General features: G+C 38.4%; 6 protein-coding genes across 6 annotated transcripts; all 6 read left to right on the top strand.

Moving 5' to 3' along the window:
* The first annotated feature begins 34,219 nt into the window (after positions 1-34,219).
* LOC134627011 (H-2 class II histocompatibility antigen, A-U alpha chain-like) lies at positions 34,220-40,541 on the top strand. Its single transcript, XM_063472921.1, has 4 exons — positions 34,220-34,336; positions 36,764-37,021; positions 38,675-38,956; positions 40,072-40,541. The coding sequence occupies exons 1-4, from the start codon at positions 34,276-34,278 to the stop codon at positions 40,188-40,190; spliced, it is 720 nt and encodes a 239-aa protein (XP_063328991.1). The 5' UTR covers positions 34,220-34,275; the 3' UTR covers positions 40,191-40,541.
* Positions 40,542-40,781: 240 nt separating this feature from the next.
* ccndbp1 (cyclin D-type binding-protein 1) lies at positions 40,782-50,125 on the top strand. The gene is made up of 11 exons (XM_063472920.1): positions 40,782-40,910; positions 42,650-42,709; positions 42,956-43,035; positions 43,256-43,337; positions 44,493-44,589; positions 44,868-44,941; positions 46,957-47,033; positions 47,387-47,646; positions 47,947-48,007; positions 49,341-49,387; positions 49,725-50,125. The coding sequence occupies exons 1-11, from the start codon at positions 40,829-40,831 to the stop codon at positions 49,831-49,833; spliced, it is 1,029 nt and encodes a 342-aa protein (XP_063328990.1). The 5' UTR covers positions 40,782-40,828; the 3' UTR covers positions 49,834-50,125.
* An 8,140-nt stretch (positions 50,126-58,265) lies between these two features.
* Positions 58,266-69,628, top strand: LOC134627807 (protein-glutamine gamma-glutamyltransferase E-like; the record flags this gene model as incomplete). Its single annotated transcript, XM_063474202.2, has 15 exons — positions 58,266-58,284; positions 59,142-59,303; positions 60,540-60,794; positions 60,949-61,067; positions 61,160-61,288; positions 61,858-62,035; positions 62,670-62,805; positions 64,425-64,534; positions 64,692-64,807; positions 64,948-65,074; positions 65,723-65,985; positions 66,754-66,928; positions 67,082-67,245; positions 68,001-68,134; positions 69,481-69,628. Coding segments are annotated over 15 exons (2,235 nt in total), but the record flags the coding sequence as incomplete, so codon positions are not given.
* Positions 69,629-87,830: 18,202 nt separating this feature from the next.
* Positions 87,831-100,482, top strand: LOC134627797 (protein-glutamine gamma-glutamyltransferase E-like). The gene is made up of 15 exons (XM_063474187.1): positions 87,831-87,855; positions 89,143-89,313; positions 90,767-91,021; positions 91,172-91,290; positions 92,145-92,273; positions 92,520-92,697; positions 92,977-93,112; positions 95,260-95,369; positions 95,506-95,621; positions 95,740-95,866; positions 97,699-97,844; positions 98,893-99,067; positions 99,227-99,390; positions 99,703-99,836; positions 100,335-100,482. The coding sequence occupies exons 1-15, from the start codon at positions 87,831-87,833 to the stop codon at positions 100,480-100,482; spliced, it is 2,133 nt and encodes a 710-aa protein (XP_063330257.1).
* A 15,850-nt stretch (positions 100,483-116,332) lies between these two features.
* Positions 116,333-129,837, top strand: LOC134627786 (protein-glutamine gamma-glutamyltransferase E-like). Its single transcript, XM_063474173.1, has 15 exons — positions 116,333-116,357; positions 118,770-118,940; positions 121,463-121,717; positions 121,860-121,978; positions 122,401-122,529; positions 122,784-122,961; positions 124,343-124,478; positions 125,259-125,368; positions 125,663-125,778; positions 125,918-126,044; positions 126,733-126,953; positions 127,625-127,799; positions 127,990-128,153; positions 128,890-129,023; positions 129,690-129,837. The coding sequence occupies exons 1-15, from the start codon at positions 116,333-116,335 to the stop codon at positions 129,835-129,837; spliced, it is 2,208 nt and encodes a 735-aa protein (XP_063330243.1).
* Positions 129,838-131,670: 1,833 nt separating this feature from the next.
* tomm34 (translocase of outer mitochondrial membrane 34) lies at positions 131,671-143,455 on the top strand. The gene is made up of 8 exons (XM_063473725.1): positions 131,671-131,891; positions 133,856-134,005; positions 135,859-135,958; positions 136,260-136,412; positions 137,036-137,208; positions 137,420-137,567; positions 138,712-138,838; positions 140,532-143,455. Exons 2-8 carry the CDS (start codon positions 133,876-133,878, stop codon positions 140,631-140,633), a joined length of 933 nt encoding a protein of 310 aa, XP_063329795.1. The 5' UTR covers positions 131,671-131,891; positions 133,856-133,875; the 3' UTR covers positions 140,634-143,455.
* The last annotated feature ends 387 nt before the right edge of the window (positions 143,456-143,842 follow it).

The following is a 143,842-nucleotide window of genomic DNA, read 5'->3' as shown; positions in this document are numbered from 1 at the left end:
AGAAATCAGCTTGACTGTGATGGATTCATTGTAATTTGTTCTTCATTAAAATATTACACAGTCACTTGTTCATCTATTTCATTATGACAATGAGCAGAAACTAACAGACCAGGGTGATTGTCTAAATAAATGTGATTTTGTTCATATTTTAAACTGCTTTGATTAAGAACACTGACTTATATATGAGGAAAAACAAGCAGACAGCCATTCAAAATAACTTTTAGTCACATAGGTTGGTCACTTAAATAATGTTGCATGGAACTTTTTTTTTTCTTTCATTTTTCATTATGGAAGTGCAGGTATCAAGGAAGAAATGTTGCTACTAAAAATATGCAGAAAACATGTCCAAGGTTTTCATTCTCAGCAGGTTAGACTATTGGGTGCTTTTGCATGCAAATACAGCAGCCTGAGTCCTCACTAACACCAAACAAGTAGAACATATTAGTCTAGTCTGTGATCCATAAATCACCACACAGCTTTCTGCATTTCAAAGGCTAGATTTTAAAATCCGGTTACTAGTTTACAAAGCACTAAATGGACTCAGGCCCAGATGCATCTTGATTTTGCTTGTGCCTTAGAGGATATTATGTTTCTTGAACCCTCTGGCCATCAGGATCCTAGCATCAAAACAAAACAAAACAAAAGCTGCTTCTAGTTTTCATACTGCTCGCCAGTGGAACAAACTTCCAGAACACCTGAGAAAACTGGGAGTTTAAAACTTTACCATTTGGGAATAAATGAGAATAGGATCATGTCTGCTATCATCTGAACTTCTTTTTTTTTTTTCTGCAGTTTTCTGTTTTTATTGCGGGGTTTTTCTTATTTGCCTCTGCAAAGAAATTTTAATTGCTTTGTGTCTGAATGGAGCAATACAGATAAACCTGCCTTACAAATATGTGCAATATGTTTAAAAAATATACCAGCAAATTACTTAATATTTACTCTTGAGGATTGTGCATACACATTTGTGCTCCCAGATTACATCATTTGTACTTTTGAATTAAATCATGTGTACAAATGACTAATTTGTGCTCTCGAACGTGTGCAGCATGCGTCCCCTGAGTCAAGTGACACAATTCTAAAACCGTGCACCAATTTATGGTCACAAATAAGCAGAGTGCCAATTATTCAAGCTACTGAAGTTGCATAATTTGTCCTACTGAATTACTGATTTGTGCTTGCAAATTCACAGAATGTAAAATTCAATGCACACTGACAAAAACAAACAACTTGAAGTCCAATTACCAGAGTTTTTAACAGACTTAAATATGTGTCAATATGTGACTAAAGCCCCACTTAGCATACATGGTAGTCTGTGAATTATGCACTGATGAAGACTGTGATGCAGTTGAAATCTCCTTGAAATTGATTCCACTGCCATATACCCGTGTTGTCTTGTTATCCTTATTTTAAACTGATCTAAAGTTAAATGACTGTCCTGACACTAAATGAAGGTAAAACTGCCTTATGTCGAGTAAGACGTGATGTGTCAAGATGTGATTAATGCCTTTCATGGTACAGGTGTGACATACAGTAGCAGGTAACTTACATGTGTATATGAACTGAAGCTAAACGACTAAGTAAATGACTGAAGATAGATCAGTAAACTGGTTTAAATGAACAGAGTAAATCCTCAGTTTATACAGTTTACATTCAGTGTTTACAGCAGAACTTTGTAAAAAAAAGAAAAAAAAGAAAGATAGAAGTATTACAGTTACCAGCAATATAAGCATTTCGATATGAAAACCTGCCCTTTAATTTTAAAAGAATCATAAGCACATTTTGAGGATTTTTAACAGGCCTAATCAATTACATATCCACTTTTAACTTTATCAGCTGATGCCTCAAGAAATGTAATTTTGGATAAATAACAGTTTTCCATGCATGTTATTAAAATAGAAAAACATGATATGATATAGTAATTTCAATAACAGATAAAAGCAGGAATATTCATTATCCATTATTTTTGTCTTTTTTGCAGCTTTAGATCGTGTGTGATTGTAGGACAAACTTCATTTTAAAAGCAGTGAGTTAGCCCTCAATGTCAAACCACAGCAGCTGAAATTCAAAAGATTCTGCAGCAGCTTTCCAGCCTTTTTGCATCTGCTTGTTTTTCTACCCTCATTCTGTTGCTCTCGCTAATGAAAGAGGCAAAATACGGGTAAAATGAACTTCAGTAAAGCTGTAAATGACAAATACACAAACCCACACCATTTAAAGCTGTTTTTTAACACTGTGTTGCCAAAATTTGAGCTCACCTAACTGACATGCAGGCAAAATCCTATTAGGAATATGATTTTACTGCATGTGCATCCATACACACACACACACACACACACATATATATGTATATATATAACCTTTATAATATTCATCATCCCAAAAGTCCAATAAGAACTGATTCAAAATGTTGAATATTAGTGTTGCAGCAGATCGACAGAGCCAGACAGCATTACGTCAGCCCCCATGACTGACAGGCCCCAGGGACCAATGAGGCTAGACTGTAACAGCATGTCTCATCTGAGTCAACTGCGTCTAATTACGCCTGCTGAAGTTTATAGCTGCATGTTAAAGTGGTTTTATTGCCCAGCTGGACTCCCCAAAGCCCTAATCGTGTAGACAGAAAAAACTTAATCACCCAAAATACATTGCTCAATATGTACAGATGGGAAAAAAACTGAAGGAGGAAAAAAATGCAGCAAAAAATATATAGATTAAAACATGTTACAGTTTGCTGTGAATATGAGCAGTGAGATGAACAGAGCAGGAGGCAGCATTTTTCCAAAGCTCTGAAACGGAAAACAGGTGGTAAAATGCTGGAAATGTTGAATTATTTAAGTTTTCTACTTCTTGATAGAAAATGGCACTGAAGATGTATTTGTAGATGAGATCATAGCTAACTTAATAATGGGTAATCTCAGCCAAATTAGAGAAACTATCTTAATTTATAATAGATAATCAAGGTAAAGTAAAAAAGGAAATATACAAAATTTCAATACCTCAAACACCCCAAAGGAGTGCCCCTTTCATTGTAATTTGTGTAAACTGATTTTTAACATGTTTACCATGATATGATATGGGACTGTATTCAATTAAACAGTCTCACTATCCTTTGTGCCATACTGACACTGAAAAGCAACTTTTAGCCAAACTTAAATTAGATAATAAACTAAAACCAGGTCAGCCTATCCATCTAATTAAATCAAATCTGATAGGATTACAGAGCATCACTGTCCAGCCAATAAACAAGATGTGCCATGTTAAAAAGTGTGTAGGGCCTCTGCTGCCCCCTGCTGAAGACCAGCGGCAAGGCTGCACAGAGACGGGACCAAATCATGTTGTATGAATGGAAAGAGTAAAGCAATTTTACTCAAATCGCTTTAAGAAAATTTTTAATCTGTTTGTACTGTTATAACAGTACAAATAATCTGCATAAAGACAATAAGCTTTAAAGAATTCAAATTAAACCTTAGTTGTGTTGCTACCAGTGTTGGGCAAGTTACTTTGAAAAAGTAATTAATTATAGTTACTAGTTACTTCTTCAAAAAAGTAACTGAGTTAGTAACTGAGTTACAATATTCTAAAAGTATTTAATTACTTGAAAAGTAACTATTGCGTTACTTTAAAAAAAAACATTTAACCCTCTGGGGTCCAGGGTATAATTGGCCATTTTTAACTACTTTTGATTTTCCCTCTACATTTTACCTTTAAAAACTATTTACTTTGCCTTGTTTGGTATCATTCTTTTCAGCACAACCTCACGTGTCTGAATTTACAGTTATGTTTTCATTTTGACATACTGTATTAACACAATTGATCTAAAATCAGACAAAAAATATAAAATCAGAGTAGAAAAAGTTATATTTTTTACTGTAACAACCACAAACATGTTTAATGAATCATATTTCATAACTTTAAATGCAAATATAAATTGTCAATTTTAAAATCCTATGCACAAGTTTTGCAAACAACAAAGTTATTTGCATCCATTTACCTTTTACCTTGATTTTTTAAATAACCATTTCAAACTATTTACAGAACAATCAGCTGTTCTGCATTCAATAAGGATGCCACACAAATTATTTGTGCCACTCCAAAAAAATCATTTCTGTCCACTATAAAGGAGAACATCACAGCCTGATACCTGCAGGTCTGACAGCAGCAGGTGTATCACTCCTTTTTCTACCTGGAGACCGCAGTCGCCTCATTGTTCTGACACACAACACAAAACTATCCACAACACTACACACTAACTACACACTCCAAACACGCTAAACGTCACAAATCTCTCACATCTCAAAACTCGCTCTCTCTTTTTCTGCTGTCTCTCTCTCTCTCTCTCTCTCTCTCTCCGTTACTCCTAAAACTTCCTCTGTTTTTTTTTTGTTTGTTTGTTTGTTTGTTTGTTTGTTTTTGCTCATAAGCAGAGAGTGCTTGCTAGCGCTGTCCTTAGACAGTAAACCCGACAAAACTATTGAGGTAAAATATCATGACTCTGGTTTTACGTGGCCTATCAACACAATTTAAAAACTGGTATATGTCACCTTGTTGCTTTGTCTTAAAGTGGTCGTGTGATTGGCTTACCACGGCTACTTTATTCTTCCTCAGTCAAACAGCAGCACTCCTGCGATTGTTTTGCCTCCTTAGCTCCAGGTGTTGTGCTCGACAGTAATCGTGATTACCGTCCGCGGGAGCGCGCGCAGCTGCTTAAAGCTGTAGCGTCCAGATTACTTACAGCTACTTCCGTGCAACTGATATAAGATGCGGTAAACTGAACACAGCTTCAACCGTCTGTTTGTTGAAAAATAGTAACTGACCGCATTTACTTGTTAGTAACTGTAACGGCGTTGTAACGATAGGAATAGTAATTAGTTAGATTACTCGTTACTGAAAAAAGTAACGCCGTTATTCCCATCACTGGTTGCTACCATAACTATCCTAGAGCCTATCCCATTTGTCTTAGGGCGAGAGGCAGGGTACACCCTGGACAAGTCGCCAGTCTGTCACAGGGCTAACACATAGACACAGACAGCCAGTCGCACTCACATTCACGCCTGCATTCACACCTAAGGGCAATTTAGAGTTTCCAATTAACCTATCCCCACTAACTCCATGTCTTTGGACTGTGGGAGGAAGCCAGAGTACCCGGAGATAACCCACGCAAACACGGGGAGAACGTGCAAACTCCAAATAGAAAGATCCCGGCCTGATGGTGGAATTGAACTCAGGACCGTCTTGCTGTGAGGCAACAGTGCTAACAATCAATCAAACAAATATCAGGTGGCTGACTGTGTATTTTAGAGAACGAGTGCTATTGCGTGAATATGTTTTCATTGTCTAACCTAAAGTGGACTGAAAATTAAGTACCTGTAAGTGTTCAATGAGTTCCTATATTTTTATTATGAGATAATTCCCAAACACTTTATCAAAATGGCAGCAAGTTTCAAAAGTAACAACACAACATCCAGCACACAGACATCAACATTAAAAAGCCAGGTGGCAATTTGGGAAAGCCCAAATATAGTCACAAAACATTTGTCAGTATTAAGAAAGACAAACTGGCATACACACATGGAAGATTATTAAAGAAGCTATTTGCATGAGATGAGAAGTGCTTTGAGCTCTTAATTTAACTTCCCTCTACAAACTCTCTTGCAACAAGATGCAACCTAAATCATAAAGCTTTTTTTTACTATCTCTCTTAGTATAACAGCAATTGACAGTATAATTGTGTCTTGGCATCTAAAACTGGGACTGGAAAATGAGCTCTGTGAAATAAAAGATATGAAAGAAATTTGTCGCAGTAGCTTATAAATAAAAATCTGCCAGTGACATGCTGGTTGTTTACTGGAAGTCTCCTAGCCCAATACGCAGCTCCTGTTTTTGTCTGTGTTTCCCGTCGAAGGCCCTGACACATGCAGCAGACTGAGACAGTGATAATCGAGCTGGCGGTGAGTCAATTTACCGTCTGAGGGGGCTGAGTCACCAAAACGGACAACAGGTGTGGTCATTTTTCCTGTCTCTCTCTTTTTCTCTCTTTTTCTCTCTTTATCGTAGCCTTTCTTTGAAGACTGAAGTGGGTGAATCATTTGGTTAAGGACTTGCTCTTTTCCTGCTCGCCTGACTCTCTCTAAAGAGTGAGTGTATCTATTTATCACTGGTGCTCAGACAGAAAATGGCACTGTATTAAAGGCAGGGGCTGCACTGGTAGGGGCATGTTGTTTCAGTGACTGGCGAGAAGATGAAATACAATCCAGGAAGGTTAGCTTGAGTAACACATCCTTGGGGTTGGCTTATCTGATGAAAAAAACACTGCACACTGCAGCACACTTTTTTCTTTACTGTTACAGAAGTTTACAAGTTTTTATGGCAGCATTTATTTAATCCACCTTGGCTACTGTGAGATATGCAGTAGAATGAGATTTTATGTTTAAAGAGATGTATTTGCTGTTTGCACACAGTTGCACACTGATATGGACACTTTAATCTGGGTTGTCAAGATGGACGAAGGAGGTAAAAACCATAAGCCTTTGGGATTATCACAAACGAGATTGCATGTAAACTGGTTTGTGCTTCAAGTTCAGCCTATTCTCATTCCTGAGGTGTCAACTAATGCGCCTTTGTCAAACCTCGTGTTCTTAGGCTTTGAGTAACATAACAAGTCTGTCACTCCCAGCATGGAGGGTTACTGTTATGAAAGTGGGGGCAGAATGCCTAATAGGAAATGAACCATGATCTCATGACTGATATTCATGCAAACACCTATGCCTATACCACCACCACCACTTCAACATCTTAATGTGGACCATGCAGTTATCTAAACTAGAACAATTCTCACTCAGTGCCCAATTTTGCCTAGTCTAGCACATCAGGGATCTAGTGCTAAAAGATGCCTTGTGTATTATGGTGTGCTGCAGCCAGCATTTGAGAAAACTGCTGGCTGAGTCCTATGATTCCATAGGATAAAAATGCGTTGTGCAAGTCAGTTTTAATTTATTTATTTTTTTATCCTTGAATCAGTCATAAGCCAGTGTACCCCTGCCAGTCCCAAATGGGAGGGTTGAGTCAGGAAAGACATACAGCATAAAATCAAACATGCAGATTATAATGAATGCGATTTCCATATGGATCAGTCAAGACCCAGGTTGGCAACAACCAACTCAATCACCAACAACCAGAGAGAAGGAGAAGTCATTTTCTGAGGCATACAGAGAGAAGGAAAGGCAGGAATTTGGGGCTGAGAGTATGACCTTGTAGGTGAGATGTAAGGACTATGACTGGTTAAAGAGTGAGGGTTGGCTGATATGATAGAAAGAAGAAACTTAGATTTATTGTGTGGGCAGGAGACCAAGGTGAAAAGTAACCAAGGCCTGGAGCACTGGCGGTGGATTCAAGTTGTGCTATGATGGTGTAGACAGGAAGAGAAATGGGGTGGGGGTAATCTTGAATGAAGTCTATGTGAAAAATCCTATTGAGGTGAAAGGAATGTCAAGTGGCAACATGAGTTTGAAGCTGGATATCAAAGCAGCGATATTGAATGTTGTCAGTGCATATGGCACACAAGTTGAACGTCAGTTGGAAGAGACAAAGGAATTCTGGAGTGAATTGGATGTTGTGAAGAGTGTCTCTCCAAGGGGTAGAGAGTGATCACTGAAGCACACTTCAGTGTACATGAAGATGGAGGGAACAAAGGCGATGAGGAGGTGCTGGGTAAGTATGGTGTTAATGAGAGAAATGCAGAAGGACAGATGGTTGGGGATTTTACCAAAATGTTGGAAATAGCTGTTGTGAAAATGTACTTCAAAAAGAAGGAGGAACATAGGGTGACGTATAAGAGTGTAAAAAGTTGGAAACAGGCGGACTACATCTTATGCAGAAGGTGCCATTTGAAAGACAGGAGAGTACAGCTAGGCAGCAACAAGTAGGATGTGAACTGTAGGATGACTTTGGAAATCAGGAGGAGGAAATGAATGAAGATAGAGGATTAAATGGTGAAGTTAAAGAAGAATGAATGTTGTACTGACTTCAAAGAGTTTTGAGACAGGCTTTGGGTGATAATCCCAGATGACTGGGAAAGCACAACTGAAGTGGTAAACTACCAAGAAACTACCAAGAAAACACTGGCAGAGGAAAGAAGAAAAGGAGACTTGGTGGTGAAATGACGAAGTACAGGTAAGTATCCAAAGGAAGTGCATGGCAAAGAAAAAGTTGGATAGTCTGAAAGAGGGAGAAGAAAAAGACTTACACTGATTGACTGGTCAGAGAGATTGAGCTGGAAAGGACGTGCAATGGGTCAAAGTGATTAAGGATAGAGATGAAGATGTACTAACAAATGGAAAGAGCCTGTTGAGACAATAGACGGAGTACTTTGAGGAGCTAATGAATTAAGAAAATGGAAGAACGATTAGGACAGGAAAGTTAGTGAATAAAGAAGTGCGGAGGATTAATAATGAGGAAGTAAGGTAAACTGAAGAGGATGAAGACTGGAAAAGCAGTTACCTGCAAAGGTATGGCGATGTATAGAAGAGAGGATAGTATCATTTGAACCACATTTTGTAACAGAAGTAAGAAGTGGATGTACGAGGAATGAAGACGTATACTGGTATAGATTTTCAAGAACTAGGGTGATGTGCAGAGCTGCAGTAACTACAGAGGGATAAAGCTGATGAACCATTCCATGAATGTATGGAAAAGAGTTGTTAGAGGAAGGTTAAGATAGGGTTACATCAGGAATTGACTCATAGCTCATTCTTGTTTGCACTGGTGAGGAACAGGTTGACAAATTAGTTCAGGCAGAAGTCTTGGTGGAATATGAAGTTTGCAGATTAAATTGTGATCTGTAGTTAGATTAGGGAGCAGTTAGAGGAGAACCTGAAGAAGTGGAATCATACTCTGAGGAGAAGAGGAATGAAAGACAGTAGAAGACACCAGAAGACAGTAGAACGCGTGAATGAGAGGGAGACAAGTGGAAAGGTGATATGGCAAGAGGAGAAGTAGTTGAGGTTGAAAAGTTCAAAAACTTGCTTCTAAACTGCTCAGAAGCTAGAGTGGGATGGTTTGGACATGCGCAGAAGAGGGCTAGCTGATAGACTGGGCAAAGGTATACTGAGCTGTGATTGGAGGAAAAATGTATAACCACAGAAAAGATTCATGGATATGGTGAAGGAGGATATGCACAGAGTTGGTGTGCCAGAAGAGGGTGCAAGGTATTGGGTGAGATGGAGGCAGATATTCTCCATTTTCTCAGTGATTCTTGCACAAATTTGCATCATGAATGAAGTAGTTCAGTTACTTATACCACCTGAAATGGTTTTCACTTCACAGGTGTGCCTTGTCAGGGTTCATCTGTGAAATTTCTTTCCCTCTTAATGGAGTTGGGACCATCAGATGTGTTGTGCAGAAGTCAGGTTGGTATACAGCTGACAGCCCTATTTGACAACTGTTAGAATTCATATTATGGCAAGAACCAATCAGCTAAGTAAAGAGCAGTCACAAAAACCATCAAGTACTAAGATGAAACTGGCTTACATGAAGAACAGTTCCCCCCCCCCCCCCCCCCCCCTCACCCACCCGAAAAGGAAGACCAAGAGTCATCTCTGCTGCTGAGGATAAATTCATCTTAGTCACCAGCCTCAGAAATCGCAAGTTAACAGCACCTCAGATTAGAGCCCAGATAAATGCCACACAGAGTTCCAGTAACAGACACATCTCTACATCAACTGTTCAAAGGAGACTGCACGAATCAGGCCTTTATTGCCAAATAGCTGCTAAGAAACCACTACTATGGAAAAGCAACAAGCAGAAGAGATTTGTTTGGGCCAAGAAACACAAGGAATGGACATTAGACCAGTGGAAATCTATGCTTTGGTCTGATGAGTACAAATTTGACATCTTTGGTTCCACCCGCTGTCTTTGTGCAACGCAGAACAGGTGAACAGATCTACATGCATGGTTCCCACCGCGAAGCATGGAGGAGGAGGTGTGATTATGTGGGGGTGGTTTGGTGGTGACACTGTTGAGAATTTATTCAAAATAGAAGGCACACTGAGCCACAGCATCCTTTAGTCACGTGCCATCCTATCCAGTTTGCGTTTAGCTGGACCTTCATTTATTTTTCAACAGGACAATGACCCCAAACACACCTCCAGGCTGTGTACGGGCTACAAATGGCCTGGTCTCCACAGTTGCCTGACCTAACGCCAATCAAGATGGTTTGGGATGAGATGGACCGCAGAGTGAAGGCAAAAAGGCCAACAAGTGCTCAGCATCTCTGGGAACTCCTTCAAGACTATAGGAAAACCATTTCAGGTGACTACCTCATTAAGCTCATCGAGAGAATGCCAAGAGTGTGCAAAGAAGTAATCAAATAATCATAATTCCATATGTGTTCATTCATAGTTTTGATGCCTTCAGTGAGAATCTACGACGTAAATAGACATGAAAATAAAGAAAAATCATTAACAGAGAAGGTGTGTCCAAACATACACTTGGCCCTGTGGGTGGTCTTTATCCTTCTAGCTTGGATCCACTTGGTAATGGTGTTCCATTAGTACATCATCAGTTGTGGCCATCTTCCTGATTTATACATGGGTCTTTGTTCTTTCATCATGAACAACAATCTGACTATTTTACGGAAGACAATATAAACATATTTAAAATTCAAATTCCTTTAATTTTAAATATGTTTATATTGTCTTCTGTAAAATAGTCAGATTGTCTATTCTTATTTAATTCACTTGGTGTACAGAATTCACCTGCTTGCTGCTACTACTGCACATGCACCTAATGTATATACTATATATATAATGTTCTTTCCCCCACCTTTTTTTTTTTTTGCACATGTCGAGGAGCGTGTCAGGTTGCATTTCACTGTGTGTTATACTTGTATAACTATGCATGTGACAAATAAAGAACCTTGAACCTTGAACCTTGAATGAACAGTGGTTGTGACAGTCACTAGTTCTCTGCCACCTTTCTTTTGCTTAGCATACAGCCTAAGGGTGCTGGATTTGGGGTTTCACTCCAAGTCTCAATATATAACTGATACTGATACAAGGAGCTTCCTTGTCGTGATATCAGTGCCTTCTAAGTCCTCCTTTCGCCAGCTGATTATCCCAGTGGGATAACTGACAACCAGCAGGCCAAGGCTGTTGACTACCTTGATCTTGTTCTTCCCATTCAACTGACTTAGTACATGCAGTGCATATTCTCTGCAGGTATTTGGTGCTTGTGGCTTTCCTAATGGCCTATTCATGGTTCCCATTTGCCTGTGGGTTTCCCAGGTACTTGTAGCTGTCCTCAATGTCTCCAGTGTTGCCTGAAGGTAGTCCTTCTTCATTATTCCACCTACTTTGTGCAATGTACCAGTACCACTGGCAAGAAAAGAGCCCCAGAGCATGATGCTACCACTAACATGGTTAACAGTTGATAGTGTTCTTTGGTGGGAAGGCCTATTTCACCTTTTCAGTCCATGAAAATGTCAAATTCTCTTCACTTAACTCTGGACAGTGGAATTATTGTTTCAATGATTTCCAGCGATTTTCTTTTTCCAGACCTAGGCAAAGTGGTGAAACATCCAAACAATTTTAAATACAATTTTTTAACTGATGACTGTGGAATCTGCAGTTGTTTAGAAATGGTTCCAGTCCATATCAGTATGGACTTTTTGACACAGTTTTGTAAACGGACTCAGGCGCAGACCAGGAGACCATTGCAAAAGCTGATAGTGCGTTTATTTACAGTGGTTTCACCAGGTGAATATATATACAAAGTATTCGGGAGAAGGGTCCGGGGCTCCAGGATACGAGGGAAAGGGGAAGGGTCCAAAAACACACTCTACTCTCTCAGCAACAATCCCACTCCTTTTCCTCCAATCGTTCCTCTCGCTCACTCGCTCACTCAGAGACACAGGGACGGGTCCAGGGAGAATCTACATACACACACACAGTTTGTATTCATATTTTTGACCATGTTTGGCTTAGTGAAAAGCCAAAATATAGTCAAACTTGTGCACCCAATTCTTGTTTTTTAATATCATTAAAGATGTATTCTATACAATCATTCCACCCTGGAAAAAGAACAGTTCAAAGGAATCCTTAAAAGCATCAAAATACCATGACATTCATGACCATAATGAGTGTATGTTAGCTTTTGACCACAACTGTATATTCCCATTGATTCTGTTCTGTCATTTAATCCTTTTTGGCAAACCCGCTGCATTTTTTTTCATCCTGACTGCTATAAAGGCATGTTCAGGCAATGTATGTGTCAGGGAGCTATCACCACCCAGATTAAATTATTGTAGAGCAATTGCAGAAGGGTGGCTGCTCTTCAGTGGTTACACGGCAAAAACATCATAATGCTCACCCCCCAAAGTAATTTGGATTCCTCTTTATCAACTAATGTTTAGAGAAGTGCTATTCTGGTAATTACCTTTTAACTGACTAATGTTCAGTACAAAACCTCTGCTATTGTTTATATATGAGGCATGCGAATAAGTGCCAATATTTATTCATATTATTATTATAATTAAATCCAGTTAAAAAAATTGTAGACTTACTTTTTCTAAATAGCTTTAGTTAACAAACTATATAATTCCCTGGGTAGTTCTGCTGCTCTTCACATTTTGTTTAGTTGCCATTTTCTCTATTTTCAATGTAATTTTTCCATCAAAAATCATTTGATATTTTGCTATAACAAAAACAAAAAACCCCACTGATAAGCGCTTCAAATTTTAAGCAATGAATCAGTTTTGAACAACAAATTAACTTTCAGGTTCTATTTGAACACTTTCCTAATTGATATATATTCATTAACACATTTGAGCTGTATTACATTTCTTCTTAAAGATTATTCTTTTTTGAAAATGAAAATGTGAATGTGGCTTGGTTGTTGAATATCTACTTGTTTAAAAAGCCTGGAGCTTTTTTTTTTTTGCTGTTTCTAAAACTGTGGAGACCACATTTTTTGACAGCAGATAGTTTGGCACGTAAGGAGGGATATAGCTAACATTACTGCATTTCCTGTAACTGAACCAGTTTCAGGGTCTTGTTATTGTGTAGTCAGGCTTGCTGTCCGGTTTTCTCGTGATATGTAATGCAACTGAGCCATTGTTAATAACTTCTTTCTCCACTAACAAGTCAGAAATTCTGCTGTTCAAAATGTCTTTTTAAAGGAACTAAAGTATTGTGAAGCATAAATTTGTTTTATCATGTTTAATCATTGCACCTTTTCTGCCTTTACTTCAGGAAATGCTTGCTTGCGTCCTAAAACCTGTAAAGGAGTCTGCATTTTTTGTACGTTTGGTCTCTGTTCGGAGTATTTGTTTGTTTTGTTGTTTTTCTGAGATTTTTTTTTCTGTGTTCCTTGTCTATCTTCATGTTTGGTGTTATTCTTTATATGTTAGTGTAATTTGTTTTTGGTTAAGTCCTGTTTTACTTTGAAGGTTACTTTCCAGTAGAAAATTTTGGTTTTAATTCCTACTGTTGTGCCTTTCCCTACTCCCCATCCACATTGGTTTCAATTGTGTTGTTTTCACTTGTGTTGTTTACTTTGGTTGTCTTTTTGCCATGCACTTGAGTCTTCTTATTGCATTCTTTTAAAGTTAAATGTTGGTTACTTAATGTGCACTCTGAATTTAATGGGGAGCCAGTACAGTAGAGTCAGAAACAGTGTGACATATGAGAAACCTTCATCAGACAATCTGCAAATATTTCAAGATTTTGTTTAGGCAATTGAATAATGAACTACAGTAATCCAGATGTGATTTAATAAAGACATGAATAACAAATTCCAGTTCAGAGTTTCCATTTTCATTACCTTAGGCAGAAATCTGTCCAAAGCACAAAGAAAGACTTCACTTTGTTCTTTATTAAGTTGGAGAAAGTTGTCAGCCAGTCAAAATTTAACAGGGTCTAAGCACCTATGCGGGATCTGAGGCTAATAAACATCTTGGGATTTAAAAGAAATACATAACTGAATGTCATCTGCGTACTGTAGCAATGATAAGAAATGTCCTTAAAGGTTCTCAAAATCTGCTGAAGAGGGAACAGATATAACAGAAATAGTTAGAGCCCCAAAACAGAACCTTGTGGTATACCATAGGTAAAACAATTGGAAGAGGACTTGTACTAGAAGCAGCCACAGAAAAGGATCATTTAGACAAACATGAAGGAAACCACTTCAAAGCAGACCCAGATATATCCACTCAGTATTTCAGCGTATCGAGCATAATCTGATGGTCAACAGTATCAAAGGCAGAGGTCAGGTCCAACACCAACAAAACAGAACATTCTCTTTTATCAGTTTACATCAACATGTGACTGGACACTCTGTTTCTGCAGAATGAGCTCTACGAAAACCGATTGAAATTTATCAAGGACACTGTATTTGTCCAAGACAGCTGTAAGCTGCTTAAATACAAGCTTTTCCAAAATCTGAGCAATAAACTGTAAATTACTTATTTCTTTGTGCCCACAACTTCCTATTCAAAGAAATGATCAATACCTGCTCAGTCACTCTGCATAAAAGATGGGATGTCAGCACAGTCAAGGTAGCAGACACACACCAGACCTTCAGTGGCCATTTCAGCATTTGTTGTTCTTTTTAATGCACTGAGTTTGTTTTTATTGTAAATATATTAAATGTTCTTAACTACTACAGTGGGTTTTGTGCTCCTTAGCTACTATTCCCTTTATTTTAGCTGTTTTCTACCAGATTTAAGAAACCCTCCTCATTCGTTTTTATAAACACATGGGAATACAAATTTTATTTAATCTTAAATTCTAATTCTACTGAACTCACACACCTTGAACATCTGTTATACAGAACTCAAACAAAGACAAAGAAAGGGATTTTTTAAATAGAGCTATTTGCTGTTGTAGAGGGGTGACTCTTCCTCCACAACAAAAAGGGAAAATTAGTAGAGTAGGAGAACCCTAAGATCAGATGCAGTGGTGCAGTGTGGGGAAAATGATCACTTAGGAACAAGTTACAATATTGTGAGCACATCTAGATTTTGAGTACAGGCTGTTAACTGAGCTGTGGTGATGCTGCTGCTCTGAGATTCACTGCTCTTTGTGGCTTTACACAACTGAATTCAGCAAGATATGAGCAGATGTTACATGAATTATAATAACTGATTTTCAACACATAGAAAGCATCAAGGTTCCCTCAATGTAACCTCACACTGACCATGAACACCATAGCTACTCTACACCAGTACAGCACAATGCATTACCATAGACTTCACCACAGTTAGCACAGATAGCTTTAATTTCCAGTATATCAAATGTTAATAAGGGTTCCTTATCTTCCCAAAAAATCTCTGTTTTATCTCTCTTGTTCTGTCTTTCTTACATCTGTCTCCTTCTCAGAATGACATTATCTCATATTCTTTTCAGTCCCTGGGAAATAAATAGACACATTGTGTGATAAACACTATTGCTGATGTTACTGTCTTTATGCTTGCTCTTCTTTTGTAGCGCTGGCTAGACGCCGTGACCACAATTTATACACTTTCTACACTAAAAACACGATTCCATATCATTTACATACAACCATAATGTATCATGTGGATGAGTATTAGCTTAACAGCTAAAACAATACTCACCCCCTACGAGCGAAATTACACAAATGTACACTCCTAGGCCTAGTTAATAAAAATCAACATCCAGTACAAGTGTTGGCAACATATCAGTAATAACGTGGTCCTTAGAAAGGTACATAAAGTGACTGTGCTTGGCCAAAATAGTAAAACTAATAATGTTATTCTTAATTTTAAGGGTTTTACTGGGTCGTTCCCTGATCAGCACCACAATAATGCAGTGGTTAGTACTGCTGTCTCACAGTAAGAAAGTTCTGTATTCTACCCTGCCTTTGTTCTCAGCAGACATTAGATAAAGACTAGAGTGGTCAGTAGAACAGGAAAAGTACTACATAAATGCCATTTTCAAAGGTATAAAAATGTCACTTCCAAATGTATGAATAATTACAAATAAATGGATCCCTTCCTTTCTGTACCTGTTTTAAGAGGTCAATTAAGACTTCATTAGGTACCACCTACAGGGGCACAAGTAAATATCCCCTGCCAAAGTACAAACTGTTATACCTCTAAAGATACAATGCATACTAGTAATTTTCCTGTTGCCTCCTTCTTTTCGTTTCTTTTTTTTTGGCTCCCTATGTCTTTTCTTTACCCCATCCAAATCCTTCACTTTGTAATTTTCTGTCAACTTATCCTCTTGCTTTTTTGCTTCTTTAAAAATTCATGCATCACTGGCAAATGTGACAAATAAAGAATATCCAAGACAAAGATAAACATTTTTACATCCCTCTTTCCCTAGATCTGCTTATGTCTCTTGGCCCAGGTGTACAGAAGTCTCAGTCTTATGCCTGTGTTCGAGGTAATAGCCGTCAGAGTCTTAGGCGGTGGCCAATCCCGTTGCAGGTGGGATTAAACAGGGATTAACTGTGTTTCTCTGTGAAAGCAGACAGACAGACTAGCACTAATCTGACTTTAGCCCTGTACTGAAAAGCAGCAGGCTTGAGCAATCCCACTCTTCCGTGCCTGCATTTTGTGTAAGTGTGTGTGTTTATGGGTGTGTGTATTCTTGGGCTTCTACCTTTATGGGAATCAAATATCCTCTGGAGAACAGAACGTAAGGGAATAAAACTGTTGACGTCTACAAGGGGTTAGTTTCGGATTAGGGTTTAAGGTTAAAACCGCAGTAGGAACTGGATTTCAGGTCAGGTTTTATAGTTATGACTAAAGTGTTTTACATGCATTGGTTGATATCATTTACTCAAGTAATATTTCCAGGTACTTTGTTTCAGGTACAATGAAAAATAATGATAATTTTTTAAAAAAGGTAACTTGTTGCTATGAGTGAGAAAACTAGGAAAGTGTAAATTCTAACAGCAAAATCATCACCAGTATCACTGAGTGTTTTGTTTTTTTTCTCCTTTAGATTATTTTGACTCATGAAATAATATGTAAGTGCCTTTTTATTGTTGTAGCTGAATGTGGTGAAGTAATTTTTATTATATCACCATGCTTTTAATATATTATAATGGCAAGGTATCATTAACATGACATATTATGGATTTTAAATCTTTAAAGCAGCTAGTAAGAACAGCTGTCAGATAAAGTACACTAAAAAGTTCAGTAATTACCTCTTACTGAGACACATATGGATTGATGGATGGATGGACAAGACATCTATAGGGCATCATAAAATTAAAAAAAAATCAAAAATTGTATTGAGTCCATGTCATGGTCTGGATCTTAGGACCCAGGGCTCATGTATTTCTATATTCATGTTTATTTTTCCGTGTGCAGTGTTTTGGTTGTTCTCTCTCCTTTTTCCTCCTGTCTCCCTGTGTGTGTCATTTACGTTCGCACTCCCAGATGTTTTGGGTCGCCGAGGGATTGTGACTCGGAAGTGTTCCCGCGCTGGAAGCTGCCACACCTGCCAGCTGATGGCACTCGTTAAGAGCGCCCAATTTAAGAGTGTGGCTGAGCTCCAGCCAGAATATCATACACCCAAACTGCATTCTTTCGCACTTTGGATTAACAATAAGAAGAACTTACTTACTAGTAAGTACTTACTAGAAAATCAACATCCAAATGTCTGTCATAAACTCTCCTAATATATGACTGATAAGACTGTAATGACTGCTGCCTCTCAAATGCAAGGTAGGAATAAATGAACTATAAACTATTTATTTTTCACCTTGACAAACAGAGATAAAGTACACCAAAATACTTTTTACTTTGTTTGTATGTATACCTTTCAATACAAAGTGCTAAACAATAATAAAAACAACCACTAGGAAATCTTTAATTGAACATAAATACAGTGGAATTTAAAAAACAATTTAAAATCTAAAATAATAGAAAAATAAAGTTTTTCAGTTTTGGAGTCATTCTGCTTAATGAAATTTTTAGATATCCAGATCAGAACTTCTTCCAGACAAGACCTAATGTGTGCATTATCAGCAGTACCAGGTTTTAATGGAACATAGAGTTGTGTATCATCTGCATAGCAATAAAAATCTGAACCATGTCTAAGAAGTAAGAAAGATCCCGGGGGACCACACAAGCGAGATAACTATGAGAAGATGAGGCATCACCAGTCCTTAGAAAATGACTTATTAGAAAGATAAACCCATCCCAGCACCATATCACCAACACTGGTTTTAAATAGTTGATTAAGCTATTGTTATATATCAAAAGCTGAGCTAAGATCAAGCAGAATTAAGTCAATGAGCAGCTTAGAGTCAGCAGTGAGCAGCAGATAATTTGAGCCCTTGACCAGAGCAGTATCAGTCCTATGATGTGAGCAAAACCCAGATTGAAATTTTTCAAAGATGTGATTGTCAGTGGCCACTGTGGCTGAGTGGCCATAGGTTTTCTTTTTCTAAAATTTGGGATAAAAATGGCAGTTTAGGGATGGGCCTTACAGCTGGATGGAGATGGGCCTCACTTAAAATTAAAGAACTTAAAGAGTATCAGTGATGGATTTTATTGAATTAAAAACTTCTGGGATTGTGACCATGGTTGATGATAAGTCATGAAAGATAGGTGTTGCTCACTTCCTTGAATTTCAGCTGGTAGGTGAACATCAGGTTCTTAAAAGCAGGGACAAAAGCATTTAATTTCTCCTTTTTCCACTTTCTCTCAGCCATTTCTGCATTCATTCTTTTGATGTCTTTAGTCCTCATTCAACCAAAGAAGTGTGAAGGGTTTCAATTTTCTAAACCTGACTGGGGCTATAGAGTCCAGAATACTTGAGCACAAACTATTAAGAAGAAGGTCATCCACAGCAAAATCATGTTCACTGCTGATCAAAGTATTTCTATGAATGGTGAAATTCTGACAAATCTTTGGGTAGAAATTCGTGCCCATGATCAAATTATTGTTTGAGATTTAGAGGGAGAAGTGGCGTCTATAACAGCACACAATTATGGTTTGAGACAAAAAATCCACTAAGCTTATGTCATCTACATATTCATCAAACTTGTAGTTTGCAATGCAGAATAAGTTGATGCCTAAGCCAAAAACAGTGAATAGTACATTACACAATTTTTTTTTTTTTTTGGCAAATTCCTCCTGCACGATTAGTAGGAGGACAATCAAACTTGGCACACAGGTTCTTCTCAGGCCCCTGAAGGTTCTCATCTGTATCAGCTAATATTATATCATCATACTGCTTAGTAACCACCAGCCATTTGCAGCATTTATGCTGCTAATAACACAACAATAACATCTATTTTAAATCCGCAACAAAGTCTTTATTCAAGACATATTGTGATGGCTTGATTAGCAACCACCTAACAATGGAGCAAACAGACCAAACAATACTGTGCCATAGGCATGTATTAGTGAGAGAAATGTACCCATGCTGGTGGGAGTGGATGTGGCTTTGACAACTTTTTTTTACCAACAGCCAATGGCACCCAGCCTCAGAGGGCTGACATGAACAATAGTGGTAATATTTATACAATGCGATGTTCTGCTGAGATACCGGGGTCCTGTGTTTATGAAGTTTGACTTTGGCATGCACCACCTATCTAAATATTGTTGTAGGCTGTGCTCAATGGCACTTGCCAGTGGCTGCAGCCTGCCTTTGCAGGGCAAGGTTCCCTGCTACAATCCAAAAACTTCTGAGGATTAGCTTGAGGACAAAATCAGAGGTATCAACCCAGCCTTCAAACTTTCTAGTCTTATCAAGCATTCACAAGAAGGGTAAGGATGAGACCTATTCTTGGATGACCTAACCCGTAACCCACAAGACACAAATGTTCCTGTGGGTTGCACTTTCTGTTGCCAGACACCTGAGGACACGCTCAAAATAACGTGTCCATTTCCTAATGAGTCAGAGGTGTTTGGTTGGACAAAGGGGACCTACACAATGTAAGGCGTGTGCTTTTTTTTTTTGCTTTTGTCTGTATAAGTCATCATGCCTTTAGAGTCATCAAATCTGAAGGTTCAAGTCCGTTTTTTGTAGATCTCAAGCCTGCATTGTTCTATGTTTTTTTTTTATGTAAATACGGTGATGTGTTCCTCCTCCCATGGCACGGCACTGAAATGTGCTGTTGTCCAGCAACTTACAGTACAGTTTAAGCTCATCCCTGTCATTCTTGCAAAGGTGCTAGGTGCAGCCAGGCCTACGCACAAGGACATTGGTTCATCTCACCATGCATTTCAGTGATATTCCAATGAAGGAATGTAGTGATTCTGAGTTGCCACACAGAGAGATAACTGCAAAAAAACCCTGTAATTGGTTTGTTGCCTGTATTGAGCTCTTTTGTTCCCATATCAGCGCTAGCCATTTTTTGAGTTATGACACAAATCCTTTAACAGTGAGTCAAAGGCACTGTGAATTTGAATGGTTGGGTAGGATTCACATGTACATGTCAACATTTCAAGATGTGTGTGCCAGAGGGAGGGATCTGAGGGAGTGTCTTTGCTGGCACAGTCACATGGCACATGTCCACAAGAACCAATCACTGACAAGGACCTGCAAGCATATAAGACCGTGTCTGATGTTGCTTCTGTCAGCTAAAAACAATTCAGGTATAATTTTCCTTCACTTACCAAAGTTGGACAATAGAAGATTAGAAAAATGGGAGATACTTTAAACTCCTCAAACATCGTTCAAATTCCACGGCCTGCCATTGTTTTGCTGACCATGTACATCTGTTTAGGACCTCAGTATAACCTTCTTCTGATGGCTGGTTCCACTAAGATAATCTGCTTTATTACAAACCTCCGATCGTCTCAAACTGGTTTCTTCAACACCAGTAGTGCACCTACAATGTGATGCTGAAACTACAATTGGCCAACCAAAGCTGAATGGTATCAGTTAGAAGCTCATAAAAAAAACAGAATTTAGCCAAAACGTCTGATTTAAGCATCCATAAGACTGTACAGGCCAGCCTCCAGGTACTCCAGTTGTGTACCATGCAGTCATATTTTGACTAATCCATTTGGTAAAAGAAGGACAAAGTTGAAGATTTTTTAAACTGACAGCATAATTGAATCATTTACTTTTTTCTGACTACATTTTATTGCCCTTTTAGTTTTAGTTTTTGGCGAAACTCATTAGTTCAAAATCTATTACTATAACAGCCACTTATTATGCATGCAAAACAAATTGTCCTCGCAAAGTGAGGATTTTTCAGCCTTGTAGGTAAATACTCCCTTCTGGTTTTTAAAGAGGGCAGAATGGTAAAATTTCAATCATAACTGATAGATATAAAAAGGGCAGAGCCATATAAATAAAACTAATATTGAATAAACTGAAATAATCTTTTTCTTCTGCTCTGTGAAAAATACATTCAATAAAAGCTTGACATTTGACTAAAATCTGTGCTCCAGGATATTATAAACAGATTCCCGTCTGGCTGCACACACACAGTGTCACCCTCTCTTCTCACTGCTGCAGCTGTGTGAGGTAATGTCTGTCTGTGTCTCTGTGCAACACCCTGCAAGAATAACAAATCCACCTCTCTCCCTCTCTCATCCTTTTTCTATCTCATTATCTCACCCTCGGTCTGTCTTTCTCTCTGCCCCCCACCTTTGCTTCCCTGTCTCTCTTCCCTCTGTCTACACTCGTCTTTTCCTTGCTCGCTCGCTCGCCCACCCCCTACTCCCCCACTTCTGTTTGAGGCTAGACGCAGTAGACTATTAAAAATGTCCTCTGTCGAGAAAAGATTGTGTTGTAAACAAAGAGAGAAAGGGTGCATGAGGGAAACAGGCGTTAGATGGGGAGGGTAGAGAGAAATCCCATGGAAAAAAAGACATTAAAATCACACACAAACTTAACAATCTTATATCACTATATTCTGCACTTTTCTTAACCTCTGAAGCCTCAGGCATGTTCCTCTACGCTGTATTCAAGAAAACATATATATGTGTTGTTTAGAGACATTTGCATGGCTGTGTTTTGAAGACCAGACAGAGACAACCACAAGATTGAGGAGCCAAGTACGCAGAGGGGTAAATATGGGTCAAGTCAGACTGAAGAGCCCAACAAAAGCGGTTTTCTATTATTATTCTCAGTGGAACAAATCAACAAAAATAAAATCACTTGGCAAACCTTTAAAACCCACAGTGAAATTAAAATGAGCAATAAGGCTTTATTTTTCACTGAAATGTTCTGCATGTATGAGCAGGCTTGATTGTAACCTGAAAAAGACAAAAAAAAAAAAAAAGATACAAAATGTTCTGAACTTGTGCATTTGCAAATCAGAAGATGTTTCATGATATTAAAGTGGCTCTAATCAGTATGTTTATATTAATAATGTTTAAAACACCACGATGTAAAAACAATGTCACGGTGAATGCTGGCTCTTATAAGATTGTATCTAATTCCAAACACAGAATTATCCCCTGCTTCTGTGGCTTAAATTGGCTTTACATTGAGCTGTGCAGTTAGTAACCAAATAATAAAGATAGTGGAGAATTTAGCTGACAATTTTTTCAGGGATCAGTACAAACCAAAACTAAAAGGGAGATATTGGTGGACTTACCTGCATTAAATGGACAGAATCTCGACTACAAATTCCTCTGAAATCAAAGGTTTATACTTATAAGTGCAGTATTTAATATTTGTGTTTATATTTGTGCTTAAAGCAAACATTCTCAAATTAAGAATGCTGAAGCCCAACCAGCAAAACAATAAAATCAAAGAATGAAAACCTCATCAAACTGAGATTTCCTAAGAGACAGCACCAAACTAAATATTTCCTTCTTTGTGTTTTTGCTTGGTGAGAGGTTGCTGGCTTTCACCAGATAAAATCTGTAGGAAAGAGTGTGCTGCAGCAAAAACCTCCTTGTGATTGCTGGTTTTTAGCAGATTGCCACAGTCGCACATAATTTGCATGGAAGACTGAAAATATTCCCCAACTAATCACTGAGCAGTAGTGAAACTGGAAAGTGTTCATCTCTAAAGTAAAAGTTGTGGTTTACTGCTACCATGCAAACTACTCTTGATTATATCAACTTGCTAGCAACCAAAGCAATTGCAAGGAGGCTTTTGGTATAGCAACATATACGTCTGTCTGACCAGTTTTATACCAGTGACTTCCAGTAACCCATAGAAATCACTCACCAACCAGTCACAGAATAATTGCTTTTCCCTCGCAATACATGGCTACCAGAGGGTCACTGACCAGTCTCTAGACCTGCATGAATGTTGCTTTAAAAATCAATTTCACACTTTTTACCAGCAACCACTTGCAACTGGGCCTGTCTTGCTGAGCACTGAGATTGTTTCTCCACTAAACTTTCCTTAATTAATTTCAAAATTTTAACAAGTTTCGCCACCTTCTACTTCCATACCATACCTGACACTAACTTAAAGAACTCTTTCCAGCACTAACATTCTAGTCTGACTGTATCTACTGTGGTGTAACTCCCTGCCGGTGTTTGTCATGCTCAATCAACTGTAAATTAGTATGATAGCTTAAACAGCTGCCCCAATACATAGCAATAATTGTGTTTAGCTTGTGATATAGCAGCTTTGTATTTCCTCTTAAAACCTTAACATTTAATAATTATTATATTTTGATGTAAGGGAGAACATTATGATCAAATGATGAAATACTTTGCTGCGATTACTGGCAGTAAATTGACTAATGGTCAATGTGGATGCAAACTAATTGTAAAAGCACCCTGGCATTAAACTTGAGACATGTTGTGTTTGTTTCATTACTTTAAGTGAACACTTCTTGGTCTTTATTAACAAAAATATTAAAGCTGCATTAATCATGTTAATCTTGCATTTTTATCCTTTGTAGTGGTCTCAGTGGTTAACGCTTTGAGCTGGGAAAGGCTCCAGCTCCACCACGACCCTAGCTGGATAAGCATTTAGAAAATTACCAGATGTATGTTTATCGTAGGAGGACACAAAAGGATGTGAGGGTGTGTGCATTGGGATTTAAAAAAAAATAATAATCTGTGAAGCCGCCATTTTGCGGTGGTGTCTCCGGTGAATGGCAGAAATACAATGTGAGCAGAGGCAAGGCCGGCAAGATGAAATAAAAGACTAAAAAACAAGCAGTCGGTCTTCCCACACACAGGCACACACAAACACACACACACCATGAAAATTAAAATCAGGTCACACCGAGACACAAATACAGACACACTGTATAAGAAGACTTCACTTACACAAATAATTTTTGGACAGACATATCAGGCATTCAAGTTATCCAAGCACAAACAACACAGAGGGTATGGTAGGTTTGGTCTCTAATTCAGTGTGTGTCTGTGTGTTCAGACGTGTGTGGTAGATTTAATGATGTCATTGTATAATCAGGCTAATCTTGTTACAGTGTGACAGATTTGATGCCTTTCAATTTCCTGTCCATCTATCTTGCTACTTTTCTCTATAAATAAAAAAAATGCCGCTTGGATTGCCTGTCTTTCATATATACAACTTACATTGTAATACAGTTGTCTGACTGCCTGATAGCTATTAATTATACACAGGAAAAAAGCCTAATATGTTAAGCCTAAATTATTTTTTATATAGTATTAGTTGCAATCAGAAGAGACTGCGTCTATAAAAAAGTCATACCTGATAGTCTCCTGGAGCTGCTCCCAACAATCCTGCTTCATTTAATAGACCTGTTCTCGCCTTTTTCCACTAACATGTTTCTTCTACCTAATGCTTGCAGATAATATCATATTTGGGTTTAAACTGACCTAACTTTCATGTTAAGAGGCATCACTGGTGACAAGGGTTTTGTTCCAGCATCACCAGACAGGAGTCTGTAGTGGACGACCTCATAGCCTGCAAGCTTGGAGAGGGTGCATATAGGGCCAGGAATGTGATCAAAGCATTTGAGATTTTGCATCAGACTGGAAACACTACATTTGAGTTTAATATTCTGACGTTTCTGAAGAAACAACCAGAATTCTTGAGTTTGTCATTCTCTTGATGCTCAGTTGATTTGTCTGCTTGCAACGTTTTCCTTGATGGGTTGAAGTTGAAGGGTTGTCCCTTTTTTACACAAGATCCAGCATGTGCCCCTATGAATTTAAAGGGATTTGTCCAACCATAGCAGGAGTACTGTGAACCTTCCACAAGGAGACTACTATAGAGAGGATAGCAGCCACTGTTTAATTGGGTATGCTTTTACATTTTAACAGGCAGAGTCTCTAAATGTTCTGACTGTGCTTCATGCACCATAAATTAGTCTGTAAGTCCTTTAACCTTTGGCAGTCAGGTGACCTGAGGCCACTCTCAGTTGTCTCTTTGGAGACAGTCATGCTCATGCACTCTTGTCCGTATCTATCAATATCTGTGAGTTTTTAGAGGTGTGACAACTCAGCCTTGCCTGATTTTTTCCAAGTGGCCACTTGTAGTACTGCAACAAAATATCCCCTGCAAACATTTTCCTATAGATTGATTAATCCTCCAGCTACAAAGAAAATGTTTATTTTTTTTCTGTAATCAGTTTTTACATGTATATCTTCTGTTTCATATTGCCCAGGCCCTATAAACCTGAGTTTTATATTCGCAACATCAGCCCAATGTAAAGTCAGTCAGCAGGGGATTATTTGAACCGCATTGCGACAAAAGTTGCTTCAACTTTTCAACTTTTTTATCAGGGTTTTTTTTGTATTGGGGTTCCCACTGCAACAGAGAGGACTAATTGAAATGATGGTTATATTTTTTCTCACACAAGGCCTTAAACCCCCAAAAGAAATGTCTGCTTCATCCTGTCCATCCTAAGACTCATAAACTGTGATGCAGACTGTCTCACTGTCTGCCTCCCTGTCTCACGTATATATATATCTCTTTTCCTTATTTCAGTTATGTGTATAGACAAAATTAAAATTGACACTCTCTCTCACACACACACACAAGCGTAGGAAGGTTTCTTCAGAAGTCAATATTGTTTTAGCAGATACAGAATATTCTTTTATCCTAAACAGCAAAGAAAAAAGTCCCATTTTAAGGACTGAAACTGCAGCGCTGGATAAGCCTATTATAGTGTGTGTGTGTGTGTGTGTGTGTGTGTGTGTGTCTGGGAGGTTTTTTGGACTCGTTGATTACTCATCGCAAAGCTAAGACACACACACACACATGCACAGAATGAGTAAAGCCTGTGTGACTGATAGGGTTTTCTAACACAGCAGATCAGACTGTGTCTCTGCTCTGGTTCGATGGTGTTTTGTGTGTGTGTGTGTGTGTGTGTGTGTGTGTGTGTGTGTGTGTGTGTGTGTGTGTGTGTGTGTGTGTGTGTGTGTGATATGTTCCCTTTAGTCTTTTTTTGGCTCATTCATTTAATCTTTCTTTCTTTCCTTGAATTCCACCCTGTCTTTCCTTTCTCCTTTATACCATATTTTTGTTTTCTTTAAACCTTTTTCCTATTGCATTTGTTCTTTACTTTTTCTCTTCACTTCTTGTTTCCTTTCTTGTTCATGCTTCCTTCCAGTTTTTTCTTACCTGCAGTCCCTTGTCTATTGCATTTCCTCCTACTTTTCCTCTCCTTTACACTTCTCTCTTTCTGTCTGGCACTCTGCCTCTTCCTTCTCATCTTCCTCCCTCTCTCTCTCCCTCTCCCATTTAATGCTCCATCTATCCCCTCCTCCCTCCCTCTCCCTCATTATTCGGTATAATCGGTTGTCTAGACAGTGACTCCCCACACAGATCACACCTGAGAGAGGGAAATGGAGAGAGAGCGATGGAGGGAGCAGCAGAAAAAAGAGAGACGAAAAAGGAAATGAGACAGAAGAGAAGGAAAAAAACTGGTGATAAAATGATTTGCCTTTTTTCATCTGCTGAACTCGAAGGAAAGCTGTCTGACACATAAAGCAGACTGAGTGAAGGAGGGGGATTGAGAGAGAAGGAATAGAGAAAGACAGATGAAAGAAAGGGGGAGGGAGGCTAGAAAAGCGGCAATAAAAAGACTAAAGTGTATAACACACATGCAGACAGACTTTGCAAAACTGCAGATTGATAGTATGGAATACATTCATTAGCTCTGTTCCCTACGGTCTAGACTGGTTGATTTTCTGACGTATGCGTGCGAGTGTGTGGTCTTGCACTTCTATTTTTATGATGATCACTTTGCTAGCAATTTGGAGTGAGGTTTAAGAGGCTTCTTTTGGAAAGTCCGGACATCTGGACAACTTTTATAGCTAGATTAATATGCAGTCTGTGTATGAATATAAAACAGGCTCTTAAAAAACAATGAAAATGAACTATTTGTCTAAAAGCCATGGAATATTGGGTTTGTTTTTTTTTTAAATAACACATACCACTAAGGGAAGCAGTGTTGCTGCTAGTTATTTAGTCAAGAAGCTGTAGTTTGGGCATAAGCCAGCAGTTTTTGACTGTGATGAATCTGAATGTCCTTGTTTGTGCTCAGCTCTATTGCAATTTTTTTAAACATACATTTTGTCAAAGGAAATGTGATGAACCTGTAATCAGTAAATGAAAAGTGTTTACAAAGGCATGGGCAAAGGGCTGTTTGCCATGGATTTTCTGTGTGTATGCATACATACATATATATATATATATATATATATATATATATATATATATATATATATATATACATACATATATATATATATATATATATATATATATACATATACATATATATATATATATGTATATATATATATATATATATATATATATATATATATATATATATATATATATATATATATATATACATATATATATATATATATATATACATATACATATATATATATATATGTATATATATATATATATATATATATATATATATATATATATACATATATATATATATATATATATATATATATATATATATATATATGTATGTATATATATATATATATATATATATATATATATATATATATATATATATATATATATGTATATATATATATATATATATATATATATATATATATATATATATATATATATATATATATATATATATATATACATATATATATATATGATAATTCCCCTCTCCCCCCTGCGGGCAGTCTCTCCTTCAAGCTTGGGTCCTCTACCAGAGGCCTGGGAGCTTGAGGGTCCTGCGCAGTATCTTAGCTGTTCCCAGGACTGCGCTCTTCTGGACAGAGATCTCCGATGTTGTTCCTGGGATCTGCTGGAGCCACTCGCCTAGTTTGGGATTCACCGCACCTAGTGCTCCGATTACCACTGGGACCACTGTTACCTTCACCCTCCACATTTTCTCGTGCTCTTCTCTGAGCCCTTGGTATTTCTCGAGCTTCTCGTGTTCCTTCTTTCTGACGTTGCTGTCATTTGGAACCGCATCTATCTCTACGGCTGTTTTCTTCTGTTTGTCTACCACAACGATGTCCAGTTGATTAGCCACCACCACTTTGTCCATCTGTATCTGGAAGCAGTGGCGGTCCTAGCCTGTTTGGCGCCCCGGGCGAACACGGCCTCTGGCGCCGCCCCCCCCCCCCCCCCACACGCACGCACACACACATATATGACCCTATATATGAAGAGAGAGAGAGTATGCATAGTATGCAAATGGCTACCAAACAGACATCATAATTCGTCATACAATGGGAACAGGACAAATCAACAATTGACACTGACTAATTAATATTATATTATTGTATATATTGTTTGGAGTTTAGTCTGTTACTGTTACTATTTTACCATTTCTTCTTGGAGGAACTGTAACCCACATAATTTCCTTAGGGACTAAGAAAGTATTCTGATTCTTAATGTTTTAGGATACATGACCTGCCATTATCCAATGACACATCTGCTTACCTGTATCTTTTGCTCGTTTGTCCTTGTAGGAGCCATAATTAAATGTATTGAATTTTAATGATCACTGGGTTTTCATTTGTTTGGTTGCTATGGTGATGTGTAACGGGAGTCACGTGGGTGCTAGCGGTGACATTAAGAGGGCGTTGTCAGTCTGTCTTTCACTGGTTTGATTTTGACAGAGAGGAGGGCTGGGTAGCCGTAGTTTTTGTTGACCGCAGCACAACGAGTTTCCCCTTGTTGCATTAGAGCCTGTGATGTTTTAAGAGTTTGAATCGCGAGCCGATCACATTGCTCTGTAAACTTTTCAAGCACTTTAATAAACAAGCAAGCAATTCCACCTCTCGCATTATTGCGTGAAGTTGACAGCGCGTCAGGCAAATAGGCAGGCTCCATCCCCGGCCTCTAGCGACTGTGGAAGTCGCCACACTCCTCCTCTTCTTTTCTCTTTTTTTTAAACTTTAAAAACGGGTTGTGTGTGAGACTTTAAATCAACAAAATATAAAATATACATTTTAAATTGTTATTGATCCCTTTACCCCTGGTCCTAAAGTGTATATTTATTTTCTTACTCTTCTTATATTTATTGTTTGTTTACTTGCACTGCTGTAACTGGAGCCTCGTCGTCTCGTCTCTCTATATACTGGACTGTATGTAGCGGAGATGACAATAAAGTTTACTTTGACTTCAGCAGCGAGCAGGCGCACCGAGGGCTCTCGCGCTCACTTTTCGCGTATAGAATTTCGAAAAAACATCGGTGCAAATTATAAGTCTGTATCATGATGTCTGCTGTTTTCGTGTTGTTGGTTTGTTTTTATTTTGTTTTATTTTGCAAGTTGGTTATTAGATGCTGCTCCAGCCACCCAGAGAATCCCCCGCCGCCCCGCCCTCTCCTCCCTGTGCCGCAAGCAGCAGGCGCACCTCGCAAACGGAGGGCGCCCTTACTCCCAGCAAATGGGCGATAGAAAACCGATCGGTGCCTATGCCATTCCCAGTATGCGCTGGCATGATGTCGGGGCAGCATGAGTACGAGCATTTTTTTTTTTTTTTTTGCCGATGCCCGTGATGCCGCCCCCCACCATGATGCCGCCCTGGGCAACCGCCCGTGTCGCCCGTATCTAAAACCGCTACTGTCTGGAAGTCCCACAGGATCTTGGCTCGGTCATTCTCTTGGGGGTGTCTCCCATTTTGACCTCGGGACTTCCAGGCCATATTCAGCACAGATGTTTCTGTATACTGTGCCAGCCACTTGGTTATGGCGCTCCATGTATGCCTTGCCTGCTAGCATCTTGCACCCTGCTGTTATGTGCTGGATTGTCTCAGGGGCATCTTTACACAGCCTGCACCTGGGGTCTTGCCTGGTGTGATAGACCCCAGCCTCTATGGATCTTGTGCTCAGAGCTTGTTCCTGTGCTGCCATGATTAGTGCCTCTGTGCTGTCTTTCAGTCCAGCTTTGTCCAGCCACTGGTAGGATTTCTGGATGTCAGCCACCTCCTCTATCTGCCGGTGGTACGTACCGTGCAGGGGCCTGTCCTTCCATGATGGTTCCTCCTCTTCCTCTTTCTTGGGTTTCTGCTGCCTGAGGTATTCACTGAGCATGCGGTCGGTTGGGGCCATCTTCCTGATGTATCTGTGGATGTTCGTTGTCTCATCCTGGGCCGTGGTGCTGACACTCACCAGTCCCCGGCCTCCTTCCTTCCGCTTAGCGTACAGCCTGAGGGTGCTGGACTTGGGGTGAAACCCTCCATGCGTGGTCAGAAGCTTCCTGGTCTTGATATCAGTGGCTTCTGTCTCCTCCTTTGGCAGGGTCACGGGCAGGGCGTAGGTGTTGATAGCCCGGATCTTGTTCTTACCGTTCAGCTGACTCCTCAGGACATGCCTGACCCTCTGCAGGTTCTTGGTGGTTGCAGCTTGCCTAGCGGCCTCTTCATGGTTCCCATTGCCTGTGGGATCCCCAGGTACTTGTAGCTGTCCTCTATGTCTGCAATGTTGCCTTCTGGTAGTTCGATCCCCTCAGTTCTGACTACCTTACCTCTTTTTGTTATCATCTGACTACACTTCTCTTGTCCAAACGACATTCCGATGTCATTGCTGTATATCCTGGTGGTGTGGATCAGTAAAGTGATCTATCATTCAGTTTTGGCTTAAAGCTTGATGTCATCCATGTACAGGAGGTGGCTGACAACTGCTCCATTCCGTAGTTGGTATCCGTAGCCAGTCTTGTTAATGATCTCACTGAGGCGGTTCAGGCCTATGCAGAACAGCAGTGGAGACAGAGCATCTCCTTGGTAGATCCCGCACTTAATGGTGACTAGTGCTAGAGGCTTGAAGTTGGCCTCTAGTGTTGTACGCCACATCCCCATTGAGTTCCTGATGAGGGGCCTTAGGGTCCTGTTGCTCTTGTACAGTTCTAGGCATTCCAGGATCCAGGTGTGGGGCATCGAGTCTAAGGCCTTCTTGTAACAAATCCAGGCAGTGCACAGGTTGGTCAGCCTAGTCTTGCAGCCTCGGCTGATTGTTCGGTCTACCAGTAGCTGATGTTTTGTGCCTCTGGTATTCTTGTCAATCCCTTTCTGTACCCCACTCATGTATTGAGCCATGTGCCTGTTCATGTTAACCGCTATGATGCCTGACATCGTAGCCTGACATCATATCACAACAAGGATCACCCCCTGGTGGCAATTAAAAAGAATGCACATTGGCATTCAGATCTGGAATCTATGTTTGTCTTTTATCCCCTGCTCTGTATGGAAACAGCAAATACCCTTGTTTTTGGAAAAGTTCTTTTATTTATATTATCCACTGGAGTATTTTGCATAGCAATTTTAGGGACTCCAAATATTAATATTATAATAAATAAATTAAAATACTCTGGGAATACTATAACCAAGTGGGTCCATCTCTGAATGAGTCTTTGTCAGGAAGAATAACTGAAGGGGATTCAGCTAAATTGGAAATTTCCTGCTAAAATTGCAATTATTTGTCTTATATTCAGATATTTTAAGGACTAAACGTGTAACTAAATTTCTTTACAGTGACAGAAAGGTCCGTTTCACTGGTCTGGCTCATGATGTAAAATGCATTTGGCGTCTCTGTGCTAATGCTATGCATTAAGAATTGGTTACATGTAAGTTTTGCTTATCCAACCATTTAGTCTCCTATATGCCTCATTAAATGAGAATGTAGATACTACTTCCTTTTTTGCTTAGTTTTTTTTATATTACTGTAGCTAGCAGTTCATTTGTGTAATATGAAATCTTGTTTGTTTCATAGGTGTTTTATAAGAAATTACAAACTGGAATTCTGCATTTGTATGTGAAATATATCTCTAAACTTTTCAATAAAAGGCACAATACATTTCTAACGTGAACTGTGTGCTCCAAATCTCAATACATTAAGGTAATACTGTTTTTGGGCTGCTATAGTCAGTGTAAGGTTAAGTCAACCATGAGTCCAACATGACTGGAAAGATATGACAATGCTGAGGAATAATGTGTTTTTTTACTGTTTAGAGCCTATGGTATTGACTTCTTGTTAATGACAGGCAGTACATGAATGAAGTAATAAACACAATAAATCTCTGTTACTAGTTCTGTAGAAATTGTAAAGCAGTTCCTGGCTAGGAAACAAAAATACCACCATTGCACTCAAATCTCACTAGAAATCTATGGGAGATTTTCATGAAGTTGGTGCTTGGTATTATCAAATAATGCTCCTTTTAGGGTAAATATTTCTCCATAGTGTAGCTTATAAGATAATGTTAACAATCTAATTCTGTCACTGTGTTGCTTTGTGTATTTTAGAAATGTACAATACCTTCCAGCTGCCATCCAGTTAGTGATAGGTATCAAACAAACTGCAATAAATCACCTCAGCTTCAAGTTTGCAACACGATAAAGCTTTCAGACACTCCTATGACATTAAAAATTCCCACAGCTGAACAAAACAAGTAGTGTCCATGGAAATACTTTCTTCCCGCACTCACACAATAGAATCTATTGTGACACCACTGCTGTAAAATGATCAGATTAAGATGATTCATAAACATGTAACCTTATGTGAGCTCAGTCTGAGAGTCTATTACATGTGGGCACGCTGAATACATCTGTGACTCTGAGTATACAAAGCAGCATTCTCTAATAAACTGCTTTTCTATCATGATATTTGATATCTGATATGGATATGACTAAAAGTAAAACTAAAAACTACAACCGTAGACATTTTTTTTTTTTCCGTTGACTCAACTCTCTTATTTTCTACTCTGCTGAGAACATTATTTTTTTAACCTGATACCTCGGATTAGCATTTACATAAGTATCTATTTTTTAAAAATCCAAACCTTTCAAAAAGACCTAGGTGCCTGTTGTCTCTGAGTGGTCTTTTTGGTGTACTGCATAAACTTTCTTTCCCCAGAACCATCAATCATCTACAGCATCCACCAGCATTTTTTAACTTCTCCTGTTGCAATTGTTTAACGTGCAAATGTTATAACTACTGGAAGAACTTTAAACACTAAGAGAAATAAGAACGGAGTTTGTGTACAATACAGGGACTGTGGTTTTATGACTTCACAAAACTGAGAGCCGATAAGATCCAGACTGCTGAGATTTCAGTGCAGCTGACCTGAGATCATAAACCTGACAGTTAATGAGACTCACACGATGAGAAATGACAGGTGACTGCACAACGACGCCCTATCTGAACATTTTTCATTTTGAAAATGAAAACACAAATAACTTTAGGGGGAAGATTAAAAGAGAACAATTCTTTTTAATTAAAATAGGATCCTTTGTGATTGTCACTCTGTCATGTAAAACAAATAGAGACCAAGGGGATGTTAACTTTTTTTGACAAGTGACAGAGGCCAGGCAAGAAACAGTATGAGAACGACTCATTTAAACAATGACTGTCCGTGGAGGAAGAGGAAGCCAGACGAAATCAATATCTGCCAACAGGAAACACCTGCAGTCCTCATGATTAGCATCCAAAGGAGGAAGCTTTAACCTCCTGAGTTCAGCTAATGCCCATCTAGAATATAGTAATAACATATAGTTATCTGGTGTAGCTACAATAAATACAACAAAACAACAAAACAATTAGAAAAAAAAAAAAAAACAATACACAATCACAATACATGTATCTCTCGCTCTCTCTCTATACACACACACACACACACACACACATATATATATATATATATATATATATATATATATATATATATACATATATATATATATATATATATATATATAACTGGCAAAAAACAAGCATAATTCTTATAACGCTTGAAACAAAATGTTGTTCAAAATGTGACAGCTTTGCTGTAGTTTCACTTCTAATTTGACTCTTTTCAGCCCTCTACAGAGCTTGCCCATAACTTCCTGTTCTACCCAAATACAGAGGTGTAATCATTTCTGCTTGGCTGCTGCACACCGTGCTGTTTATCTTTGGAGCTGCTGCTGAGATACAAGCCTTTTAACAGGGATGGCTCTTTCTGTGATTGCACTGATTTTAAGTGCTGGAGCTGCTTGTGGATATATACAAAGTAAGGCTACGACTGTCACTTGGCTTTTTGTGAGCAGCTCAGCTATGAGAAAGTGGAAGTATCCTGCAGAATTAAAAATGACTTAGTGTAGATCTTTGTTGTTTAAGTTGCAGGTATTGCTGTATAGGTGGTTTTCATGAAACATGTTTTAGCAGCCACAGTTAGTAAAGGATTATAAAAGGTAAAAAAAAAACCATCAGTCTGCTTTAGTTATAGAGCTGTGCTACAGTAGGTGAAAATACAAGAGGAAGAAAAAACAAGAACTTGAATTTAAATATGTCTTTCTCAGGAAATGTTTGCTGAACACCAGTCACATGGTAAAATGCGAGTAGTTTGGAATTTTTGAGTCTTGTTGTGATCTGAGCTCAGCCAGTGCTAGTTAAATTTGATGTTTTAAAATTGACAAAATGACAAACTGTTAGATCAAGACGTCGACTCCAATTCTTACATTTGCTTTGTGTTTACAAAAAAAATAATCTGTTGTACATTTAAATTACATTTAGCAATGTGACATTCAGCAATTTTTATTGCATTACATAGCTGGCTGGAAGTAGGGCCTGAGATTCTGGAATTTTTAAAGAGGATTTTAGGGGATTAAAATTCTGTATTGTGTTTGTACCTCTCACAATACAGATGCTACCAACTCACCTAACAACCATAACCAGGCCCATAACTAAATAAAAATGGAGGCCTTTGTATAAAAAAGGGTGTAATTCCCGAACAGCTAATGCTACTCTTTTTGTAAAACCCTGAATTAATTCTGAAAGTCTGCACTTCAGTGACATCTTCACTGTGGTGGTGTACAGAGGCAAAATGACAGAAATCATTGGTATGATTTCCTAAGCTTGTTAGCACTTTATCATGAAGACAGAGTTAGGCACAACATTGCTTTCTGTTCACTTCTGTTACATATTTAGCTACCTGCAGACACTAAGGTGAAATATGCTAGATAAAATGTGATGACAGATGTTTTTGTGCATTGTGTTCTGCAAAAACAAACAAAAACAAAAAAACATTAGCAATTTATCATATCAGCACTTATATTCATGTATATCTGTGTCAGGCCAGTATTTGCACACAACGTCAGCCAAACAATATGTCTGCCAGGCTCAAGTTGAAAGGCTAGAATAACTCTCATAAAGGGATCGTTGTATATTTTCACCTTTAAAAAAAATGTGAAAAATGCTATTTCAGTTTAAAGTTTGAAATAAAACAAATGCCTCAATTTTACCAAATGATAACAGGCTGCTGGTTTTTGTTTATGTCAGCATATTGGAGTGCATGCCGGTAGCCTGAGGGGTTGTACTGTGAAGAAAGTGCAGCACAGCCAAGCTCTGTATGCATTAGTGGCTTGACCAATCCTAAAACTCCAGTTGGAGATAATGCGTGCCATGACAGTGTTCCTTAGCTTTCTGCTTTCTGCTTCAGGTTCTGTGCATACTCATGAAAAGGGGTGTTTGACACGTCACATGACTCTTTCCCCACACAAATTGATCGCTGTGAGTGCAGCCTACGCTAACCTGCCCCAACCATAGACACTGTCACATAATGATGAGAAAATGGTGATGAACAACATAACAATGTAATGGTAAAATGCAACACTGTTGCAAATAAGACAGGCAATTAATGCTACAGAAAATTAATAATCAGCTGATTTAGTGCACAGAGTGGTAAAATAAACATTTTAATTCAAGTTAATATATTTATTTTAGTGCTGAGTGCACTCACTGTGCTAAGTGTATTTATAATGCGATGGCTCATTAGAGCTCTGAAACTTTAAAGTGCATACATTTAAAGATTAAAGGGTACTGTCCTATAGCGTAATAAAGGAGACATGGAAAGGTATTTTGTCAGCAGATTCAGGTGAAATTAATATGACTGATTGAACAGGTATTCTGTTCTGTGTTCAAGTAGCTGCAATTGGAGCAGTGTGAAAGAGACAGCAGCAGATTAAGCAGATTGGAGGCTGTTAGCCTAAGTGAAGATAAGACTAGCTGCAAACAGGGGAAAACAGCTGACCAGGGTTTGCTAAAAGTGAGTGAGGTCTATCATTCCCAGCTAATCACATATGGACACCTGTGAAGTGCTCAGTAAATATGGTAGTTTAAGCAAAGACACAGTGATTTGGTAAAAGCAACGATTTTAGTGCCTAAATCTAAAGAACGAGTGAATACAAAACAACTCTAGAAGAAAAGTGTTGTGTCCTCACTTGACATAGAGTTGACTTAAATTAGCCAGTTAGGCAGTAATTCATTAATTAACAACTCTGAAATAAAAACTACTCTTTTATTTCATACTAGAATATACTGAGTAGAAGAGCTACAACCCCTACCAGCCTGTTGGCTGCAGTTAAGGTCAGGAAAATCAGTGTGTAGAATGTTTGAACTGCTTCCATCATGTATTCATTTTGCACCTTCTTCTTTTCAGCACAGTCCCACAACTTCCATTACATCTATGGATGCTATGAATCTGATGATGTGCGGGTGGACGTTGTTATTGACGACGACGTGGTTGCATATGCCGATTTCAACAAGAAAGAGGTAGTGTGGGTGTTACCTCACTTGCCACAACCTGCAAAAGACATCAAGAAAATGGCTTATGAAATCGCCAAAGCCAGCACTGCACACTGTCACAGCGTTTTGGGTAAAGCAAAAAATGCTGATCCCGGCGCTCCCCTACGGCAAGGTACTGATCTTGGCACACTTCATTGCGAGCATTCGTTTAGCTCAGCCTGATCGAGGGGAAGAAAGAACACTGTTGATCCAACTGAAAGCAGATGTAACCAGAAAGAATTAAGAGAGCACATACCGGGTTTAAAATATCTCTTTTCTGTGACTTACTTACACAAGCTGCTTTGAAACTAAGTGCTCCAGGCAGGTGCTAGACTGGTGGAGCCTTAATTACACAGCTAATCAGTGACCTTCTCTCTGGCTTGAAAAATATATTGAGACAGAATCACCTTTGAAAAGTAATTATATACTATTAAATTAGCTTGAAACTTGTGTTACAGTGGCCTTTCTAAACTACTCTAAGGCAGTCTCCTTCCATAAACTGAACTCTGAGATGAGATCTGCTTTTGCCAGCATTTTCTTAGAAATTATAGATAAGATGAACAAATGCAATGTGTGTGGTGTCATTTTGTGCAGCAAACTCACAGAGAATAGCTGCCTGACTCTGTAGACTGTTATTTTAGTGTTTGGAGTTTCTCTCAAATGAAAGTGCAGCATAGTTGATGATGATGAAAAACAAAGCTCAAAGAGGGTCAAGTGGCAATGAGAAAATATTCTGGAGGTCAGCACAGGTACAAATCATTTCTTTTCAATCCAGCCCATTATGTCTGTGAATTATAACCATGCACTGCTGGATATCTCATTCTGCTTCTTAGCGCAGATTAAATTAAACTGTCAATAGAGCATTTTAGCTTTGTTATTACTCCGCTGACTGCACATCGTAATGTCTACAGAATAATGACACCATTAATGTTTAGATTGTTTCCATTCAAGCTTTACTTTTGCTGTCTGTCTGCCATTGCGTATGAACTTTCCAGAGAAAAAGCAGTCTGTTCCCATCTTTATTTATTACCTTTTTATATTTAGTACCTTTATTTACTTTACGAGTTAATTACACAATATATTTTTAAGGAATAAATGTCCAAAAAAACTGCCTGATGTAGCAAATATGACACAAGTGAAAACTCTCATATGCAAATTAATATTTGTTTCTCATCAGAAGGCTCAATAAACACTCAGAATTTTCTGGCAATTATTTCATGGTTCAGCCTTGAAATTAATAAACATCAATAAGGCCTCCTCACCTCAAAATTCTCATATATTTCTTTCTTTTTTTTTTCGGTTGGTGTGTAAGCAAAATATTCAGTTTTTCTTTCATCATATTTTTAAACCAGAAGCCTAGCTTATATTTTAATTTCTGAGTGCTTTTTTGTGCCTAGTTTTAGTTGTTAGTTTTGGTTTAGTTAACTGCTATACCCTTGTGATGAATATGTAACCTGCAGAAAGATGATGACAGAGAAGCAACTCATTTAAAAATGCTACAGCCCCATTAGGAGCCCTTCTGGCTTCTACTGGCACATTTGCAGTTTTTTTATGGTAATAGTCTCGTTAAAATATTAAAATAACCTCCGGCACCAACAATGTTTGTCAAAAAAAAATGCAATGCAAAAGAAAATACAATTTTCATTTTTTTAGATGTTTTAATGTCTCTGTCCATGTCTTACATTTTATATCTGTGAATTTGTTATATATTCTTAATTCTATCAAGGTAATATTTCTTGGGGGGGATTTTGCTCTAAAAGTATGAAATGTGTCACTCTTTGACCAGATCCTCCTGACATCTACATCTATACCCGGTATGAGGGGGAAGCCAGTGTGATGAACACTCTCTTTTGTGTGGCCAACCACTTCTACCCACCCACCATCAACTTCACATGGACCAAGAATGGAGTGGAGCTCACAGAGGGTGTTGCAAACTTACGCTATCGTCACAATCGTGATGGGACATTCCACATGATTTCTACGCTTCTGTTCACTCCACAACCTGGAGACTATTATATCTGCACGGTGGAGCATCAAGCTGCGCAAGTGCCTGTCAGCAAGAGCTGGGGTAGGATTATTGCCTTATAATATAAAGTGCCTGAAGTAACTGCTGTTGTGATTTGGCACTTCATAAATAAAATTGAATTAAACTGAACTGAACTGTTTTTATGAATAAGCCAAGGACTCTTGAGATTCTCCTCATTAGACAATCAGGTGACGATACCAATTTTAGAACCCTCCTGCAATACCAATACAGTGTTAGATTACATTTTTCTTTTTACATGTAAGGTTTGTAACATTATCGCTTTCATACGTCCTAGATTAGCAAGCTGTTTGAAGCAAAAAGCAGCCTCCTAACATTCATGTTCTGTGAATCGGGGAACCCTCCATCTACCGTCTGATGACTTATATTTAATTTATGCTTCCTATTGTCACCCTTCTAAGCAGTTGCACATGTCAAAAATGATATCACAGTTCACTGGATTTGTATTGTGATATGGTTCTTGTAAACCTCGCTCTTGGTTGGAGGCATGCATCTATGAGAGGGTTTGGTCATGTTAATGCTGGAGCTCAGAAATATCCAGCTTAGAGAGAGGGAGGAGGTGCAACAGTTTCAAAAAAATAAGGAATCCTGAAGAAATTTTTAAAACATACAAAGAGAAAATCTCTGTGATTTTTTTCATTTGACTTTTTCTATTCCCACACCAGCGCTGATGCAGAGTTGCAGCACTTAGAACTTAGGAGAAAACTACAATGAGTCCAAGCATGCCTCAAGCAAAAAAAATGTTTGGCTTTGGTTGTTGACATGTGCAACATGCCAATATTAGGGGCTTTTGGGCTAGCTAGAGGATATCCAGGAAAAGATTTCCTGTTCCCTGTGCTGGTAACTGTTTTTAAAGGCTAAAGAAAAACTGAGTAGCTTTCACGTGAAAGCCAGTGTTTTCTTGACTGAAGCATAATCCTTTTTTCACACCTTTACCTGCATACAACCAAAGCCTGCTCGAATGCAGTGCCTCCTTTTCAGACTCTATATTAAAAAAAGTCATCTGGCTTCCTATGTTTACCTTAAATAACAGCAGTCATAGAATTATTACAAGCAGGCCTTTTTAGACATAAACAGATGCGATTTTCAGTCATTTCAAAATACACAAATAAAAGATGTTTTTTTAATTTTATTTTCAGAGTTGAAGGAAAACAAGAGCAGAGTGAGCCCTGCCGCCGTGTTTTTCAGTGTGAGTGTCTTTTTGTGCCTGACGGGATTCGGGACTGGAGTCTTCTTTTTCATCAAGCAGCCAAATTAATGTCTTCAAATTTGAGATTGAATTAATTAAATTAACTTTAATCATTCAATCTTTAATCCTCTGATTAACTGGTTTTATATGTACGAGCAAAACACATCAAAAAACATAAAAATCCAGTATCTTGTGCTTACAGATAACCTTTCTATATCACTGCATTAATAGTAAATGGCAGTTTGTTTACCTAATGTGTTTAATGTGTACTTACAATTTGTATTGTTTTTCACTTGATGATGTGGTGTTAATATACTTTGATTTTTAATAAATAGATCATTACTGGGGTTGTTATATGATCAACAATATATGACTTTATAACACGCAGACCTACAAAATAATTTGTGTAGAATAATTCATCCCTGCTAAGAATTTATAGATAAATAAAGCAAACATCTTGCACAACTGTGAACTAAAGAGTTGTAATGTCTTTGTTTGTTTGGTTTGAGGCAGGTATGTGCGATGTTTAATAGTTTTTGAAGACTAGCTCGTTGGCGCCCTCTGCTGCACTCCAGGCTGAATGGCAGCCGGGTCAGCAGGAATGTCCGGCGGCGCCGTTGTTTCATTTATTTTTGTCCCCCTATCAACGGGCTCCCCTTATGTAGTTCCACAACACGCATGTAACACGACCAACAAACTCTGGCGACATGAGTGCTGATAGTTGTGGTGGAAAAGTGGCTTTACGGAATCTGGTCAACTCCATCAACTGTATCCGAGACCGAGTCAGAGGTAACTGTGCCACATTATCTGTCTGTGTTGTCACAAATGAAACTGCTTAACCATAAAAGCTTATGTCAAGCTAGCTAAACGTGCTAACATATGTGCTAACATTGGTATAAACTTTAATGTTAACTGTTGTCGATTTACGAGTTTAACTGTTTGTTAAACTCGATTCGTGAGTTTAGCAGCAGTTAACGAGTTTGACTGCTGTTTGTTAGCAAACAAAGACGGGGATTTAGCTAATGTAACATACAGCGATAAAGACATTTGGCACTTTATTACGTGACCCAGCTACATTTGGCTGCTATTTCCTGTTCGCTTTTATTCAGGTTTTTATTCCCAGGTTTTGTAGAAAATGGAGGTTGGGGCTTTTTGTCTTGCTTTTTTCAGTTATATTATCTTGTCCTCATCTTAACTGACCTAAATGGGACATTAGACCTCAGTGTTACTCGGTATATAGAGTGTGTTTCATGAGTCAGTTTTGTGACAAACAAAAACAACTGCTTGTGCAGGATATAAGGATACTTAAAGGTTTGCTTTTACAAAAGAGTGTATAGCTGGAATACGAAAAAGTGGACAATGGACAATATCAGACATTTTAATACGAAAAAAATGTTTTTCAAGACAAACATACAGACAGGAACTAAAGCGCCACTCAGCCCTAAGTGGCCCTTTAGTTACTGCCAAAAATCCAAAACACCTACTTTGTTGTCGTCATCATAATATTCAGACATTTCATTATGTCTAAAGCAGTGGCCAGCTAATTGTAGTTGATCATTTAATTATTGAATTTTTCAATCTAGTTTATTAATTATTTAGTATGAGGTCCGTGTTTTTCTGCATATGGGAGGTTTTGGTCTTCCCTCTGAAGAAAACCCAGTATATAAAAGCCCAAATATGTTTTGTTTTTTTGTTTTTTTCCAAAGTAATGTCCAGAAATGACACAGAAATGCACTGACTTTTGTTAACACTTGAGAAGATGAGTCTGATCAAAACTGACAGCTTTAACCCAAGAAACCCTTAAATATTAAAGATTGTAAGAAAGAAATTTTTGTGCCATTGAGTTGTCTTTAAATCCTATTTTCTGTTACAGTGATTTTAAACAGCAATAGAAGCTAATTCTCCTATTTCAGAAGTTGAAACTAGATTATTTAAAGAATAAATTATTGTAATAATTGTTTGTACTGAAAATAATTCTCTGCACTTTGATAACAGTGAAGTTGCAAGGAATTTTTTGAAAGAGGGATAGCAGCAAGAGTGAAAGGGGAGGTTTACAAGATCGTAGTTTGAACTTCTATGATGTATGGGGACAGTGGGACTAAAGTGGGAAAAAAACAGGAGGTGGAGCTGGAGGTGGCAGAGTTTAAGAATTTCTTTGGAGTTATCAGCATGGACAAGATTAGAAATGAGTACATCAGATGAACAGGTCAGACTGAGCAGTTTGGAAACAAAGTTAGAGAGGCAAGGCAGAGATGCTTTGAACATGTGCAGAGGAGGGATATGGAATATCCTAGGCAAAGGGTGTTGTATATGGAGCTTCCAGGCAGGAGAAAAGGATGAAGACCACAGAGAAGATTCATGGATGTAGTGAAGGAAGACATGCCAAGGTTTGGTATGACAGAAGAGCATGCAGGGAAAGGATGAGATGGAGACAGATGATTGACTGAGCAGCCAAAAGAAGAAGAAACCTCTGCAGTTTAGCTTAAGAACCTGAACCAAGAATTTAGAACATTTTTTTTCCTTCACAGATGGAGAATCAAACGAGTCCGATGGAGCATTCAACCTCTCCAACTTCTGGGACACTTTGAGTTGAGTATCATGATCTCTTCCTGCTGTTTCAGCTCCTAGACTTTTGCATCGAACGTCCTTTGACAACTGACTGATGTTCATGTATTGTTACATTGAATGTTTTATGAGAAATGTATTTGCATTGTTTTTATAATGTTTTTGCAATGACTTATTTGATATTAAAAAAAGAAAAAGAAAAAAAGCATCAGGAGAATTCCTTCCTTCATTGTCTTGTTGTTACATGATACAACTGTCTGTGTCAACAGATCAGGCAGTGAAGGCAGTGTCCCAGGAAGCCACTAAACTCAGCCTGGCCTTCTCCAAACCTCCTCTGCCATCACAACAAGTCAGATTATTTCTGTAATCATGAAGTTTTTTCACTGAGCTGATAAACATATTGTTTTGAAGTCTGGTATAGTGTAAAAATAAGAAATAATGATGATGATGATGTGAGCTGAGCTCTTACTTAGAGCCATAAATTATTGTCATGTTTCTCAGGGTCTTGAAACCTTCTAAAGACCAGCACATCATTTGTTTTCTGTCTGTTTTTCCTCCACAATCTCCAGGATGGAGAGAAGCTGGCAGATTCCATCATGAAGAGCATCCTCACACTGTCTACAGTGTATTACTGGCTACCTAAGAGCCAAGGTAAAACCCTGTGAGCAGCAGAATAGTAGTGTTGTATTCAGATGAGCGAGGTGAATATGTTGCACTGCATTCATGTTTTTGCACCATTTCACAATGCCAGAATATCGGAATACACTAGTCAATCTAATCCAGACTCCAAAAGCCAGAGCAAGTGCCCGTCTGTGGGCTTATCTATTTACTTCAGTGCGATGCGCTTCTGTGTTTACTACGGTAGTACTAACAAAAGTCTTCACTCACCCCTGAGTTTTTTTCGGAAAATTGAAACAACTTATTGAAATGTGCAATTATAGACGGCAATACAGTTTGTATAATTTGTATAATTATAGAGCCATAAACAGTTTGTATAATTCTAACAAGTCAATATTTGGTATGACCCCTTTTATTCTTTAGCACAGCCTGAACTCTCTTAGTCAAACTCGTCTTCTATTTGTCTAGTTTCCTCAGACCTTTGCTCCACTCACAGTGAGACAAAGTGAGAGGAGGGAAAAAAGAAAGTATCTCCAATGCAGCAACAGCAGTATTCACACTTTAGCTCAGTGTCAAAGTCTCACAAATAACTTAAATACCATAAATATATATTTTTGTTATTTTACTGCTAAAATCATGCAATATAAATGAAGCAAACTGTATTCTTGGATGTATTTATTTGTCACATTATATTTCACAAATTTAGGAAAGAATTGTTTAGGAATTGTTTAACCTGTTATTGCCTTAAGTATAGAGAATGATTTCTAGTCTTTTCCTCATATTCAAGTGTACAGCTTCATAATTTAACACTGGTATCAGTAGATATCTGAAGCTGAGGTGTCTGAATCGGACTGGAGAACATCAGATCGATGCGTCCTTACCCACTTATTCACCGCTGGAATTAAGTAATAGTAACATAATTTTTGAACTTACAGCTCATTCTGTGTAATCACATGGCACAAATACTTCACTTCACATTTGGTTTGAACAGAACAAGTGTGATTCATTTTAATGGTTTAGAATTAAAAAATAAAACTTATGTACAGAAACAGTCATTATAACTTTCTTGATGCTGATGTTGTCAACATTTATTGTGTTGTGAGTTGATTTGAAATAAATGTAGATCCGTACCTTTATTGCGACTTCAGTGTCAGAGTGTTTTGACCTTCTGTTCTCTCGGTGTCTCAGGGCTGGCTCTGCGTCGACTGGTCAGAGATGCTACTGTGGAGGTTCTAGAGGGAGTTGCACAACTGGTAGAGGTCATAGTGAGCTCACCTCTAGAAAGGTATGCACACCAAACCCAGCATTTTACATGATGTGGGACCATTTTAACGTGTTAACGCTGACAGCACTGCTTTATAAACCAAAGGTAGATTATATATTTACTTTGTTGAAGAAGCACCACCAGGAGTAAACATTTACAAAAGCTTCAGATTTAGGAGATTATGTTTCTATTTTAAGCAAAACAAAAAGGTTGTAAGGTATTTTCTTTATATTCCTCTTTCTGTTTTCTTTTCAATGTATCATCTTCTTCCTCGTTCTCCTCCCAACACTTTCTTCCAGTCTCAGCCAGGAACAGCTGATGTCAACAGGAGGAGTGTGGTCTGCCTGCGACCAGTTCCCTCAGTTGTCAAAAGGTCTGTTGACAAAGACAAAACAAAACAAACCAGTAAAATGATGTTTGACTCCAGACTTTCAGGGAGTTCTTTTATGATACTTTGAAACAGTGAAGTTTTTAGGAAAAGAAGCAATAAAACACTATAAATTTGGAAAAAAGGATTTGTGAAGTATCAAAGTAAAAATAATTATTCTGCAGAAAAGTGTTCCACATCACTGTTAAATTGATTAATATTATTGCTGCTTATGTTTAAGGTTGAGCTTATTTAAAATATTTCAAATTTAAGTTTAATGTTCAGCATCATATTTTATGAAGCATGTTGTGGCTGTCTTGTGAGGACCACATATTGCAGAAAAAACAAAAACAAACTGTTGTTCATGAGCTCTGAAACACAACCCTGCAAGTTGATTTTTTTTTTTAAGTATACTGTGCTAGCTGAGCCAACCTGGTCATTTTGCTTGTTTTTTTAGACTAGGTATAGTCAGAGCTGCCTGCCCTTTTCCATCATAGTCAGCTTTCCTAGCTAATGTACTAAAGGCATTATTAACAGTTTTTTCACTCTTCATCTTCTCTATATCAAACATGTTGGCCAAGGGGCGTGCAGATCGTAACTGATCCCAGAGCAGTTAAAGTGGACCCAGTGGCAGCTGTCAAAGATTAGAGGTTACCCACAATGCAAATGTGCAAACCACCAGAGAAAAGGTGGCCAGTCGGCTCCAGTCATTGTTAATTGAGATGGATAAACCAATAAAATGGAGACAGCTGCAGTTTCCTATGATTATGAAACAAGTGGAGCTTTAAGCGATGATAGCCAGCTGTGGCCACAAGACGGCTTCATGACAGCACTGTGACATAAAAGGACAGATTTCTTTACTTTTGTGTGTTTTATGTGCTTGGCCTGACAGAACGCCACTGCTTTGAAGTTACATGTTAATATTAGAAGCAGGAGATATCTTTACTTTGATAATGCTTTATATGCCTTTACATTTACATTTAAGGTAAATGCCTTTACATTTACCTTTACTCAGTCGCCTATTTTTTGAGGTGACTGAGGTCCTTCAACATCTGCCAGAAAATGCTCAGGATTTTCTATGAGTCTGTTGTGGCCAGTGCGATCCTCTATGCTGTTGCATGCTGGGGGAGCAGGCTGAGGGTCGCAGATGCCAACCGACTCAATAAACTGATTCGTAAGGCCAGTAATGTTGTGGGGATGGCGCTGGACTCCCTCAAGGTGGTGTCGGAGAGGCGGATGTTGTCCAAGATAAAGACAATGTTGGATAACACCTCCCACCCACTTTATGACATGCTGGTCTGTCACAGGAGCACGTTCAGTGAGAGACTGAGATTACCGAAAAGCACCACTGAACGACACAGGAAATCATTCCTGCCTGTGGCCATTTCTCTGTACAACTCTTCCACTTAACACACTGTTTACTGCAACAGCTACACCCTTCTTGCACATGTTCTTTTTCAGCTATTTATTAATAAGTGACTTTTATATATATATATGCCTGTATATATTGTGTTATTCTTAGTTAGTGTATTGTCTTTGTTAATGTTTGTTTATAATGGAGCACTGTAACGAAAAATTATTTCCCCTAGGGATCAATAAAGTATTCTGATTCTGATTATGACAGCAATAGCAGTATTACTATTAAGCCTGCAGGTGGGGATGTTTTTCTCCCAGTCTAACCACTCGTCTGTGTATCAGTGCCATAAGCTGTTTCATCAAAACCAAAATGTCTACATTTAATAAAGAATAGGTGTGACCTGGAATCCATTTAGATCCATTTATATTCATTTTTGGATTGATAGAAATGATGCTAGAAACACGAAAACAGAGAAAGTACATTTATCCACAAATTTCGACATCACAGTTAAGTTATCAAAAAATCTGCCGGCAGACGAGTGTTTTAGCTGATACACAAAATAAGAAAACTTTAAATATTGATATAGGAGGATTCTAGTCTTTCAATGGTAATTTTGCTCAAAGTTTTACAAGGTTTTAATAATGGGTATATTGATCTTCTGTAGATAATAAGGCAGCAGTGGTCGTGGTTCTGTCGTGTGAGGTTCGAGTTGTGAAAGATGCCATAGAGGAAATTGAACAGGTATACACACACACACACACACACACTGTGAATTTCATATTTGCTCCGGTGTTTATAACTAGGCCTTTATTTCAAAAGAAACATTATTATTACTATCATTATTATTATTATTATTATCAATATTATTATTCGTTCAATTTTAGAAGTTTTCTTTGTGTATTTTTTTTATAATAATAAAGCCAGCAGTGCCAGAAAGTGCACTTGAAGCTGGCTGATGAAAGAAAGTCAGTCTCCATAGACTCCAATTTTACAGCAAAATTGAACATGTTTATATTCTGGTATGGTTTTGGTCTAGTTTCACCCCTCATAAGAACTGTAATGGCAAAAATATGTTGCCTATCAAATCCCATCAGGCATTAGCTGAGGGTGAAGACCCATTCAACGACGTACTCGATGATGACCAGGATGGAGATGAACCCCGAGGCAACCAGGATACGTACTGGTCAGAGAACGATCGGCAGGTGATTGGTGCGTGCCAGGGACTGATAAAAGCAGCAGCAGCTTGTCTGAGGAAACTTAAATCAGCTGTCAAATCCAACGGTGACTTCAGCACTCCTCAGAACGTGTCACAGCTTGACGACTTGGCTGATATCAGCAAAGAAATCAGCCCTGGGTAGGCACATGCATACAAACACACACACACAGGAGTCAAGACTTCACACTAGTAGAAACAAAAAAACTAAACAGCACAAAATTTTGTAACAGTTAAACCCTGGATGCTTATACTTCTTTAACTAATGCAGACATTCTTATATGTTCTAATATAAATAATTATGGTTTCCATAGTTTTTATGCAAATCAAAATGTGTGTTTGGGGTCATAATTAAGGTTAAAATGCAAATTCTGTTGCAAGTTTTAATGATGTCACAGACATGCAGACTCACCTTTGTCGTTGGCTGTCTTTTCTCCTTAGCGTTGATGATCTGGCCCTTTGTCTCTACCCCCCCATGGATTATAATGGCGTCGAAACCAATGTAAGACACGCTCAGAGTGTCATGCTGTTTCCAGGCCTGTGGTGTTGATCTGCTTGTGTAATTTATGTGAACTGTGCTCGTATGTAAAGTGACAAGAGTGCAGGGGAGTCAGATGTGTACAGAAAAGCTTTTAACTTCAGTTGATCGCTGTTTCACTGCCTTGCTTTTTCACAAGACAGCGTATAAAGTATCACAGGGAGCCAAACAACTGAAAATACCCCCCCACCTGTTCTGATACGTACTGCTGTAAATGGGTTGGAGAAACTACCATTTGTCCACTGTTTCCTAAAAATTGCTAGCTTGTCCCTCCCTCCTGATGACCTCATGCATTTTGTGAAAGAAAGTTTGACGTATAAGGGAGCAGCATTTAATCTGTTATGTCTGTCAATCATGAAAAGGGATCATTTTATAACTCTGCAGTTGCACAATCTAACACTGATGCTCAGAGCAAACAAAGAAATGCTAATATAAACAGGGCATGAGCATTTCTTTGTGGTCAGGAAGGAATATTCCTGACTTGTAATTTCCTAAAAAGTATATTTGTGCTTCTGAATTTTCTCAGTTCCCACTCTTTTTCCAAAGTATTGAACACAGCTCAGACTATTTTTACTAAACAGCAAATTAAATGTATTGGAACTACACTTTTAAATGGGCCTGTTATAATCTTTATTTATCATATTATGGGCTGTGGTGTAGCCTCTCAGATCATCCTCTGTTTAAAAACAAATCGTTTTATTTTATGACTCCTTTTATCGCAACTTTCTTCTGATTGGCCACATTTTGCAAATAAAAGGTTTGGGCAGTAGATGAGTGGGACTTCTTTGATTAGAGTCAGAGCTGTGTGCCTGAGATGACGATATTAAGGATGTCCAATCTCTGTCGTATATGATCCAAAAAAACATGTTATGAAACAGAGTGTTTAGAGGGGACTCAAGTCTGAATTTGGGGGGGAATTATTTATTTGATCCTATACTGAATTTCTAAGTTTGCTTACTGACAAACAAATAAACAGTCTTACTTCTTATTTTTAGGGAAGTTTCATTTTAATAAAGAGAGACAGAATGATGAGAATGAGAAATATAGAAGAAAAACCACATTACATAAAGTTATAAAGTAATCTTGCTTCATGGGGTGAGGATGATCTTGAAAAAGGTGATGGATCAGTCCAAAACTATATGAAAGGAGCTTGTTGATGATCCAAAGGCACCTGAGAGTCTCTGTTCTTTTGTAAGTTAGCAAACTTAAAAATTCAGCAGGAGATAAAATAATTTCTTTCTCTCTTCATGTAATATAAATGTAGAACCTGAATAAAGACATTGTTTTTTCTCAACAGGTGTGTAAATTAGCAGCACTTCTAAAGAAAGTTCTGGAAATCATCAGGTAAGAGTCACTACAGTCAAAACAAAATGTTCTTAGACATTTTAGGTTAAGTGACACTACAACAAAACATGAAAATAAAACTGGAAAGCAGATTGTGCCTGGTCTAATTTGTCAACCAGTTTCCCTCGGGGAAAGTAGTTGGGTGTGTTAGAGAATGTTGAGAAAGAGGTGGGTGGAGTTTCTGAGAATCTGATCTTATCTGATCATGTTGTGTTACATCTTTTCAGGTTGCATGAACACTGAACATGTTCACATCAGTGTTGGACAATGTGGTTTCTTTCTATGAGTGATATGAGTGGAAAATGCTCTTTTATTGACTCTGTTTATCATTGTTCAGGTCCAGTCACGTGTGTGGGGAGTCAGAACTGACCTGGGTTCAGTTCTTAGATGGAGCCATCGATCACAACCTGCAGAAAGCCAAAGACCTCATTCAGCAGGAAAGCTAGTGTATCTGTGCAGTTAGGCGTGTTTCTGTTGGGGTTTTTTTTTTTGTTTTTGTATAAAAATGCTATGGATTTTGAAACAAGTAGAAATGTGTGCACAAAGAAAAATGATTAAGAGGTGGGACTTCTTACACTGTTTTTTGTGAGAACACAATGTAAGCTGCATAAAATAACATGTCATAGATCTCACTTACTTGGTACAAATAAACTGCATTTTCAGTTCTGTTAAAATGAAAAAACAGCTTCATCAACAGATTATGTAAGCAAAATAAAACAAAATCACTCTGGTCATTCATTTTGAATCCTCTACCTAGAAGAATGGTGAATGAAATATAACTTTCATGTTGATGGTCACAGAGACATAAAACAGTCTGAAGAATTACCGATCAAGTTTAAGTTAAAATGCTATTAAAATATTTGGTGACTTTGCCCAAAAATAAGGTTATGCATGTGCCAAGTTACTTGTTTTGATGACATCTTAGGGATACAGTTAGCTAAGAAAAAACGTGAATCCACTTATCCACAAGTGGATAAGGTCTGAAAGCAGTGCACACAAACACTGGGAAACGAAAGCTTTCTTTTCTCACTGTAGAAAGGTTTGTCTACCAAAATTATGCAGAAAGTAGATGTTAGTCCCTTTAAGGGGAAAATGCCACTGTTACGCCACCAACTGGTGTGCGAAGTCCCGTTTTTGAAGCCTTGTGGATTCATCATCTAGCAGTTTTCCCTCTTATTCCCAGAAATATAGGTATGGTTCAAAGCCCAGATCCTTACTGAACGACAAGTGGAATGTTCTGATATTAAACTTTTAAAAGATACAGTTTAACTGATTTTTTTATTTTTAGTTGACAGTACTGGAATAACTAAATAATCCATATATCCCCTTAAAGCCTAAAATATGAAATAATTGGAGGAAAATTACACTTTTTGTGAAAATGCAGACTGGACCATCTGACATTTTTTTTAAAAGATAATTTTAATTTCCATACATGACAAAAATCAGACTGATGATGTAGAAGTCTCAAAAACTCACAAAAAATCTGTGTGTTTGAAACATGATACACTAGGGGTTAAGGGGACATATATTGGGTTTTTGTGTAGCCCCTCTATTTAGCCTTCAGAGCACTCTGAACAGTTTTTGGATCTCAGGGATTATTTGTACAGTGCATCTGATATTCACAATGCTTTACTTGTTCCTATATTTCATCATGTTACAGCCTCATTGCAAAATGAGCTAAATTCACAATACCCCATAATTACAAAGTCATAAAAAGTTTGCTTGAAATTCTTGCAAATATAATTTAAATAAATAAATAGTATAACATGAGTTTTCACAGCCTTTGCCATGACACAGTTGGCAGCATTAAGCTCAGGTGCACCCTGTTTCCACTGATCATCTGTCTGACGTCTCTTCAGCTTCAGTAGAGTCGACCTGTGGGAAATTCAGTTGACTGGACAGGATTTGGAACTTGTCTATAAAAGATCCCATAGCTGACACTGCATATCAGAGCACAAACCAAGCCATGAAATCCAAATTACTACAGGACTGACAGTGGCAATGACCACAGCGGCCTCCATCATCTGTAAATGGAAGAAGTCTGGAACTAGCATGACTCTCCATAGAGCTGGTTTCCTGGCCAATATCAGCAACTGAGGTCTTGGTGAAAAGCCTGTCAGCGAGGTAACCAAGAATCTAATGGTCACTCTTTTTACTGTGTGGAGAGAGAATCATTGAGAAGGACAACTATTTCTGTAGCACTTTACCAATCAGACCTCTATGTCAGAAGCTACTCACAAAAAAAGGCTGTAATTGTTGCCAAGGGTGCTTTATCAGTGCATTTTTGTTTTTAACTTTTAATAACTTTGCAAGAATTTCAAGGAAACGTTTTTCACTTTGTGATTAAAGGGTGTTGTGTGTAAAGTTCTTGTGGTGAAAAATAAATGTAATACATTAATTTGTAATAAGGCTGTAACATGACAAAATGTGCAAGAAGTGAAATGCTGTGATTGTTTTCCACAAGCATACCACATTGTTCAAGACCGACAAACTTTACATACAATCCAGTAACAGAGACAAAGATGAACTTTCGACAGTGAAAAAGACAACCTTTAAAAGGTAAGCAAGATAAAAGGTGATGAATCAAATCACTGAGCGGTTTCAGCATTGGACTTAGTGTTTGGGCAGCAGAAAGTGAACCCACCCTAACTGTCAACCCATATGCAGTTTCAACACATTTTGTTTTTGCTGACTCAAGACAGACAAAAACGTGAACCAAAAGAAATATGGGATAGTCTGATACAAAGTTAGGCAATATTATTGCTTAGTCAACTTTAGATGATTCATGCTAATAGCATCCTATTCATGCATGACTACATTCATCAACTAAGAAGCTGCATGCTAAGACATGACACAAGCAGTGCCAGGGTGTTCAAAGTTTAAATTTTTTTAAACATCTATTAGCTTAGATTCCACATGATTGTTTACAGCGGTTACAACCCAGCTGCTCTGTAGAAAGAGGGGATTAACATTAATCAACCAGATGGAGGAGTTTGAACCACAGATAGTATTTAATAAGTAAAGCTTTAGAGTTTACTGGACAACCACAGGACACAAATTTTGAGGAACAAAGACTGGTGAAGTTACCTGTCTCACGTTTGAAAGGTCTCAGTTCTTGGAAGTAAAACAACAGTAGACCTCTAACAGGTTTCGTCATTTTTTTTCTGTGAAATGCAGGGTGTGGGCACCAATTGGAAGTAAGGGTTTGTCTACCCTAATTAATGCAGAAAGTAGTTGTTAGTCATTTCAAAGGGAAAAGTGCCACTGTTATGCCACCAGCCTTAGCTTTTTGAAACCAGGCTTAATGAGCAATCTGCAAATTGCATATCACTAAAACCCTAAAGCATACCAGATTTTACACTTTTTAGACTCTAATGAGGATCAGAATTTAGAAAATGAACATTAAGTACAGGAGGTGGAGGTAGCGACTGTGACCATAAATGCATCAGGAACATCTTTACAAAGTTCATGGATCAATGTATTTCCTGAAACAGTAATTTTTTTCCTGTTTACTTTGTCTGTCTAGGTTCAACTTTAATGAATTGTCATACTTTCACTGCTGTGATAACGTCATATTGGGTTTGTCTGCTCAGCACCAGTAACTGGTGAACACTGTGGAGAATTTAGCAGCTAAGGAGCCTGATATTGCCATCAAGAGTTGGTAAAGCTAAGAAAGATGTGAAATATTGGGTTCACAATAACATGTGTCATCTGCTTCATCTGTAGCAGGCTATAATGTTTTTGTGACCTGAAATAAAGGTTTTTTGTAAATTTAAAGTTACCTTGAACTGAAAGGCATCTTTAAACTAACCAATGTAAATGTAGGTTAAATGTACCTAGATGTTGATTTTATATTGTAAAAAATAGTATATGTAATAGTCACATAAATTTAAGTACAAATTTATGAAAATCATTTTTGTCCAGATTGTACAATATGTCCAAAGTCAAATTAGTCTTTTTTCATAGTGCAAAAAGCAAATGGGAAATAAAATCGAGCCTGTATGTCTACATGTGTTTTGTGGACTTGGAGAAGGGATTTGACCATGTCTGTCAGGGTGTTCTATGGGAGATGGATGGGGCTTGGAAGGGCTTGGTCTGCATAGCTGGCAATAAGTTGGACTCGTTCCAGGTGGGACTGGATTCCTCCAAGGCTGCCCTTTATCACTGATTCTGTTCGTCCACTTGGGCAGTCTCAAAATTTCATCTCTGCTTTTGGTGGATGATGTGGTTCTGTAGGCATTATCAGGTGGTGCGTGCCAGCTCGCACTGGAGGGGTTTGCAGCCGAGTGTGAAGCGGCGAGAATCAGAATCAGCACCAGCAGCTTCAAGTCTGAGGCCATGGTCCTCAGCTAGAAAAGGGCCGAGTGCCCACTCCCAGTCAGGGACGAGTTACTGACCCAACTGACGGAGTTTAAGAATCTTGGGGTCTTGTTCATGAGTGAGAGGAGATCCACAGATGGATTGGTGATGTACCGGTCCGTTGTGGTCAATAGAGAGCTGAGCGTAAAAACAAAGCTCTTGATTTACTGGTTGAGCTACGTCTCCAACCTCACCTATGATCATAAGCTTTGAGTAGTGATGCTAGAGAGATTATATCTCTCGGCTGGCCTGGGAACACCTTGGTGTTCCCCCGGATAAGCTAGAGGAGGTGGCTTGGGAGAGGGAGGTCTGGACTTCTCTGCTTAGGCTGCTGCCCCCACGACCTGGCCCCAGATAAAGCGGAAGAAGATGGATGGATAGTGACCAAAAGAACATGATTGCAGACACAAGTGCCGGAAATGAGGTTTCTCCGAAGGGTGGCTGGCCTCTCCCTTAGAGAGAGGGTGAGTTCAGCTACTCCTCTACATCGAAAAGAGCCAGTTGAGGTGGGTCAGGCATCTGACGAGGATGTTTCCTGGGAGCATCCTGCATGAGGTGTTCTGGGCATGTCCCACCAGGAGTAGTCTCGGGGGCAGACAAAGGACACGCTTTCGGCTGGCCTAGAAACACCTCAGTCTTCCACCCGGACAAGCTGGAGAAGGTTGCCAGGAAGAACGAGGTCTGGGCTTTTCTGCTTCGGCTGCTGCCCCCGCAATTTTTCTTATTTTTCTTATATTAAAATGTCTCAGTGATTAAAAGCATAACTACTTTAATTACCAATATAAAGAAGAGTTTCACTGGTGTGCCCACTTAAGATCAGAGTGGGCTGGCCCACAATGTAAAATGAGTTTGACATCCCTGCTGTAAGGTCTGTACCTCACAATGTACTTGGTGATGCCTCTTATTGTGAAATGGTGAAATAAACATAGAATTGATATTAAACTCCAGACTAAACTGAGGGATGAAAGACACAGATTGTAGGTTTTTATGTTGTTCTGTCCATTATCCACGGTCTGTAGGTAAAAGTGCAAGAGTCAAATATCTGAATCTGGACGTGTTGTTAATATTTTCTTGAGAACTTTATAATGAGTTCCCCAATTTTAACTGTGATTCAGTCTGTTTTTATGAAGATATTAGATTAAATGTCCAATTCTCACAATAGTAAAGAATGTTGCCAAAAATGGATCCAAATCTGGATGAACTGCAGAGGTTAATCACTTTTAAGCTAGATCAAACTTCACCTCTTGCAAAATAAATAAATAAATCCATCTATTGTTTGAGTAATTCTGCTAACAAAGAAAAAACCAAACCCACTGCATGACTTCACTACAAGAGGTGTGATTATTAGACCTGACTGTAACTTGTGGATTACAGTTTGTGATTACTAATGTGATTTAAACTGAGGAAACGCCTGGAAGCATCAAACAGTGAGCACAAACACTTGATTAGATGTTTATGCAGTATCTAGACTTTTGTTAATTACAGTGCAATATGCATTAGCTTAAAACTCATTACTCACTGTTAATTCACAGGTATATTAAACATAAACATAATCAGTACACATAAACAAAACAGTGAAGAAGGCGCAGCAGCGCCTCTTCTTTCTCAGGAGACTGAAAAGATTCGACATGAGCCCCCGCATCCTCAGGACCTTCTATCGCTGTGCCATTGAGAGCATCCTCACTGGATGCATCACCACCTGGTACGGCAACAGCACCGCTCACAACCGCAAAGCTCTCCAGAGAGTAGTGCGGTGTGCTGAACGGATAATTGGAGGTGAGCTTCCCTCCCTCCAAGACATCTACAGGAAGCGGTGCCTGAGGAAAGCGGGGAGGATCATCAAGGACTCCAGTCACCCCAGCCATAAACTGTTCAGACTACTTCCATCAGGAAGGAGGTTCTGCAGCATCCGGTCCCGTACCAGCAGACTGAGAGACAGCTTTTTCCATCAGGCCATCAGACTGCTGAACACTTCATAGACACCTCACCCTCACTACTGGAACTTCAACATTATGCACTCCATACTGTATATAAATACCACTGTTTTGCACATACCAACCTCTGTATATTTTATATATCTTATTTTATTGTTTACTTTATTTCATTTGTAAAACATGTATATACATACTATATACACACTCAAACACACACACGTAGAAAAACATATTTAGTATACACATTCAGTAATGTATATACCTTTACATATTGTACATATATTTATTACTTTTTAGATTAGCCATTTTTATATTTTGCTTGTTTTACATTATTGTATTTTGCACAACTCTGTTGCTTGTGAAGCTCGCACACAAGAATTTCACTCACATGTACTGTACCAGTGTACCTGCACATGTGATGTGACAATAAAAGTGATTTGATTTGATTTGATTTGATATTAGTATAACGCATTGCACTAATGTGGCCCAATATACAGTCCCCACTATAATGTTTGATGGTGGGGACTGTGATCCCCTCCCTTTCTGAAGGAAGGGGATCACAGTGCATGCTTGCATTCATGGTTCCCTCAATTAACTGTAGCTCCCCAGTGCCAGCAGCAGTCATGCAGCCCCAAACAATGACAACCCACCACCATGCTTGACTGTAGGCAAGACACACTTGTCTTTGTACTCCTCACCTAGTTGCCGCCACACTCCCCTGACACCATCTGAACCAAAAAGGTTTATCTTGGTCTCATAAAACCACAGGACGTGGTTCAAGTAATCCATGCCCTTAGTCTGCTTGTCTTCAGCAAACTGTTTGCGGGCATTCTTGTGCATTATTTACAAGAAGCTTCCTTCATGGACGACAGCCATTTGATGCAGTGTGTGGTGCATGGTCTGAGCACTGACAGGCTGACCCTCCATGCCTGGCAGCACTGATACATCTATTTTCAAAAGACAACCTCTGGATATGACACTGAGCATGTGCAGTCAACTTCTTTGGTCGACCATGGCGAGGTTTGTTTCTGAGTGGAACTGTATGGTCTTGGCCACTGTGCTGCAGCTCAGTTTCAGGGTGTTGGCAATATTTTTATAGCCTAGGCCGTCTTTATGTAGAGTAACTTTTTTTCAGATCGTCAGAGAATTCTTTGCTATGATGTGCCATGTTAAACATCCAGTGAAGTTGAGAGAGTCTGAGAGCAATAACACTAAATTCAACACACCTGTTCCCCATTTGCACCTTAGACCTTGTAACACTAACGAGTCACATAACACCAGTGAGGGAAAATGGCTAATTGGGCACAATTTGGCCATTTTCATTTAGGGGTGTATTCACTTTTGTTTCCAGCAGTTTAGGCAATAATGGCGGTGTGTTGAGTTATTTAGAGTGACAGCAAATTACACTGTTATACAAGCTGTATACTGACTACTTTACATTGTATCAAAGTGCCAAATCTTCAATGTTGTCCCATGAAAAGATATAGCAAATTATTAACAAAAATGTAAAGGGTGTACTCACTTTTGTGAGATACTGTAACTACTCTTGTTATTACTTGAATGAAAAAAACTTTACAGGCAATGTCTGATTAAAGTTTTGAAGCCAACCAACAAGACATCACCAAATACTGTCTCTAAATGCTGCTCTGCTAGATCTTTACTTTTGTGAGTCTCCCTGCATTAAGTTTTGTATGCTCAGGTGGGCTGATCTCAGCCCACCTGACCTGACCTCATAAATGACTTTGTCATTTATGAATATCTCTTTTTTTTTTTTTACATAAGGAACTCTTGAATTGCCCTTGGAGTATACTTTGGGTCAGTATCCTTCTGCACTGTAAAGTGCTGTCTGATCAGATTTGCAGCATTTGGTGGATTCTGAGCAGAGAATAATGTGTTCTTATTTTATTTTTTTTATTGTTTTTAATTATTTGTTTACTTTTTTTTATCATAGGCTGTTTCTTTCATTCTCTGTACTTTTTTCTTCCCATCATTCTGGTACAAATTATTCTTCGTTTCATTTATGAAATTGTTTTTTTTTTTATGTGACTGTGTAGACTCTTTTATATATTTTTTAATATCTGTGCAGCTTTTGAAGAGCCAGGAAATGGTTAATCTTGTTGGTTAATCTAGTCTCTGTAACATTTTTACGTTAATGCAAAATGAGGCTGGGTGTGACAGCTGCTTTAAAATCCGTGAGGGTTGTGTCTCCTTTCTCCTGTGTGCTGCTGAGTGCCTGCCCAAGAGTTTCTCACTGTGCCTAAACTGGAAAGTCTAGAAAGATGCCATCGGAGACCAAGCCATCGAGTAAGTACACCAACTTTTAGACATGTATTAATGATAGTTTATTATCATGTTTCAGTACATTGTGCCTTCCTGCAAGCATTGCATTCTCAATGAAAGCCTTAATGTATTCTTATTTACTTGCCATTTATTATCTACATCAGCGGTCCCCAACCCCCGGGCCACGGACCGGTACCGGTCCGTAAGTTATTTGGTACCGGGCCGCGAGAGTGAGACTCGGGTGTGAAATGTATGGTTTTCAGGGTTTTTAGCGGTTTTTAGCGTTATTTTGTTATCGTTTTTTCGTTAACTCTGTTTTCCTGGGTCTTTTCACGTGTGTTATGAATAAATCTTCTTTTATTCATAACACAAATGTGAGAGTTTTTGAAAGAGTGTCATGTTAATCATGTTATGCTCTTATATCGTATGACTTCAGTCACCTTTCCGGTTCCTAGAAATCTCACTGGCAGCTGCTGGGAATACAAATGAATGCGTTAGAACACAGGTGTCGAACTCCAGGCCTCGTGGGCCTTGATCCAACACAGCTGATTCAAATGGCTAAATTACCTCCTCAACATGTCTTGAAGTTCTCCAGAAGCCCGGTAATGAATTTGATTCAGGTGTGTTGACCCAGGGTGACATCTAAAACCTGCAGTACACCGGCCTTCGAGGCCTGGAGTTCGACACCCCTGCCTTAGAACAACAATCTTCAGAGAGACAAGCATAACATTAAAACAATAGAAGAATTTTATGTGATGTCATGTTAAACTGAATTCCCATGATTTTCTTTCCCTCTATCAATTGTTTGTGTAGGTCATCATTTTACAACCTCGAAAATTAAAGATACTGTAACTTGGTGTGTTAGATTCCTGAAGCTAAGTCAAATTAGGCTCAGATTGAGGTCAGTTTTAACACCAGTTTACCAGAAAATTAAGTTAAAGAAACTCTGAAACTCTTTTAAATATGACTGATAAGAGAATTTTTAAATATTTTTTCTATATATATATTATACTTATAATAATCATATATGTTATATTTATTACACCTCATGCCTAAGTGCTTTTTGTCTAACATTCACACTCGGGTGAAAACATCCGACAGCAGCTTGGTGTTTATTATCTTAGAATCAAAACCAAAGTTTGTATAATTTTTATTTTTATTTTAAATCTCAGCTTTTAAAGGAGTGAATCTCAACTGTGAGACCAACAACACTGAACATCACACCAAAAAAATCTCAAAGGATGAGCTGATTGTGAGGCGAGGCCAGCCGTTCACCGTCAAAGTTGAACTGACAGAACCTTTCAAGCCTGACCTTTACCCACTCACCATCACTGCAGTGACAGGTTTGTATGTTATTAAATAGTCCATTTTTTTTATTAACGTTGAATTAACAATTGATTATGAGGGGGGCGGGGGGGGGGGGGGGGGAATATGGTTTTCTCTGTTTTTTATTAATATTATTGTAGGGTGTTTACCTTACGATGTAAAGCACCTTGAGGCAGCTGTTGTTGTGATTTGGTGCTATATAGATAAAACTGAATTGAACTGAATAAAATTGAAAGATTAATATGATGTCTGTGAAGAATTTTGTGGCATTGAAATTGAAGGCTGCATGTAGTATAGTATACTTTAAAAAGAGGATTCAAAGACACAAAACCAGAATCAGGTATTCCAAGCAAGAAGTGGGTTTTAATAATGATAGAATTAAAAAATAAAAAAATAAATAAAGATCAAGAATAATAAAATCAGGTGAAACCAATGAGGGTGGGGCAGACAACTATAAGGGTGAGGAAAAACCCAGATGTGACACGTAAGGGAAAGGCTAAGTAATCTAAGCTTTACTTAAAGGCGTTTGCCAACTAGCACAGTTGGATATGACAGTTGATTTTCTTTTTTTGGGTACACACCTTTCAGCCTTTTGCTGGCATCAGGTTCCAGCTCCATTCCTCAATGAAGCCTGAACTCTTTAAGGCAAGCCTTCATTAAATTTCTGTAAATAGTCTTCAGGATTAGTTTTCCAGGTTTTCTGAAGGACATTCAAAGCTCTTCTTTGGATTTTGGCTGCCTTTTGTTCTGTTCTCTCTCAAGATGATCCCAGACTGCTTGTTGGACCCGCCTGGTGTGACATCTTTGACCAGTTGATAAACCACTGTTTTAAAGCCCTGATTTGTCTAAGGTGTCAAGGGAACTGACTGAGGAACCGTGGGACATAACGTGCTTTTGTAATAGGGACTTGTCAATCACAGAGCAGATCCACCCTCAGACATATCTAGCTTATCATTGTTTTTGACGATAATGAAAAATAAACGTATAACAGGAACATTTTGTTGCATTTAGTAAAACTTGAAAATGGGGACTGAGAGTATAAACTCATTAGAAAAGTGTTTACTTAGTGCTGTTAGTGTTCTTTGCAACTGTACTTTTTTTAAACGCAGTTGCCCCCTGCTGGCCATTAGAAATAATGCAGATATAAGTCAGTTTTTCTTCTTTACATCTTTCATGTAGACTCTTTGGTTAAAATTAGTAGCTTGAAGGTATTGTATTGTTATGTCAATGATCTCTGTGAATCCTCTATACAGGAGAAAATCCATCTGAGGACCTGTGGACAAAGTCATGCTTTGGTATACCAGACAAAATCCAGCGTTCACCGTCAGCAAAGGCGGTGTGGAAGGTAGAGCTAGAGAAGAGATCCTACCCACTAACAGGCTCTTTGAATTTGACCATTACCCCTCCAGCTGACGCTCCAATCGGAAAGTACAACTTAACTGCCAGATATAGGGACGAGGAAACATTGTTGGCAACTCTGATAGTGCTCTTTAATCCCTGGTGTCCTGGTAGGTTTTTTATCTTTTTGTCTGCCCACCTGTTTGACTAACCATCCATCAACACTGCTCATCTGTTGATGTTGTTTTCATTTTTTTTAAAAAAAACTACCAACCCTTGATCTGCCTGTCTCATTTAGTTACCCCGATCCCTGTCTCTCTTTAGATGATTCAGTGTCTCTCTGTGATGAGGCAGAGAGACAGGAGTATGTGATGAATGAACATGGCATAATCTACAAAGGAAGTGGGGATTACCTCATATCTATTCACTGGGACTTTGGGCAGGTATAAATATTTTTTTTAAATCATGATAATAATCTTCTATGTAATAACCTACAACGCTGCAGTTTAAGATAAGCTGCTCTCTTCCTGTCCAGTTTGAAGAGGACATGGCAAAGATTTGTCTGAAGATCTTAGATGTCAGCCCAAACCACCTGGAAAACCCAGCTAAGGATGCTTCTGCTCGCTGTAACCCCATCTATGTCACCCGCGTGGTCAGCGCCATGGTAGGATATATGCCCCGTATGTCATTTGCCTAGAACATTTCTGCAAGAAGGTAATTTGATGTGTTTAACATAAAATATAAGGCATAAGGGTAAAATACGAACGCAATATAAAATGAAGGAGTAATAAAAAAGTATAGAAAGAAGGAAGGAAATGGAGAATGAAAAAGGGAGTTAGAAGGGAGTAAATTAAAGGAAGGAAGAAAATAAGTAAGGTGTGAAGATAGAAGGGATAAATAAGAAGGAAGGCAGATGTATGTATTTTTCCCTAATTTATATATTTCGACATATTTTATAACAAGTTGTTGGAAGTACATTTTAATTTTTTTATTCATTAGTTTATTTTACGGTCAGCAGCTTGGCAAACCAGTAGAACAGCTCTTCCAGTATTATTTATACGACAAATTGAGAGCTGGCCAAAGAAGCCAACAAACATAAATGGTCCTGTTTTCATTATATATGAAATACAGCTTACTGTTAACTAATGGTTTACAGTCATTTTGAGAGGGGACAAAGCTCACATGTATAAATCACATTATGAGAGAGAACTTTGCATTCCTTTTTTCTTCCAGATCAACAGTGGAGATGAATATGGCGTCCTGGAGGGACGGTGGGCAGGTCCATTTTGGGGTGGCGATGAACCCTCTCACTGGTCTGGCAGCTATCCCATCCTCAAGCGCTGGCACAACATCGGCTGCCACCCAGTCAAATATGGACAGTGCTGGGTATTTGCTGGCGTGATGTGTTCGGGTATATATACATGCTCAGTGACACAAACTGCATTATGGCCGGACAGGGCTCTAGTTCTACATGCACTCAGCAGTCACTTTGCTGGGTACATCTGATAGACTGTTCGTTAATGCAAATATCTAAACAGCCAATCACATGGCAGCAACTAAATTGATTTAGGCATGTAGACATAGAAAAGAAGATATGGTAGTTCAAAATGAGTCATCAGAATGAGCAAGGAAAGATGATGACTTGAAGTGAGATGGTTGATGATGCCAGGTGGGCTGGTTTGAGTATCCCACAAACTGCTGATCTATTGGGATTTTCACACACAAACATCTCTGTTTTATAGAAAATGGTCTGAAAAACAGATAATATCCAGTGAGCACCAGTTTCTGGGAGAAAATGTCCTGTTTTAAGAGGTCAGAGGAGAATGGCCGCAATGCTTAGTGCAAATAGGAGTACAAAAACAACTCAAATAACCACATGTGGTTCTCTCATCTGTCTTTTCCTGACAGTTTCCATCATTGGGGGAGTGCAACCCCAGCTAGTGTCTTAACAATAAGAACAACAACATTTAAAAATGAAATGAAAAGCTAATGTGCAATTTCAGAAATTTCTTATTGACTTTTTTTCTTTGTGTTTGTGGTTCCAGTAATGCGTCTTTTGGGCATCCCATGCCGTGTGGTCACCAACTATCAGTCAGCTCATGACAGCAACAAGAATCTGATCATTGATGTGTACCATGCTGACTATGGGGTCAGAGAGAAAGAGACCAAGGACAGTGTGTGGTAAGACAAAAAAAGCTCATATTGCAAGAAAGTAATCGACGTACAGATCAGCATGAGCTTCATTACTTATCCCTTTTCTTGTGTTCTACAAAGATCTGCTCATACACAAGGTCTTGAATGTTTAGGCCACACCTTATCTTAAAGACCCCATAGTACCACATCATTCCAACAGGGCACTTTGTTCTCAGACTGCAGGCTTACCTCTGGTTCCTAGGGTATTTAAAAGTAGAATGGAAAGAGTCTCCAGCTTTCAGGCTCCTCTTCTATGGAACCAGCTCCCGGTCTGGATTTGGGAGACAGACGGTCTCTCTACCTTTCTGCAGTTCTGGTAGTTGGCTAACTCCCCTATGTGCTGCCTTGATCTCGGCCTCTATTCTTCTTTTCCATAGTGGGTACTGCTTCTTGTGGGTACTGCTCACCTTATAGCCAGACCTCTCAAGGATCAGTGTAGCTGTGATACAGATCAGCTGCTTGGTTTCAGTGATGGTCAAAGTAAGGATTGTCCATAATGCTACATTTACACCTTTCAGTAGACTTTCACAGGGTAGTTTACATAGTCTTGGTAATCGGCCATGCATTGTCCAGGTTTCCTCTTAGCCACAATCTTCTCTTCCAGGTCAGGTGCCTTCACATTAGATGCACCAGTTATTATTGGTACCCAGTCATAGAGTGTAGGGATGATGACTCCCACCCATGACCTAATGTCCTGGGTCCACCTTGCTAAAGAATTTGCGTTGTACCTCATCAATCTTTAATTGCAATAGCAGATTTTCCTTTATTCACAGCTCTCTTAAGACCCTGCCCCAGCATTTCAATCACACTGAGATCTGGGTTTTGGCTGGGCCATTGCAACACCTTGATTCTTTTCTCTTTCCGTCATTCTGTTATAGATTAGCTGCTTGTGATCATTGTCCATTACATGACCTAATTTTAGTCGAGCTTTAGCTGTCGGACATCTGGCCTCTCATCTGACTGTAGAATACTTTGGTATCCAGAGGAGTTCCAAATGTAACACAGAAATGTGATTATGGCTCACTCACTGGTGTTGGAAAACAAACACCAGAAAAGCTTTAAGATTACATGGTTGATTTTAAAAAGTTTTTTTATTTTTCTCTTTTATTAGTACTCAACCACGACCCTAACTGTGATATGTCACCTCACATAGAAGAGGAAAAATAAGACTTATTATAAAAATCTTAAAGGCCTTTAATCATTTTGTTCATCATGGTTTTCCAAATTATATCTTGTATGTTGTGGGAGTGGTGACTTTGCCTGAAAGGTTTCAATGCCAATAGCAAGACTATCCTTGGTGTGAATTGTGGTGCCATTTCTTAAGCTTTACCAATATAATCATACACATTTGACAGGCAGGACCCCACTATAGAGTCAGGCAACTTTTAAAGGGGTGGCCTCAAAAGCATTATTTACATCAATCATCACAGAAACTGATGTCTCTGTTTTACTTTAATTTTTTACCATATAGCATTTTGATCGCCCACTCCTGTCATTACCTTGTTATCATGTTGTTCAGTTCTCTTAAATGTTATGAATTTTCTAAATCTGGTGTTGTGTTCCCACTCACTCCAACATCGTAATGCTGTGTTCTGAATGTGTTTAAGGAACTATCATGTCTGGTTAGAGTGCTGGATGAGGCGAACTGAACTGGCAAAAGATGGAAAATATGACGGGTGGCAAGTTGTGGATCCAACACCGCAGGAGAAGAGTGATGGTGAGAAATCTCCCATCTCCTCAAATTTTCTTCCTTTGTTTAATTACTTTAATTTTCTTGCCCTACCTTAATTTAGTGGTAGGAAATATAAGAATAATTTCAAAATATTTCTTTTGAACACTGATTTTTGTTTGAATGGGCTGCTCTGCATATGCAGGTGCATACTGCTGCGGTCCAGCCCCAGTCAAAGCCATCCTGAATGGAGAAACCGATCTGAAATATGATGTCCCATTTGTCTTTGCTGAGGTCAATGCTGACTGCATTGACTGGCTGGTTAGTATACAGAGATATTCTATAAATACATGAACATCACATTAAGTAGAAACATTAGTGTTAAACTCTTTGGTCTATTAAGTGATATTTTTATTTCCAGGTTTGAGTTCCTAATTGTTTCTTTCTTTGTGTCCTGGCAGTGTAAAGCTGATGGCACAATGGTGAACATTTTCTCTGACACCAAGAGAGTCGGACAGAACATCTCCACCAAGGCTGTTGGCTCCGACACGAGGCTGGACATCACAGACAGCTACAAGTACAAGGAAGGTGGGTTCACCTGACAGACACTTGTGTCTTGGAGACCTTTCGTTTGTTGCCATGCTGATTCTATGAAAAAATGTGTCATGAGAGAGGGCAATGTGCACTCATACATTAGTGACTTTTCAGTTAGAAGTTACCACTATACTAAAGCATATGTTTGCATTTTTCCCAAGATGATTTATAAATGAACATGATGATGAATGAGCCAAATGTATCACATAAAACTTGAAATGAGCAACTGAGACCATAAGCCCATCAGGAACATGTTAATTACAGTCATAGATCAATAGAGAGTAATTTTCCAAAACATATGTTTATAATCAAAATGTGATTATATTAGACTCTTCCCACACTGGCTTCACTTTTCAGGACAGCATGTTACATTAATCCTTGTGTGTACAGTCATGTAGCTAATTTATACTCTGTTTAGATCTTTGAATTATACATTGTGTTCAGTATAAATTCATCTATATTAAGTCTCTGTTGGGTTAATAGGGATTTTCAAAATAAAGATTGTTGTGGTGACTTGGTTGACTGATAATAGTAATAAGGTTCAAAACATACACACATTTCATTATGGTCAAGACACATTAGAAATTCTTTAATAAAATTCATTTGTGGCTCTTGAAACTAACAACATTTCCATCCTTACAGGGACCGAGGAGGAGAGGACTGTATTTAAAAATGCCCTCACCAGAAATCACCCTGGAGATGATGAAAAAAAGGATAATGAAGGGCCCAGGGATGCAGATGTGAACGGGACAAATAATGCAAACCAGAATGGAGGGAAGGTGGATGGAGCTGGGAATGCAGGGAAGGAAGAGAACAAGACAGATGATAAGACCACAAACAGCACAAATGCAACATCTCCCGAGAGCATCCTTCCACTTCCACAAATATCCATGCGTTTTGAAGAGGTGCATCTCAGAGTTCCTGTTGTATCACTTCATTTGTATTTTAATATTTACTTTTCTCTCAAAGTGTGAATTTTATGTCTAATTGTTTTCTCTTTATTTTGAATAAGTTAACCAAATCAGTTAATGAATAAAAGCTCATCCAATCCACCACCACCAAAGACCCATGAAGAGGACACAAAATAAGTCACTGTCAGTTTGAAATGTTCTCCCTCATATATGTAGTTTGAGAATCATACAGTCACGTTTGACTCTTAGGAAACAAAATCATCAATTGCTTTTTATATTTAAAAGGAGTAGAGGGTTTCATGTCTGAGTAATGTAAACTCACACACTGTACCATCTGGACAGAAAGAGAACAACATACTTTAGAAGGAAACATGAAACAATAAAAGTAAACTGCATATGAATTGTGCTGCACAAAGTGAAGACGACATCAAACTGTGTTAACAGCTGTGATGGTAAACTATATTTTGTAATTTTATCTTGTGCATACAAAATGCATGAAACACACTGATCACAGTGTGATTATGAACCCCAGACCATTAATAGCCAAAGGCTATAAACTAGCTGTGTTTCATGCTCTCTATATTAAATGCAGTTTGAATAAACAAAAGCACACACACAACTTAGTCGGACTTTAATTTTTGGGAAAAAAAAGAACAATGGCCCTACCTACAAAAAATCTAAAAGATCTGAAGCTGAACATCATGCATATTACACTTGGTACACAAGAACTCATATCTTATTACACTATTTGTGGTGCTGCAGGTATCCAAGCCAAAGGACGGTCAGGATGTGAGTCTGAAGCTGGTGCTGAACAGTGAGAGCAACACTGCCAGGCCTGTGTCCATCAATATCAGCGTCCAGGCCATGAGATACAATGGCTCACCAGTTGAAAACATCCAGAGTGAGGTGAAGGAAGAGACACTGCTGCCTGGGAAAGGTGGGTTTCTGGACACAAGTACTTTGTTTAAGTCGTAGACTAGACATAGCTCAATACCAGATTGACAGAAGCTTTGCCACATGAAAATGAATCCATCTGCAGGTCATATGAGAAACGGCAACAATTATGAACCTCTCTCTCTATCTGCCCCAGGTCTGTCCATCCCTATCTTGGTTCCCTTCTTGGTGTACCATGAGCACATGGTGGACTCTGAGAGCATGAAGATTTCAGCTATGGTGACAGATAAGCTGGAGCCGAAAAATGTGTACCTAGCAGTGAATGATGTCATTCTGTTGGATCCTCCAATCTCCATCACAGTGAGTAAAAAACTACCATCTCTGTGTCTCTGTAATCATTATGTATCTTTGTTCCAAGAATAGCTGTCACATCAGCTCTTTGCTGCTGGTATCTCCTATTTTACTTGGTTTAACAATAAATATAAAGATGAATATATAATATGATATACAGAAATATAAAGTAAAAGTCTACAGTTATGCCAGCAGCTGCTTGAGGCTGTTCTTGGGTTTAACAGTACTTTAAGCAAATAATACAAATAATAACTATATTTGGTATGTAAATTTTTTCCCAGTGACAATGTATTGATGAGAAGCAGAATTTACTCTGACAGGATCATCATCTTCTAGTGTGTTAGAAGGATTAAGGCTTATAAACAAAAACAAAAAAATGTGTCACTCCTGATGGACGTGCATTTGAATGTAATTGGGTATTTAGTGTTTTAATGTCCACCAATGTCCATGTTTATCCATTAAGGATGGGACACTCAAGTGTGTCTAAACTATTATGTGATACCACGTGTGACAGTCATAAGGAATGAAGTGTGTTTGTCTTTATGAATGATTGTGTATAAAACATGCACAACATGTATCTGTGGTGTTGTATGATGTGGGCCGTCACGTTTATTGTTACAAATGGAAAAAAAGATGAATCAGCGCAAACTAAGGGTGACACATGCTTTGTGATTTCTATTTTTCTGCAGGTTGGGGACAATACTGCACATCATAAAGGTTGTAAAATGACTAATAAGTAAACAGTGAGATTTTTGTTTTTTCAGCTTCATAGTCCAGCGAGAGTGAACCAGAGCACCGCTGCTGAAGTGGTTTTCATGAACCCAGTTAACAAGACACTGACTGATTGCACTCTGACTATTTCTGGAAGTGGTCTAGTGGACGGGGAGCAAAAATGCACGTAAGTGTGTGTGCATAAGTTAAACTCATCTGGATTCTAAATTCTTGTGTAAAGTTATACACAACAAATTCTCTCTGAGGCCCCCTCACACCTACTCTGATAGTTTTAGCCATCTCACTCCAGAAATTTGCTCTCATTTATGAGTTCTTGTATTGATGTTGTGATTATTTTCCCTTATTCATTTCAATTCAATTTTATTTATATAGCGCCAAATCACAACAGCAGTCGCCTCAAGGCGCTTTATATTGTACAGTAGATCATACAATAATAGATACAGAGAAAAACCCAATAGTCATATGACCCCCTATGAGCAAGCACTTTGGTGACAGTGGGAAGGAAAAAGTCCCTTTTAACAGGAAGAAACCTCCAGCAGAACCAGGCTCAGGGAGGGGCGGCCATCTGCTGCGACCGGTTGGGGCGAGAGAAGGAAAACAGGATAAAGACATGCTGTGAAAGAGAGAAAGAGATTAATAACAGATATGACTCAATGCAGAGAGGTCTATTAACACATAGTGAGTGAGAAAGGTGTCTGGAAAGGAAAAACTCAACGCATCATGGGAATCCCCCAGCAGCCTACGTCTATTGCAGCATAACTAAGGGAGGATTCAGGGTCACCTGGTCCAGCCCTAACTATATGCTTTAGCAAAAAGGAAAGTTTTAAGCCTAATCTTAAAAGTAGAGATAGTGTCTGTCTCCCGAATCCAAGCTGGAAGCTGGTTCCACAGAAGAGAGGCCTGAAAGCTGAAGGCTCTCCCTCCCATTCTACTGTTAAATACTCTAGGAACAACAAGTAAGCCTGAAGTGCGAGAGCGAAGTGCTCTAATAGGGTGATATGGTACTACAAGGTCATTAAGATAAGATGGGGCCTGATTATTTAAGACCTTGTATGTGAGGAGCAGGATTTTGAATTCAATTCTGGATTTAACAGGAAGCCAATGAAGGGAAGCCAAAATAGGAGAAATATGCTCTCTCTTTCTAGTCCCTGTCAGTACTCTTGCTGCAGCATTTTGGATTAACTGAAGGCTTTTCAGGGAGTTTTTAGGACATCCTGATAATAATGAATTACAGTAGTCCAGCCTGGAAGTAATAAATGCATGAACTAGTTTTTCAGCATCACCTTATATTTAGAAAATGATTGTAATTCTTTCAAAAACTGCAGCAAAATAAAAATAAAAAATACTGAACAGGCCAGTCACAGTAGCTATAGACTGTGTTGCTCTGAGGTTACAGTGTAGTGTTACAGAGAAGTTTTTGTTTCCACTGAGCTGTCACTTTATGTAAAACATTAAGCCAAACCCACAAACTTTAATCTTGACTGGTGACTATTACTCTTCTTTTTCCTGCAGACTTCCAAATCTGAAGCCAAGCAGCAGAATACGTGCCACTGTATTCCTGTTTCCCAACAAGACCGGCAAGAAGACTCTGGTGGCCAGCTTTGACTGCTCCTCCTTCAGACACCTAAAGTGCACCTGCGTTGTCAATGTCCTCCCATAAATCCTCAGAATCACAGAGTAGGAGCTGTGTAATTTCAATAAGTAAATCAGTAAAAAGTAACTCTAAAAATACTATAGTAGCTTTAAAAAGCAATGTGATAAGAGATTGATAATATATGTTTTTTCTTTGTGTTTTTCTTTACTTTCATTTAGAGATTTTCTAGAAGAAACTTTTTTCAGACTGGCTCCAAAAGTTAAATTGTCTGTATCATTGTGGGGTCTTTACCTTATAATGTAAAGTGCCTTTAGACAGCTGTTGTTCTGTTTCATGTTTAATAAGCATTAATTATACTATTACTGGATTATTATAATCACTGTTTTTTAAATTGCTTGAATAGTTAAAGCACTGTTGGATGCAGATCTGTTCAGGTGTGACCTTGCGCCACAGGCTTGTGCTTCTGGACAGAAAGTGCATCATTGCTGTTTCACAAAAATGTCAAATTTTTTGTATTATATGTCATGATTGGCACCATGTACACTGTTATAAAAGCTCACACTACTGTATATTTTAAGCTGTTACAGGCACTTCAGCTATAAACTTGCAGCAATGCTAATGTCAAAACTAAAGTTTACATAACATAAAGAATGTGGCTAAACCTGATATACAGACAGCAAACTGAAACACACACACACACACACACACACACACACACACACACACACACACACACACACACACACACACACACACACACACACACACACACACATATTCTCAATGTGTTTTCTCAGACTTTAACTATTCTTAAAATATAAATAAGTCAGTATTCTTGCAACTTTCTTCCTGCTCCTGAAGGAACCTAGAAGCGAGCACACGACAACAACAATACAACAGTAATATTTGCTGTCAGACAGGCTTGCCATCTCCCAAAGGAACTGGAGCTCTTCAGTGTTTATAAAGTGCCTCCCTGTGGCTGAGAAGTAAACTGAACTATACCAGTCTGTTCTATTTGCACTGCTTAGATTTTTTTCCCTGAATATATAAATAAAATGGGTCTTAGTTGTCATTTTTGTCTTAAAGTGTGGACACTAAATTGAAATCTCTTTTTCAAGAGAGACCTGACCAAGATGGAAGCACACCTAGAACAGAAAAAAAAAAATAATTAATTAATATAAATATTTTGTGTAGTATTTTCTTCTCTTTGTTTTTTCTTCCCCTAAATAACTTTCTGTATATTGTTTATGTGATCAAAATACACTGAAACAATCTTTACAAGTAAACATAACATTTTGATCATTAAGAAAAAAAACTAACTAATTAAATTAATTTAAGTGAAGCTTTAAGACCAATCACATGGGCCAAAAGTACTTTTTTATGAAGTGATAATTCATAATAACCAGTTCTGATAATTTCAAGTTCTGGTACAACAAATTTTGACTGGATTTTATTTTGAAGCCATTAAATCAAGTAAATGATATTGTCATGATCCTGGGTCTTATGACCCAGCGGTTTCAGTTTTTGTGTTTTGTTATTTTGTATTATGGTTTGAGTCCACCTTGTTAGTTTAACGTTTTAGTCCCTATGGTTGTTATGTTTAGCTATTGGTTGTCAGATTTCCTTGTGTAATTGCTCCTATGTCTCCCTCTGTGCATTTGTGTTCATATAATTCTGAGCTCCTGTGCCTTGTTTCCCCTCGTATTTTATCCCATGTTTCCCCAGCCCATAATGTCTGTGCTCTCTCCGTGCTCTCTCTCTCCCCTCCTGTCTGTGTCTGTGTATTTCCTGTGTTGTAAAATATGGAGATGTCATTAAAGGTTCAATAGGTCAGATAGGTTCAAGCTTATGTAAAGCTTCTTCAGTATGATTGATAAATTCACTAAAGGAAGAGAAAAATTCAGTGTACATATATAATTAGACCATTTAAATTCAGTTTGATTGGAACATGACAGTACAAGAAGAAAACTATAATCAATAAATTAGAGTAAGAGTAAAAAAGAAAAATAAATACAGCAAGTGTAATTAATTAAACCGTTAAGGAATTAACCAGTTTTTACCGCTCAGTCTAAAAGTTTTGGGGATATTGTCATCACCCCAGCAGGTGGGCGTTGGTGGAGTGGACACCCAGCTTTGTGAATACAATAACTCAAAACTGAGGTGATGTAGGATTTTCATATTGATACCATAGATGCAGTGGGTCTATGAATTTGTTGGATTTGCGTGGCTGAAGTAAAGGAGGACATGTAGACGGTTGGTGTGACAGAGGAGGATGCTGGCGATAGGGTTAGATGGAGGCAGATGATCCGCTGTAATAACACATAAAGGGAGCAGCTAAGAAGTCTGTACTGCAGTAAAGTCAATTCTAATTTTTTTTTTTACTAAACTCATACTATACAAATGCAGTGAATTATATTCTGTATGTATTTATTAGTCCAATTCTATTTAAAAAAAAAAAAAAAAGCTATGTTTATGCCTAGACTGATGTTGCCTTACATAAATAATATGATTTCCAGTTTTTATCTCACATTCAAGTACAGCTTTATTATTTAACACTGGTATCACTACATATCTGAATCCAAGACACTGGACAGACATCCCCTCCCAAATATTCACTACTTACATCTTCTGAAGTACAACTAGAAAATGGAATTAAATAATACATACATAATTTCTGAATGGTAGTAAAAGTCATGTTGGTATTAGAAGCGGAACATGTCTTTACATTCAATTGTGGCAGCAGCTGTAGCAGTATTACAGTTAAACCGGCAGGTGGCGATGTTGTTCTCCCAGTTTAACCACACCTGTGTGCATCATTATCATAACCTGTTTCATCAAAACCAATCAAATATTCCACATTTAATTAGAAATATGTGTGAATTGGATTTTTTAAAAAACAAAAAAACAAAAACAAAAACAAAAACAAAAAAAACCAGCAACCTTAATCCCATTAGGATAGGCAAATGTTTATTTATTTTTTCTTTGTATAGTAGACTTACATTTTTTCCATTAAAAGAGATCGACAGCAACATACATCAAAATTATGAAAAAAAAAATATGCTTGAAACAAACACAGAAAGTATGTTTACCCATAGATTTGGACGTCACAAAAAAAAATCTGTCATCAGAGGAGTGGTTTATCTGAAACACAACATTAAAAAATAAGACTAACATACTGACGTAGGAGGGCTCTTATCTTTAGCTGATGATTTTCCTCAAAGTGTTACAAGGTTTTAACAACAAGTGTTTTGTTGTTCTACAGATAATAAGATGGTGGTTCTGTCATGTGAGATTTGTGTTGTGAAAGATGCCATAGAGGAAACTGAACAGGTAAAAACACTATATGCTGTGAATTTCACATTGACTGTGACATTTATAACCAGGCCTTTTAAAATTATTGTCCAATATTTATTTATTTATTTGTGTATTTTTTTTATAAATACAAAGCCAGAAAGTGCACTTGAAGCTGGCTGTTGACAGGAAGTCAGTTCCCATAAACTTAAAATTGTTTAAAGCCTGGTACAGTTTAGGTCTAGTTGCACAATTCATAAGAACTGTAATGACAAAAACATATTGCACAACAAATCCCTACAGGTAGTATCTGAGGGCCATGACACATTCAGCAACGTAATCAATGATGAAAGAAGATGAAACTCAACTAACGCAGGTCAGAGAACAATCGGCAGGTGCTGTATGTGCAGGGCAGAGTAAGCATTCAAAAACAGGTGGGTGGAGCATCTGAACATCTGATCATACCTGATCATTTTCTGTTGCATTAGATTAAACCTGAATATTATTAGTTCATGTCCATGTTGGGCACTGTGGTTTCTTTCTATAAGTGATATGAAAAGAAATTGCTTTCATACGAACTCTGTTTATCATTGTCACAACCCTTCCAGATCCAGTCATGTGTGAGTGGAGTCAAAGCTTACCTGGGTTCAGTTTGTAGATGAAGCAGTCGATCACGACCTGCAGAAAGCCAAAGCCCTCATTCAGCAGGACAGCTAGCATATCTGTGCATTTAGGAATGATTGTCTTATGTGTCTATGTGGGTGGGGTACATATAAACTAACATTGATTTTGAAAGAAGTATAAAAGTGTGCACGCAGAAAAACAATTAAGAGGGAGGAGTCCTTACATGGATTATTTTGCGTGAGAAGAACACAATGTAAGCTGCAATTACAATTACAATACAATTAGGCAAACGTAGTAACCACTACACTACATAGCCATTGGAAAACAAAATCATAAATATGAAACTTAAATATACTTTTGCCTCTCTTATTGCTAGAAAAATAGAAATGTTTTCCAGCCCAGACTGGATTGTTACTGAACCATAAATTAAATGTGCTGATATTACTTTTTTTTTCTCATTTTGATTGTTATTAAGCATTGTTGGATTAGCTTTACATAAAACATAGTTCAAAATAATTCTTATATATTTTATATTGGGCATTTGGATCAGAGGGATTATTTCTACATATGTTGACTTCATTATTTTAAAAAAATGACCAACTTAAATATGAACATCCACCACTGTAACAGTACATAATAGAAAGTAAGTAAAAACACAACAGAATCCCTTTATATATTGACTGCAGTTTTCTAGACTCAAAGGGAAAAAAATCTCTAATGAAGTCAACAAGTTTTTTTTAAGTGTCTAAAGCATTTTATTAATAATAATAAATAACAACATGGGCAACTTTTGAAAAGTAAGCAAAACAAAAAAAATGATTAATCAAACCACCAAGCTGTTTCAGGGATCTACGAACTCTCTGGGCATTATAAAGTGAACTCACACCAACTATCAACCCATAAACAGTTTCAACACAGATGCCTTTGTGATTATTCAAAAGTAACAAAATGCAAATCAAAAATATTACTGGATAGCCTGACGCAATATTAGGAAATTTTACTCCAAATTCTACATTACATGATTCACTCTAATCACATCCTACTTATGCAAGACTACATTCACTAACTAGGAAAGTCCGCTGCATGCTAAGACATGACATGAGAATGGTTGTCAGGGTGTTCAAGGTATTCATTTGGTTTGTCATCGGACTAGATTCAACATGTTTTGATGTTGAAATTAAAGTGCAGAGTGTGCGCATCAATTGAAAATATGACTTTTCCTACCATAATTGGTGTAAAATATAACGATTAGTCATTTTAAGGGGAAAATGTCACTGTTATGTCACCAGCTGGTGTGTGAAGTCCTGATTATGAAGGTTTATGGTGAAACCAGGGTTGATGAGTAATCTGTTAATCACATTTTGCTAAAACCCTAAAGAGTGCACTGCTTTTACTCCTTACTGAAGAGATCAGTGATATGAATGGTAACCAAAGACTCCATAATAGCTTACAAAGAGATTAAAGGTGAACTCCAAGGCCAAGATACATCAGTGGCAGATCAATTCATCCATTGCTATTTAAGCCAAGGTGGACTTAATGAAAGATGACGGAGGAGAACACCACTGTTGAAAGCAAAGCTTAAAAAAGTGAGACAGGAATTTGCCCAAATGAATATTGACAAGTCACAAAGCTTCTGGGACAATGGCCTGTGCATAGAAGAGACAAAACTGGAGTTTGTTGGCAAGTCACATCAGCACTATATGTCTTGAATCTGTGCCTAAATCAAATTTCAACACTGTCAAGGCTTTCTGGAGAAAAAAATGTTCTACCCAGTTTTAGAAAGTTTTGTCTCAGTCGTAGGTCATGGTCCTCCAACAGGATAATGGTCCCAAACACAGAGCTAAAAACACCCAAGAGTGGCTTAGAATAAAACATTGGACTATTCTGAAGTGGCATTTTATGAGCCCTAATTTAAATCCTGTTAAACATCTATGGAAGGAGCTGAAACATGAAGTCTGGAGGAGGCACCCTTCAAAACTGAGACCTCTTGTGAGAAATGGTCTAAAATACACCATAATGTCAAATCTATTAAACCATATATCCAAATCATTGAATTCAAGTCTTCCAATCACTTCCATGGCCACAGATATAAAATTAGCATGCCACCAATGGACTCAGTGTTCTCTGGAGTGACAAATCCTGTTTCTCCATTTTGCAATCCAATGGATGAGTCTGGGTTTGGCAGTTGTCAGGAGAAGGGTACTTGTCTGACTGCTTTGTGCCAAGTGTAAAGTATGAAATGAACTTATAATGCTTCAGCATACCAAGACATTTTGGACGATATCGTGCAACAATTTCATTTCATATCAAATTCCTTGTGGTTATGAAACGACCTGCCACAGTTTGTGGATGGTCCCTTCCTTTTCCAGCACGGCTGGACACCAGTGCACACAGCAAGGTCCTTAAAGACATGGATGAGCAAGTCTGGCTTGCAATAAGTCCTGACATCAACCCAATAGAACAGTTTTGGATTAGAGTAGAGCTTGTGAGGCAGGCATTCTGGTCCAACATCAGTGTCTGACCTCACAAATGTGCTTCTGGAAGAATGGTCAAAAATTCCCAGCACAACACAAAGTTGCCATATTTTATCAAAGTTTAAAACACTTAATTAAGAATGAGGGTGCAGAAAAGCCTAAATGTAATATCCTTGTATAATGACACATGGTCTCAGACAATTCATACATGACCCAGCATTTTTCAAATGCAAACTTTCTTATTATAAGTTACCACAGCTGCCAGAAAGGGACATGTTTCTGGCTAATCCTAATCAGTGGTCGTGGGTCTCTCTCTGGAGTTGCTGCATGGAGGGTGTAACATCTATGATAAGTGGTAAGGCTTGTGTCCAGGTGTGAATTAAGCCATCCTTAGCTTCCAGGTTAGGAAAAGAGGAGCAGAAGATATTCAAATACATCTCTCCACAGCTGCTGATGAATTCAACAAAAACAAGAAACAGTTTGTTAAAAAACACCTGCAGGTATATTTCACCACTGATTTATCAGTGACATCCATTTACTCAAAAATTACTAATAAGTGGATAACTGGATTATACAGTTTACAATTTCAACAGTGTACTATATAAAATGTAACTATATATGCCAGATGTGGTGTGTTGCTTGTGTGATTTTTTTAAAAGGACTACAAAACTTTACAGTACTTATGCTACTTTACCAAACTTTTGATAGCAAGGTGCGCAGTTCCTGCTTTAAATGCATTCACTCTTTAGATTCAGAAATCTAAGCGATCAGATTTTGAACCATCCAGAAATAGGTGCGCCCGTATATTAAAATAAATGAACTCAAGTCAAAGGTATGCAGTGACATCTGGACTGATGAGTTTACAGACAGCATTTTAATCATGAGTTTAAAGGCCGTAGGTTGCAACTACTGCTCTAACACTGTGTATAAAGTAACAGGTCAAATTTTCATAATCTAACATGATCTTAAAAGCGTGGGGCTATATGCGGTGATGTTAGCATTAGCCAAGTCAGCACGTTACCTTCAACAGGTGGTCAGGCTGTCTTCAGGCCCACACTCGGAGCCTCAGCTCTCCATTTGACTGAAGAGTCCCTTCATTCTTCATATATCTTTGTTGGTTAGAGTGTAAATACCAAGGGTGATGGCCTTTGTATAAGCACACACATGTTTTAGCAGTGCAAACCTGCACAGCCAAAAGGCGGGCAGCAAGAATGTGTCTGTCTAACCAATTTGAGCAGGGGTGCAGGGATTCATCTAAAAGCTGCCGGATAGTAGCTATCGGGGACTGGGACTGGGCTCCGCTGAATTACAGAGCTCCTTACATCGCATCGCACAGCTGATTTGCATTATTTTGGGATTTTGGAAATGGGATAACTGCGGTGGCTGGGAAGTGCAAATCACATTTACAACATCAACAACAAAATAACATTTCCGAAAACACTTTTACATTAAAAAAAACAAATTAAAAAATTGGCAACAAAATAACATTTCAGAAAACACTTTTACATAAAAAAAAACAAATAAAAAAATGACAACAAAATAACATTTAAGAAAACACTTTAACAAGTCCGCAACAAATTAACAAGTGGCTCTTGACGGAAAAGGATTGCCTGAAATACCGGAAGTGACTCAACGATAGGGCTTTGGAGCGTGATGTCACGGGAGGAGGCGTGGTCAGGATTTTCGGTTGATGCGCCATGTTTCTGGGCCAAACAAAGCGCTAGCGAAAGAGGAGCGAAAGCACACGGATAACACCAGTTAGTACTTGCTGCGTGGTCGGTTGTAATGTTAGATCGCACGACCGGCAAGAGAATAAGCTTAAAAATGGTTTATCTTTTCATTCTTTCCCCACCTGGAAGCAACATGAGGGACCCAGTAGCGGTTTTAGATACGGGCGACACGGGCGGTTGCCCGGGGCGGCATCGTGGTGGGGGGCGGCATCACGGGCATCGGCAAAAAAAAATGCTCGTACTCATGCTGCCCCAACATCATGCCAGCGCATATTGGGAATGGCATAGGCACCAATCGGTTTTCTATCGCCCATTTGCTGGGAGTAAGGGCGCCCTCCGTTTGCGAGGTGCGCCTGCTGCTTGCGGCACAGGGAGGAGAGGGCGGGGCGGCAGGGGATTCTCTGGCTGGCTGGAGCAGCATCTAATAACCAACTTGCAAAATAAAACAAAATAAAAACAAACCAACAACACGAAAACAGCAGACATTATGATACAGACTTATAATTTGCACCGATGTTTTTTCGAAATTCTATACGCGAAAAGTGAGCGCGAGAGCCCTCGGTGCGTCTGCTCGCTGCTGAAGTCAAAGTAAACTTTATTGTTATCTCCGCTACAGTCCAGTATATAGAGAGACGAGACAACGAGGCTCCAGTTACAGCAGTGCAAGTAAACAAACAATAAATATAAGAAGAGTAAGAAAATAAATATACACTTTAGGACCAGGGCTAAAGGGATCAATAACAATTTAAAATTTATATTTTATATTTTGTTGATTTAAAGTCTCACACAACCCGTTTTAAAAGTTTAAAAAAAAGAGAAAAGAAGAGGAGGAGTGTAGCGACTTCCAAAGTCGCTAGAGGCCGGGGATGGAGCCTGCCTATTTGCCTGACGCGCTGTCAACTGTACGCAATAATGCGAGAGGTGCAATTGCTTGCTTGTTTATTAACCTCTTAAGCCCCAACGCCCCCTGATACGGGGGCAAAAGGCTGGAGTTCAGGTAGGCTTGGGGCTTAAGAGGTTAAAGTGCTTGAAAAGTTTACAGAGCAATGTTATCGGCTCGCGATTCAAACTCTTAAAACATCACAGGCTCTAATGCAACAAGGGGAAACTCGTTGTGCTGCGATCAACAAAAACTACGGCTACCCAGCCCTCCTCTCTGTCAAAATCAAACCAGTAAAAGACAGACTGACAACGCCCTCTTAATGTGTCAGTGTCAATTGTTGATTTGTCCTGTTCTCATTGTATGACGAATTATGATGTCTGTTTGGTAGCCGTTTGCATACTATGCATACTCTCTCTCTCTTCATATATAGGGTCATATATGTGTGTGTGCGTGTGTGTGTGTGTGTGGGGGGGGGGGGGGGGGGGCGCCAGAGGGCGTGTTCGCCCGGGGCGCCAAACAGGCTAGGACCGCCACTGGAGGGACCTCACGTAGCGGATGTTACCAAAAGAAGGCGTCTAGCCTGGATAGCAGCTGTGAGACGAGCTGATATCCAGTTCTCTTCCATCTCCAAATATCTGTTGGTGTGCCCCAGACATTTTCTTTCCGGTAAGTTCTAAATATGTTCATATCATTCTTTATAGCCTATTAGTTTTATTTGCGATGCGCTCTGAGGTCATAGCAAATTAGAACAAACATCCTAATGATTGATTTTGCAGAACTACGTTCTATTTACAGAGTTGCTAATTATTTGGCATTATTGCAGGCAAACCAGCCTATGAAATGGATGAAACACATCGTGACTGGATTCCAACGCTACACAAGGGCCACTCCGAAATCCCTGCCTCAAACAAACCACCATGCCAATCAGATTACTTCTTCCATGTGAGGGTGAAGAGGTGACGCTTCTGGATAAGATGGTGAAGGTTTGCTGCGTTTTGGCGAACAGTGTGGTAGTAAAACCAGGGAAAAATGAAACTTGCTCTTGTTAAATATTCTTAAGTCTTGTGCTGTATAAATAGCGGTAATTTTTCAGAAGATACAGTAAATTAAGTAGTGTTAGTAGTGGGTGATATCATGTAAACGCTGTCATGATTTTGTGTAAACATTTTGTCATTTTGTCATTTCTAAACTATAAATTACATGGATTCTACATTGTAACTGATGTGATGTTCTATAAAGTGGTTTTAATAAAAAAAAAAAGGCAAAAATTAGTTTGTTTCTTTATTCAACTTTTGAACAGTGGTACTCAGTCAGTACATATTCAGTAAATGCAAATTATTTACATGGCAGTGCACTTCAGGCATAAATCTAGACCCCTACATAAAACATTATGGGTCATTCCCACAACCCACAGCTTTACTGTGTTCCAGCAAAGTGTCCAATAGCGGTGACAACTCTTCCACAGTAGCAGGTGGGATTTTTCTTTTTTGAGGACGGCTCCTTTTACCTGTCACTACGGATGGTCTGTTTATGTTTTGATCGAGAGCCTTTTTTTGGGCAGCTGAAGAGGAGAAGTCTATCTTATGGCCAACCTCTGGCTGTATCTTGGTCATATTACCCAGCAAAACCCAGTATGCAAGTTCATCTGTAACAGTCCTTGTGCCACAGATCCGCACTGTTGCTTCTACTTTAAACAGAAGAGCAGCGACATGGGTGCAGGTCTCCACAACTCCGGCCATATAGGTGCAGTGGGCGGCTTCAACCTTCCCTGTGATGCTCACAATGACCCATGGCTGCAATGCTGGTTCATTCAGTCTTTGAGAGTGCAGTACCTGAAACACACGCAGACAAAGTTAATTTAAAGACAAGAACTTTAATGAGCCAAGGCTGACACAAATGTGTTTAATCTACTTTATCATAAATGTAACAAGTGTTTAGAAAGTTAGCACATACATGTAATTATTCATTTTTTAATGTATCCATCTATAGAACGCTGCATGTTATATTCTAAATCTGCCTGTTCTCTTTCAGAAACCCGCCTGCAGAAAATGAACCTAAAGTATGTAATGCAAGGATGTAATCCCTTTCAAGATGGAGAAAGCATAAAGTTCAACTTTTAGTGACAATTATGGACACCTAATATGATAAGGAGATTCTGCAGGTCATTAATCAATGTATAAACTAAAATAAAATGTATTTTTAGTGACACAGGACACAAACACGGAATCAAGATATATAATTAGGATTATTTATAATAAACATTAATAAATCATTGCAGTTTCTTTAACCATACAGAATAACTAAATCCTTCAGGACAATATCACATCAATGCACTGAACTCACTATGTTATCCATCTAACAGAGCCTCCACATGTTCTCACTGTAATTTCCCCCTCATGAATGAATTTATGATTGCACTAATTCGAATGTTTGGAGGAAAATCAAACGCATTTCACTCGCAGTACTCGAGCTGACTTACCTTTGTTTGAATGACGACGTACTCACAAATCTTGTGCCCAATCTTTGGTGAATTGGACGTGTCCCTCCTAGGGATGGGTACCGGTGTCCGGTGCCATGATGGCACCGGTTCTGACATAAACGGTAGTAACCAGACCGAAAAGCAGCGCACATTTCGGTGCTTTATTTCGGTGCTTTTTTTTCCTGAGATGTGACACACTTTAGATTCTAGCCAATCATTTTACGTTTCCGAGGATAGTAGGCGGGCCCAGGTACGTACGTTCTTTTAGAGCAGAGCTACAGATTAAAAATGCCCAAGGCGAAACGGTCAAAGTCTGGCTGTACTTCACAGCAAAAGATGCAAACCCAGCAGCCTGCAACAAGTGCTTTAAGCTGATACTGTACAAAGGAGGTAACTCCTCGAATCTGATGAAATACCTGGCGACGCATAGCGATTTTTTAAAAGCCGAGAAATGCGCCGTATTTGATAGCTTGCTGCGAGACCTCACACCGAGCACATCTACTGCGGGTGAGGTGCCTGTTATCAGACCTGGAGTTAGCAACATCCCCCCAAAACCCGAAGAGTAGAGTCCTGGCCCCTAGCCCTGCCAGTGTAGCAGAAATGATGACGGATGATGATGGCAGCAGCAGCCGTTCTTCTCTGCGTGAGTAGCTTAATGTTGTTCGTGTGTAATTTACGTTGAGTAGGCTAACCACGTTATTACATTAATGCATGTAAGGTGAACTAGCAAACACCGTTGTAGTTAAATGCGGCTGTCTTCTTGTTTGATGGCAGATACTCCCTTCACCCTGGCCAAAAAGGCTAAAATGACCAAAGAAAAATTGGAAAACAGTTAAACATGAGAGGTTTTTGGACAAAGTTTGTGTTTTTTCCATTGACTAAGCACTGCTTTCAGCCAAGAGTGATACCATATATGCCCTATAGCTGCAGAAAAGGCTAACATTGTTATCTTTTTACAAAAAAACAGCAGAACATGAGAGGTTTTTGGACCAATTTTGTGTTCTCCATTCTTTAAGCACCGGTTTGAGCACCGTTTAAGCACCGGCACCGTTTCAAAAGTACCGGTTTGGTACTGGTATCGGATAAAACCTAAACGATACCCATCCCTAGTCCCTCCAGAGATTTATAATAGCGAAACTGGTTCACCTTGTATGCGCTGACTCCACAGACAAGGTACGAAAATATATCAGGCTACATCGATAGCTGTAGGTCTTCAGGGTTTCTACTCCACGGCAGTATTTCATAGGGTCCACATTTCCAATGCACAGTATTTTCTGCAAGTACCGTCTCTTTGCATCCAGACGCAATCTGTCTCTGTACCGTCCTTTTTCTTTTAAACTGCTTTTAAGCATGTTTCTAGCAACCGTCCTTCCAACACAGCGTGTTTGTTTTGATTCGTGGCCCAGAAAAATGGCGCCGCGCTCCCACAATACCTTGCGGCGTGACGTCAACTCAAAGCCCTATTAGGCTTACTCCATATTTGTAGTACAGAAAAGTGATTTGTAGTCAGCTAAACGAGGGCTTTTCAGAGAAAGTAGTGTTCAAACATTAACTGAACACTACTTTCTCTGAAAAGCCCTCGTTCAGCTGACTACAAATCACTTTTCTGTACTACAAATATGGAGTAAGCCTAATCGTTGAGTCACTTCCGGTATTTCAGACAATCCCTTTCCTTTGTTGCGGACTTGTTAAAGCGTTTTCTTAAATGTTATTTTGTTGTCATTTTTTTTATTTGTTTTTTTATGTAAAAGTGTTTTTTGAAATGTTATTTTGTTGTCAATGTTTTTATTTGTTTTGTTTTTTATGTAAAAGTGTTTTCGGAAATGTTATTTTGTTGTTGATGTTGTAAATGTGATTTGCACTTCTCAGCCACCGTAGATAACTAACCCAATAGTTAATCTGTTAGCTACTCCAGCAGTTAATCCCAAAGCCAATCCATTTGCTAATATTATAACCAATCTGTGAGCTAACAGGAAAATGAAATGTAGTGAGAAAATGGATTCTCAAATGAGAAGAGGATTTGATATTTTAAATGTCAAAAATACATTGTTGATTTTTGAATCCATTTACTTATTTTTATTTTTTTAAATTTCATTTTAAAAAACACAATCAAGGTTCGAAGTCGGGTGACTCTGTGTTTAGGTTTTGTTTATTCTATGTTCTGGGATTTTGTGGGATTTTTCATGGTTTTGTCTTTTGTATTTCATGTTCCTTAGTTATTCTTTAGCACCTCTGTGATTTTCCAGCCTTTAGATTTAGTCTCTGTGCCTCCTGGTGTTGTGCCTTGTGTTCCTGGTTATTTTGACGGTCCCATGTCCTATGTCAATGTATCTAGTTTTGCTTCTCCATGTCTTGTTATGTCTTTCTAGTCCCAGGTGTGTTTCCCTCCTGTTTCCCATTCCCTCATTACTCCCTTGTATATTTAAGCCCTGTGTATTCCTTTGCCCTTTGTCGTGTTGTACCACCTCATGTGTGTAAGGCTCCCCGTTTTTCTGGTTTGAATATTAGGTCCATGTTTCTAGTTTCAGTTTTTGTTTCCCAGTGTTTTTTTTCTTCTAGTTCTCATATTCTGGGTTTAGTTTTTTTGCGTGTGTAAATTTTTGTTTATGGACAATTCTCGCAGCAATAAAGGTGCCAATTTGAATTCACCTTTTGCATTCGAGTCCTGCATTTTAGAGATGGGCGGATTGATCCAAATATCGATAGTATACCAACACTATTATTGGTATCGGATGGATACTAACACAATTGGATCAATACTTTGCTTTTATCCTTCAAGTTCGGTATGTAGCCTGCTGAACTGTGTTAATTATTTCTTTGGAAAAAGTTAACCTCAAACATGCACTATGAAAAATGTCCAAACCTTCTTGTGTGCTTTAGAGACAGAAAAATTTACATTCCAGGTCTCAAAAAACCCAGTTTCAAAACACATGAAAAGCTGAAAGGTATGTTTTGTTGAGTTAATTATTGTTAAAAGTAACAGTCATCAGTGATATAGTGGTGATTAAAATGTGTTCAGAATTTGCAAATTGAGAATTCATCTCATAAGTCGTTGCACACTACTCTCCCTCAATTAGCTGCCTGAATAACTCTCGTGTGGCTCTCCTGTTTGGCTTCTCTTGTCCTTGTCTAGTCTTGTCTAACTCTCAGAAACTCTCTCCGTCTTGTTCTCTAAATCACGGAATTATGGATTTGATCAATTGGTCTCTTAACACAATTGACACCCTCTTCTCGATGAGAAGCCTGGGTTTGGGAAGCCTGAATGTCCTACAGGAACATTTGTTGCTGGATACACGATGGACAGCTGGGAGAAGTAGCTGGTCATGTGTCTGGCAACACTCTCAATGGAGGACGTTGAAGACATCTACCTATTGGGAACCATGATAGCAGGGTTCTTGCTGATTGAAGCTGGCACGGCCCTGGCTTATTGACGACTAATGGAAGCGGTTACAGCCGGATTGATGTGGGTAGAGCCACGAGTACTCAGAAAAAACTGAGTACCTTAACTGAGGTGTGATTATGGACATGACTACAATTTGTGGATTACAGTTTGATTTTTAAAACCTGTGCGCTTACTTAAAAATGTACAGACTAATTGTAACATCATTTAAACAGAGTAAACGCCTGCAAACATCACACAGCATGCAGTGGGATTAGCAACTCTGCCTCATCAATCCATGAGGCAGCAATGATTTTGAACCAGTGTTACCAGATCTTTGAAGCTGATTCAATTCCAAGACATAGTTAGGTTACATATCAACTTGTACATCCTTGTTCTGAGCTGAGAAGAATTGGCCTTTCCTTCTCCTCATCAAGAATTCATTTGCCAAGAAAAAGTCTTTCAGTCTTTCAACATATTCAGTCCAGTTGATGTCTCCCTCAGCGAAATATGTGAGCGAGTTCGATCGTATCCACAGTGCTAACTAACTGTAAACTGCTACTTCAAGCCCAAGCTCACTACAAACTGCTTTTTTTCTTTTGTTTTTTTATTCTCGTCGTCAAAAAGGTGTTATCTCAGGATAATGATAAACGGAAAGTTATGCACCTTTGTAGAACTTTTAATGATTTTTTTTTCTTGTTGCTTCTACAGCTAGCCACATCACTTACAGTTGCGTGCTCTGCCAAGCCCAAAGGTTCCAGGATGCAGCACCCACAAACACGCAATCAATCTCTTTATATTGGTAAATAGTCTTCCCAAAACTTCCTGGTTCCAAATCAGGTTATCCCTAGAAGTTAATCACTTTTAAACTTGATCAAACTCCACCTTTTGCAAAGATTGTCATCTAAATCCATCTATTGTTTTGAGTAATCCTGCTAACAAAAAAACCAAACCCGTTGTATGACCTCACTGCCAGAAGTATAATTATGGACCAGACTGCATTTTGTGGATTACAGTTTGTGATTTTTAAAACCTGTGTGCTTACATACTGATTGTAACGTCGAAAAACGCCTGGATCTCCTCCATGCCTGCTTCATACTCTGGGGGGCAGGGCTATGGCTCCCCATACCCTCCAGCCGATCGTTACATGGAGAAACCTTCTGAATACAAGCGCGCTCACACACATTGTGTGCTGTCGGTCTTGCGTGCTGCACAATAAAATTCAATATTCTTATTTACTGTTACTTACACTTATCTAGGTTATTGCTGTGGTGTTGTGTATATTGTGCTACTTTCTTGTTGCTTTTCGTTTAAATCGGTGATCCAGCTTTTTTTGTGTCTTCTCTCACTGTCCCTCTTCCCCCTCTGCTTTTCTTTCCCTCCCTCCCTTTCTTTCTCCCTTTCCTATCCCTCTGTCATGTCTGTCCTGTCCGCAATAACTTAAAATAAAGTAAATAAATAAATAAATAATAATAACAAAGGTCAATCAAATGGACTAACACAGCAAGCTCTTTGCTGTAATTCAAATTTAATTTTAAATAAGAGGCCCAAAGAGATGTTAGTGCAAGTGAGGGAGGTGATCAGGCTGAAAACACAAATAAATCTAACAAAGAGACAGCAGAAACTTTAGAATTGCCCAAATCAGTTGGTAAAACAAGTTAATGGTATTTACTACCTCAGCAACACCAAAAGGCTTGAAAGACCACGTAAGACAACTAGAGTGCATGCTGAATTATTTCCATGGTTAAGAAAAACATCTAACCAAGTCAAGAACACCCTTGAGGAAGCCTGTGTATCATAGTGAAAGCCTACAAGTAAGAGACACAATATATAGATAGTTGAATATATAGATAGATGATGATTTTTATTTTTTAATCCCAAATTTAGAGTCCTGCACAATATATTTGCTCTTCCTAATCCTGCCCTCTTCTGGAAAGAAATCTCAGATGTCATTCCTGGAAACTGCTGGACCACTGTTGCCTTCACCCTCCATATTTTCTCAAGCACCTCTCTCAGCTTTTCATGTTCCTTTTTCCTGATGTTGCTATTACTTGGTATAGCTACATCTATCCCTATGGCCATCTTCCTGTGCCTGTCCACAACTACTATTTCTCATTGGTTAGCCATTACCAGTTTGTTCATCTGTATCTGGAAGACCCACAAGATCTTAGCTTGGACATTCTCAACCCACCCTAGTATGCCATTTTGACCTTGGGACTTCCAGTTTATACTTGGCACAGATGTTCCAGTGTACTATGCCAGTTACTTGGTTATGGCGTTCCATGAATGCCTTACTTGATAGCATCTTCCATCCTGCTGTTATATGCTGTATTGTCTCTGGGGCACTGATTAGTGCCTCTGTGCTGTCTTTCAGTTGAGCTTTGACCAGCCATTGGTAGGATTTTTTGATATCAGCCACTTCTTCTATCTGGTATATCTTCTTCTTCTCACTCATCTTCTTTCTTGGGTTTCTGCTGCCTGATGTATTCACTAAACACATGATCAGTTCTTCCTGACGTACTTATGGATGTTTGTTGTTTCATTCTAGATAGGGGTTCTGGCACTCACTATTCCCGGCCTCCTTCCTTCTGCTTAACATACAGTCACAAGATGCTTGACTTGGGATGAAACCCTCCATACATAATTAGTGCAATGTATTATACTAAATTACCTGTGAATTATCAGCAAGTATTTTTTTTAAACTGATGCATATTGTACTTAGAGTAATTAAAGTCAAAATATTGCAGCATGCAAAGTTCTAATCCAGGTTTGTGCTCATTGTGTAATGCTTGCATGCGTTGCAGATTAAATCACATTAGCAGTCACAAACTGGAATCCACAAATTACCGTCACCTATGACAGTGAGGACATGCAATGGGTTTGGTTTTGATTGCTAAATGGAATTTGATTTTTTTTTTTGCCAGGGTGCGGTTTGATGTTGCTTAAAGGTTATTCATTTCTGGAGTCGATCCAGGTTTGGTAAGATTCTTTACCCTTGTGAGAATTGGACATTTCATGTAATATCTTCATAAACACAAACTAAACCACAACTAGAGTGATAAAGTGCTCAAGAAAATATTTTTAAAACATTTATTCACATCCAAACATTCCAGGGAGTCATGTTTATGAGTTTCATGCCTATTGTATCTTTATAGCGTGCGTGTGTGTGTGTGTGTGTGTGTGTGTGTGTGTGTGTGTGTGTGTGTGTGTGTGTGTGTGTGTGTGTGTGCAGCTTTTGAACAACCAGGAAATGGCTAATCTAGCTGGTTAATCTAGTTTGTGAAATGGGGATGGGTGTAGGAGTTGGTTTAAAATCCACCATGGTTCAGCGTATCCTGTCAGTGTGCTGGTCAGCGCCTTCCAGAGAGCTTCTCGCTGTACTTAAACTGCTGCAGAAAGTCTAGAAAGATGTCATCGGAGACCAGACGGTCAAGTAAGTACAGCAACTTTTGGATGTACATTAACTGAATTTTACCATCATTTTTCAATACATCGTACCTTATATATATTGTATGCATGAAGAATGTATTATTATTTACATTTTCTTTTTAACACAAGATGTATTATTTACATAATAAAATGTATTTACATAATATTATATTACATGGTTTGTTAGAAGCAAAAGCAAAAAAAAAGAGATTTTTAGAAAAGGTTGCATCTGTGTCAGTTTTTATCTGGTAAATTAAAAACAATGTCATGCTATGCTTATAGATGATGTGACTCCAGTCACCTTTGCAGTTTCTTTAAAAAAAAAAAAAAAAAGCTTCTGGGGAATAAAAATGCATAGGATTAAAGCAAGTGAAGATTTTTTTGTGATATGCTCAACTTTATCACAATAAAAAACAAAAACCAGACAAAAGCTAACGGCATGCCTGTGGTCATTATCTCACAACCGTGAAAATCCAAAATATGTTCTGTAAAACAAAATTAGGCCCAGGTTCAAGTCAGTTTTAATACCAGTATGCCAGATTGATTTTTATACAGCATGCCTCATTCACACACATTACACAAGCACTTTTTTATGCCTCAGTACTTTCTATCTAATATTTATACTCTGACGGACACATCAGAGAACAACTAGGGGTTTAATCTTGCCCAATGATTCTTTGGCAGGCAGACTGAAGCAGCCAGGGATTGAATCACTAACCCTCCGATTAGATGACCTGCTTTAGCTTCTAAATTATTGTGCTTATATTTATCCATTTCTTGAGCAGACATCTATAAATAACCTTAGAATGAAACATCTGGCTTTTCTCATCTCAAGACCAAACTTACTTCTTAAATGCTGAAATGTGTTGCTGTTTCTGTTCAGTCATCCTAATTGTCCAATTCTTGCAACATCATAACTAAAAAGTAGGACATGTTGGAGGAAAGGGGTTTTCAGATTTGAACTCAGCAAGTAAACTTTGTCAAAGTGAAGGTGAGCGGCAAAATATGTAATTCTTGTTATTAATTATTAAACTTTGTGTGTAGGAGACAGTTTGGAAAGATAGAGTAAACATATCACCACTGTGGGCTTTAGTCCTTAAGTGTGTTACAGTTAATTTGACATTTAAGGCAAACATATGGAGAGAAAAAGGAAAGGAAAAAACACACACACACACAAAAAAACAAAAAACAAAAAAAAACCCACTAACAGGATGAAGGTTCCAGTATCCTGGAATACTAGCCACAGTTCTTTTGATTTTGTCTGTTTCAGTTATATTTTTATTTTTTCCAGTTTTTAAAGGAGTCAGTCTCAACTATGAGACCAACAACACTGAACACCACACCAAAAAACTCTCAAAGGATCAGCTGATTGTGAGGAGAGGCCAGCCGTTCACTGTGAAAGTTGAACTGACGCAACCTTTCAACCCTGACCTTTACCCGCTCACCATCACTGCAGAAACAGGTTGGTCTGTAATTATACAATGAAGATATTTTTTAAATTGCATATAACTTTCTTTTAATAGATTTTTTTTATTGAAGTAATAAAAGAACTGTTTGAAAATTGATTTCCATGTATCAACAGTGTTTGTATGGTTTTTTTTATTCTTGTTTCTGTTTTCTCTATTTTCTTCTTTTTCTCTTTGTTTTATCAGCGATATTAATGTTTTGGAATGCTTAATATGGATGTCTATCAAGACCTTTGTGAAACCCATTAAAAAATAAAGATACATGTGTGTTAGTGTAGTTTAAAAAGAGCTCTTAAACACAGGAGCCAGATATTTCAAACAGAGAGCAGGTTTTATATTTATTAATAGAAAGAGAGATTAAGAGAAATTATGTCAGGTGACAGCAATGAGGGTGGAGCAGACAATTGGAAGGGTGAGGAGAAAGCTAGACATAACACAAAAGGGAAAGGCTCTGTTGTAAATAAACTAAGCTTTACTTCTTAAAGGCTTTCACCTACTAGCACAGTTGGATGTGACCGGAGTTTTTCTTTTGCTTTCTTTTTTCAGATTACACATCTTTCAGTCATTGGTTGCAATGTCTTTGTTAGCATGAAATTAAAAATGGAGGCAGTGACTGGCATGATTGAAATGTGCATGGAAGTACAGTACATAATGCAAATTCTAACAAGTTTGAAAGTTAATATTTACCCCAGCTGTCATAGAGAGAGAGGTGCAAGTCTATAATGAGAGACACATTTACTTATTCTGTGTTGTACATGTATATGTGGTCAATATCTTAGTAAACATTCCTAAACTTTCAAATGGTAACCTATAATGCTCATTTATAGCTCCATAGATTTATTCTTGGACTGTGCTCAATTTTGAACCCATTTCCCCCTTTTAATACATAATTTAAAATAAGAGTAATGATGCATCTTTAAGGTACTGATTTATGTTTATTAAATTTTTTTTTTGGACATGGAAGGTCCTGTCAGTGACCATAGACGGTAAGTTAAAGATGGACCCAGTTGGTGTGACAGTTTTCACCAGTTTATAGACAGTGGTGTTTTAAAGCTTTGACCTGACTGACATGTCAAGGAAAAGGACTGAGAAACCGAGAAACACGACATACACCTGCACTAGTGACTTGTCACTCATAGAGCATTGTTTCTGATGATAATGAAGAACAACGTTGTAACAGGAACATTATGTTGCATTCAGTAAATTTGAAAATAGGGACTGCAACCATAAACTCATCAGAAAAGTGTTTACTTAGTGCTGATTTCTCATAGTCTGCTTTGCAACTGCACTTTTTTAAGCAGTCACCACCTGCTGGTCATTAGAATTAATGTGGGTTTAAGTAGGATAGTTTTCATAATGTCCATCTTTGATGGTTAAAACGGTTTGATTGTATTGTATTGTTTATCTATCTCTATTTACCTATTACCTCTGTGAATCCTCTCACAACAGGAAAACATCCATCTGAGAACCTGGGGACAAAGTCATGCTTTGGTATCCCAGACAAAATCCGGCGTTCGCCATCAGCGAAGGCGGTGTGGAAGGTGGAGCTTGAGAAGAGATCTTACCCACTAACGGGTTCCTTGAATTTAACCATTACCCCTCCAGCTGACGCTCCAATCGGAAAGTACAACTTAACTGCCAGATATAGGAACGAGGAAACCTTGTTGGCAACTCTGGTAGTGCTCTTCAATCCCTGGTGTCCTGGTAGGTTTGTTATCTTTCTGTCTCCCCGCCAGTTTGCCTAACTGTCCATCAACACTGTTCATCTGTTGCTGTTGTTTTCCTTAAAAACACTATCTATCCATCCATTGATCTTTATGTCTTAAGTATTTATCCCTGTCCTTTTTACTGTAGATGATTCAGTGTCTCTTTCTGATGAGGCACAGAGACAGGAGTATGTGATGAATGAACATGGTATAATCTATAGTGGAAGTGAGAACTACATCAGATCTGTTCCCTGGGACTTTGGGCAGGTATACACCACACATGCGCACACACACTAACACACACACACACACACATATGTCGGGTGTTGCTATCCTAGTGGGGACGTCTCATTGACGTAATGCTTTCCCTAGCCACTTACCCTAATCCTAACCATCAAAAATGAATGCCTAACCCTAACCCTTCCCCTAAACCTAACCATAACCCAATTGTAACCCTGACACTAAAACCACATTTTGAGTCTGAAAAATGCCTTCAAACTCATGGGGACTTGGGTTTTGGTTGGTCCCCACAAGTATGGTAAATTTTAGATTTTGGTCCCCACCAAGATAGGAAAAACCAGTACACACATACACACACACTTTGTGTAGGTTAATTAGATTTTTGACAAGGAGTTTAATAAATAGACACCAAATAGCACCATATTAAAAAGGCACAATCTTATCTTTCAAAATGGTAGCTACTGAATAATGCTAAAATTTCATTGCTACTGCACATTTTATTTTAAGGGTTTAAACACCATTATCTTCACACCACTATAATATTTTATTTTCTATAAAGCAAAATAAAAGTGGTTAATGTAAAGGGCCATATACAGTATCTAGAATAATTTAAGATTCTTAATAACTGTTTAACACAAGAGAAAGAAGGTGTAACCACCATCAACCTTTGCATAAGCAAAAAAATACTTATGTTTGCTAATTGCTTGCAGGTAAAGTTTAAGAATGTACTCACCCAGGAATGACTCAGTGAGTCACATAGATACAATTTGACACTACTGTAGATACATTTTGACAATAAGTATGAATAGACTTGCTGTGCTATGAAGTACGAATGACTTACACCACTGTAGTTTAAGATAAGCTGCTCTCTTCCTGCCCAGTTTGAAGAGGACATGGTGAAGATTTGTCTGAAGATCTTGGATGTCAACCCCAAATACCTGTCAAATCCAGCCAATGATGTTTCTGCTCGCTGTAACCCCATCTATGTCAGTCGTGTGGTCAGCGCCATGGTAGGATATTTATGTATATACATCTGTTCTGTACAGATGTATTTTATTTGCAAAGAACATTTCTGCAAAAGGGTGATTTAAAGGATTATACTTTAAAGATAAAAGGAATCAAGGTAACATGTAGGAAGGAATGTTCTATGGCATTTTGTTAATTAATGTTTTATAGCCATTTTGAGGGAAACCATAGCTCACTTGTTTCAATCACAATATAAGAAGCAGAACTTTGTTTTCCTTTTTTGCTTCCAGATCAACAGTAATGATGACTATGGCGTCGTGGAGGGACGGTGGTCAAGTCCATACTCAGGTGGGAATGAACCCACTCACTGGTCTGGCAGCTATCCCATCCTCAAGCGCTGGTATGACATCAACTGCCAATCAGTCAAATATGGACAGTGCTGGGTATTTGCTGGCGTGATGTGTTCAGGTACTTACTAACTTTGCAAGTCCTTACTCACAGTACAACCGCCTATTTTCTAGACCAAAGTGCTAATGTAGGATAATACTAGAAGTTCTCTGGAAGTGCATAATATTACTGATTTGCAGGGGTCTCATCTGTCTTTTCCTTACTTACAACTTTCCATCACTGGGCCAGCTAGTGGCATAGCATTAAGAATAATGATATTTAACAATAAAATCTAATGTACAATTTGACAAATGCTTCATTGACTTTTTTTGGCTGTTTTCTTTGTCTTTTGGGATCCAGTAATGCGTCTGTTGGGCATCCCATGCCGTGTGATCACCAACTTCCAGTCAGCTCATGACAATAACAAGAATCTCACCATTGATGTGTACCATGCTGACTATGGAGTGAGAGAGAAAGAGACTAGGGACAGTGTCTGGTAAGACAAGAAAAGCTCATATTTTGAGAAAGCAATTGAAGTACAGATTCTTTCCTCATCTATTACTCTTATTCACCAAACATTCAAACTTTCAAGCCTTCATATATATATATATATTAGGGGTGCAACGATACTCGTATCGATATTGAACCGTTCGATACAGTGCTTTCGGTTCGGTACGCATGTGTATCGAACAATACAAAATTTTTAATTTATTTTATCAACTTTTCTTTTGACGATGCTGTCTGTGTTGAGAGCTCAGTGGATCTGCGTTCGACTACTCCGCCTAGGCTGCACTGTCGAGCGCAGATCCACTGAGTGCAGCGCAAGCTAGCAAGACAGAAGTTCAGCTCGTTGCAACATAGCAAATTGAACCTCCCCCACCCTCATTCATATCTGGCGTTTGGAACTATTTTGGTTTTCATGTGAAGTATGACCCTGAAGGTAAGCGCGTCATGGACAAAAGTAAAACAGTATGTCGGATGTGCCACGCACTGCTCAATTACATTGGTGGGAACTACTGCGTTAGCGCAGTTTGCTCGTTAACGTGTTGACGCCGTCCAACCCCACGCACGGGGTGCTCTGCGGTAGCTCGTTAACGGAGATTTGCGGTGTTATGGCGTTAACGTCATTTCAGATTAACGCTGACAGCACTAGTGGGAACACAACGAATATGACTGCACATTTACACCAACATCATCCTAGTGCAAAGACAAGTGGAAGCAGACAAAAACAACAAGCACGCATGCTACAAACTTTACCCGAGTCATTTAGACAGCCGTTAGCACATGATTCTCCTTATGGGGACCTGATATGTTTAATATGCTGCTGAGAATATACCCCAGAAGAAGCGTATAGTATAGCTTTTATTTTGGAAAGAGCCATTTCTCTGTAATAAACTCTCTTTTTCCAAAGAGTGATTTCTCGATCAGATAGATTTATTTTTTATTACTTTGTTGTTTCAGCAACATTACATTTAAAAACTGTACTTTTGAGTTAAAATATATATTTATAATTTTATTAAATGACAAATTAAAAAGGCATGAACATTTTTTTGTATCGAAAAAATATCAAACCGTGACACCAAAGTATCGAACCGAACCGTGAATTTTGTGTATCGTTGCACCCCTAATATATATATATATATATATATATATATATATATATATATATTTCTCCACTCAACCTTTGTTTGTCCTTTAACCTCGGGTCCTCAGCCAGAGGCCTGGCAGTTTGAGGGACCTGTGAAGTCTGTGATTCTTGGCTGGGGAGGGTCTGGCTTTTCATTTAATTTGTAATTTGCTCACACACTGCTGATTTACTTGTGGTTCCTGGAATATTTAAAAGTAGAATGGGAGTCCTCAGCTTTCAGGCCCCTGTTCTGTGAAACCAGTTCCTAGTTTGGAACTGGGAGACAGACACCCTCTCTACTTTTAAGATTAGACTTAAACCATTTCTTTTTTATTAAGCATGTAGTTAGGGAAGGATCAGGTGACCCTGAATCCTCTCTTAGTTACGCTGCAGTAGGTCTAGGCTATTGCAGGGGCCTCCCATGATATCTAGAGGATGCCGGGAGGAAGATAGATAGTAACATAAAACTGGCTTTTGATTTTTTCTGTTATGGTGGACTAGGCCAAGAGTTAGGCTTTCAAAATGAATTAAAACTCCGTCTAAGTCTATTATTAATTTGATTAATAGATTGAAGTAGAAGATTGTTGTCACTCTACCTCCTCATCCTGTGTATTCTGACAGTGGGATGGAGGGGGTGTGGACTCATTTAAGCTAACATGATATAACCTGTTGTAACCAGGTTTCAGTAAGGCAGAATAAATTAATATGTTGTCAGTTATTAAATCATTTAATAAAAGGGACTTAGAAGAGAGAGCCCTAATATTTTATAATTCACATTTAACTGTTTTACTCTTTGGTGCAGCTGAAGATGGTATATTATTCTTTCTTTGTAATTGTCTATGTTTAAATTAACCGCAAGGTGTCAAAATTATCAACCCCCAGTTTTTGATCAACCACTTTAATTTCCTTGTGCTGTCACATAGTCCAGCTCTGTTGACTGTCCTGGACTTTCTAAATCCAGTGTTGAGTTTCCACTCACTCCAACATCAGAATGTTTTGTTCTGTATGTGTTTAAGGAACTTCCACGTCTGGTTAGAGTGCTGGATGACCCGAACTGACCTGGCAAAGGATGGAAAATATGATGGGTGGCAAGTTGTGGATCCAACACCACAGGAAAAGAGTGACGGTATGAAATCTCTTGTCTCAACTGTTTCTTCCTTTGTTTTATTACTTTAATTTATTGATTGTAAATATAAGATTAATTTCTAAGTATTGCTTTTGAACACTGATTTTTGTCTGAATGAGCTGCTCTACATATGCAGGTGTATACTGCTGCGGTCCAGCCCCAGTCAAAGCCATCTTGGATGGAGAAACTGATCTCAAATATGATGTCCCATTTGTCTTTGCTGAGGTCAATGCTGACTGCATTGACTGGCTGGTTAGTATACATAGCTCGACTCTATGAATACATGAATATCACATTTAGGAGGAAGTCTTTGGCAGAAATGTTTTATGTCCAGTTTTGTGTTCTAAATTGTTTCTTTCTTTGTGTTCAGTGTAAAGCTGATGGCACAATGACGAAAATGCTCTCTGACACCAAGTCAGTCGGACAGAATATCTCCACCAAGGCTGTTGGCTCCAACACGAGGCTGGACATCACAGACAAGTACAAGTACAAGGAAGGTGAGTTCAGCTGACAAACTCAAAGATTTGAGCTGACCATTTCGTCTATTGCCATCCTGATATTATGAAACTATACACACGTGGACAAAATTGTTGGTACCCTTCAGTCAATGAAAGAAAAACTCACAATGGTCACAGAAATAACTAATCTGACAAAAGAAGTAATAAAAAAAAATTCTATAAATCTTAACCAATGAAAGTCAGACATTGCTTTTCAAGTATGCTTCAACTGAATTATTTAAAAAAGTGCATGAAACAGGCCTGGACACAAAAATGAGAGTACCCACAGCTTAATATTTTGTTGCACAACCTTTTGAGGCAATCACTGCAATCAAACAATTCCTGTAACTGTCAGTGAGACTTCTACACCTCTCAGCAGGTATTTTGGCCCACTCCTCATGAGCAAACTGCTCCAGTTGTTTCCGGTTTGAAGGGGGCCTTTTCCAGACTGCATGTTTCAGCTCCTTTCAAAGATGCTCAATAGGATTGAGGTCAGGGCTCATAGAAAGCCACTTTAAAATAGTCCAATGCTTTCCTCTTAGCCATTCTTGGGTGTTTTTGGTCATTGTCCTGTTGTAAGACCCATGACCTGCAAGCTTTCTGACACTGGCCAGCACATTTCTCTCTAGAATCCCTTGATAGTCTTGAGATTTCATTGTACCCTGCACAGAAGCTTTGTGGCTTGTCAACATGTAGTTTGGCATATTCCAGTCTGGCTTTTTTATGATTTGTTTTCAACCATGGTGTCCTCCTTGGTTGTCTCCCATGTAGCCCACTTCGGCTCAAACAACGACGGATGGTGCGATCTGACACTGATGATCCTTGAGAATGAAGCTTGGCTTGGATCTCTTTAGAAGTCTTTCTGGGCTTTTGTTACCATGTGGATTATCCGTCTCTTTGATTTGTCATCAATTTTCCTCCTGCGGCCACGTCCAGGGAGGTTGGCTACAGTCCCATGGATCTTAAATTTCTGAATGACATGTGCAACTGTAGTCACAGGAACATCTAGGTGCTTGGAGATGGTCTTATAGCCTTTACCTTTAACATGCTTGTCTATGATTTTCTTTCTAATCGCCTGAGACAACTCTTTCCTTTGCGTCCTCTGGTCCATGTTGAGTGTGGTACACAGCATGCCACCAAACAACACAGTGACTACCTGGAGTCCTATATATAGGCCCACTGACTGATTACAAGATTGTAGACACCTGTGATGCTGATTAGTGAACACACTTTGGATTAACATGTCTCTTTAATTTGAATTGGGTTTTTTTGTTTTTGGTTTTTTTTTTTTTGTCATTTCGGTCCACACTCCACACCAGTTGGTGGCGGTAATGCACCATTTTGCTGTTTGCCAACCGCCAGTAAACCCTATACAGAAGAAGAAGAACATCGGTCACATTATTTTCATTCTTTTCTAGGGGTGCCATCATTTTTGTCCAGGCCTGTTTCATGCATTTATTTTTAAAATAATTTAGTTGAAGCATGGTTGAAAAGCAATGTCTGACTTTCATTGGTTAAGATTTATAGAATTTTTATTTATTATTACTTTTGTCAGATTAAAGTTATTTCTGTCAATTATTTCACAGTTTATGTCACATTTTGTATTATTTGGACTTTCAAAATTCAACTATATAAACCTAATGGAGTAATAGGAATTTGCAAAATATATTGCAGATGAAGAATGTTTTTGGTCATTTGATTGTCTGATGTAATTAACTTCATCAGTAATGAGAAGGTTCAAAAATACATTTCATTATGGTCTAAACATTTGATATTATTTGATAAAATTAATTTGTGACTCTTGAACTCAACAACATTTTCCATCCCCACAGGCACTGAGAAGGAGAGAACCGTATTTAAATATGCCCTCTCCAGAAATAACGAGAAAAGGGACAATGAAGGGGCCACAAACAGTACCAACGGAACATCTCTTGGGGACATCGTTCCACGGCCAAAAATATACATGCAATTTAAAGAGGTACATCACAGAATTCCTGTTGTATCTCTTTATTTTTCTATTTAAGTGAATCTTAAATATATTTTAGTGCTTACTATTATCTTGGTGTGTGGATTTTCTGAAAAATTATTATTACAAATGTAACAAAAAGTGACCTCTGTTGCCTTTTTAAATTAATTTTAATAAGTTAACCAAAACAGTTAATGAATAAAAGCTCATCCAATCCACCAGACCCCATAAAACCATAAAAAGGACTGAAAAAAGCACTGTCAATGTGAAATGTGTTATCTCTTATATGCAGTTCTATACTCAAGTGTCTACAGTATGACCATTTTAGCACACTTGTCCTGCTCTAGCTGAGCAGCCAGTCAGATGAATGACTGGTGGATTGGCTGTGTGCAGGATTATCATCTGACAAGTTTTCTTTTGAAATGTCATCAGGAGGCCCACAAATAGTATTAATGTTAACAACTGTGGTGGTGATTGGGCCAAATGTTTTTGTTGGAACTAAGGATTGCATTCATCTTTACTGTATGTGCTTTAATGAGAATGAAAACTTTACGTTTTAACTATATCTTGTGCATGAAGCACACTGAATACTGTCTAATTATGAATCACTCATAGTTTATAGCCACTGGCTGAAATTAGCAAAGGCTATGACCTATCTGTGCTTAATGCTCTCTATTGTAAATCAGTTTTAACAAAAAACCACCCAAAAACCACAACTTATTCAAAAGGAGATGACCATTACCGTTGTTGCCTAAAAGCAAAGTGCTTTTCTAAATTAAGAAAACTCAAATCTCACAAGCTGTTGTTTTAACCCTCTCAGGCTCAAATTAAGTTTTAGTTACAGGAAAAATCTGATATTTGGGGAAAATTATCAAAAAAAAAAAACCTCATAAAATATGTATGTGGGGTAATCAGGTTGTTAGTTGTAAACTGTTGCAAATCTGCAACGCCTGCCTTGAGAGGGTTAAGCATATCTTTTTAATCATATTTTAAGGAATTATGCATAATAAACCTGGCGCACAGGGAATTGTACCTTATTCCTCTATTTGTGGTGCTGCAGGTATCCAAGCCAAAGGACGGTCAGGACGTGAGTCTGAAGCTGGTGCTGAACAGTGAAAGCCGCACTGCCAGGCCTGTGTCCATCAATATCAGCGTCCAGGCCATGAGATACAATGGCTCACCGGTTGAAAACATCCAGAGTGAGGTGAAGGAAGAGACACTGCTGCCTGGGAAAGGTGAGTCAATTGGCTAGGACTTTATCTGAACTTTGTTCTGAAGTGTTTTTTGTGGGGTGGGGTTTATTCTTAGATTAGAGATACCTCAAAGACAGATTGAGAGGTCAGGTCATATGAGAGACTGCAACAACTATAATTCTCTCCCTCTGTCTGCTCCAGATCTGTCCATCCCTATCTTGGTCCCCTTCCTGGTGTACCATAAGCACATGGTGGACTCTGACAGCATGAAGATTTCAGCTATGGTCACAGATAAGCTGGAGCCGAAAAATGTCTACCTAGCAGTGAATGATGTCATTCTGTTGGATCCTCCAATCTCCATCACAGTGAGTAAAAAACTACCATCTCTCTCACTCTGTAATCATTCTGTAGCTTTGTTCGAAGAACAACTGACACATTAGCTCACAGCTGTTGTTATCTCCTGCTGTACTTGTTTTAATGATAAATATAATTATGTGAAATGAAATATAAAATTCTGTCTGTCTGCCCTATCTTCAATGATAAGAAGATAGGCTGTCATATCTATAGCAGAAGTTGCATAAACCGAAAGCGACACACGCGCTGTGGTTTCTAATTTTTGGTTGAGAACAATATTGCATATGCAAAAGTTTTTGAACTGTAAAATCTTTGTCTTTTAGACTCCCAGTCTGGCAAGAGTGAACCAAAGCACAACTGCTGAAGTGGTTTTCATGAACCCAGTCAACAAGACACTGACAGATTGCACTCTGACTATTTCTGGAAGTGGTCTAGTGGATGGAGAGCAAAAATGCATGTAAGTGTGTGTGCATAATTTAAACTTATCTGGATTCTAAATGCTTGTGTACAGTTTTACACAACAAGTGTTGTCTGTACCAGTTTTTCCTCCATGTAGCAACGGCATTCTTTCCGTCTTCACACCACCTCAAATGACACAGGCTCACTAGAAGCTGATCACACCTGGGTGTGGGTCCCTAACGTCTCGGGGCTCAGCTGGGGTCTTTCCCCTTTATCTAGCCACTGACTACAGTGCTCAGCAGTCCCTGAGATTTCTGTAATAGTGTGTCATAGGGTTTGGCCACACATTTCCAGCTGTTTAAGGAGTAAAACGGTGGATGCACCATTGAAATCAGGACAGCAAAATTCCACTGGAGAAACTTCTGCTCACCTCCTTGGCCCATCTTGCAGCTTCCTCCTGTCGTCGCAGTTCTAGGAACACAAGCTTTTACCAATCCGGTCTCACAAATTAAATATTAACCTTAACTGTTCTGTATTACTCTTATGTTTCCCTCAGACTTCCAGACCTGAAACCAAGCCACAGGTTTCGTGTTACGTTTTTCTTACTTCCCAAGAAGACTGGCAAGAAGACTCTCCTGGCTGACTTTGACTGCTCCTCCTTCAGAGACCTCAAGTGCACCTGTATTGTCAATGTCCAACCATAATTCCTCAGAATCACAGGGTAGAAATTGTGTAATTTTAGTCAGTAAATAAATTAAAAAAAAAAAAAAAACAACCTTCAAGGGATACAAGATCATATAATTATATACATCATATTCTTTGTGTTTTTCCTTACTTTGAGCTTCAGAAGACCCTTTTTTGAGACTGGCTCCAAAAGTGAGTCCGTCTTAACAGACTTCTGTGTTAAAATGCCCAACTAGACAGTATGGTAGAAAAAAATTTTAAAAATCAAATGGAGAGTACAGATTTCCTCATAACAACTTTTACAGTTGTTATGATTTCTTATTTTTCCTAGTGTATTTAGCCACTGCTGAGGCTTAAACGTTGGGGTATGGTTCTTTTGATTGATAGGTGTGCTAGGGTCATCTATTTAGTTACGTCTGTAAGTGTATATCGAAAATCATTTGGTAAAGGGTCAGTAAGTGATTGCATAATTTTCCCCAAATAAACTGTCAAAAATGTAAAACCTTGTGGATGTTTGGGTCATTTTTTGTGTACTTTAGAAGTGTCACAGTCTGGCGGAGGTAGACTGTAGGAATTTGTAAAGAGGACCCAAAATGCAGACACAAAAGGGACGTTGAACCAAAACTTGGGTATTAACAAAAAGCAAGCCATTTAATGAGGCTGGTAAGAAAGGTACAAACAAAGCAAAACTAACATTAACCTAAACTGGGAGAGCTAAACAAACAACAAGAAAAACCTGGACATGAAACATGGCGTGGAGAACATGACGTGAACAACAGACAACCTGACAAAGGATGAACAGAAATACACAGACTAAATACACACAAGAGTGATTAGTGGAAGTGGAAACACATGGGGAAACAGCTGACACTTACGAGACAAAGGAAGCAAAGCTGACTACACTGACGTAGTACATGGACCTTCAAAATAAAAGAGGAAACATGAGACGCAGACATGACAATAAATAAACTTGTCAACTTAAGACATGCAGCATGAAACACATAAAGGGCAAAGGGAGACTAAAACACGGGCAGAAGACACAAGAGGAATCTAATAAACAAATGAACTTAGATAACCTAATGAACTTAAACATAAACCATAAACATCAAAAATAAACTAAATCTCAAAACGCTGGGTCAAAAGACCCAGGATCATGACAAGAAGTCCATCACACCAACACAACGCATTCTTTCTTTGCTGTTTTTTTGTAATCATTCATGCTCAGTATCACTCAGTTTACAGTCTCCTTGTGCTAATAATGTTTCTTATTACTTGTTGTTTGGGACACAAGAGAACAGGTGTGTCATAAAAAGAATTATGATACAGTATAACGTGTCTGTTTGCGTCACTCTACATTTACTTTTGTTCAGTCATACGTAAAGAGCATTTTATTTATTATCATTTGGTTATTGTTACCACCATTACTTTATTTAAATTGTTTGAATAGTTACACCATTGTTAGTCACATTATCTGTTCAGGTGTAACCTTGCACCACAAACTTGTACAGAAAGTACAGCACTGATGTTTTATATAAATGTCACATTTTGTATTATATGTCATCACTACTACCACATACACTGAAATAAAAGCTGACACCACTGCACATTTTAAGCTGTTACTGGGACATCAGATACAAATTCTGCACTGGTGTTGCCATCATCCCTCAGTGGCCTAAAGGAGACATTAGACCGCGGTGTTACTCAGACCATACAGTGTGTTTCAGAGTCAGATTTGTGAACAAAAACAACTGACAATATATTTGTTCAGGAAATGCAAAGATTTGCTTTTAAAAGAATGTACAGCTGGAATATGAAAAGTCAAAATGGACAAAGTTTTAATACAAAAAAAGTTGAAAAACATACAGGAGGAATAACCTTACAGTGCCACTATTTACCGGGAAAAATCCAAAGTATGTTCTTTATCTAATTATTTTAAGAGATTCAGACATTTCATAATGTCTAACGTAGTGGCTGGCTAATTGTCTGACCTTCCACCAGATAACAATTAGCAGGGCTTTAATAAAAAAAACAATTTAAAAGCCCAATATAAAGTGGAGTGGGTGGAAACAAGTGTGAGGTGTGTTTTGTGACAGAAGGATATCATCAATAGTGAAAATGAAGGTTGCTATGATGTATGGTTTCAAGACAGTGGCCCAAACAAAAAGACAGGAGGCCGAGGTGGAGGTGGCAGAGCTGAAAATGTTAAGGTTTTCACTGGGAGTGACCAGAATTACCTTTCTGTGTCTGTGGGGTCATCTTGTCTAATTTCATAGGATAAAATTGTGATTTAATTAGATAGTTTAAAACTAATAAATAAAAAACATATGTGCAGGAACAATCATTTTTACTTGATGCAGTCAAAATTTATTGTTTCTCCATTTGTGAATTGATTTGAAATAAACCTTATTTTTTTCCAGCATTATAACTTCAGGTTGCAGCGTTGTTTTCACCTTCTGTTCTCTCCGTGTCTCAGGCCTGCCTCTGTGCCGACACGTGAGATGCACCACATTGTGGAGGATGTCATAAAATTGGTGGAGCTCACAGTCAAAGGTTAGAGCTTTATTCACAATGTGCATATAAAAACTACCAGAAAAAGCTGCTGGCTTCTCAGCTTACCCAGCTGCAGCAAAAACAAACAAAACAATCAGAGCTCTCGACTGTGGCCACAAGATGGCAGTAATGTAAAAAACCATAATCCCATTATTGGTGAAGTCTTTCCTGTCTTTTTTGAAGATATCAATTTTTTTTATTTCCTTTAAAGTAGATTGAAAGCACAAAATGAACAGAAATTAATACAGAAATTAAGCTGAAATTAAACATGAAAAAAAGAAAGGTATGTTTTACCCATAGATTTTGGCATCATAATTAAGTGGCCAAAAAGATTTCGTCATTTAGCTAAAACACAAAATAAAATTTGATTCAATTTTATTCATAAAATGCCAAATCACAGCAACAGTTGCCTCAAGGCACTTGATATTCTAAGGTAAAGACCCTACAAAGATACAGAGAAACCAGAGAAAACCTCAACAGTCTCCCTTCTCTGGCACAACCAGGCTCAGGGAGGGGCAGCCATCTGCCACGACGGGTTGGGAGTGAGGGAAGAAAGACAGGACAAGAACAGGACACACTGTCCAAGAGGGTCAGAGCTTAACAATAGCTAATGACCAAGTTTTACAAGGTTTTAATACAAGTGTATTGATGTTCTGCAGATAATAAGGCCGCAGTAATAGTGTTTTTTTTTTTAATCAGAGGTTTGAGTTTTGAAAATTGAACAGGTATACACACACATACACTGATTTTTATATTGGCTTCACTTTTTACAAGCAGGCCTTTATTTCAAACAGACCATGTCAATTTTGTTCTATTTCATTTTTTAGAAAAATTATGTGAATACCAAAGTGCCAAAAAGTGCAATTGAAGCTGGCTGATAAAGGGGAGTCAGTCAGGGAGTCAAACTCCAACTTTACACAAAACACATGCCCTGTGAGAGAAGGATGGACAGGTAAATGGTGCATGCAAGGGGGTGATGAAAACATCGGCAGATTGACTGAGGAAACTTACGTCAGCTGTCAAATCCAACGGTGACTTCAACACACCTCAGAACGTGTCCCAACTCGACGACTTGGCTGACATCAGCAAATCAGCCCTGGGTAGATGTAGACTAGGAGGTCAAGGCTTCTGCAGTAGTAGAAATAAAAAGAAGTAAGCAGCACTAAATTTGTAACAGTTAGAGCCAGTATTTTTTATGCTTCTTTATCTAATACAGATGTTTTAAAAGGTCTTTTATAATATATATGTTGTCTTTTATAAAATGATGTTTGTGCATATTGGTACATTTTAGATGAGTGTCAACTTACTCAGGTTGTAACTCGATGTAACAGAACCACAGCAGACCTGACCACATGGCAATGCTTTTCACACACACTTTATTTTTACGGTTGCCGTTTTACAATCGGCTACACCTTTGCAGCTCGCAGCCACACACACACATTACCAACAACAACAATTACAGGAGAACCAAGTTCAGACTTTAAGCCGGCAGGGCATGATTGCGGATGCCACTCAGGTGCGTCCGTCTCCCGTGCAGTGCCAACCACAGACCACGCACCACCACATACCCCCATCACCCGACTGAGGCCGGGGAGTCATCCGGCCGAACCTAGCACGCCAACCGCAAGCGTGAGAGGGAATCAGCCCTGAATGTTGGCACCCCCAGCCCCTGGCCTAGCGACAGGTGTCTGTTTAGGTGGCCACCCACGTATACAGCGGCGCTAGTGATGAGGTGGGTCCAGGTTCCGCCCACATTTGAAGCAGCGGTTCTGGAGCTGGTCCGTGGGCCACCAGTGTGGCAATTGGCAGGAGCGCAGCAATTATGGCCGTGAGCCGGGGCTCACAGGCAGCTCAACAGGTGGCAGGTGTACTGGGAATCCATCCCACCTGCCAAACCATCCTACCCGTTGTTTCTACGCATGCGCACAACACGAAATTAAGTGCAAAACCGTCCAACCTTTGTGAATGTGACCTACAAGCAACCTTTAACATCTAAAATTCAGTGGCAAATCATCCTACCTTTGTTAATAAGAGCTAGAAACACACTCTGACGGGTAAAATTAAGTGCCAAACCATGCTACCTTTGTGAATGTGACCTACAAGCATACTTTAATGGGTAAAATGATGTGGCAAATTGTCCTGGCTTTATGAATATGAGCTACAAGCATACTCTGATGGGCAAAGTTAAGTGAATTACTCTGTGACAGCAGAATGTGCATTGTTTTGATAAAGTAGGACGTTTTGTCAGAACACCAGTCTGGATAGCACACCGACCTCGGGCTTGGCAGGACCTCTGCGTGCCTCAACCTCCGTCTCTAGCGTGGCAGGTCCCGCCAGCACACCATCCTCGGGTGAGGACGCTGCTCTACTGAGCGGCACGGCCAGTCCCTCCGGCGCCCCGACCTCCAGCTCAGGCGGAAAACTTCCTACTTTTTCAAAACATCCTACTGTAGCGTAAATTTATAGTCATGTCTATCAATCCGTGCCACCTTATCATAATATACTACCTCTATACCTCCATCGTACATATCTATAGGTAGGACGTTCTGATGGCCAAATCACACTTATCAAAACTTGCTTCTTGCTTGTATTTATTTAGGCAGGAGGACTAACATTAATTGACAAGGTTTACACTGTACGCCAGTTTACAGAAGTTTAGAAGTACTAAATCAAGACTTCAAATATGACTTCAACTGAGACTCCAAATTGGAGTATTTTTGCACTGTTGAGAATAGATTCCTTCATATACATCAGAGTTAAAGAGAATATAGTTTTTGATTGCTTGCAACATTATAATATTGTGGTTAATGGGTGTAAGAATACAAAATAGAAAATAGGCCAGGAATGGGAACAAAGAACTGGGGTGCAGGGCAGAAGGACAATCAACCCCCACCCCCAGGGCAGGAAGCAAGAGTTACTGAGGGTAAGGGGCAGTGAGGGGCAACGGACACTACCTTAAAAGGAGATGGGGGTCAGGGTGTCAGCACCCTTGGCCACTGTACTAGTGTATTTCCATTGTGGGGGTGTTTACTGCAGGGGGGAAGAGACCCGAGGTTATAACTGTAACTGTTGTGTGGAGTTCTTTAGATCAGCCTTTAGCATAGGACTGCATAGGAATGCAGTGTGCTGATCTCCAGATGCATCTGTAAGAATAATGGGTAATAAAAGGACTGTGTAAAACATGGAAACATCTCAGCGTGATCTCTACCAGGACCAAAAGAATCACAGAGACCGGCGCTGTCTCAACAGCACAAAAAACAAAATGCATATTAGCTTGAAAAGTTAACAAATTGACAACAACTTAAGGAAAACAAGTATCAACTGTAATAAAGAAGTAAAACATATAATACTAACCGTTTTTCGCATGCACAAGATCGGGGTAGGATCAAACAATAGGCGTGTGCTATTAACACCGAAAACATGGCCATTTTGAGTTGTGCGCATGCGCAGTAACAACAAGTAGGACGGCTTGATAAGTAGGGTGTTTTGTCAGGTGGTTTGTTTTGGGAATCCACCCTACCTGACAAACCATCCAACCCGTTGTTTCTGCGCATGTGCACAACACGAAATTAAGTGGCAAACTGTCCTACCTTTGTGAATATTAGCTAGAAAAATACTCTGATGGGTAAAATTAAGTGCCAAACCATGCTACCTTTGTGAATGTGACCTACAAGCATACTTTAACGGGTAAAATGACCCGTTTGGCACTTAATTTCATGTTGTGCGCATGCGCAGAAACAACAGGTAGGATGGTTTGTCAGGTAGGATGGATTCCCAGAACACCGGCATGGGCACTGGAACAGTCTGGACCTCCTCCACTCCCACGCCGTCGGGGAATGCCAGTGAGGGTGGCGGAGGTGTCAGCCAGGACCAGATCCGCAGCTCAGGTGCGTCTGCCTCCTCTGCACCGGCACCGCAGACCATGCCCCGCCACACTCGACTACCCATGAAAGTGTCATGCTGTTCCCAGGACTGTGTTGTTGGACTGCTTGTGCAATTTGTATGAGATGTGCTGGCATGTAAAGAGGCAAGATTGCAGGGGAGTCAGATGTGTACAGAAAAGCCTTTAACTTCAGCTGATCATTGTTCCACACAAGGATGTAGCTTTTTCAGCAAGGCAGCTTAAATATTGTAAAAGAGTTACAGAGTCAGTGATCTACATGCAAAAAACAATGTATCATTTAGTTAAACATGACAGTTTGGTGCACCTCCTTAAGATTTTTACCCTCAAGTTACAAGCTTAAGGTTCAGACAACACGACATCAGCCTGATTATGGCCCAAATTCAACAACGTACGGTGACTTTGGATTTGGATCTCCAAAAAAAAAAAAAAAAAAAAAAAAAATCATACACAATAGTTCATTTTTACCTTATATACTGTGTCATAATGAAATGATTTTTGTCTTTTTGAGTCCTTCATGATGGTCATGCCCATTTGGTTGTGTCGGAGGTTTTTGGTTCTGCCGGAGGTTTCTTCCTGTTAAAAGGGAGTTATTCCTTCCCACTGTCGCCAAAGTGCTTGCTCATAGGGGGTCATATGATTGTTGGGTTTTTCTCTGTATTTATAATTGTAGGATCTACTGTACAATATAAAGCGCCTTGAGGCGACTGTTGTTGTGATTTGGCGCTATGTGATTTTGCTTAATTAAACTTTCTTCTGATTGGCCACACTTTGCAAACAAAAGTTTTAGGAAACCAGACTGGAATCTGGATTGGTGATTAAGTAGATTCAGAGTGCCAATCCATAATTGGGATATCCAATCCCAATTATGGATTGATTTCCATATTTGGGATATCCTATCTCTGACATCTTACTGATCAAATAGTTGAAAGATGTGTACGAAACAGGAGTCCGAAACCTGAGCTTATATTTAAATTTAATATGACTATTCAAGACCGTGACAGTGAGTATGCTGGCATTATAAGTCCCCTTAAAAAATTAAAGTTATAAAACTACAAAATTTGGAAAAAGTTCATGGACATGAAAGTCAAAATAATCTGTACTTGGAAATTTTACGTTGACCATGTGAAACCAGTGAAAAATTGGAGGTTTACAAACAAAAGAAAAATGCAAGTGCCAAACAGATTTCACTGGAATCATTTGTGAAGAAGAAGAACCAAGCGTCTCTTGGGTGTGTTAGAGAATGTTGAGAAATATTGGGTGGAGTATCTCAAAATCTGATCTTATCTTTCCAGGTTGCATTAAACCTGAACATGACTTACATAATCTTTAAATGTTCTACCTGAACTGTTCTTTGTTTTTGACATGAAATGAAAGTATGTTTCCTTTGGTTTTCTTGATGTTGACCTTCTCATTGTATCTGTGTCAAATTTTAATGCACTAATCTGAAATACTAACACAACCATTTCTGAGGCAGACTCTGTATATGTATTTGAATCAGGCTGTCATACTGTGCTTCTTATCTGTACTGATTAAATGAGATCTATGACATGTTATTGTATGCAGCTTACATTGTGTTTTTCTCACAAAAATAATCCATGTAAGGACTCCTAATTCTTAATTATTTTTCTATGGGCACACATTTATACTTGTTTCAAAATTAACCTGATTTTAACATGCACCACACACATTAGTCAATCATAACTCATAAAGGCACAAAAAACACAACAGAAACATGCCTAACTGCACAGATACACTAGCTGTCCTGCTGAATGACGTCTTTGGCATTCTGCAGGTTGTGATTGATGGCTCCAAAGAGCCTAAGAACTGAACCCAGGTCAGCTCTGACTCCCCACACAAATGCCTGGAACTGGACAATAAACAGTCAATATGAGAACATTTTTCTTTCATATCACTCATAGAAAGAAACCACATTGCCCAACACTGACATGAATAAGTCATGTTCAGGTTTAATGCAACCTGGAAAGATAAGATCAGATTTTGAGATACTCCACCCAATGTTTCTCAACATTCTCTAACACACCCAAGGGACGCTTGGTTCTTCTTCTTCACAAATGATTCCAGTGAAATCTGTTTGGCACTTGCATTTTTCTTTTGTTTGTAAACCTCAAATTTTTCACTGGTTTCACAAGGTCAACGTAAAATTTCCAACCATACGTTTAGGTTTAGTGGTGCCATGTGAAGGTGAAAACATGACTTTGCTGGATAAGATAGTCGCCGTTTCATGTGCGCTCACAAATATGTGCCCAAGTGTTGTTTTGAAGCAAGCAAGTGATGAATAACTGTTTTCCAATATGTTGTTTCAATTTTTTTTTGTTCATGATTTGTTGTGTAGCTTTATTTTTCTACAAAGCAGCTAAAAATGCGCAATGGTATACAATTTTGCTTCTGTCCTGTAAGCTTCAATAATAACATGTAACAATGTTGTCAGTTATAAATGAAGACAATCCTTTGAATTAATTTTGCAACACTTATTTTATCTCTATTGGCTCTGACACTCTTGTATATTAGTACGACCTGAAAAGATAAATAGATTGCGTTGGCCCATTCAGGACATAAAGAAATAATTTACAGTACAGCTGTAAATAGAATTAGTGCAAATCGGCAAATATTTACAACAAAGTATGTATGTTGTGACAGACATTTGTAGTAATTTAAACACGTTCTAATAATTCACTGTGAGTGATAGAACAACAGGTAACACAAACCATACAGTGCAGAGTACAGGAAGATGGGTCCACCCTAATGTGACACTAAACATGAAATCTTAATAAAGTCCTTCAATATAAGAGTTGTCTCTGAACGGGTGTAACATAATACTGTCTGGTTAGTTTTCTAAGCAAGCTTTTCTCTTTCTTTTTTTTTGTCACGGCATCATCCATGGAAGGTGGTCCTTGTGAAACGCTGGGTTCTGGATCAGTGTAGTGATTGGCCAAGAGCTGAGGCATCACAACTTTGTAAAAGAAATCCTTAGCGACAGGTAAAAGTTTAGTCCACATCTGGCATCACACGTGTAATTACACAAGCTTTTGTTGTCCACACAACAAAGTCACAAAAGTCTGACTTTGTAACAAAGATCTGGGTTTGGACCTGCTTGTAGTAGATGTGTGTCTGTTTCAACTCCACCATTCCATCTGTTAACCTCAGACAGAAATTGTCATCTTCACAGGCCTGCAGGAGGTTGTTGTTGCGGTGTTTATACGGGCACTTGATTTCCACACATCCTTTACCACAACATTCCCAGTTAACGAGAGCATCAGGGGTGGCACCTAATTCAGGGAATGAGGGGTTGACGATGAAACCACACTTCTCCACTTTAAGCTCTCTATGCCGCATCTTTCCCCTGCTCGTGCTGTGTGCCAAAAGTCACATTTGTGCTGCTCCCTGGTTTTCTCTTCCAGTGCCTCTGACACAGCAACACAGTGTTTCAGACGATCACCGTGCTGCAGAAGGACAGATAGCTCACAGCCCTTCATCTATGGGTCATAGAGACGTAACAGTGATTTGGGGAAGAAACGAGGCTGGACAGGGTCTGCATATAGGTGGCAGAATTCCTCCATAACAGCGCATAGGCCTGACCGGTTTTGATGCATGAGATCTGTGAGAGGTTTTAACTTGGCCAGTGTAGGCACTTGTAGTGAACTGCCACCAGTGCAAGTCCGGATTTTGGGATTTTGAGAACAATCACTTTGTCCTTCACTAATGGACCGGTCGAGTGCCCTTTTCCTTGCTGCACTGGTGGTGTAGTCGATTGCGTGGCCTGGTACTTCTTGCACTTTCTTCATGTTGGAGGGAATTATCCAGTAAGCTTGGACATCTGTTGGCATGATATTCCCTCGCAGACACACTGTAGTGTCAATTTTGTAAAGGAGAGCCGCCACATGTACACACTTCTCTGCCACACCAGCCATGCACGTGCAATGGGAACTTTCAACCTCCCCATTAGATTGCAGGATAACCCAGGGCTAGAGGCTTTTGGCTGAGGCGCATGGAGTGATTTACCTGAAACAGTCAATGCAGAAAAACGTGTTTGAGAGGATACACTGTACAGTAAATATTAGTGGTGCAACGGATCAAAAATCTCACGGTTCGGATCGGATCATGGTTTTAAGTCACGGATCGGATCAATTTTCGGATCAGCAAAAATAGAAAAAAAAAGACAAAAATTCGACTCGCCATTTACTTAAGTATTTTTTGCCTATTAAAAAAAACATTCAACTGAAGACTCATTCCACGCACTTATATAACAACAATCTTTATAAAAACAAATTAAGGTGCAATATAGACATTATGGACCATGCTGGGCATTAGTGCTGGGCGATATGACGATATATATCGTGTGGACGATAGAAAAGTGTCTATCGTGCCATTTGTCTTCTATCGTTTATATCGTACTAACCCAAATTTTATAAATTATTACATGAAATATATAATTAACCCTTTACAACTGGTCGGAGCAGGTACACTCCGTTTTACCTATTTTTAAATCCATGTAGAACTGGAACCACATAAGGTAGTGCAATAATTTTTTTTTGCATGTGAAACCGGAGTTGTACTTACATCTTATGCCATTAGCTTGTCCAAAGTCACGGTTTCCTTCCACATATAACTTTGCAAAAATTGCATAAGAAGCACTTGCAGCAACAAAAACACAATATTCCAAACTTGCAGCAACAAAAACACAATATTCCAGAAACAGGCTTTGCCGACGTTCATAAGACTTCCTACGTTGGCATATACGTCAGCGCGAACTATCGCACGTCCGCCATTACCTGCCTGAAACCGGAAGTGACGTCATTTTCGCGAAAGGGCCTTATAAGCCTATGTTGGTGTTTTTAAAAGACATGTTTGACTTTATGTTTTTCTGTATCGTTTCTGGGATGCTTAGAACTCAAATTACACTGTTGGAAATAGTTTATTTTGATGCATTATAATATTTATTTTCATTTTTCCTGTAGTATATAAAAATTAGTGTATCTCAAAAATAAAACTATGAAGACACTCAAAATAAATTTCTCATGGTTGGAAACTTTTGTCTTTACAGTTTTGAGGGATACACCGCTTAAATTTTTTTTAACTAGAAATATATGTAAAAAACAAAAAAACGATTTTCAATTTTTTTGTAGTTTATTGCACTACAAGTTTTTGCAATTTATGTAGTTACTATGGACTTAATGCATACATATTATTAAAATTTGGGCTATAACGGTTGTATTGATATATGGAAACTTGAAATACTCCCACAAATGGCACTACAGCATGTAAAAACATAAAGATAAGCTCTGGCGGACTTGGTTCTATGGTAGGTCTTAAAGGGTTAAATAGCCTGTGGCAAATATATTAGTGTTGTCTTCTCACTATACATGCTCTTAACTTTATGCAAGTAAATAATATGGTATAAAAAAATGATATTTTTCGCAAAGAAACTCCGTCTCGTGGTTTGCTGCTGTACGTGCACCCGGATTTGCGACATACTTTACGGTAACTCAAAACAAAGACTGCACCCTCGGCACTCGCTGTTTACAGACTGCGTACTTTCCAGATGACCACAGGTCAGGTCGTATATCGTGATATATATCGTTATCGTGATATAAAATAATTCATATCGTGATAAATATTTTTTCCATATCGCCCAGCACTACTGGGCATCCTCTCCATCCTCTGCACACGGCCATAAACAACCAGAGGAGTCTGTTCAGTGACAGGTTGCAGGGCTCGCAAAATTTCAAAATCCCTGGTAGCCCTTCGGGCAGGCACTCTTCAGTTTTTGGTAGCCCAAAATAAATTTAAGTAGCCCGAATAAAAAAAAAAAGAGGACAATTTTTAGATTGATGTTTTGCTTCCTTTACAATATTATGTATAATATTGTAAAGGAAGCAAAACATCAATCTAAAAATATTTAAAACACAAATTACAACAACAAATTACAATCATCAACTCAAATATTTGGTTCTAATTGAACAGAAATTTCTATGAACTTGCAAGAACTGTGTAGAACATGAATCAGTCTGTGTCAGATCCTGAATTTGAAATTTCCACTGAAATCACGGGTAAGAGGCAAGTGGAACCAAGATCTAGGACATTTGCTTTTTGAAGTTTGCAAAGACTGCTAAATTTTGCCAATGGTAGTCTTTCTTAAAATGACTCTTTGCAACATAGCACGCTGTTCTAAACAGCTTTTTCAGGACTTCTTGTTATGCTTGGTTTATTTTTAGTATGTTTTTTGTAATTGGTGTTTGTTCTGGGAAAGATACTGCAGACTGAGCAATAATGCATTTCTTGCATTTCTCATGGGTTCTGATGGGGTCTTTCTTAAAATGACTGGTCCCAGTAACAAAGGCGCTCGTCAACTCAGAAATCGAGGGAAACTCACAACACACCCGGCAGAACATTATGTTATTTAGCTCGTCATATTCCAGCCACATAAATTCTTTTGTCCATGAAACCAAAAAAGCTGCGCTTTCCTTTTGCCTCATAGTCTGATTTGTCATAACTTTTCCATTTTGTGGAGGGAAACTCACAACACACCCGGCAGAACATTATGTTATTTAGCATACTTTAATGTATAATATTGTAAAGGAAACAAAACATCAATCAAAAAATTGTCCTCTTTGTTTTTTTATTCGGGCTACTTAAATTTATTTTGGGCTACCAAAACCTGAAGAGTGCCTGCCCAAAGGCTACCAGGGATTTTGAAATTTTGCGAGCCCTGATACCGGCTTCCGCCAGTGTGACTCTTATTTTGAGCGATGAAAAAAATAATAGAATATAATTCTATTTTTATATTTCTAGAACTACAAGTTAAAAAAGAACTAACATAAATAAAATACACTTCAGCTAAATACTTCTAATTTATTTTCCCAAACCACGCGGAGCCGCAGGTTGCCGACCCCTGGTCTAACCCTTTCACTCCTTTGATTTTTTCCTCGTTTTTTTTTTTTTTTTTACTTTTCATCAAGTCGGTCTTTGTACGGACCTGCGTTGTTCTCCTTCGTTTTGTACATACCTTTTTTGGGGGGGCAAAGAAAACGCAAGAAGGGACTGGAACCGAAGAATGAATGGTCTGCGGTGCTGGAAATGCTAGCGTTTAATGCAGTGTTTTGATTTTGTTGCCACTCGTACCTACAATGCAATGCGCGAAAGTCACGTGGTCTGTCAATCTCTATTGTTTACCATGACTCTGGTTTTACGTGGCCTATCAACACAATTTAAAAACTCACCTTGTTGCTTTGTCATCTTGAAGTGGTCATGTGATTGGCTTACTATTGTGGCGAATGCACTTAGCCAAAAAATGGATCAGACATCAGTTGCAGAAACGATAGCCTTTATATAGGGCTTCAAAAAGGGATGTACAACAAATAAACTGCTCGACATCAGAGCAACATATAATGGCCTCCCGAAACTTTTCTTGCTAGCTAAAACCCAGAGTAACTTCCGTCTAGCACAAAGGATTCTGGGAAACGCAGTTTTCTAATGAAAATACCTGTTAAATGCTCTCTTTTAGCAGAAAATTAAATCTATAATTAACAGCTCTCACTAAACATATGATTAACACTTAAATCACTTACAAAATAACCAAATGCTGTTATCAAACAATAAACTGCAATAAAGTTACAACACTTACCACGACTACTTTATTGTTCCTCAGCCAAACAGTAGCACTCATGCCATTGTTTTGCCCCCTAGCTCCAGGTGTTGTGCTAGAAAGTGATCGTCTGGCAGAAAGTGATTGCCGTCCGCCCAGATTACTTACAGCTACTTCCGTGCAACTGATATAAGGTGCGGTAAGCTGAACACAGCTTCAACCGTCTGTTTGTTGAAAAATAGTAACGCGACCACACCGCATTTTCTTGGTAGTAACGGTAACGGCGTTGTAACGATAGGAATAGTAATTAGTTAGATTACTCGTTACTGAAAAAGTAACGCTGTTAGTATTCCCATCACTGGTAGTGGCAGATCTAACCTGACATGTAAGATGTGGAAAAGCATAGATTGCAAAACCTGTATAATGAATTACATGTTATTGGCATTTATTTCTTTTGTTTTTCTGTGTGAGTCCTAAATCGTTGCTACAATAATGGGGACTAAAACTTGGGCAACAGGATGTGAATAAAAACATCAACATGGTCTAGGGCACATACACCAATTCTTACTGGAATTGAAGCATATTTATCCTCCCTTAGTCACAAGACTGCCACAGTGGATAGCTTTGCATTTGATCGTATTTTACACTGGATGCTCTTCCTGATGCAGAACTCGAGGGATAAAGCCAGAGATCTTTTCAGTTATTAGTGAATGTGAAAACTACTATGCTACAGGAAAACATAAATGTACTTTTCCATCTCTTATTCCCAGGAAAATAAGTATGGTTCACAGTCCAGAATGGATTCTTATTGAATGCCAAATGAAAATCAGTACACTGAGCTGTTTCAGGGTTGGACTAACTCTCTAAGCAGTGGAAAGTGAACCCACCCCAACTTTCAATCCATATGCAGTTTCAGCACAGATACCTTTTTAATGATTCAAGAGACAAAACGTAAACCAAAGAAATTACTAAATAGTCTGACATCATACAATATTAAGCAGTTGTATTGCATAATCAGTGTTACATGTTTCAGTTACGTCTTTCTCATGCACAACTACATTCAACTATGAAAGTCAACTGCATGCCAAGACATGACCTGAAAAGCATTCCCAGGGTGTTCAAGGTTTTCATTTATTTAGTTTGTCATCGGCTTAAGTTTCATGGAGGTGGTGTGGAAGGTGTGGGCACAAAATAGTATAATTACTGTAGAACAGCCATTAGTCAAATTAAAGGGACATGCCACTGTCATGTCACCTGATTTTATGAAGTCCCAATTTTGAAGCCTTGCGGTGATAAACACAGTTATCGTAGCTTTATGAAACTAGGCTTAATAACCAATCTCTCAGTTGCATATCACTAAAATTCATACTCCTTTTAGACTCTAATTAGAATCATCATTTAGAAAATGAACAATCTGTTGTATTTAATTAGAGATGGAACTAGCGAAAAAAAAACCTGAATCAGCATGTTGCCTTATCCAGACTTATTATTTACGCCACACAAATTAGATACCACTATAAAATACACTTGGGATATTCAGAAACGCGCTAATAATTCAAAGGAAAAAGAATGTAATGCACTGCAGCATCATATTGTCCTAAGTGTGTGTTTGTGTGGGTGGCTTTTTGAACAGGGAGGAAAAGGTTCATCTAGTTTGTGTAACACTTTTGCGTTAATGTAAACTGGGTGGACTGGGGCTGGGTGTGACAGCCGGTTTAAAATAAATCAGGGCTCAACCACCTGCCAGTGTGGTGCTGAGTCCCAGCCAGAGAGCTTCTCATTGTACCTGAACTGCTGTGGAAAGTCTAGAAAGATGCCATCGGAGACCAAACAGTCAAGTAAGTACATTAACTTTTAGACATATATTAACTGAAGTTTATCATCATATCTTTAAGGGCTTAATGTATTCTAATTTAAATTAAATTGTTTAATTTAAATAATAACAGTTAAATAGTCTTGTCAAAAGCAGGATTGCATTTGACAAGAGTTTTAGAAAAGTTTGCACCTATTTCAAAGTTTTTATAGAGTTAAAATAAAATCGTGTTATACACTTAGCTTGGATGACCTCACTTCTCCCAGTTTCTAGAAATCTTACTTGCAGGTGCTGGCAAATAGAAATGAATGCCTTACAACAACAGTCTTCAGAAAGTACATGCCAGAGAATGTTGTGTGAAAAGCTCACATTGTCACATTAAACAGAATTTTTGCAGTTTGTTCTCTTTAAATACATGACAACATGTCTGTGGTCATCATGTGTCAACCTGGAAATTCAAATATATGTTTTGCAAGTTGAAGTTAATCCAAAGTTTCACATTCAGGCCAGTTTGGCAGAAAATTTAGTTCAGGAAATCTGGAACACCTTCTAAATTTGATCGATGCCCCCATAATCAGTTTGAGTTTCGTACTCAAGAGCCCATTACATCAGCGTAAGAGCAGTTAATTTTGAATCATATATTAGATTGTTGTGGTTATGTTTGTTTTTTTATTCAGAAGGCATCAATAATCATAAATATCAAAATATTAGTGCGCGTGATGTTTTGCCTCCCATCCAGGACCACCTCCAATATGTGACACCCTCCATCAGATTGTTTTAGAACTATAGAAACATCTTCACAAACCTAAAAAAGTTTAGTTGCCATATTTTCCGGCACTCGAGTGACATTATCTGCACAAACTGGTGCAAATAAAATATACAGTATATAAATACAGTGACATGCTTCAGGATTAATAGATTTAAAAAGATCGATATTGAAGACAGGCTAGTTTCAAAAGATAAACACATCGTCTTTGTGGGCTTCAATTGAGCAGTGCAGACAGATGTAAGGCAACTGAGATTCTATTACAGAAGGAACAAAGTAACATTTAGCAGCTCTGGAAACTGTTTGAATTAAAGATCTAAAATTTTAAAGATATCAATGAGACTGTGTTAGAAATATAAATATGAAATTATGCAAACTTGTAGGCACTGCAAAAAAAAATGTATGTGAAAATATTTAGAAAGCGCTCACAGACTGACTTTAATGTCACAGATAGCCAAAACTTTGTATAGATATTAAGGAGAGGTCCCTTAAATGCATTCCCTCTCTTAGGTGTTTCAGTGTGTATTTCAGGCCAACCTACATGTATGTTTAGTAAAAAAAAATGTGTATAAATTTCTCTACCCAAGGGGAGAACTCTACATGCTGTAGATTTATAAGTTTAATAAATCTAAAGAAAGTTTTTAGTTTTGGGTTTTTTTTCTTACTGTACACCCTTGTTAAAAATGGAAAATGTGAGTAATAGTGACAAAATGTAGACAGTTAACTACAATATGAAAGCAGGTGTGTGCATTTTTCCCTCCCTCACACACACCCAAACCAAACTCACCCACCAATCACCATGAAATCTAAAAAACTCCATCTCTCCTAACAAAAAGTTATAAATTCACTTTTCATGTCAAACACACTAAGAACCTGTTAAAGCTTGTTTCCTAACATTAAAATTAAAAGTTTGACTGTGAAAAGTACTTCTCATATCAATATAGAAAAAGACAAAGTGTTAACATAGTCTCTCCAAACCTCACTATTTTATGCTTAAGTGCTTCTATGAATTGTGGCCCAGTTTTCCATGTTACTTGTCAGTGCAGTGCTTTTATATGGATTAACCTGTTCTCCTGAACATACCTATAGGCCTTAAATGTGAGGTTTGTGTTTTGTTTTGTTTTTTGTTACCATGCTGTTGAGGATTGGTCGAGACACACGAGCATTGTGTTCATCACTGATTCTGCCCTGTTGAGGCATGTCCAATCCATGCATATTTTTCCTGACATGTAACTTCAACTTTGTGACATTTGGATGACTCTCATGACGGTGTTTAAATAGTTTTATCTCCACCATGCCCTGCCCTGGGTTCCTGTCACCAAATTGCTAGATAGAATTGAGACTTTTGTCAAGCTGAGGCAGTTTTTTGAGGTGAATCGAGGTCACTAAAATCTTCATCTATTTTAGCACGGAGAAGGTATCGGTGTAGCAAGCTTAGAGCTTATCTTTTGCATCCTTCAGTTGCAAATCTTTCCAAGAAAACCAAGTTAAAATGTATCAGGAGACTACTGATTTGGGTCTTTTTCTTTTATTTTTTGTTTGTTTGTTTTTTAAAGTGTCATGCCATTAAAAAATAAGCTTAATAAAATAAAGACTTCACTTTGTGACCTGACTTTCAGATATTTTCGTTCACAGTTAATATTTCTATATTTTATTTTACGTTTCTTGCAGTTTTTAAAGGAGTGAATCTCAACTGTGAGACAAACAACACAGAACATCGCACCAAAAAAATCTCAAAGGATCAGCTGATTGTGAGGCGAGGCCAGCGGTTCACCGTGAAAGTTGAACTGACACAGCCGTTCAACCCCAATCTTTACCCGCTCACCATTACAGCAGTAACAGGTTGGTCCACCATTAAATAATGCATTTATTTTTTTGTAAAAAATGCAAACATATTGTATGTAAACCCTCCCAAGTTAAATCCTTATAATAAAAAAAATGTCCAAAGTGTACAGAAGATGCTGTTTGATGGGCACTGAACAAACATTTACTGACCCAAAGCTGTTGACTAGGGCTGTCACCGTTAATCACCATTAATTAACGGCAAAACCACGTTAACGCGGCATATCTCCGTTAACGGGTTAACGCGGATCACCCTTTGTGTGGGGCTGGACTACGTCAACGCCTTAGTGCGGGTAGCTCGATTAACGTATTAGTGCAGTGTTGGCGAGTAGCGGAATACATGTACAACCGTTGCGTATTTAAAATACAAAATATGAGTAACTGTATTCTGTTACAGTTACCGTTTAAAAAGGTGGTGTTCAGAATACAGTTACTCTGTTGAAATAAATGGATTACACGGCGGTATTTTCCTGTTTCATATGTTAGGCTATGCCCTCTCTATCCTTGGTGTCCTTGGTCCACGCCAGTGGAAACCCAAACAAAACACGCATTAAAAGGCTCTAATGTCTGTGTCTCAATCTCAATGATGTGACAAAATATTTTTTTTAATTATTGTTCAAAAAATTATTTAATATGAAGGCAATAGGCACAGTGTTATAGGCATAGCCCTAAAGAATGTAGCCTCATGGGCAGTGTTGGCCAGTTGTAAGTAAGCTATTAAGACTCGACTGTACACTGTGTTCGTGTTTTCCTCCGAAACAATAAGTTCCGTTGGAGCAGCCTTTCAACGCCTCTCTCTGTCTCTCGCTAGCAAAGTTAACCCAGACAACAAAGTAAAGCTAGTTTTTGGCTACGAGCCCGACACGGAGCTCGACGTATTAGCCAGAGGACCTGTTTTACATACGCGTGGAATAGTTTTCTATACAAGATCGCTGCAAAATGTGCAGCCTTACCTAATGTCCACCCTACTGTTACTCATTTTATATTAAGATTTAAAAATCTAGTCGGTATTGGTATGGCGAGAAACCTTCAGTAATAGTAATACATCACACAGCAGTAGTACATTCATGTAGTTGTAAAAAGTATGATAATATATTAAGTAATCCAAAGTATTCAGAATACGTTACTCTCATTGAGTAACGTAACGGAATACGTTACAAAATACATTTTGGGGCATGTAATCTGTAATCTGTAGTGGAATACATTTTAAAAGTAACTTTCCCAACACTGGCAGCCCCACACAAAGCGTGATCCACATTAACCCGTTAACGGAGATATGCTGTGTTAACGTGGATTTGGCGTTAACATCATTTTAACGCGATTAACGCTGACAGCCCTAGTTGGGACTCAAAGCAGAAACCTCCAAGCCCATTGAAGGCACCCTTTTTGAGCTTTGGAAAGGTTTGGATCCAGGAGAAAGTCAGTCTGAACAATTGATAACTGCAAACTGTGCATGTTTGGTTTATATAATTTGAATTGATATTTTTTAAATTTAAATATTTAGTTTGCAGTTGTGACACTTTATAGTAAATAAAAGAGATGTTTGAATATTGATTTCCATGTATCAACAGGAGTTTGTTCATGTTTGCTTACTTTTGTTTTCTCTGTTTTTTTGTTGCTGTTATTTTTATCATTGATATTAACATTTTTGAAAAATCTGTATGGATACATGTGAAGAACTTTGTGAAAATCAACGGCTACATGTGGTTAAGTGTAGTTTAAAAAGAGGACCCAAACACAGGAACCAGAATCAGGTATTCCCAATAAAAAGAAGGTTTTACTAATGAGCTGATGGAATAATAATTTTAAAAAAAATAGGGCAATCAGGAGAAATAATATCAGGTGAAACCAATGAGGGTGGGGCAAAAATTGAAAGGGTGAGGAAAAAGCCAGACATGACACATAAGGGAAAGGCTCTTTTTATAAATAAACTAAGCTTTACTTAAAGGCGTTTTGCCAGTCAGCACAGTTGGATATGACCACTGTTTATCTTTTAAACTATCTTTCAGCCTTCTGTTGCAATCAAATTCAAAGTGAGCATTGGGTACTGTGAAAAAGTCTTGAGCCACTCCTGGGAAATACAGCAATGAAATGAAAATTTTTACTATTCTAAGGAGTTTGAAAATCAGTATTGATCAGTATGGCCATCTCTGTTCCTCGATGCAGCCTGAACTCTATTAGGCAAGCCTTCTTGTAGTTTTAAGTAGCTTTCAATGATTGTGTTTTGAACATTGGCTGTCATTTATTCTATTCTCCATCAAAATGGGAAAGACAGTCTATTAATTTTATTCTATTATGTGTTTTTCTATGAAGATATGCTTTTTCTGCATTGGCAGTGTGTTTGGGAACATTTTCATGCAGTAAAATTTAGTCATTTGCCCCGTGTTGACTACTGGAAATGATGAAGGTGTAACTCACACTGGTTCATGATGTCTGTCTTTCATGTACACTCTGTAGTTAAAATTAATGGCTTGTTGGTATTGTATTGTCACATCTATGATCTCTGTGAATCCTCTCTACAGGAGAAAATCCATCTGAGGACCTGGGAACAAAGTCATGCTTTGGTATGCCAGACAGAATCCAGCGTTCGCCATCAGCAAAGGCAGTGTGGAAAGTGGAGCTAGAGAAGGGGTCCAACCCACCAACAGGTTCCTTGAATTTGACCATTACCCCCCCAGCTGACACTCCAATCGGAAAGTACAACTTAACCGCCAGACATAGGGATGAGGAAACGTTGTTGGCAGAACTGGTAGTGCTCTTCAATCCTTGGTGTTCTGGTAAGTTATCTTTCTATCTGCCCACCTGTTTTCCAGGCTCTCCAGCACTGTTCATCTGTTGCTGTTGTTTTCCTTAAAACCACTATTATCCATCCATTAATCCGTCTGTCTCATGTGGTTATCCCTATTCCCGCCTCTGTAGATGATTCAGTGTTTATGCGGGATGAGACAGAGAGACAGGAGTTTGTGATGAATGAACGTGGTATAATCTACAAAGGAAGTGGGAACTACATCACATCTATTAACTGGGACTTTGGGCAGGTACAAACACACACACAAACTGTGTAGGCTTAGTGGATTTGTGATTCTAGGTTTGATAAATCGACACCGAAAAGTACCACATTAATCATGTTTTTACCAATCAGTCTTTTATTCTAAGAGTTCTATTGTTCAGTATGGTAGAGGCGCAAATAAGATGGTCACCATTGTTAATGGCTTGTAGGTGTAACTCCTTAATCAGAGAGACATATATTTATATGGTGTGAGACTACTGTAGATCATTTTTAACATGCTATTATGAAGTATAGAGTAGTGACATTTTTAGATATTAGCTACTTCAAGTTAATATTTTACTTTAGAATTAATTAGTTAATGCAAATGTTTCGATTATTTTTGACTCTGCCATTAAGTACGAATTACCTACAGCACTGTAGTTTAAGATAAGCTGCTCTCTTCCTGTCTAGTTTGAAGAGGACATGGTGAAGATTTGTCTTAAGATGTTGGATGTCAACCCCAAACACCTGGCAAATGCAGCTAATGATGTTTCTGCTCGCTGTAACCCCATCTATGTCAGTCGTGTGGTCAGCGCCATGGTAGGATATTTATGTATATACATGTGTTTTGGACAGATGTACTGTATTTGCACTGCAAGTTTCACCAAGAAGGTAATTTAAAGCATTTTACATAACGTTTAAAAGGCATCATCAACAAAATAAAGCATTAATTATAAAGCATTGCTATAAAGCATTAATTAACAAAACCTTTTGTTAGTTAATGCTTTATAGTAATTTTGAGGGGAGCCAAAGCTCACTCACTCACTCACCTTTGTTTTCCTGTTTTGCTCCAGATCAACAGTAATGATGACTGTGGTGTCCTGGAGGGACGGTGGTCAGATCCATTCTGGGGTGGAACTATACCCTCTCACTGGTCTGGCAGCTATCCCATCCTCAAGCGTTGGTATAACATCGGCTGCAACCCAGTCAAATATGGACAGTGCTGGGTTTTTGCAGGAGTGATGTGTTCAGGTACTGACTAACTCTGCAAGTCCTCACTTACATACAGTATCTATTTATCTGGGTAATATGAATACATACCTAAATATCTGTTATATATACAGTATGTGTTTAGGCAAGTGAAATGAGAAATAAGAATTAAGCTGCCTTATATGGCAGGTGCTTTAGTTTACATACATTATCAACTTTGCTGGGTATACCTGATGTTTATTCATCCAAATATTTAATCAGCCAATCACAAGGCAACAACTCAAAAACTTAATGACCTATAGACATGGTGAAGGTGCTCTGCGATAGACTGGCAACCTTCACAGGGTGTACCCTGCCTCTCACTCTATGGCAGGTGGGGTAGGCTCCAGCCCCCCTGTGACCCTGAATCAGATAAGCAAAGGAGAAAGGATGGCTGGATGGACATGGTAAGGAAGACCTGCTAAAGTTCAAACTGCATCAGAATTGGGGAGAAAGGTTATATCACCTGGATGACTGAGAACCTTCACATTTAAGTGACTTTAAATGTCACGTGGTTGATCCTACCAGTCGGCTGGTCTGAGTTTTTCAAAAACTGCTGATCTACTGGAATTTTTTCACACACAAACATTTCTAAGGTTTAAAGTCCTTAAAAGAGAAACTCAATAAGCAGCAGTTCTCTGGGTGAAAATGCCTTGTTGATGATAGCGGTCAGAGGATAATGGCTTCAAGCTAATAACAGGGAAAAAATAACTCAAATAACCACTCACCACAACAAAACTATGCAGAGACCTAAAACCTAGAAACTATAAGTATAACATAAGCAGAAAACCATAAAGAGAACCAGACTCATGAGCAACAATAAATCAAAGAATATTAATTAAACCTGAAACACATGCGACATGACATCTATCCTCTTTTGTATCAGCGGTTCTGGCTGGTGCTTGTGGAGCAATGGTGTCTGGGATATTTTCTTTGCAGACTTTGTCCAATTTACCAACTGAGCATCATTTAAATGCCACAGCCTACCTGAGGGTTGTCACTGACCATGTCCCTTGCTATATGACCACAGTGGATTAGAACAGTTCTGAATTTCTGAGGAATGTCTCTGTCATTTTGTTGAATATATGCATGAAGAATAAAGGTAATTGTGGAGGCAAAGGGGTCCTAGCAAGGTATATGTACCAAAGTCTCAAGTTTGTTTACAATTGCCGATTTTCTAGATTTTCTAGTGCTAATATAGGATTACACTAAAAGTCTGGTAAGCCATAGCTTTACTAGTTTACTGATTTGTCTTTGCCTTACTTATAACTTTCCATCACTAGGCCAGTGCAACAACATTTAACAATATGATGCTAAACTAATGTACAATTTGACAAATATCACATTTTTAAAAAATCTGTTTTTTTAATGTCTGTATTTCCAGTAATGCGTCTGCTGGGCATCCCATGCCGTGTGGTCACTAACTACCAGTCAGCTCACGACAGCAACAAGAATCTCACCATTGATGTGTACCACGCTGACTATGGAATGAGAGAGAAAGAGACCAAGGACAGTGTCTGGTAAAATGACACAAGCTCATATGGCTTATTTTGAGAAAGCAAACAGAGAGAGGTACAGATCAGAACTTAATTCTGGGGTAAAGAGTTGAACAGTTCCTTTGTACACACACACACACACACACACACACAGAGGGAGAGAGAGAGTTTCACTGAGCATTGTACAGTCTTAGTTTTTCGCACTATTTACAACAAACCTGAAATCTTCTTGGTCTCTTCCAAGAGTTCCAAAGTAAAGCGAAATATAACAAAATAAAAACCAAAAAGTTTTTTACATTTCCTATAATTTATCCAATTATTTTTCAGTGATTTTGGAAAAACAAACACCAGAAACGCTATAGAGCTACAGGTTTTGCTGTTTTTTTCTGTTTTATTAGTACTCAACCACCATCTTGTTCTTGATATGTCAGACTGCATAAAAGAGGACAAATGAAATTGTGTCCAAAAGTCTTAAAGGTTTTTAATCTTCACTGTGGTTTTACAAAGTATGTCTTGTATGCTTTGGGAGTGGTGACTTTGTCTGAAAGCTTTTAATCTGTCAATAGAAAGAATGTTCTTAGTGTGATTTATGGTTTCTCAAGCTTAGGGTAGGGTTGGGTGTTTACCTTACAATATAAAGTTCCTTGATTCAACTGTTGTTGTGATTTGGTGCTATATAAATAAAATTCAATTGAATTGAAGTGAATCACCCAGCCTTCTTTGCCATGTTCTCGAGTTTTAAAAGCCACTGTTGTGTTCCCACTGACTCCAACATCAGAATGTTGTGTCATGTATATGTTTCAGGAACTATCATGTCTGGTTAGAGTGCTGGATGAGGCGAACTGACCTGGCAAAAGATGGTAAATATGATGGCTGGCAAGTTGTGGATCCAACGCCACAGGAGAAGAGCGATGGTACGAACTCTTGTCTCCTCAGATTTTCTTCCTTTGTCTAATGACTTTTCTTTTCCTACTTTAACTATTCATTTTTTGCCAGTAAATATAACAACAATTTTTAGGTATTTTTTTGAATGTGATATTCGATTGTGTGATTTCTTTTCATCTAGTGCTGTTAGTGATGGCAGCTCCATGGTTAGAAAGTTCCATATATAGTGCCATGAAGTTAGAATAAAAACTACTCTGTATTAGTAAAGCATGTCTCTTTATTTAATGTTCATCCGATAGCTTTTCTTGCTTGTCCTTTTGCAGGTGTATACTGCTGCGGTCCAGCCCCAGTCAAAGCCATCCTGAATGGAGAAACCGATCTCAAATATGATGTCCCATTTGTCTATGCTGAGGTCAATGCTGACTGCATTGACTGGCTGGTTAGTGAACAGAGCTGTACTATATAAATCCACAAATAACATAGTTAGTAGGACCAAAAGAGGAGCAGTCTTTAGTATAATAGCAATATTTTTTATTTCAAGTTTTTTCTATCGTGTTTCTTTCTTTGTGTCCTGGCAGTGTAAAGTTGATGGCACAATGGTGAACATTTTCTCTGACACCAAGAGAGTCGGACAGAACATCTCCACCAAGGCTGTTGGCTCCAACACAAGGCTGGACATCACAGACAGCTACAAGTACAAGGAAGGTGGGTTCACCTGACAGACACATGTTTCTTGAAGACTTAAATGGAGAATTTTGTTCTTTACCATCCTGATATTATGAAAGTAGATCTCACAAGGGACGTGACACTGGACAATCATATGGTAATGATTTGTCAGTCAGAAGTTACCACTGTTATACCACCCCTATTTATAAAATGAGCATTTTGACGTGTCGCATAAATCCTGAAATGAGCATGTGAGACCAAAATGTTAATTAAGGTCATAGATCAACAGAGTGGTAGTGTAATCTTCACAGACTCTCAGGTTTAAAAAAAAATTGTCCTTTATTTATCCAGGTAAAAAATCTCATTGAGATTAAAAATCTAATTTCCAAGAGAGACCTGGCATCATGGCAACAAAAATTAAAATTCATGAACAGAACAGGATGTTGCATTCGCCTTTTTATATACAGTCCATGGTGCTAAGTTAGGCTGTCTTTGGTTCTTTGAATGACAGATAGTATTTGGTTAAAAAAAATACTATATAAACCTTGTTTTAACGGTTCACTAGCGATTTGCAAAGAGATTACAAATAAAAATTGGTTTGGTGACTGTTTTCTCTGTTTTCTGATACTAATAAGAAGGTTAAATGAAACCTTTTGGTCAAGACACAGTAGAAATTCTTTAACAAAATTAATTTTCACTCTCACTCTAAAACTTTCCACTCTTACAGGGTCTAATGAGGAGAGAACTGTATTTAGATATGCCCTCACCAGAGATTACTCCAGAGATGAAGAGGAAAAGAACAATAGAGGGACAAATAATCCAATCCAGAATGGAGGGACAACAAATGGAACTGGGAATGGAGGGAGGGGAGGGAACAACACAGAGACTACAAATAATACAAATGACAGCATCCTTCCACTTCCACAAATATCCATGCGATTTGAAGAGGTACATCTCAGTTCCTTATATATCTTTTTATTTTTAGAGCTATTCAAGTAGATCTTAATTATATTTTAGTATTTACCTTTATCTTTGTTGTGTGAATTTTCTGTCTACTTTTTACGAATGTAGCAGTGACCTTTTTTCCACTTTTAACATTTTTTCTATTAACAAAAAAAAAAGAACTCCCAGAAATACACAGGAACAGGGTCAGTTTCAAATATCTGAGTTTCTCCTCACTGTGCCGCCTGCGTAATTCCCAACAGTACTTTTTGGTTATGCCAAATCCGATAACCTTAAATAATGCCACACAACTTATTTAGACTTTAGTTTAAAAAAATAAAAATAAAAGCCATTACCTGTTTTTCCTAAAGGTTTTCTTGTGCTTTTTTAAAAGAAAGCTGTTGCTTTAAGTAAATGTCAAGCAGCCATTTGGAATAAGGTACCGCCCCTCCCTGAGCCTGGTTCTGCTGGAGGTTTCTTCCTGTTAAAAGGGAGTTTTTTTCGTTCCCACTGTTACCAAAGTTCTTGCTCATAGGGGGTCATATGATTGTTGGGATTTTCTCTGTATGTATTATTGTCAGGTGTACTTTACAATATAAGGCGCCTTGAGGCAACTGTTGTTGTGATTTGGCGCTATATAAATAAAATTGAATTGAACTGAATTTGTGGTGCTGCAGGTATCCAAGCCAGTGGATGGTCAGGACGTGATTCTGAAGCTGGTGCTGAACAGTGAGAGCAACACTGCCAGGCCTGTGTCTATCAATATCAGCGTCCAGGCCATGAGATACAATGGCTCACCGGTTGAAAACATCCAGACTGAGACGAAGGAAGAGACACTGCTGCCTGGGAAAGGTGAGTAAATTGCTGAGGAGTTTCTCACAAGTGTTTTTTGGGGGGGGTTTCTGGGGGAGGGGGGAATATTCTTAGAATAGAAATACCTCAAAGGCAGATTGAGAGAAGCTTTGCCACATGAAAAGCTATCCAGGTCACATGAGAGACTGCAACAACTATAATTGTCTCTCACTCCCTCTGTCTGCTCCAGATCTGTCCATCCCTATCTTGGTCCCCTTCTTGGTGTACCACAAACACATGGTAGGCTCTGACAGTATGAAGATTTCAGCTGTAGTCACAGATAAGCTGGAGCCAAGAAACGTATACCTAGCAGTGAATGATGTCATTCTGTTGAATCCTCCTATGTCCATCACAGTGAGTAAAAAACTACCATCTCTGTGTCTCCTTAATCATTATGTTGCTTTGTTCGAAGTAACTGTCACATTAGCTGACTGCTGTTGATTGTTGATAAAATAATATATTATACTTAAATAGGATAATTATATTCCTATAAATACTCTTATAATATAATTATACTTAATTATGTTATATACCTTTAAAATAAATATAGTATATAATTTCTAAAAAAAATAAAATAAAACTAAAGTCTGCAACTATGCCAGCAGCTACTTCAGGCTGTTCTTGGCCATAGGAGGACTTTGAGCAAATAATGCTACAACTGACATGTTTCTTTTTGTTTTTTTGTTGTTGTTATTGTTCACAAGCGTGTTAGATGCATAAAAGCTTGCTAAACTAGCACAAAACAAATAAATAAAATAACTAGCTATAAGTTGGTATAGGTCAAACTGAGCCTGACTGCTAGATGAGGAGTCAGTTCCTATTTATACAGTTCATCTTCAGCAGCTTTGGTGTCTATACCAAATTTTGTGTTTGTCCATTAGGGATTGAAATGTGACTCCTGTATCTGTAATTTGATATGATGTGGGCTATCAGGTTTATTTTTCATGCATTGCTAATGGTAAAAAAAAAGAGGCTGGATAAACTGAAGGTATAATTTTAGTTTATATTTTCAAGCAGGTTGGAAGCAAAACTGGACATGCAAAGATGTTTTACTGACTAATAAGTAAACAGTGAGATTTTTGTTTTTCAGGTTAATGGTCCAGTGAGACTGAACCAAAGGACAGTTGCTGAAGTAGTTTTCATGAACCCGATCAACAAGATGCTGACGGACTGCACTCTGACTATGTCTGGAAGTGGTCTAGTGGATGGGGAGGATAAATGCATGTATGTATGAAAGATCTGCTACCTTAATTATTTATTTTGAGCCAAGAGGGAAAGGCAGTAAAAATACTGACTGTGTGAGTGAATGGGTCAATGCTCTGTCATTAAGACAGAGAATCTAGAATTTCATTTTTATTCGTTCTCCTGCAGCCTCTGGAAGTTTTTAAGGGTCTGAGAGTAACCTGAAGATTAAATATATAAACAGAAATCAAATTTGAATTCACAAGTACAAATGGGTTGCTTGTCTCTCTAATTTTGATAAAAAACCTGCTCTTTAGCAGTTTAGGTCTGCAGCATAAGTTACATAACTATAAACAACAGTTAGAAGCAAACCACCTTTGTAACACTGAAAAACAAGTGTTAGCTCTGACGTTACCTGAATAAGCCCAAATCCTGCTTCATAGTACAGGCCTCGGGACTTCCTAAAGAACGTAACCCCAGCAAAATCCCTTGAAGGAATAATGATAAGAGGGTCATCTCTTTGTAAAAGTCTTTTCCACAGTCTGAAGTTTTCAGATTTTACCATATCTCAACATTGTTTGGATGTCTGGCAAAGTTGTCTTTTCAACAGGCTTCTAGCAAGTTGTTACTGTGTATAAAATGTTATGTCAAATCCACAAACTAAACATTGACCTTAACAGTTCTGTATTACTCTTATGTTTCCCACAGACTTCCAAATCTGAGGCCAAGCAGCAGGATACGTATCCAGTTGCCCTTTTTTCCCAAGAAGACCGGAAAGAAGACTCTCATGGCTGACTTTGACTGCTCCTCCTTCAGAGACCTCAAGTGCACCTGCACTTTCGATGTTCTACCATAAAACCTACCAGTTTAATTCAGGCTTTTCATTCATTCATTCATTTTTACACAACTCTGTATATATATATATATATATATATATATATATATATATATATATATATATATATATATATATATATATATATATATATATATATATATATATATAACTTTTGAGGTTGCTTTAAAAAGCAACCTTTGTGGGATAAGAGATAATAGTTTTCTTTGTATTTTTCCTTTCTTTCATTCGCTGATTTTCAGAAGAAAAAACAAGTTTGTGCTTCTGGACAGAAAGTGCTGCACTGATGTTTCATATAAATGCCGCATTCACTGTCACCATGTATTCTGACACAAAAGCTGACACTACTACATATTTTAAGCTGTTACGGCCACTTTAGGTACAAACTCTCAGCTAATGCTCATGTGAAAATGAATGTTTACATATTATTAAGAATGTAGCTAAACCTGTTGTACAAACAGCAAACTGAAAAACAGACACCTGTATTCTCACTGTGTGTTTTATCAGACTCTGAGCTTTATTAACTACTCTTAAAATATGTATTGGTTAGTGTTCCTGCAAGCTTATTCCTGCTCCTGAAGGAAGCTAGAAGCAAGCACACGGCAATCACAGCAGAACAGTAATATTTTCAAACGCTTGCCTGTCAGATTTGCATCTGCTAAAGAATGGTACGAGACAGTAAGATTTCCTTTTGTTTGCATAAATTCCTCTGGCCTGTTGATGAGAAGGTGTTAAAGTGCCTCCCTGTGGTTGAAAAGTAAACTGGCCTATACTCCTGTGTTTTATTTGCACTGTAGATTTTGTACATTTTTTATGACTATACAAATAAAATGTTTATTGGAAGATGGTTAACATTTTTGTTTTTATTAGTAATGCTTCTGGCCTTTCTGTCATACTAATAAATTGTATTTTTCAAGAGAGAGCTGAGTGTTCTTACACACTACAACTGTCGCTCACTGATTATTAAGGAGCAAAGAGGGACAATTTCAAATGAATTTAAGTGCATCCTTAAGAGCAAACACAATGACCAAAAGGAATTTTGCCATCCTTTGATATTGTCATTGATAATTCATGGTAACAGTTTCTGAAAATTTTTGGCTCTGGTACAGAATGTTTTAGCTTTGCTCTGAATTCTCTAAAATATTTTAAGACTGAAGCCTAGCCCAGCCCTCACAGACCAAGATCCTGAGCACAAAGAAAACATGCACACAGAGACCTCAACCGGCCCAAACATCAAAGGCACACTGTAAACATTCAAAACTGAGCAATTTTTAAAAATTCTTTTTTACATTTTGCCTGAGTTTCAGACTATAAGTACTTCTTTTGCATATATTTTCTCAACTCCGTTTACAAGGTTTCTAACTTTAATAGAAACTCATGTTTGTACATTTAAATTGTACTCGTCAAACTAGATTCCAAAAATAAAAATAAATAAATACATTTAGATTTAAATAGGACACGATGTACCATCGCGAGATTTATGTCGAAACACAATTTGCTCTCTAAATAGAAACCGAACAACTGCTTCTCCCTATCTCATGAGGCGTTCAAGATACAGAAAGGATAGTGCAAATGACTTTTCACCACGAAAGTAAAACGAGCTGCGCTTTATTATAGCTTCGCGATCAAAAGCTGAAGCATATATAAAAAATCTGCATGTATTATCTTATAAAGTTAAAATTATTGTGGCGATTACTGCTGAAAACTCAACCAGTGAGTCATTTGTGGTTTCTGGTCTCTGAACACACTTTGATCAGATGGTCACCAGAGGGCGCGCCATGCAGGTGAAAGTCCTACACTGACCACAGTACTTGAACACAGCGTTAAAACGAAGCGAAACCGATATCGCAAACTGAGAAGTTACTAGAGACTGCCGGCAAGTTCCATATAACTCCCCCTGTACTAAACTCTCTACCCAGGCAGAGTGTGGGTCTCAGCCACCGGGACAACATACACGCACTGAGTAATGCCATTATTAGCAGCGTTCATAAGGGTAACAGATAGTTTGTGAAGAGGGGAACTTCCTCGTTGTGATCTCTCAGACTGAGCAACCGGTAAGACATGCTAATAGTAGCAAAGCTATGCTACGCTATGTTAGCTGCCATAAAACACCATTCAAAACCCACACGAGTTAGCATTACTTAGCTAGCGAGCTAACGCATAGAAAGAGTGGGAGTAACACGGGTTTAAGCAAAATCTCGAGGAAACAAGGTTCAGTTGTGGCTCTTTTTGAAAGTACGATTTAAGTGATGGTTTGGAGAAAATGTCATGAACAGAATATGACTGTGCAACTGTTAGCGGCTAGGTACCAGATTAGCACACAGTTAGATGATCAGGCTTGTTAAATTTGCTGTGGGGTTTGTAACCCGAGATTTAACTGATTTAAGGCAGGCCTGTGGAATATGTGAGTGGAAACTATTAGCTGCCATCAAATCTCAGTATTATTATTATTATTATTATTATTATTATTATTATTATTATTATTGTTGTTGTTGTTGTTGTTGTAAGGCTTCAGAAGCTGAAAGTGAAAGTATTTTTATTGGTTTATGATTCTCTGACACTGTCTCTGTTACAGTAAATGTGATAATCAGGTTATATGTCAGAGGTATCTCTAAAATATCAAATTTCACAAACAACAAGGTCCAGAGTGGATCCATGTTATCCACATCTAGCATTTTCTTCATCCCCTCCAGAGCTGGGTGCAGGATTTCACTCTATACATTTTTGTGGACACAGTGTTAATTAATTAATTAGTTAAAAAGTAAAGGCATGTGGAAGACAACATAAACAAATTTCCCACATGTGGGACTAATAAAGGTTATCTTATCTTATCTTAAAGCACCACTGCAAGAAAAAATGACTTCAACTTAATTAATTGTTTAATTGTTGTGCAGTGTAACTAATTTAAATTTTGTTTAAGATTAGACAAGATATGTTTTATTGATTCCAGATTTGGAAAATTCTTTAATTCTACAGCCCTGCCAGTGGCCTCAAACAAAAATAAGCCTCTGTGCACTAAGCAAAGCTATTTGATACATACTCTTGTTAGTCAATCTAAAATTGCCTGCAATCTGAATGTGACTATGTAGTGTTGGTAATTAAAATTAATTTTCTGATTTAGTGTTAATCAGGCAGTCTCGTGGCGTGCTTATGGTACAATTTTTATATTGAAGCAATGATAAAGTATATACTTCTATAAGTAGTGATTACTTTCACTATATGGCTTGTTGTGACATTTTGTTTCAGTTTCTCGACAGCACAAAACAAAAGCCAAAGACAATTGTCTAGTCTGCTTAAAAATCCAAACTTGCCCTGTTTTGAATGGAGAAAATCCTCTTTGAGAAACTAAAATCTCTAAAGAAGTATTTTTTTCCCTCTAGTTTTGCTTAAAAAATGATGAAATGATGAACTAATTATCAAAATAATTTCACACATTTTTCAGATTAATTGTCCGTTTCCGGTCAACACTGATGAATACAGTTACAAAATTAAAATTAAAAAAACAAACTTCAAGCTGATCTTTAAACAATGATGGTATATGGCTGTTTTGTCTTAACCTGTAGTGATGAGAATTTATTATTAAGTTAAACCCTGTAGGGTGTTGTGCTATGACTCTTGTCTGGGTATCATTGAGAAACGTTAGTAGTGGTAGATCCTAATAGTTTAACAAGTCATCGCTAACATCGGACCTGTCTTCTTCTGTGTGCAGAGCTACACATACACTGCCACAGTCTTTCTCACATGAAGAAGCATCTTTGACAAAAAATATAGATGCAAGATTCTCTTGATTGACACATAAACAAAGCTGTGTGTAACAACTAATATATCAATTTCTTTCTTTACATAATTGTTGTAGAAACACGTGCCTCATTCAGCCACCACACAGAGGTGGGAAGGTCCACATCATTCCTTTGTATGAATAGAAATCCAGTATTTCACTGATGAGCCATTTCAGTTACATTTGAATTGTCTGATGTTTTAATCCACATATAAAGCAACCATTACTGTATCATTTTAGATAGGAGACAGCAAGAAGACATGCCACCAAAACAGAAGTCCAAGTCCTGGGCTGAGCTGAAACAAGCTGGCAATGAATGTTTCAAGAAAGGCCAATATGGCGAGGCCACAAATCTCTACAGCCAGGCAATCAAAGCGCTGGAGAGGAACAGTAAGTATTATAACCTGAGCGTGCATACACTTCACTGAGAAATGACTGTGAAGTACATTTTATGTTCCGATGACCTTATTTGATATAAATCTGCATTTTCCTAGGGATGGAAATTGATCAATTTAGTGGTTCCAATTCCATTAGAGGTTCATGTTGTCTTCTCATTAGGTTCTCACTCGCACCTTTGAGACTCACCACCATCATTAAGCAGCATATCCAAAAACATTAAATTCATGCAGATTAATTGCATGTGTGTGGTCAAATGTTTGTGCATGCTGGAGGTAGTTCCCCTCTTTGTTGATCAGTATTGAGGTTGTTACTCAAAAAAACATATTACACAGAACACTTTTCTTAAAAGAAATCCAGTACTTTGTAATATAGTACTTCACTACTCCCAAGAGGAAGCAATTTGTTATAAGATTCTTTGCTCATAACTTTCATTACTTTAACATTTCACTACTGTAAAATGACCTAAAATGCATTTTCTGATAGTTACCAGTTAACAGTATAAACCTACTGGCACATTCCTGTTCCTCAACAAAAATCCCTATCCTAATGCAGACACGCATACAGTCTTTCTCTTAGTATTCAGTTATGAACACAAAGCAAAGATGAAAACTAGCACAAGGAGACTTCACAGTGATTATGATTCTACTGTAGAAACATTACATTACTTTTGTGTTTCTCCATAAAAATAGAAGTAGAAACGGAGGCTGCAGCCTGACTGCTCATCCGTTTTTTACCTGTTGAAGTTCAAGGTTTGAGTTCAGGGGTTGGTATTTACTCAGCTTTAACATCACTCTGGCTAGCTTAGTGTTAGCATGCTTGCAAAGGGCCAAAGTTGTATTAGAAACATAATGCAGTTGTTTCTGTGCTGGATGTAGTTTGCACTCTCATCCTTTTGTGCAATAAAATTAAGTACATGCTGTAGACTGCACCGCTATTTTCCTCCTCCGGCACACAGATAAGCAGGATCGATAGGCAAGCAGACCAACAATTCCAAGGAATTGAATTATTGGGAACCTATTACTGGTTCTTAATTCCCATCCCTACAGTTTTCTTCTTCTTTTTTTTTAAACTGGCATACAAAAAATTGTCCTAGTGGCTCCATAGTGCAATAGTGCAGAGTTTGCGCTATTGCGCTGGCAAGAGACAGTTTGCTTGTGGGTTTATATTAGGAAGGGCTTTTGGCATAAAACTCTGCCAAAACAAATATGCAAAGCTACCTGCTCTGTTGACCCCTTTTGAATAAGGGAGCAGCAGAAGATTGCTAGTAAAAAAGGTCTTAAACTATAAAATGAAACCCATATGAATGTAAAACCAATGCTCTTTTATTTTCTTCTTCCTTTCCATTGGCTCTGACTAAAACCTCTTTGGGGAAAATCAGTGTGTGTACACTGACATCCCAAGTGAATATACTCAGTCTAGGTTGTCTCTCCATCTGCTTCCTCCACTTATGTGTGCAGAGCTGCACACATAAGTGCAATTAGTACTGCAATTAGTATTTAGTATTACAGTACAGGGAAAATGCTATAAGAATTGAGTGCAACATTAAATTGTATCAAATCCCTCTTCTTCCTCGCTAGTCACAGTTTCAAACATAGCTATTGTAGCATCAGGGAACAGCAAAGCAGTTTTTGAGAATTGATGCCATGTTGCAAGAAGTAGAGACTTAAGACTTAAAAATATTTTACAATGTGCTTGACAACATTACAATGCTGTGTTGTGTGATTTGTGTTTTCTGGTCATTTAATGAATGTTTTCTTTCTAACAGTTGCACATGTCTTCAGATTAATAGGGTTATTTGTTGTTTGACGATCTGCTCTTAAACACACCGTTTTCTTCCTGTTAAGGTAAAAGGAATCCAGAGGATTTGGCCATTTTGTATTCAAACCGTGCAGCCAGCTACCTGAAGGATGGCAACTGTGGGGAATGTGTGAAAGACTGCAATATGTGAGTGTGATGTTTCAATTTGGATTTCATGCATCTTTCTTTCCTCAAATCTTACACCCTGATTTTCTTATTTGGGGTGTTTGATTGTGTGAGAACATCCAACCTTTGGTAATGTAATATAAGGGAGACGCTCAAGTACATGAAATAAAAGGAATGTTTTGTTCTGTTACAGCTGTATATGGACTTGTGTAGCTTTGTCCATTAAGCTTATTGTTAAATTTTTAATGAGGATACGCCCATTTTCAGCCTGTTCATTTTCAAAATATTATCAAAATTATGATTTTAACATGTTTTCTTTCAGGTCTCTGGAGTTATCCCAGTTCAATGTGAAGTCTCTGCTTCGTCGTGCTGCTGCCTATGAAGCTCTGGAGCGTTATAGGCAAGCTTACGTAGACTACAAAACTGCTCTACAGATTGACTGCAACATAGCAGCAGCTCACGATGGCACCAACAGGTATGTTGTCTGTTAGCTGGCTGAGTGATGGTTATATTTTAGCTTACAATATAAAATTTACCATCTCTGAGTTTCTGTAGCTGCAGTACCTTAAATACAAGCCTTTGCAATCGCACTGTGAACAATATCAACATATTGTGTTTGTATGGCATTTTGCTGCCAAGTAGACCAATCACAGTTGTTTCCGAGTTTGATTTTCCAGATCCAAATAAACAAATCTAACCAGTTTACACTTTACAATTTACAGTTTTGCAGAAATATCAGTACAGAAATATCTGTTTTAGGAGGTTTAAAAAAACTGATGGTTTATGCATCTTCTTGGTCTGTTGTAGGTTTTAAACACTGTTCTGTAATCCCCTGTCCCCAAGAAAGAGATTATGAAACCATAATGAAAATACACAGACCTGACATTAGACCTACACATGAGTATTTGTAAATACATTCACAGAAGTGTCTTCACAGTATCTCTAATTGGCCAGCTCCATTAATTGAAGTAAAAGTGTGACTCCTTGGTTCCACAGTTCAAGAACAGAACCTGAACTTGTGGGCAGAAGCACAAAAAGTTTGATGTTTTTCAGCTTCTTCTCTGTTCACATTCTTGTCACTGTTGTACTGTTTCTCAGGATGACAAAGGCACTCACAGAGACAGACGGTCCGTCATGGAGAGAAAAGCTTCCTCCCATTCCCACAGTTCCTCTGTCTGTGAAGGAAAAACTTGCCCAAAAGTCTGCAGGCAATGTCACCCAACCAAGCCCAACACCTCAGCAGAATGGCACAACGCAAACAAAAAAACCTGGTACATAGATTTATGAAAAATTATGTTTTTTAAATTCTTACAGAATTGACTTGAATTGACTGAGTTCCTTGTTAGTGTCAAAGAGTTGACCAGCTTCATGAAAACAACCATTCATTGGATTTTTTTTTAAAGTTACTTAGAGACGGAGCAGCATTATCATATTCAAACTCTCTTTTTTATGCCCCCCACCTTTTCATTACCTTCTCCTCAGCTCCCAGTGATAAAGAGATAAAGAAAGCTCAGGCCTTAAAAGAAGAAGGCAATGCCCTGGTGAAGAAAGGAGAGCACAAGAAGGCCATAGAGAAGTACAGCCAGAGTCTCAAACACAACCCTACAGAAGTCACCACCTACACCAACCGGTGAGCCTTGAGCATCAGCATCTGTGTCTCTGCAGTGTTGTATTTAATATTGCTCCAGTGAATATATCAACCATCATATATTATTTGGTCCTGTGTTTTTGTTTGTTTATAAAATAAAGACTCCTACAGATTTAACTAAATATAGCTTTGGCAGTTATAAAAAACTGACTATATAAGAATAGTAATATGTTCACATAGGTGGATGATTTTAATATCATTGAAACTGTGTTAAAGTGATTTGCATACCTATGAATGATTTTTGTTTTGATAACTTTTCTCTGCTTTAATATTCAGTTGCTTTATTTAATCAGGAGGTATTTGTACTATGTTGGGCAGTTTCTGTGTAATGCCCATTGCCCATTAAGCCTGTTTTTTAGTGGCTGATGGAAATTTGCAAGCTGTAGCTTATATGGACTAACTGCTGTTGCACAGTACATCTACTGTGCAACAGAGTCATGTTTTTCTGCGTGACTAGACAAAAATGCTAAAATCATTAGCTCAGTACACAGATATTACTTTACACTTAAGTCTTTCCTAACTTTTTGACATGAGTAAACACAACACAGTAGCACTAGAAAACAATAACAAACACAAAATTAAATATTAAAGAAGTGCCGGGACTCTATTTCTCTGCCGCACTGTGACATGAATTCGGCCCCTTAGCTTGTTATATTTTCTTTGGAGGATCCTTAATGTGGATTTCTGACAATGAATGGTAAAGAATCAGTCTGAATCACATGATGGCCCTGGACTAAGATAAATATAAATTAAAAAGTAAACAAAAAACACTTTAGCTGGATATTATTTAAAGAGTTTGTTGAAATGGAGTTCACATTTAAAAATATTTCAGTAACAAATGAGCAAATGAAGAGGCTAGAAAGCATTTAAAGGTAAAGTTTTAGGTGTGCCAGTCAAATAAAAGCTTAGCCAGAAATATGAATAATCTTGAAGAACCTGAAAATAAATACAAATTTGGATTCATCCATTTTGGAGTGCTCTGATCACAGAGTGTTATACATGTAGTGAAGCATTTTAGATTAATAATTAATACATCATGGCAACATTATTGTTTGACTGGACCTTCAAATAAATAAAGATGCACCCAGATGTTTTAAATGTGGTTTACTGTGTGTTGTGTGATTAGGGCGCTGTGCTACCTGTCAGTGAAGCAGTACAGAGACGCCATCAGAGACTGTGACGAGGCGCTGGTGATTGACAGCAACAATGTCAAGGCTCTCTACAGGAAGGCTCAGGCTCACAAGGAACTCAAGGTAAGAGCACGAGTCTTCATCACCACGCTCCAGCTTCTGATTCCCACACAGCGCAATCAGACGTTAGTTTCAAAAGTGTCTGCAGGTTTTCAAGCTAAGCGACAAAATAAAAAGCATTTCCTGCCTTGATAATTACCAGCGTTTCCCCTGACAGCCTCTCCTCATTAGTAGTCAAAACACACAGAGGAGACAGTAAGCTCGGCACTCACAGCTACATGCAGTGAAAAGCTCAAGTCTGTGTTTGGAGGTTTGAGTTGTCAAAAAGACACGAAGAGAGTCGATTCTCCTTCATTTCCACCTCATATTGTTTAACGTGATTTTTATCTAGACATCCAATTATCGGTGGATGATTGCCTCTTCCATTGCCTTGAGTAACAGATAACCTGCCAGCGCAAGAAAACAAAAAGAGGGGGCGGGGGTGCAAAATAAACAAAGATTTATCATGTATTTGCGTTATTCATGTTCTTCTTTTCCTGTGATTGTGATTGATGATGAATCTCAATACTACATCATTGATCATAGCTAGCACTATCTCAGCTGGGTTCAAGATCAGGTCACCTAAACACATGAAGAAAAGTAGTAGTTATTTCAGATAGAGAAGAAACAAGAAGGCATTGTTTTTTTTAAAGCTCAGTCAATGCTAACCACCTAGTACCAGCTGTTCCTGTCTTAGTTGTGGACTTTACATCATTCAGCTGGTTGTGCAGAGAGAACTCGTTTTTTCATCGTTTTGGACGGCATTTTTTTTCCATTGTCACAAAGTACTAAAGGAAATGACTAGTTTTTTGTTGTTGGGTGACGTTTTGTATCTTGATCTACTTTGAGATGGAATTTAGAAAAAAATCAGTTTGAACATTTATTTTGTCATGCAGAGAATAAGTGTGACTGTAATCCCGTTTTAATATTAAATGGTAGCTAAACAGAGGTGTATTTAAACACAAGAGAGCCTTCATTATGTGATTAGTGTCACTTGTTTACCCATGTTTAGTGTTTCCCATAGAAATAGATTGAATTTGTGAATATATAAATAAATAATAAAGCACATATGCTTTGTGACAAAAAGTAATGGGACAGTTATCAACTTCTTCCTCATCCTCTACTGTCTTTGACTGAACCCAAAGGCAGTCATCCTTGTTCTGCTCTGAATCTGGTCTGTGAGCCTCAAGACTTCCAAATAGGTCTCCAGAACAGAACAAGGACTACTGTTGTGTGATGCAGTCCAACACGGTGGAATCAGACCCTGACCTGTCACAGGATGACAGTCGAGACTGCCACAACAACATCAGACTGTTCATGGGGAAACATGAGACAGAAAGTTCAGTTGATGCTCAGGTCCTATCAAAATAATGGCAAGGGGATCTTCTCAAAGTAAACTGATTGAGTTGTTTTCTCAGATGAATGAAAATTTAAAACTAAATTGCAAAATATATGCAAAATATAAGGCAGCGGGCAAGAGACATTATTATTTACTTTTTAGTTCCAAGCTGGTTTGTTTTTAAAAATGTTCAAGTTTACTTTGTGAGAAAGCACATACGTCAACTGTGGATTAAATTGCATTGTTCTGAACTGTGTTGATTGTTTTTATGCAGATATTGACTCTTTTCTACTGAGGTGTTTTTACTTTCAGTGTCTCCGCCCTTGTCAGCGTTGTTTCATTTTTAATCTCTGAAACGTTTTGCCTTCTCCCCTGCAGGACGTCAGAGCCTGCATGGACGATCTGAACAGTCTGCTGAAAGTGGAACCAAAGAACTCGGCCGCCTTGAAGCTCCTGCAGGAAGTGCAGAAGAAGAAATGAGGACAGGTCAGGGACTAGAGGCAGCAGTAAGGATGTGTCACTGCTCTGAGTGCAAGAAGCCAAAGTCGTCTTTTTTTATAAGAATCAGTTGGTGGAGAAGAAGCAGAACAGTGACATGATTCTACTGTCTGTGAGTCCAAGACCAGGCCTGTGTTTCCCAAAACTCCTTCACTGAATTCCTGTTTGATGTGTTTACTCTCACTTGAGCAGACATGAAGTTGGTCTCAAGGTGCTTGTAGAAAACCACATCAGCTCTGGATACTTAGAAATGATGTTGGAATAGGAATGAAGCAGCCTTGGAAATATTTCTTTTACCACTTTTAGCTTGTCAGTTTCCAATCATCCAGTATTTATGGTTATTTATTTTACTCACACACCTCAACCTGGTTCTGAGAATAAACGTTTACCATCGTCATTTGTAAAACTTCAGCAGGCAGTCAGCTATCGTGAAGCTCCTGCTGGGTGCCAGAACTTAAATTTGATGTTAATGTATATTTTGACAAATAAATTTACCTCAAGGGTATGCACCTAAGGATTTTTCTAAGACAAAAACTCTGATCATATTCAAACCCTGTGAAACAGGTCAGTCAACAAGTTTACTTTGCTGATGCAAAATCTGAGATGCAGCTGAATTCTCCAAAAAATAAGCCAAGTTGAATCAGACATGACATAGAAATCTGAGAGACTACAGGAATAGCAAAGAGGGTGGCTTTGTGGGTAGGGTTGGCGGTTACTATCAGAGCTTGAGTGTCATGGTACCACTACACGGCCATAAATGACATGAGGAAGGCAAAAAAAATGCCTTCATATTAGCAGGCTGAGGTCTTTTAGGTAACCATGGATAAACTATTATCTTAAAGTTTGATGAATCCCAAAGTTTTGACAGAAACTGAAAGAGTTTTTCCTTAGAAATCAGTTGCTGTTGAGAAGCCCACTTTAGAGTTAAATCACAAAGCTCCTGTAAACACTGGTGATCATAGAAGTTAAGTTTCAAGTTAACAGCCATTTCAGATGTTTTTACTCTCAGGTAGTGTACTTATTTATCCCATGTTTGGAGTACATGTTTCTGTTTCTAGGTGCTTTGATATTTATAATGTCCATGCCATATAGGATAGCTTGCATAGATTTCCTCAGTAGAGTCTGATCTAGTTAACTTGTGAGGCAGTCATATGCCTGCAGAGCTGTTTGTGTGAGAGTTCAAGTAGCAAGCCTTTGCAGCATATCACTACAGTATGTATGCTTTGGATTTAATTTCCTGGAATAAAGAAAAACGTTTCTTTGCCATTTCTTCTTAATTACTCCGATGTAGGAAGGTGTAGTGATGCTGCAGATCTTGATGTCAACAAAAGAATTGCCTTTTTGTTTTTGTAGGCCAGCCCAGAAGTTCGTACTGCCCCGGTTCCTTCAGCCAAAACGTGATTCAGACTGTCCCAGGAAGTAGGCTCAGTGGGGAGTAAAATTTTGTAATACCTGTACGTTTTGTACAGAATGATGATCTTTAAAAATTCATGACATGTTTGTGCTTTAAGAATAAGCATTTGCGAGCCGTAAAATGCTAATGTTAGGACACAAACCAAGGGTGTTAAACTCATTGTAGTTAAAGGGCCACATATGGCGCAATTTGACCTGCAGTGGTCGAGAGCCACTGATAAATTATATTAGCTGACCTGCTAAAGATGTGAAGTCTGTAAATGTTCCAATGTTTTAATGAGCCATCAGTTTTAACAATAGTATTTTAGTTCACTGCTTTTGATCCATGCTGGTATCTCAGCAGTACGTTTTATTGATAAAAAATGTAGTTGTTATTGATCGAACTGTCACCTGACATGTAGTGGGTGTGTTGGACCTATGTTTGACTCGCTTGCTATAAACAAACCTCACCAAGGTTGCTTATAACTTTAACGTCACACCACTAGGCTGTTATGGGGCATGTGAGAGCGTAGAAATTCTCAGGTGGCCGTCACCTTGCACATTTTTACAAGCCAATGAAAGACTTGTTGAACGGGCTGTTTGATGGACGAGTCGTACTGGCTTTTTGAAACCATGAAGGCTTCGATGGTGACGACTCAAGAAAAGCTTTACTGAACAAAGTATGAAAATCTGTTAACTGCAGACCTTTTTTTGAACATCTAAAAAAGAATAAATAAGATAATACATTTAAAAAAACAAACAAAAAATGCACTGACTTTAAGGCAAGTGAAGTGGAAATAAAACATACCAACTCATTTCCAGGTTGTAAGACTTGTGCAGTCTGTTTATGGTTCAAATTATAACTAAGAGCGGAGTCCTTCTCTGGTTATCTGCATATATTATCACTGTCACCTACTGGACACCACATTCTTACTACTTTGCTTCATTTCATTTCTCTCTGTCCCAAGTGAGAGAGGTTGGCTTGGTACTTTAGCTTCGGAACGTCGACTTGTTCCCCTTCTCTTTGACATATGCAGTATGTGAACCAAGTAGTAGTGTCCTCACACGGGTCCTTATGTACAAAGTATTGCCTCATTCTGTGAACTTTCTATTTCATTGTAGATAGAGTAAAATTTCTTATTAACTTGCTGTAGCTTAGCATATCCATCCTGCCTAAAGTGCCTGTGTCCATCTTTCATCTGCTGAAGCTAAAATCATGTTTTTTGTTTTAGTGACAGCACCTCCACACATGTATATCAAGTTATTCATTCAGGGAAACTTTGTGAAGCACATCTATGCTTGATCCTTTGTTTTATCTCACTGTTGTTTTTGCAGTTTGTTATTTTAGTTTTGTCACCTGCCTCTGTTTTAACTGCAAATAAATTTGAGGGGGAAAAAAGATTGAGCATGCTCTACCTTCTTTTAGTCTTTAAAATAAAATATGACAGCACTTGATCACTTTGCAGAGCATCAGATGAAAATATTGCACATCATGGTTGTACAATAAGTAAGACAAACTAACTACACCCCTACTAGCTTGGTAGTTATTAGCTTACCCCTTTAAGTGCTAAGATTCCTTATTTTGTATATGTGTTGGTGTTGCTGCTTCTAAAAAAGATGAATGACACAAGTGACACAGGTTTGCAGTTTCCCCCAATTTGCTAAGGTGACCAGCTGCTGCCTGCACCGTCATACTTACTGTAGGATTTGATCGTCTCATTGATTTATACAATCCTCATCCACAACTACACATGGATTTGCTTGTGTCTATGTAACATAAACAGCAAAAAGAAAAAAAA

This window comes from Pelmatolapia mariae, linkage group LG5 (genome assembly GCF_036321145.2).
Source record: "Pelmatolapia mariae isolate MD_Pm_ZW linkage group LG5, Pm_UMD_F_2, whole genome shotgun sequence".
In the NCBI taxonomy this organism is placed as follows: domain Eukaryota; kingdom Metazoa; phylum Chordata; class Actinopteri; order Cichliformes; family Cichlidae; genus Pelmatolapia; species Pelmatolapia mariae.
This window is presented reverse-complemented; position numbering and strand designations above follow the sequence as displayed.

Coding starts and splice junctions, on each gene's coding strand:
- LOC134627011 (XM_063472921.1), top strand. CDS start 34,276: ATGGCTCTTTCTGTGATTGCACTGATTTTAAGTGCTGGAGCTGCTTGT. Junction 37,022..38,674: donor CGGCGCTCCCCTACGGCAAG/GTACTGATCTTG, acceptor CTCTTTGACCAG/ATCCTCCTGACATCTACATC. Junction 38,957..40,071: donor GCCTGTCAGCAAGAGCTGGG/GTAGGATTATTG, acceptor TTTTATTTTCAG/AGTTGAAGGAAAACAAGAGC.
- ccndbp1 (XM_063472920.1), top strand. CDS start 40,829: ATGAGTGCTGATAGTTGTGGTGGAAAAGTGGCTTTACGGAATCTGGTC. Junction 40,911..42,649: donor TATCCGAGACCGAGTCAGAG/GTAACTGTGCCA, acceptor TTTCCTTCACAG/ATGGAGAATCAAACGAGTCC. Junction 42,710..42,955: donor CAACTTCTGGGACACTTTGA/GTTGAGTATCAT, acceptor CTGTGTCAACAG/ATCAGGCAGTGAAGGCAGTG.
- LOC134627797 (XM_063474187.1), top strand. CDS start 87,831: ATGTCATCGGAGACCAGACGGTCAA. Junction 91,022..91,171: donor CTTCAATCCCTGGTGTCCTG/GTAGGTTTGTTA, acceptor TTTTTACTGTAG/ATGATTCAGTGTCTCTTTCT. Junction 91,291..92,144: donor TTCCCTGGGACTTTGGGCAG/GTATACACCACA, acceptor CTTCCTGCCCAG/TTTGAAGAGGACATGGTGAA.
- LOC134627786 (XM_063474173.1), top strand. CDS start 116,333: ATGCCATCGGAGACCAAACAGTCAA. Junction 125,369..125,662: donor GCCACAGGAGAAGAGCGATG/GTACGAACTCTT, acceptor GTCCTTTTGCAG/GTGTATACTGCTGCGGTCCA. Junction 129,024..129,689: donor GATGGGGAGGATAAATGCAT/GTATGTATGAAA, acceptor TGTTTCCCACAG/ACTTCCAAATCTGAGGCCAA.
- tomm34 (XM_063473725.1), top strand. CDS start 133,876: ATGCCACCAAAACAGAAGTCCAAGTCCTGGGCTGAGCTGAAACAAGCT. Junction 134,006..135,858: donor CAAAGCGCTGGAGAGGAACA/GTAAGTATTATA, acceptor CTTCCTGTTAAG/GTAAAAGGAATCCAGAGGAT. Junction 138,839..140,531: donor AGGCTCACAAGGAACTCAAG/GTAAGAGCACGA, acceptor TCTCCCCTGCAG/GACGTCAGAGCCTGCATGGA.